The following is a 139,776-nucleotide window of genomic DNA, read 5'->3' as shown; positions in this document are numbered from 1 at the left end:
GACAGAGCAAGACTCTGTCTCAAAAAATAATAATAATTATAAATCAAATAAAATAAAATAAACCACAGGCACCTGCTAGGGCACCTGCTATTGCCAAACCCCACAGGAACCTTTACAACAACCTGCAGGAATGGGCATCATCTCTGTTCCTTAGCCTTGCCCAAGGACACAGTCAGTGAGGGACAGAGCCAGGATTTGAACCTCATACCCTCCTGTCTTCTAATTCTCCTTTAAACCTCGTTCCACCTGTGGCCACAGCTGCCTCGGGAGACAGGCATGGCAGACATTATCACACCCCACTTTATGGCCATGAAAATGAAGGCCCAGAGAAGACAGCACTTGCCCAAGATGACACAGTGATTGAGCTGAGACAGAAAGCTGCTCCATAAAATGAAGAGACCTGCCAGGCAGATGGTCCCAGGCCTCCCTCCGCTTACATGCCTCCAGCGACAAGGAACTCCCCACATGACAAATGGCATGATTGGTTCTGCTTATAAGCTATGCCATCTCAGTGCATTGAGATCCTTTGCAGGAGGGGACAAGGGAGTGAGTCCTTCCTTGTTCCTACGCCAGCCCCACTTCTTGGAATCTCCGTTGTATAAGAACTCATTGGATTTGGCCAAAGTCTCTGATTCCCAAACACCTAGCAAGCTTCAGTACCCAGTGCAGACAGCAGAGTAGGGGAGGCAATGGCAGGAAACAGAGGCTGCCAGCTGGGATGAGAAGCCAAGGTGGAAGGTCCACAGGAAGGATGCTCCAGCCGAAGAGATTTGCCAGACACAGCTGCTTCCATCACTGCTGAAGAGAAGGGCCAGGCGGGTCCCTGGGGGCCAGGGTCCCACTGTCTGTGGGCTGATCCAGCCTCGGGAGCCCAACCACACAGAAAGTATGCAGGCAGGAAGCCTTCCTTGACTCCTGGGCAGGGGCTGCAGATGCCTCCTCTGGGACCTCACCGTGCCCCCTTCCCCCAAGCAGCCACTGAACTGAGAGGGTGAGGGCTCGACCAGTGTGGATTACGTTCTTCTCCAGCCTCCCTGGGGACCTGTCCTCTGCCGCATGTCTCCCCTGCCTGCCCCTGAACACACATCCGTGTTCATGTGTGCATTCCCAAGGAGAGCTGCTGCCCCTCATGCACCTGCACCCCTTATACACGTGTGCACACAGATGCAGCAGGCATTCTCACTCGCATGTGCCAGCAGCACTGGGCATGACTGACTCCTCTTCCAGAACAGGGGATCTTAACCTTTTCTGTGCCACAAGCCCCTTTTCAGAATAAAGTTTTTATTTATTTATTTATTTATTTATTTATTTATTTATTTATTTTAGAGATGGAGTCTAATTCTGTCACCCAGGCTGGATTGCAGTAGCACTATCTTGGCTCACTGCAACCTCCACCTCCCAGGTTCAAGTGATTCTCCTGCCTCCGCTTCCCAAGTGTCTGGGACTACAGGCATGTGCCACCATGTCCAGCTAATTTTTGTATTTTTAGTAGAGACGGGGTTTCATTATATGTTGGCCAGGCTGGTCTGGAACTCCTGACCTCAAGTGATTCACCGACCTTGGCCTCCCCAAGTGCTGGAATTACAAGCGTAAGCCACAACACCCAGCCAGAATAAAATTTTTAAATGCTATTTTTTTTTTTTTTGAGATGGAGTCTTGCTCTGTCGCCAGACTAGAGTACAATGGCACAATCTCGGCTCACTGCAACTTCTGACTCCCTGGTTCAAGCAATTCTCCTGCCTCAGCCCCCCGAGTAGCTGGGATTACAGGCACATGCCACCATGCCTGGCTAATTTTTGTATTTTTAGTAGAGACGGGGTTTCACCATGTTGGCCAGGAGAGTCTCAATCTCCTGACCTCGTGATCCACCCACCTCAGCCTCCAAAGTGCTGGGATTACAGGCGTGAGCCACCACGCCAGGTCAAATGCATTTTTTTAAATATTGAAGTGTAGGATTAGTAAACCAGGTGCAGTGGTGCACTATAGCCCCAGCTACTGGGGAGGCTGAGGCTGGTGGATCACTTGAGCCCAGAAGTTCAAAGCCAGCCTGGGCAGCATAGTGAGACCCCATTGCAAAAAAAAAAAAAAACTTTAAAAGTTTTTTTTTTTTTTTTAAGTTTACAGCTGGGCATGGTAGCTCACGCCTAAAATCTCACCCAGCACTTTGGGAGGCCGAGGTGGGCAGATCACTTAAGGCTAGCAGTTCAAGACCAGCCTGGTCAACGTGGTGAAACTCCGTCTCTACTAAATACAAAACTTACCTGGCCGTGGTGGCTCAGACCTATAATCCCAGCTACTTGGAAGGCTGAGGCAGGAGATTCGCTTAAAATCGGGAGGAAGAGGCTGCAGTGAGCCAAGATCGCGCCACTGCACTCCAGCCTGGGTGACAGAGGGAGACTCAGTCTCAAAAAAAAGAAAGAAAGAAAAAAAGCCCGGGCCCAGTGGCTCACACTTGTAATCCCAGCACTTTGGGAGGCCGAGGCGGGTGGATCACCTGAGGTCAGGAGTTCAAGACCAGCCTGACCAACATGGTGAAACCCTGTCTCTACTAAAATGCAAAAAAAATTATCCGGGCACAGTGGCACATGCCTGTAATCCCAGCTACTTGTGAGGCTGAGGCAGGAGAATCGCTTGAACCCAGGAGGCAGAGGTTGCGGTGAGCCGAGATTGCACCACTGCGCTCCAGCCTGAGCAACAAAAGCGAAACTCTATCTCAAAAAAAAAAAAAAAAAAAAAAGCATAGAACTAGAAAGGAAGGCAGTTATGTTAAAGTAGTTATCAAAATATTTTTAAAACAAATTTTTGATAAAGAAACATATATTCTTTGTTATCAACACAGTAAGTAGCAAGCTCCAGTGCTGGGCTGGATGCTAAGTGACACTGCCTCAAAGTGATGGCTGTGATGATATTCTGAGAGCTCTACAAGGACCATGATGTGACATGGAAATATTGGTGATTGCTATGGGTGACAGCCACAGGAGTTGCTAATAATACCAGTGTGGTTTGTTTCCTCCATCCATAACAGAAAGAAATGCTAAATTTCAGTCAGGGGTCAGTGAAAACAAATATGCAACTTGTGCCCATGCAAGCTCATGAACCCCAGGTTCAGACCCCTGCTCTAGAAACTCTCTTCCCCTTGGGCTCCAGGAGATGCCACAAGCCCCTAGGCTGGTCTTCCTCCCACTTTGTGGTTCTGTCACTTAAATGCTGGGCTCCTCCAGCCCCCAGCCCTCTGGTCTCCCATCTCCTCTCCTTGACTCCATATCCACTTCCACAGCCTAAATGACTATGGCTGAGCAGGTCCCAAGTCTGTCCCAGCCCCAGGAACCCTGACTGCTGAGCACCAGGCCTCCCAGATATAGTGCTGGGAAGTCTCTGGGAACCTCAGATTCATCGCGTCCAGAAGAGATGCATCATATTCTTCCCAGACCACTAAATTCTCCCCCAGCATGTCCCACCTCCATGAAGGATGCACCCCCATCACCAGTCCTGCAAGTTTTCCAGACTAGAACTCTCTGGAACCTCCCTTCCCCTTGCCCCACATCTACCTTGGAGATCTGTCCATTTCACCACCTAAACCCTTCCTTTCTGTCCACTCCTCAATGCCCCATTGCCCCAGGCAGGCTGCATTCTCTCCTTCCTGAACAGCCTTCTCCTGTAGCCTCGTATCCTCTGATACATCCCCCACCTCCATGGCAGCCAGAGAGCGCTTTCAAAACCAAAAGCCTTCTGTGGCTTCCCACTGCCTTCTTTCCAAAGTCCTTGGCTTGGCATACAAGGCCCTCTGTGACAGCACTCTTGGTCTCCCTCCAGCCTCATCTCAGGCCATACAACCTCTACCTCCAACCTTGCCTGCCAGGATGCACCTCATCAAAAGCTGTGCTGCACACCTACTATGTACAGGGCCAGTGAACAAGGTCTGGGAAGAAACAGGCACTCTTGGAACATGGAACCCATCTTCAAGGAGCTCATAGTCCAGCAGAAGGTGAGGAGAATAAGCCAGATACAGAAGGCCTTGTGAATGGTTCAAAGGATGAGTGATCGTGCCCAATATGGGTTTTTTCTGGGCATTCAGCAGACAGTAGAATGGATGAGAAATGTGGAAGGATAATCAACAAGCATCTGCCAAACAAATGAATGGATAGATGAGTGGATGGATTGATGGTTGTGTAAATAGGTTTTTGGGTAGTGGGGTCAATGTTGATTAAATAAGTAATTGTTAGGAAGATGTGTGGATAAATGCATGAATGTAAAGGTTGAGTGGAGGGATGGGTGGATAAGCAGATGAATGCATGAAGAGATGGAAAGATAGGTAAATGGATGAATGGCTGGATGGATGGGTGGGCGGGTGGATGGATGGATAGATGGATGGATGGCTAAATGGGTGGATGAATGGATGGATGGATGGATGGATGGATAGATGGTTGGATGGTTGGATGGTTGGCTGGATGGATGGATGGTTGGATAGATGAATGTATGGTTGGTTGAATGGACAAGTGGTTGGAGGGTTGGATGGGTGAATGGATGGACAGTTGGATTGATGAATGAATGGATGGATGGATGGATGGATGGATTGTTGGATGGATGGATGGATGGATTGTTGGATAGATGGATGGATGGAGAGATGGATGCATGCATGGATGGATGGATGGATGGATGGATGGATGGATGGATGGATGGACAGTTGGATGGATGAATGGATGGATTGTTGGATGGATGGATGGATGGATAGTTGGGTGCTTGGATGGAAAGACGGATGGATGGGTGGGTGGATGGATGGATGGATGGATGGATTGTTGGATGGATGGATAGTTGGATGCTTGGGTGGATGGATGGTTAGATGGATGAATGGATGGTTAGATAGATTAATGGATGGATGGATGGATAGATGGATGGTTGAATGAATGGATGGAGTGATGAAGCAAAGAAGGGTGGGTGGGGAGTAAAGATGGGTGAGTGAGTGCATGGGGGAAAGATGGGTGGGTGGGTGTATGGGGGAAAGATGGGTGGGGGGATGTATGGGGGAAGGTGGGTGAGTGGGAGTATGGGAAGGTGGTTGGGAATGTGACATTTCAGTAAATGGTAGCTCCAGGGTTCTAATCCAAGTCTATGTGACTGTACCATCTCCTCCTCCTCCTTCAGGGATCCCCACTCTCAGTCTTGGTGCCCTCCCTCCAAGGCCCTCGACTCCATACTGTTCCACACTTTCAGAGCTTCAAGAGATCTCAGAGACTGCCTGGGCTGGGTTTTTCAGACTGAGTGCCGCTGAATAATTCTTTGTCACTGGGGCTGGATAATTCTTTGCTGTGGGACTCTCTCCTCTATCCTGTGCACTGTAGTGTACTTGGCCTTTACCCACTAGAAACCAGTAGCACATCCTCCCCATGTTGGAACAACCAAAACCATCTCCAGACATTATGAAGTGTCCCCTGGCAGGCAAAGTCACCCCGATTGAAAACCACTGATATAGCCCACCCCACCCCAATTTTATGGATAAGGAAACTGAGACCCAGAGAGGAGGGGTTACTTGCCTGAGGTCAAGCTTGCACTTGGTGAAGCCCAGACTGTACCTTGGGGAGAGTCAATCCATAATCACCCTTTCACTGTGACGTGTGTGGGGCTGGGAGCCTCCCCCACTGCTCCACTGGGAAAAGCCAGGTATAGTCCTCAGCACCCCCTGCCCTGTCCACCTCCACCTCGGCCCTCTTCCCATGGCTCTGCACCACAAGCCTTCACATTCGCACAGCACATCTCAGCCAAGCAAGCCTTCTCCTCCTGCTTGGAAGTGCACTCAGAGAGGCCGGATAGCTTGCTCAGCATCACACAGGATAAGCACCGGTGTCAGGATTTGAACTTGGGGAAGAAGAGGAAGACTAGAGAGCAAAGCATGGCTCCGCTCGGCAGATGAGGATGGAAATGTGAAAGGTGATCCTACAGGAGAGCTGGAGACAGATTAGCAGAAGACATCCTGGCTGATTAAAAAGACATACTGATTTCTCTCCAAGGAAAATAAATGAGGCTATTTGTCTCTCAATGGGATCATGAGGCAGTTTGAGGGAGGCAGCAGGGCAGAAGCCCAGGCAGGATGGACCAGTAAAAATCCAATCATGTCTTAAATTCTCTGGCAGGGGCTGGCCCTTCAACAGCCGGCCAGCTTGCTTTCTAGCTCTCCTTCAATTATGAGACTTCCCATCCCATCGGGTCTCCCATCCAAGCCCCCACCAGGCTGGGTGGCCCAGGACAGGCACTTCGCCTCTCTGTCAAACGGGTGACTCAGGGCCGGCTCAGCTGCTGGGAGCAGGAACGGCACCCAGCATACAAAAGGCCCCTCATCCACACCAGTGCCTCCCCTCGCAGTCTTCCCTTCTGCCCTCCAGAATCTGGACCCCAAATGTCCTTCCATCCTCATGCACATCCTCTCCCAGCCCACACACCAGGCTATTAGCAACCTGGTGACCCTAAACTCAGCTCTGAGCCCTTGATCAGGCTGCTTCCTCAGCCAGGAGGCCATGCCCCATCCCACTTCTCTGCCTCCCCACTTCTCCCCTCCCACTCTCTCCTGCCCTAGCTCCGAGGCTTCCTTCTTCATGGGAGGAGGCTCTTGTGGCATCCCCACTCAGAACAAGCTGGCTGCCCTGTTCTCCTGTCACTCATGCCCCCCAGAGGTTCCCTCTACCCAGCCTAGACTCCACTTTCCTTCACAAGAGTGTGATTCGGGTGTGGCTCTGCCTCCTCCATCAGGCTGGGGACTCCTTAGGGTCACCACCGGCTGCCCAGGCCTGGTGTACTGCGGTCCCACATGACATGGCTGAACAGGCCTGGGGGCGCCTCCACTCAAGCCCAGACCAGTGTCCAACACATAGCTGGGCTCCAACACTTGTCGAATGAATGGGTGATCAATCCATCCATCGGTATCCATTGTAGGGGCCTCTTACCTGGTTTCTATGCCTCAGTCTTTCCCTCAAGCATCCTCCAGTCTGCTTTGGGAGTCACCATTCTAATAAGTGAATTTGCCCAAGTCCTACCCCTGCTAGACACCCACCTGTGGCCCACAAAACCAAGTGTAAGCTCTAACCTGGCATTTGACACCCTGCCATCCAGCCCCTGCCCCACATGGTTCCAGCCTCACTAAACCCCTCCCTGTGCCCTACCGTGTTTCCTCCGCCTGGAAAACCCTCCCTGAACTGTTCTGGAAAATTCCTATTTATACAGCAAGACCCAGGCTGAATAGCCCCTCCCCTAGGCAGGCTTCACCAGTGCCCCCAGGTTGGATCAGGGACAGCCTTGCAGTTCTCTTTACACAAAAACCTCCATGCCAGGGTACCTGAGGTTGCCCTGGGGTTCAGGCTCCTCCAATGCCTGCTGGGCCCACCCTGCTGGTCAGTGAAAGCGCAGCCTCCCCTCTGGCCCGGCTGAGCATCCCTGGGAATGGTGCCTGATGCTGACTTTTATTTCTGAGAAAAACAACTTTCTCCACAGCAGATGGAGGGAAACGGACAATTTCCCAGACATGTGTTGCTGCTTCCAGTAATGCTGGCCTCCCGTCTGGACAGCCCATTAGGCCAGGACTGAAGGCGGAAGGGACACCTCCCCCTCTAAAGAGCCCCTTCCCCAGAGATATGGCTTTGATGTGTGTCTCCTCCAAATCTCCTGTGAAACATGATCCCCAATGCTGGAGGTGGAGCCTAGAGGGAGGTGTTTGGGTCATGGGGTGGATCCCTCCTGAGGGGCTCAGTGTCCTCCCCTGGGTAACAAGTGAGTTCTCTATTAGTTCACGTAAGAGCTGGTTGTTTAAAAGAGCTTAAAAGAGGCTGGGCATGGTGGCTCAGGCCTGTAATCCCAGCACTTTGGGAGGCCGAGGCTGGTGGATCGCTTGAGGTCAGAAGTTCCAGACCAGCTTGCCCAACATGGCAAAACCCAATCTCTACTAAAAATACAAAAAAATTAGCCAGGCATGGTGGTGGGCGCCTGTAATCCCAGCTACTCAAGAGGCTGAGGCAGGAGAATCGCTTGAATCTGGAAGGCAGAGGTTGCAGTGAGCAGAGATCGCGCCATGGCACTCCAGCCTGGGCGACAAGAGCGAAATTCTGTCTCAAAAAAAAAAAGAGCTTGAAAGAGCCTAGCACCACTCCCTCTCTCTCCATGCAACACACCTTCTCCCCTTTGCCCTTCCACCATGAGTAAAAGCTTCCTGAGGTCCTGACCAGAAACAGATGCTGGCATCAAGCTTCTTGTACAGCCTGCAGAACCATGAGCCAAATAAACCTCTCTTCTTTACAAACTACCCACCCTCGGGTATTCTTACACAGCAATGCAAACAGACAGATACACCCAGCCATAAGCGGGCTAGGGTAGGGATGGCTCTTGCCTGACAGTCTGGGTCCTGAGCTTGCCTTCTCTGGCTTTGCTGATGACTCAGTGTGTGGCCCTAGGCATGGCATGCTCCCTTCCTGGGCCTCAGTCTCCCCAGCTGTGGGTGGAGAGTTGGCACTCGCTGCCCTGTACCCTCTTAGGAGTGCTCAGAGAGTCTGATGGGTCATGGTAGGTGGGGAAGAGCTCTGTGAACTGGAGAGTTCCTGAAGCTTGGGAGCGCCAGGCCTGTGCTGGGCATTGGAGACATGGTAAAGTCAGAGGCGTAAGCCCTGTCTTCCAGGGTGTCATAGCCCAGTGCAGGGGACAAAGCTAGCAGCAAACAACTACTGGGAGGACAGAAGGGCAGGACCCACGTAGGGCTGAGGAGGCTAGTGAGGAAAAGGGAAGACTTCCTGCCGATGGTGCCTGGAAGTTGGGCTTGTGGGGCTGGTGGGGTTGAGAACCACCGTGATGGGGAAGGGCATCACAGGTGGTGCCCAGCAGGAGCAAAAGCAGAGGAGGGGAAAGGTTGGGAAGCCTCAGCAGCTGGCTGGGGCTTCAAAACAGAGCACTGGACCCCAAGGGAAAGAACGGGAAGAATAGGGCTGGAGGATAATAGGCAGATGGTGGAGACCTGAAGTCCAGGCTCAGTTAGCCGATTCCCGGGAGCTACGGGGAGTGAGGAAAGAATCAGCACACAAATGAAGGGAGGCAGGGAGCAGTGGAGCAGGGCCGGGACAGCAGCCCCTCTGGGTACACAGCACTTGACAGCAGACAAACCCCCAAGGAGGAAGGCGAACTGGGGAGGAGAGGGGGGGCCCAGGGGAGAGGTGACTGCCAAGGTCACACGGTTTTGGGCACCTGGCCCAGTGCTCTCTCTGCAGAGCAGGGGAGGAGGAGGGAGGGTGGTACCAGTCGTCACGTGGGGCAAGGTCCCAGGAGCTGCCTGTGTAGACAAGAGATGGAAGAACCCAACCCCAGACACTCCCAGTAGCCCCACCAGAAAGGACTGGGGGCAGGGAGGATGGAGATTAGATTAAGGGAGGACTTCCTAATAGTCCAGAGCTCCCAGAGAGTCCCAGAGGCCTTTATCCAGAGGCCTGAGGCCCTGTCTGGAGCAGAACTGAGAGGTGGCCTGCTCAGAGGCAGGGGCAGGGGCTAAGTGACCAGGGCAGGGACAGCAGGCGATGGGAGGAGTTCTTCTGCAGAGATGGCGCCATTCCTCTCCCAACACACTTACAGCTCTCCAGGCCCCACTCCCCACCTTCCCGCCCTCCCACCTCCAGGAGCCAACAACTTCCCACCCTGGCCAAGCCCTAGGCATCTCCGCCCAATTCAGGCTCAGGACCCTGTCAGCGCCTTCGTCAGCTCCAGTGTACACACAGCTGCCACTCAGCACTTAGTTTGTCCATGCTTGCCCCAGAATTCTCATTGGACCCCCCCTTAATATCCCCAACTGGGGGTCACTGTGGCCCCCATTTCACAGATGAGCAAACAGAGGCTCAGCAAGGGCAAGGGACTTGGCCAAGGCCACTGGTCTAAGAAGCCAGGAGCAGATCTTCCTTCACTTGGCAACCAAGCCACGGACCCTGGGGTCACCTCTGAGTCTCCATCTCCTAACACCAACCCTAAAGGAGCCAGGGCTGCACCAAGCCCCCTCTCCAGGCCCTCAGCCGGCACCCTGGTCCACCGTCGTTTCTCGCCATCGTCCCACAGGCTCCTCTCGACGGGTCTCCTGGCTGCACAGCCAGAGCAGTTTTCCTCCTGTACAAAAAGACCAGAGCTGTGCTCTGCACAGTCCAGGTTCACAGCTCACACTCAGGAAACGCTTGGTGGATGTACTAATGACTGGGAGAACAACGGATGAACACGAGCCATTCCCTCCTTTGACAGCCTCAACCCTCGTCACGCACAGCACAAGACTGGGCTTCGAGGGGCCATGAGGAGACCGGGCGCCCTGGCCTCCTCTTGCCCAGTGCCAGATGAAATCAGTGGATGCGAGAGGCAGGGGTCTCCACCAGGTGCATGGGCAGAACCAGATGGCCGCTTAGAAGCACAGACATTGGCTGGACGCAGTGGCTCCCGCCTGTAATCCCAGCACTTTGGGAGGCCGAGCTGCGCAGATTACCTGAAGTCAGGAGTTCAAGACCAGCCTGGCTAAAATGGTGAAACCCCGTCTCTTATTAAAAATTCAAAAATTAGCCCGGCATGGTGGTGCGCTTCTGTAATTCCAGCTACTCAGGAGGCTGGTGAAACCACGTCTCTACTAAAAACACAAAAATTAGCCAGGTGTGGTGGTGAGTGCCTGTAATCCCAGCTACTCAGGAGGCTGAGGCCGGAGAATAACTTGAAACTAGGAGGCGAAGGTTGCAGTGAGCCGAGATCGCACCATTGCACTCCAGCCTGGGCGACAGTGCGAGACTTGGTCTCAAAAAAAAAGAAGAAGAAGACGAAGAAGAAGAAGCACAGACATCCAGACCCCAGCACTGGCAGGCAGAGACCTGGAGCCAGACAGGGGAGCAGAAGCAGACAGAAGTCGGCAGAGGGGCAAGGCGGGGTCAGGAGAGAACCAGGAACACAAAGGCACAGAGGGGGGGGCCCACCCACGAGGAGGGCGGCCAGGAAATGGGTGCCCTGGACAGCCCCTTCCAGACCTGGTGCCCAACTTTCCCCATCCCACAGACAGGGAGACGAGGGCGCAAAGGGTTATTGGGCAGCTGGCCTCTCCTGCCTCCCCCCAGGCTGGCGCCCTCCCCTTTCCCGAGCAGAGAGGCGGCCTTCACAGCCGACTGGCTTCCGCACTATGCATCACTGCTTCCCACCACAGCAGAAGCGCTGGCTCAGCACTGGCTGGCATGCAGGAGGCCCAGCCCAGGAGCATGCCAGGAGGGCAGGGGGCTGCAGACTTCTCAAGGGGTTCGCTTCAGGCAGGCCACAGAGAGGCAGCGGGACCCTCGCCCCACTGCCTGGAAACGGGAAGCTCCTCTCTGCCCTGGTGGAGTGTGGAGAACCTGGTGTTTCTCCAGACTCTGCAGGTGGCAATGTTGTCCTGAATAAAAGCCAGGACTGGGGAGGCACAGAAATCGGGGTTTTGATGCCAGCTCCGCCACAGCCTGGCTGTGCAACCCTGGATAAAAGTGACTCAACCTCTTTGAGCTTCACTTTCCTCATCTGTAAAATGGGGCTATGAGAGCCCCCATCCCCACGGGTGGTTATGAGGGTTAAAGCTGACAAAATGCTTTCAGCAATCAGCATCAGCTCTCATCCTGCACATTTCTGTGCTGGACACACCGCTGGGTGCTTTACAGGAACCATCGCTAATCATCTTTAATCAACCCATTAAAGAGATAAGAAAACTGAGGCTCAGGGAGGGGGAAAAGGAAGTGAGTGCAACCCATTCTGGCCCTTCACTCATATGCAGCCAGCTATGCTCCTAAGAAAGGCTCTGAAGGCCGGGCACGTTGGCTCACGCCTGTAATCCCAGCACTTTGGGAGGCTGAGGCGGGCAGATCACTTGAGGTCAGGAGTTCAAGACCAGCCTGGTTGAAATGGTGAAACCCCATCTCTTATTAAAAATTCAAAATTAGCCCGGCATGGTGGTGCGCTTCTGTAATTCCAGCTACTCAGGAGGCTGAGGTGGGAGAATCACTTGAACCCAGGAGGCAGAGGTTGCAGTGAGCCAAGATCATGCCACTGCACTCCAGCCTGGGTGACAGAGAGAGACTCTGTCTCAAAAAAAAAAAAAAAAAAAAAGGAAAGAAAAGAAAGAAAGGCTCTGAAAGTCTAATCTAGGGTGGAAAATAATAATAGGTTTCACGCTGATGGCTCCCCATAGCTGCCAGAGGTGCCCTGCTGGAGAATGGCGGGAGGCTCGATTAGCAATGTCTGCACTGATGGGGGCATGGCCACTAGCAGCAGAACAAGCTCAAATCCACCTAAGTTAACAGAGATTGGATCTGATGTTCCTTGGAAACAATGTCCTCTGAAGGTGTTATGTTCTATCTAAAGACCTGTCCCCAATGTCTAATTGAATCTACAGCAAGCAGAGTGTTGACTCAGCAGTACGTGAGGGCCCTGTTCAGGGTTCAGGCACAGGTAATCAGAGTGATAACCACACATATGGCGGCTTTTCCAGTTCCCAAACTCCACTGTCACATTGTCCTGCTCTGTCCTCAGTGCAATCAACCCTGTGGAGTGGGTATTACCACCCATGTTTGACAGGTGGGGAAACTGGGGCTCGGAAATGTTAAGAAACTGACCCATGGTCACACAGCAAGAGACAGAACCAGCCTCTGGGTCTGTGCGATTCAGGTGCCCAGCGCTTTCCACGGTGCCACACGCCACCTCCCCGTGATTCAAGTAGCACAATCTATCCCCTGACATTTCGAACCCAGAGGCCTTGCAGCTGCATCTGTAGCTGACAGCCCATGCCCACGGCTCAGGCCAGGCAGGGAGTGGTGCTGACATATGGGCGAGTGGCCCTTTCCCACCCAACCTTGCGGGCTCCACAAGGGTCCCAGCAGCCTGCTGGCTCTCCAGTGAGTCAGGCGGTGACTCAGGGCCTAGCTCCGGGCTGGAAGAGGAGCTGAGTCAGGGAGCACCAGGCTTCAAAGAGCAGCTGGCTCTGGGCCAGGGCCCCTCAGCACCAGGACATGAGCTCAGGACAGGCTGTCTGGGGGACCCTCCCATGCTGCCCTCCCCTTCCCGGGCCTGGCCATCATGACAGCAGCTCCCACCAGCCTGACTCTGATGCTACGCACCCACCACCCCTTTGGGTTCTCAGTGGGGGAGTCGCCCTCTGCAGGGTCTAGACATGTGAAAGGTCATTTATGGTAGTCACAATGATTGAAGGACACTACTACTATTGAATATGCAAGACAGACAAGACTACAAAGCACCGTCAACCCCCAAATGCCAATGGTGTCCCATTGAGGAGTACAAGCTCAAGCACTGCCCCAGGCCCCCTCCCACAGAGCGCAGGAGGGAGTGAAGTTTCCAGCCAGGAAAGAATCCTAGAGGCTTCAGCCCCTGCCCCACCCACACACACAACCCATCCCAAGCCCCTAAAGCCCACCCTGAGCTCCCCACAACTGAGTCTCTGCTCCAGGGGCCCCCTATGGACAGCCAAGTCTCCTGGGTCTCTGTTTGTGGAACCCTCCTTGGCCCCTCTCCCACCTGACCCAATTCAGCTATGAACTCTCAGGCCAGCAGCAGCTGCAGCCACCGGGTCCAGAATCCTCCAACTCGTAGGCACACAGCATCACAGACACCAAGTCTTAGGCTCACACACTCTTTGAAACACAGAATTTTGCAGCCTTTGAATGACAGAAGCTTAGAACTTCAGTGTCGCTGAGCCTTAAATCTTAACTTTGAACCCTTAGACTGTCGCAGAAGTTTTGAGTCTGAGTGTCCCAGAGCTGACACCTTTGAAGTTGCTGTGCTTTTGAGTCGCCACATCTCTGGCCTGAATAGAGTCCGTATCCCACCAGTTAAGGCCGAGACCTGAATCACCTCTATCCCAGTCCAGCCTCAGCAGCCCTGGCCATGGGGATGCCGGGGGAACCCTCGCTCTGCGCAGCTCCCGGGACTGAAAAGTCCCTCCTGATGGAGGGGGGCTGCTTTCTGCCCCACCCCTTGGACCCAGGGCTCTCTCCAAGACAGACAAGAGGCAGGCCCAGCTCCTCCCGAAACCAGTACTCCTCTCCCTCCTGGGCCAGCCCCACTGTTGTCTCCAACCCCAGGCCACAACCCATATGACCTGAGGGTGGAGGTGAGAGGGGTGGTGAAAACCAAGGAGACAGTGGCCCCAAGGACTCTGTTTGCCCAACAGGCCAGAAATATGGAAAACTGGGTGGGTTCCCAGGGGCTGGCCTACTCAGTGGTCAGGCATCAGGGTGCCTGAGGTCAAGGCAGCCCCCATGGCGTGTGTGGCTAACACCCTGGGCTCCCAGGGCTGGAAGGGGTGATTCGTCTGCTGTCTCCTTTTTAGGTGGAGGTGCTGAGGCTCAGAGAGAGGAGACTGCCCAGGCTCACACATATGGCAGACAGGACTCGACCACCCCCATCTAGGGGCCTCTCCGTGACACCTGGGCAGCAGCCCAGCGAGCCCAGCCAGAGCCCATCAGAGATGCAGCTGGGTCAGACTCCCAGGCCAAGTCCTCTGAGCCATGCCCCTGCCTCCAGCCCAGAGCAGTATTGCCCATCCAGACCCCCTAAGGCTCCAAGAAGCAAAGTGACTTAATCATGGTCACACAGCACCCAAGTGACAGAGCCAGAATCAACTCTTGTCATCTCACCCAGGAAAGGCCCCTGAGACATTGTGAAATTGTCCCCCTGGTCCTCCTGCCAGCCTTTCTCTTCCTAAAGGCCCAAAACTCCTGCGGCCGCCCCCTTCTCAGGCCTGGCACTCCTCTGTTCATATGCCACGAGCCCCTGAGGTTTCCCCAGTGCTTTGTATTAAAACTAGCCATGTAGGCTGGGCACAGTGGCTCACACATGTAATCCCAGCACTTTGGGAGGCCAAGGCAGGCAGATCACGAGTCAGGAGTTCGAGACCAGCCTGACCAACATGGTGAAACCCCATCTCTACGAAAAATACAAAAATTAGTAGGGCATGGTGGTGGGTGCCTGTAGTCCCAGCTACTCGGGAGGCTGAGGCAGGAGAATTGCTTGAACCTGGGAGGCGAAGGTTGCAGTGAGCCGAGATCGCGCCACTGCACTCCAGCCTGGGTGACAGAGCGAGACTCCGTCTAAAAAAAAAAAACTAGCCACATGGGTGGTCCCTGCTTCCCTCTTCCCCGGGCACTCCCTGGGACAGACACCAGCTCTGCCTCTTTGTCCTCAGTGTCCCAGGGCAGATGTCAGTGAGTGCTGGGTGAACTAATTACCGAGCAGACCCTCTCACCAAGCCTGAGACCCTGTGAGCCGTCCCCCAGAAGGAGCAGGGAGGCTCTTAGCCCCTACCCAGCAAGGAACACCCAGTTCTGCATCCCACTGCAGCAGAGACCCGCTGGTTTCCAAAAGTTAGGGGGATCCAGGGCCCACAATCACCTCAGCCCCCTACAGAAGGGAAGCCTGGCAGTCCTGCAGCCAGTCTCAACATCCCAGCCTGCATCTGGCATCCCTGGATTCCAGGGCAGGACTCAGGCCTTCACCTGACCCACCAGCTCCCCGCACCCTGCCCTGTGTGGCCACAAGCACCAGAACCTCGAGCCACACATGGGCATTTTTTGGTGGGACCCTCAAACCACAAGGCCACCATGGCTTGGGTCCCCAAGCCTCCTCCTCAGTGGTTCCCAGCCCCCACTTAGCCCTGCAAGCCAGTGCCACACAGTCCTTCCAGAGCACAGATCTCTCCAGCCCCTGCTTCAAATCCTGCCCTTGGAGCACAGTCCCATCCCTCATGCAGCCTCCAAGGCCCTGCAGGGCTCCTGCCACAACTGCAGCCTCACCTCACTCCCCTCTGCCCCTCAGGGCTCCAACACTGCCTGCAACTCCTCCCTTCTCCCGGCTTCACTCCTGCCATGCCCTCTTCCTGCCTCCCACTGCCCTCTCTACCCAACCAACGCCCTTCCTTATTGAGGAGTCAGCTCTGGCATTGCCCATGTACACCCAGCAAACACTGCCAGAGCACCCACGATGTGCCAAGCACTGTGCCAGGTGCTAGGGTCCCCATCCCAGTCATCTGACAGTACCCCAGGGGAGGCAAATGTTAGATTCAGAATTCCACAGTTAGATGTGACAGTTAGATATGAAGCAGAGGAGGAATCCCAGAGGGCTTCCCTGAGGAGGTGATGCTTAACCTGGGATTTTAAGGATGTAGCAAAGGATTTGGCCAGGTCCAGGGGGAAGGGAAAAGCTTTTCAGACAGGGGGAAGAGCCAGTGAGAAGAACCTGAGGCTCAGAAGAGCACAGGGGGGAAGCCAAGTGGTGGGAAGTGAGGCTGGGTGGAACACACAGGCCCTGATGGGCTGGATTAGGACTTTGCTCTGCACCTCCAGGACCATAGCAAATCATGACAGTCTCAAGCAGTGGGGACATGAGCCCACTAGAGGCAGCAAGTGGAGGCAGGAGGCCTGGGAAGAGGCTGCTTGGAGGCATGGCAAGGAGAATGAGTCCTGCCCTGTGTGTTGGGATCAGCTGCCCCGCTGCCCACGCCCACAGTTCCTGATCACGGCTCCCATCTTCTGTATGGTCACGGCCCATCAGGTGACTCCAGAGTCTGACTGATCTGCATTCCCAGCCCAGCACAGGTCTGGGGCCCACACTCAAGGACTTTCTGAGCCAGCCAGTCATTGGACTGACCCCACAGCCACCAGCAACTTCCAGAACCTTCACATCAGCAGAACACCAGGTCCTCATCCATTTGAGGTCTCCCCAGACCCACCCTCTGAGCTCGCTCACCACCACCAAGGCCTAGTGGCCTCACTGCAGACCTCAGGTCTCCCAGCCGGAGCAAGGTGTGAGCAGCAGGACTCAATCCAGCCTCCCACCCTTCAGCCCCTGCAGGGCCCCGATCAGCCGAGGCTGCGGAGGATATGGGTTGCACACCATCTTGATGCACCAGTTCCGGGGGCTGGTGGTCTGTCGCAGGCAGAAGAAGGCAACGGGCGCCAGGTCTGGGTGTGGGACATGAGGATCAGCTCCATCCAGAGGCTCCTCCAGGCCTGCCGGGGAGGATGGGGGGCTCCGGGGTCCGGGCTGCTCCGTGGTGACTCCTGGCTCAGCGGCTGGGGCTGCTGCAGATGACGAGGGCGGGGAGGCGCTCTCAGCCATGTCCACGCTGAGCTGGGAGCCCTGGGGAAGACAGAGAGGGTGGCACGTGGTGGGGACAGGCCTGGTACATGCTCCCCAACCTGCCTCTCCACCAATAAGTGGACGGATGCAGCTCTGACAGCCCCACCTGAGCCCCACAGGCCCCTCACCCTCACTCTTGCATGAGGATTACCAAACAGCTGAGGGCCCAGCTGCACCCAACTTGGAATCCGCTTCCAAGCTGGGCGATCATGGGGCAAGTCTGCTCACCCTGGCTGAGCCTCAGTTTTGGCAAACGAAGATAGTGGGGAGAATAAAGCCTTCTTAGAATATAATTGTGATATTAACTCTTTTTTTTTTTGTCTATTGGCAATTTTCTGTATTTGAAATTTTTCATTATTTAAGAGAAAAAATGTTTAAGTAATTATAGACAAAAAAGAAAGAAGGAAGGGAGGGAGGGAGGGAGGGAAGGAAGGAAGGAAGGAAGGAAGGGATCTTAACTTTTTTACAAGACTAGAGCTATGTATTTATTGCACCATCAAAGGTAAAGAAAACTTGCAAGAAAAAAGAGGTGATTGTAAAGACAGACATTATTGCCAGGACAATGCAGGTTACAAAGACAATGTTGGGGTGCTGCAGAATCAGAGACTGGGGGAACCCTGGCAAGCCAGGAGGGAATCACAGTTGGCTTCCCTGAGGAAGTAACCCCTGAGCTGAGACCTGCAGCTGAGCCCTTGACCCAGGGACCTCCCAGCCACCGCCTTACAAGGCTGAGAACCCAGGAATCTTAGAGTCTAACCTCCTTGCCTTACAGATGAAGAAACCGAGGCCCAGAGAAGGGACAGGACAGACATGTAGCAGAGTAACAGCAGAAATAGAATTCCAGTCAAAGGCCAGGCACGTGACTCACACCTGTAATCCCAGCACTTTGGGAGGCCAAGGTGGGTGGATCACCTGAGGTCAGGAGTTTGAGACCAACCTGGCCAACATAGTGAGACCTCATCTGTACTAAAAATACAAAAATTAGCTGGGTGTGGTGGCACACGCTGTAATCCCAGCTACTCGGGAAGCTGAGGCATGAGAATCACTTGAACCCAGGAGGTGGAGGTTGCAGTGAGCCAAGATCACACCACTGCATTCCAGCCTGGGCAACAGAGCAAGACTCTGTCACCAAAAAAAAAAAAAAGAATTCCGGTCAGAGCCCGCTTCCTGGGTCTGTGGCTCAGGCAGCTGCACAGGGCCCCGTGCTCAGAAGGGCCCTGAACTTGCTTTAGAATTCTTCTGTCACCAACATGAAATTCTTAATTGCTTATCAAGAGGTCCCACATTTTCATTTTGTTCTAGGTGATGCAAATCATCTTGCTGGCTCCGACTCCAACTCAAGGCACTTCTACTCCCTGGCCTTGTCTGATGCTCACAACAACCTCAGGAGGACTATTATGCCCATTTGGCAGGTGAAGAAACTGAGGCTGAGAGAACGAAGCAGGTTGGCAAGGCTATGCACCCAGCCAAGTGAAGCACTAGGTGGTGTTGAGAGGCCAGAATCCCAGCACCAGACCCCCAGGCGGGCTTCATGACAACTGATGGTGCCCTCGCTGGCCGAGAGCCTCCGCAACCAGTCAATGGCAAGATGGGACGGACAGCCACTCCCAGGGCCTGCCCCTCACCACCTCACCCCAAAGGGTACTAGTCCCTAAAACTTTGTCCACTGGGGTCCCTGGGATCCTAGAACCCCTACAGGGCCAGTCTGAGCCGTGGGATTGAGAGATGGGGTCCACATCCCTGGTGCCCACCCAGCTGCTGCTGGGCTGTCAACCAAGCCACCCAGAGCTGATGCATTTGGACATTTCTCTGGCTCCCGGGGGCAACGGGCAGGAATTGGCACCTCCTGTCACTTCCCCTGGCTGGTCAGGGAGGCAGAGTTTTCTCCTGAGCTCAGGGCTTTGCTCTTGATTCCAGAAAAACAGCCACGGGCCTTACATAAGCTCCCAGGCACCTTGGCCTGCCACGTGTCAACCTCCTGGGCTGAAACGCACCCTCCCTAGGGTGGTTCCAGCTCTGCCCACCACCGTGCCAGCCTCGGAGCCCACCACTCCCTCCCCTGGCCATTTGCTCTGGCCTGATTGGGCCTCCTCAGGTCCTAGGACCTGCTCCTGCTCTTCCCTCTCACTGGGGCACCGTCTCCTTCCGCCCAGGCCCTGTTCTCCCAGGCCCTACTGATTCATTCATTTGCCCAATGAGCACCTACTATGTGTGGGCACTGTGTGGGCTTCGGGCTATGCTGGGGCACGAGCCAGACTCAGCACCAGCCCCCATTCAGCCCACACTTCCGCGGAGGAGAGAGACACACCGATCAATTAATTTCTCTCTTTCTGCTTTTCCACAACTCTTATCACCATCAAACACGGTGCATAATTTATGTCTTTATATCTCCATGATTTGGTGTCTGTCTCCCCAACCTAAGAGAAGCCTGTAAGGGAGGTGTATCCCCTCACTGCTGTATCCCCAGCGCCTGGAATGGTGCCTGGAGCATACTAGGTGCTCAATCGATATTTGTTGACTAAGTGAATAAAAAGTGCTGGGAAGTAAATAAACAAGGGGGAAGGTGGGAGTGGAGACAATCATCTTGCCCTCTCTAAAGGAAGAGATGTTTAAGTGAAAACCAAGACGCGGGAGGCCGCAGCCCTGACTGATCTGCTGGAAGAGCACAGCAGGAACAGCACGTGCGAAGGCCAGGAGAATGGGGCCACTCGGTGCATTTAAGGAACACAAGCGAGGCCGAGCCTCGGGCAGGGAGGCAGATGAAACCAAAGAGTTCAGCAGGGCCCTGGGGGAGAACACAGAGGAGCGTGGGTTTTGTCCCAAGTTCAGTAGAAGCCACAGGTGGGTTTTAGGCAGGGGAATGGTGTGCTCTGGTCTGTTTCTAAGCCATCTTTCTAGGGGCTGAAGGGAGAGTGGATGAAGGGGCAGGCGTGGAGCAGGAAGGGCTGGAAGGAGCTGGGCTGGCCTGCCCTTGGCTGCTGGTGAAGACAGGGAGAAGGCAGTGGATTGAGATTTATTCTCAAGGTAAAGCACCTGGTCTTGCAGCAACTGCAGTGGCACACCTGCAACCCTCGCCCCAGCATTACCGAAGTCCTTCCTGAAACCACACAGGTGGAAAGAGCTCCCCCGGCCTCCGGGACTGCACAAAACTACCCCCTTTCTGCCTCTGGGCTACGTTGCTTGCACTGACTTGCTTGTTGCCTCTCTTGGCTTGTTTAATGCCGCCACACTGCGCTGCCCTCTGTGCTAACACCTCTCCCCTCACTGTGGGGCTCCCAGAAACCACACCCCTAAGGCCACCACCCTCAACTCTCTCCCCAGTGTCCACCAAGCCTCCACCCTCTGACCTGCTCCCAGCGGCCACCCAGCCTCCACCCTCTGACCTGTTCCAGTGACCACCCAGCCTCCACCCTTGGACATGCTTCCAGTGACCACCCAGCCTCCACCCTCTGACCTGTCCCCAGTGACCACCCGACCATCTCCCTCTGACCTGTTCCTTAGCAGCTTCCCAGGCCACTACTCTCTGACCCACTCCCCACTCCCAAAGCCCCCAAGTCCAGTCCAGATATCTCTCTTTCCTGTGTCTGTGGCCTGGCTCCTATCCCAGGTGCCTGTGTGCCCATGGCTGGAAGCCCTGAGGGGACTGGCAGCTGGGCCTCCCTGGGCTCCAATCTGTCCGCAGTCACAGAGACTAAAGGATTTGCTTTAGGTGACAGCATTGGTGGATTCAAACTCAGGTCCATCAGGTGCCAGAGTCTGAGCTGCCTCCACATCCCTGAGTCCCCTTCTTCTAGGTGCTCCCAAGACCTAACCCTGATGCTCCTTCCCCTGAGTGGCCCACCAAGCAGCAGTGTGGCAATTGGGCTGGCCTCCAAGAGCAGGGATAGGAGCAGAAGCCTGCTGTGTCTGGAACACAGACCCCCATTCCTGACTCCGTCAGCTTCTTAGAGCCTCAGTCTTTCTCTGTAAAGCTCAGCCCTCCTCCAGCCTGCTTCAGCAGGCTCTTGTTAAGAAGCAACATGATGGGCTGCCAGGTATGGTATCTCACGCCTGTAATCCCAGCATTTTGGGAGGCCGAGGCGAGTAGATCATCTGAGGTCAGGAGTTGGAGACCAGCCTGGCCAACATGGTGAAACCCCATCTCTACTAAAAACACAAAAATAAGCCAGGCATGATGGCGCACACCTGTAGTCACAGCTACTCAGGAGGCTGAGACAGAAGAATCCCTTGAACCCAGGAGGCAGAGGTTGCCGTGAGCCACGATTGCACCACTGCACTCCAGCCTGGATGACAGAGCAAGACTCCATCTCAAAAAAAAATAGAAGCAAAATAGTGTAAATGGGGAGGCACTCTGGTGGATGGCTGAGCATGCACTGGTCCAGCTGTGTCATCCCCAGGGGCTGCTACCCCAGCCCATTCTCTGCCATCACCATCACTACCATCACCAACACTAGCATCATCATCACCACCACCATAATCACCATCACCATCATCAATATCACCATCATTGTCCTCACCACCACCATGATCATCATCACCACCATCACCATCATCACCACCACCACCATCACCACCACCATCACCATCACCAACACCAGCACCATCATCATCACCACCATCACCCTCACCATCATTATCATTATCACCACCCCCACCATCACCACCACCATCACCAACACCAACACCATCATCACCACCACCATCACCAACACCACCACCATCATCACCACCACCACCAACACCACCACCATCACCATCATCACCACCACCACCATCACCAACACCAACACCATCATCACCATCACCACCATCACCACCACCATCACCATCATCACCACCACCACCATCACCACCATCACCACCACCATCACCATCATCACCACCACCACCATCACCACCACCATCACCACCACCATCACCACCACCATCACCATCACCACCACCACCATCACCACCACCATCACCATCATCACCACCACCACCATCACCACCAACACCAACACCATCATCACCATCACCACCACCATCACCATCGCCATCACCATCATCACCACCGCCACCATCACCACCACCATCACCAACACCAACACCATCATCACCATCACCACCACCATCACCATCACCAACACCATCACAACACCAACACCATCATCACCACCACCACCATCACCACCACCATCACCAACACCATCATCACCACCATTATCATTATCACCACCTCCACCATCACCACCAGCATCATCATCACTACCACCATCACCATCACCACCTCCACCATCACTACCACCATCACCAACACCAACACTAGCATCATCATCACCACCACCATCATCACCATCACCATCATCAATATCACCATCATTGTCCTCACCACCACGATCATCATCACCACCACCACCATCACCATCACCATCTCCACCATTACCACCACCGCCACCATCACCATAACCAAAACCATCATCACCATCATCACCATCACCACCATCATCACCATCACCACCATTACCCTCACCACCACAATGACCATCAACACCATCACCACTACCATCACTAACACCAACATCATCACCACCACCACCAACAACAGCATCATCATCACCATCACCATCACCAACACCAACATCACCACCACCACCAACACCATCATCATCACCACCATCGCCATCACTAACACCATCACTTCCATCATCACCACCACCATCACCATCATCACCACTATCGCCGCCATGACCCCATCAAGCAATGGCCAACGGGTTCTCTATGCATCATCTGTGTCAATTTTTACCACAACTCCATGGCATACAGACCATTCTCATTCTTACTTCATGGAGAGGGAGACAGGGGAACAGCCATGACCATAGTCAGCCAGCTGGTACCGGGCAGTTAGTGTCCCAGTTCTGGTCTGCTTACTCCCGAGCCCAAGCATTGAACCATTCCAGGCACCAACCTGGGATGGGAATGGTGCCCCGGAACCAGGCCTCCCCAAGCTGAGTCATCAGACAGTGGCAATACAGCTGCTGGTCCAGCCAAGATGCCCAAGCAAGTTGCCCAAGTCTTCCCAAGGCAGTGGGGAAACCTGCCTCCCAGAATCTTCCAGCCAGCACTCTAGAGCCCTGGGAGTGCAGTGTCAGGATGTCCTGTATCTTCAGAGCTCAGAGCCCTGGTGGAGGAAGACCTGAGGCCTGCCCTGGTCGCCTCATGTGTGTGTGTGCATGTGTATGTGTGTGTGTGCACATGTGTGTTTTCATACAGGGAGGCAACTTTGTTTATCCTTTTGTTTGTTTATACCACACATTGCTAGAAGAACAAGCAACAAATTCGTTCAGGAAATACTAGAATCCAGGAATTTCAGACTATCTTAGAATCACCCAGAACTTCAGAGGCCCAAAATATTAACTACAGTCACCCTGAATCCATAGTGTGGGTTTCAAATCATGGGCAGTGGAAGCTGAGACCTGTATTCAGGTCCCGACACCAATCCACCTTGGCACACAACTCAGCCTGGCAGGTGCCCACAGCTACCCTGTCTATAAAATGAGGAGACGACCGCACCATGGCAGGGCTGCTGTGCCGACAAGCTAGGGTAGCACCACTGAGCACTAGGCAGGTGCACAGTGAGACCCTCGACAGTTTCCCATCCTTGTTAGTATGCTCAGCCATGGAGTTCCAGACTCCTGAACCCCAGGGGTCCCAGAAACAGTGTCTGGTTTTAAACTCTCATTGTTTCCGGGTCTTCAAACAGGGAATCTCTGAAAAGAATGAGACCCGGAAGGTGACCTAATCCATCACCATACACACTCACAAGCACAAAAATCACACAGTCACACTCACACACCCACACTCACATGCTCCATACCACACTCACACACAATCACACACAGACATACACAGATAACACACACTTGCAGACACAACCTCACACACACACAGACATATGCACACACACATAACACACACATAGACACACACTCACAGACACACAATCACACACATGGCACACGGGTACACCAGCATGCACTCATACAGACACACAGACACATAATCACATACACAGACACATGATTACACACATACATAACATACACAGAAACACAATCACACACATGCAGACATATGCACATAACACAAACTCACACAGACACACACAATCACACACGTGGCACACGGGTACGCCAGCATGCACTCACACAGACACACACACTCACAGACACACAATTACACACACAGACATACACAGAAACACAATTACACAGTTACACACATAACATACATCAACACACACACACACACACAATCACACATGGCACATGGGTACACCAGCGTGCACTCACACAGACACACAGACACACAATCACACACAGGCATACACAGACACACAATTACACACACAGACATACACACATAACACACAGACACACACACAATCACACACACATTCACACACAACACACATTCACACAGACACACAACCACACATGGCACATAGATACACCAGTACCCATTCACACAGAAACACACACAGACACACAATCACACACAGACATACACATATAACACACACTCACACAGACACACAACCACACATGGTACATAGATACACCAGCACCCACTCATGCAGATGCACACACACTCCCATACACACAATCACTCACACAGACATACACACATACACACACACTCACAGACACATACATACACAATCACAGACACATACATATGCACACAATCACACAAATACACTCACATAACATACACTCACACTGACACACACAGACATGCATGCACACAAAGAATACACAGACACACACAATCACACACACATAACATACAATCACAAAGACATACTCACAGGCACACATACATGCAATTACACACACTCACACATAAACACACAAAACACCCATTTACAGGCACGCACATAACTCACACAGACACACTCACATACACACAATCACACACTTACCCAGACACATAGATATGCACACAATCACACAGATCACATACACTCACACTGACACATATGCACACACAGAATACACAGACACATACACACAATCGCACACACATAGACACAACAGCCACTCACACATACAAACCAATGCAGAGCCTGCATCTGGTGATCTGCAGAAAAGCCTTTGTGAGACTGCAGGAAGCCTGCCTTCCAGAATCTTCCAGCCGGTGTCCCAGAGCCCCTGGAACCCTCTATCTGCTCCCTCTTCCGCATGACAGCCCTGCAGACGCATGACGACAGCCCGCCCACCCCTGAGCCTCATCTGCCCCAGGCCTCTTGTCACCAGCTCCCTCAACCATTCCTTGGGTGACAATTTCCACATCATATGCCTCCCTGGGACCCCCTCCGCAGTCACACTCAAGTCTGTGCCCTTTACTCTGCATGGGCAGGACTGGATTTGCACCAAGCCACCCAGAGCACAACAGACAGGTTACCTGCCTGATTCTGGCCTTTCTTGATGCGGACTGGGAGCATCAGGGCCCAGCTGGCAACCCAGTCCTACTGCAGCACCTGTGGGGCATGTGGTCCACTGATCCCCTCAGATCTTCTTCAGAGAAGCTGAGCCAAGCCAGAGCTCCTCAGCCTAAAGAGGAAAGGCTGAAGTGCGGCCCCCCCAATTGCATGACGCGTCACAAAACTTGCTCTGGTCTGGTCAGCTGGGCCTGCCCACATCTTGTAGTCATTCACCTCAGACCTGTCACAAAAATGAACAGCTAGCCCTCCCAGCTCTGCAGCCCATTGAGTGGGTTCTCGGTCAGCAACCCCTCCCGTGATGGCCAACAAGAATCAAAGCCAACATTATCTGTGAATACTTACTATATGCCAGGCACAGAGTAAGCTTTTGAGAAGTGCTTTTGCTCTGTCCACCTTATAGGTGAGGAAACTGAGGCACTGGAAGGTTAAAGGATCTTCCCAAGGTCAAAAGCTACTTAGTAAAAGAGCTGGGGTTTGGATCTCAGCAGTCCAGCTCCAGGTCACCAGTTAAAGGGTTGTCCAGGCCAGACTGTGGACAAGAGGTTGCAGCCTACCAGCCCCCCCCACCCCTGCACCTGCCCACGTGTCTGTCACCAGGCATTGCCATTTGTTTGTTTTCAGCCGGCTCTCGGCCTTATGACAAGTGCGGCAAGCGAGGCTGTGTCGGAACCACCATCAGTGTGTTTGAACATCTCCCAGCAGGTGCTTCTGCTGATCAGTTTTTACTCACTCTGCAGTAATTAGGGCCTTGGGTCTTACTTCAGCGAGCAAATCAGGGTGAACATGGCCCCTGATGGGAGGGAGGGGTGGCCAGCAGGAAGAGCACTGGATCAGGAGTCCCAGAACTCAAGGACCAGCTCTGCCCTCCCCACATCACATGGTCTCCCCAAGCTTCATTTCCTTTTGTATAAAATGCAGAAGACGATGCCTTTTCTGCCTTGAAAACCAGATAGAAAATGGGGAAGAACATTTGGAAAGCAACTTTATGAAAGAAAAGACAGCTTCATTGTACGAGGCCCCATGCTAGGTGCTGCAGAAACACGTCTGAGCCGCACAAAAATCCGTTCAGGTGGAAGGTATTATCCCAGTTTTATAAGAAGCGGATGCTCCTGTTGATGCTAGGTGACCTGATCCTCTTGCCATGGTTGTGGACTTGCTCGCCTCTACCCCAGCTGGGACAGAGCTTAGGCCCCTCCCAAAAGGGGCCTAAGACCCTAGAACAACAGAGGGCTGGATGCAGCCCCCGCTGCTCAACAGGGTAGGGCAGGCAGCAAGACCCTAATGCTCCTCTCTACATGCACCGTTAGCCAGACCTCTCTGGCCAGAGTCCAGGAGAAGGGGGCAGTGGGCAGAGGCAGACCTCAGAGATGAAGGGAAAAGTTCTGGGAGGCAGGGCCAGGTCTGCACTGAACCTGGCCCTGAAGAGCCCACAGCCTGCACAGAACCTCCACCCTCAAGATACCACGTCCTTCTCGTCCTCTCCTGCTCAAGGAGCCCCAAAAGCACCCGGCTGTTTTGCAAAGGTGTCCAAATATGCCATGCTAAATCCTCTGTGATCTGCACCCCTCATCTATCAATACGGTCTGGGTTCTCCAATCTGAGAGCACGAGTGGAAACCAGGACTCGTGGCCATGTCCCCATAAAGCACCTGGCAGGGGAGGCCAGATCCTCTCACAGGCACAGCAGCTCCAAAAGGGCAGGTTTTGTCTGTTCCCTTCCGTTCACTGCTGTGTCCCCCAGTGACCAGAACAGGCCTTAGAACACAGTACGTGAAGAATAAATATTAGAGAGAAAGAGAGAAAAGGAAATCGGAAAATCCAATTTGTTTTCTTCCCTCTGTAGACTGGCAGCCACGGTGGGGGACAGACTCAACCCACATCTTCCTGGATATCAGGATCCACAGATCCACGGACCCATGGATCCACCATCCACAGATTCACAGACACACCCACAGATCCACAGATCCCTGGACCCACAGACCCACAGACCTGCACACTCACACTCCCAGAGATCCACAGACCATACACCCACAGTGTGCAGGGCACACACAGCACCCTGGGCTCTTTGAGCCCCCAGGCCAGACCCGGGATGCCAGGAGCACAAGAGTAGACTGAGGGCATTAAGGCTGGGGCATGTCCTAGGAACATATGGGAAGAAAACATTCTGCGGCAAAGAACAGGAGGTAGGGAAGGGGTTGGAAAGGAGAAGTGGGGACAGGAGGACAGGCGAGGAAGAGGAGCAGCAGCAGGGGAAGAGCTGGCTGCAGAGGAGAAGGGATGGAGGGGAGAGCGCCCTGCTCTCCCTGCAGCCCAGAGGGGTCTCTCTAGACCCCCATGCCCAGCCCAGCATCCCCTCTTTCTGGACAGTTTTTGACACCAGGAGCTGGGGGGCTGAGGAATCAAGAGAAGAAGGCAGCTGCCAAAGTGGAGACAGCCACGGATCAAGAAGCCACATAGGAGCCTGTTTGGTTACCTTGGAAAGCGCTAGGAACTGCGGGGTGGCGGGAGCCCTGCCAGTGTGGGGGAGGGACAGAGTGGTGCCCAGAAACAGACTGGCCTGAGAGCCCCTTCCTTGGGGCTGAGGCCCAGGGCAGCCACACTTGGGGTGTGGGGTGAAGGTGGCAGAGAGGGCCACGGAGGGGGGCATGATGAAGGAGACTGGGGGAGGGGAGTTGGAGGTGGTGACCCCTGTGGGCTCAGGGCGGGGAACTGGGTCCAGAACCACAGAGAGGCTGCAGTCCCCAAAACTGCTCCCAGCTTGGCTATGGACTCAGGAAGATGTCTGGAGCAGAGAGAGGGTGAGAGAGGATGGGGTTCTCACGGCACCCTCCACCCCTACCTGACCACTCAAGGTCAAGGGGAGGCCGCAGGGACCCGAGGACAGCCTGGCGCCCCCTGGTGGGCCTGGAAGATGCCCTCTCAGCCCCAGCTTTCTCAGGAGGGCTTGGAATGGGGGCGAGGGGAGGGGAGGGGCATGCAGGGTGAGGAGGAAGGAATGCAGAAGAAGCGGGCAGAGAACTTTGGTCAAAGGAAGGGGAAGGGGCCTCCAGCCAGGCCAGCAGCCCCTTCCCCAAGCCTCCCATTGTGAGCCCTGGGGCAGGCACAGCAGCTCTGCACGGCTAGGAAGAGAGCGTGGAGGGCACGGTGTGGTGACCAGGCCCTCTGGGGTTGTGGGCAGATTCATGGGTTTGGTGCCAGGCCAGCTCAACAGCCTCCAGGCACATTCTTTCCTTTTCCTCTTCCTCCCCCTGCTGAGGCCCCAGACCTGGTCTCTGCTCAGTGTCACCCTGTCCTGTCCTGACCTATCACCCACTGGTGTCCCCTCCCTCTGTCTCTGCATTGACGGCGGAGGTGGGAAGGTAACAGGGAGGTCTCTAGACCCCAGCTCAGTCCCCAGCCCAGCCCTGGATCCTGAAGCCTGAACAGAAAGTTTGTCCTGAAGAGTGGACAAGAGTTCCAGAAGCGAGTCCTTAGGGCTAAGAGGAGCCACAGATTCCAGAGGTGACCAGGTGCCAGCAGGGTCTGAGGACGGGGTGCAGGGAGGTAGGCCCATACCATGGGCCAAACCCTTCCCCTGGGGCTGGGCCACAGATCCACACCCCTGTTCACACAGCGTCCTAGCCCTGAGGTGGTGCCAGCGTCTGCGGGGCGAATCCTCCAGGCAGTGAGAGACAGAGGACGAACTGGCCACTGCCTGGGCCAATGTGAGTGCTCCAGCGAGGACTCTCCTCGCATGGTGATCAGACCCCGGCACACCACACACGCCAGACACGCAGGCCCACTCCAGCGCTCGCTCATTCTCTCTCTCTGTCTCTCTCTCACACACACACACACACAAACACACACACACACACACACACACCTGGACCCAGAATACAGACCCTCAGGACAAGAATATAGCTCAGAGGTCTTCTCAGACCACAATCTCATCCTCAGGTCAGGAGCCCCCAGGGCCCTGACAAGGCAGAAAGACACTAGCAGAGGGGCTGACTGAGGCCTCAGCCTGGGCCCCACCACAGCCCCCTCCCCCAGGCACCATGACTTCCCCCAAAAGAGGCCTCCCCACCACTGCCAAGCCCCGTAGTCCCCCACACTCCCCCACAACACCACCCAGTAGGCAATTAGCACCCAATCATCATAAGCACTCATTACATAACACCTCCAGCCGGCCGAGGGTCCCTTTCACCCCTACAGCCCCGGCTCCGACCCTGGCCTGGCTTCATGCAGCGAGGCCTCCGCCCCGCTGGGGTGCCAGCCAAAGAGGGGGTCTCCGCCACCCTCGCCTCCAGGAAAGTTAAACCCTGCCCGGGATTCCCCCATCCAGTGCCCCCCGCTGCCGCGCTCCCAGGCCAGCGCTCCCAGCTCAGCCCGCCGGACACGGGCACCAGCTCTGGCCCAGCTGCCCGCAGAGCCGCAGCCGCGGAGGGGCGGCCGGACGCGCGGACAACCCGGGCCCCGGCCGGCAGCCTGACTTGTTGAATAAATTTCTGCAGCGCTGGCTCAGCTGGCTTCAGTATTGGCACCGAGAGAACTTTCGTGGCCTTGGAGAGAGGACCGGTCAAAGTTTCCTGTCCTTTCTCCCAAGGCATGGCCCCGAAGGCGCGGGATGGGGGGCTCACCTGACGGGTACGCGCGGGTGGGGAGGATCGATCCCCAGAAATAAATAAATAAATGCCCAGTGAAGAGAGAAGCCAACGCGCCAAGAAACTGGCATCGAAGCGAAGCCCTCCCTTCCTTCCCCCCACCCACCCAGCCCCCACCTACCTTGGCATGGACGTGGCCCGGCCGCGGGGGGTCGTCCAGGTTAGAGACGCGGGGACAACGCGTCCCCACCCGAAGCCGGCGATCGTGAGGGACCCCCAGCCCCGCCAGCCGACCCCCCGCCAATTCAGGATCAGCTGAGCCCCCGGGGCGCGGGGGGCGGCGGGCGGGGGGCGGCGGGCCCGGGGGCCCGGGCCATGGCGGGAGGAGGAGGAGGCGGCGGGCTGGAGGGACGGCGAGGCTCTGGGAGGGCGGCGGGCGGGAGCGCGGCGCTCCGGGCCGGGGCGGGGGCGCGGGTGCTGCGGGGACCGAGCAGCGGGGCAAGTGCCCGGGAGAGACCAGCGCGGCGGGGAGCGCGGGGCTGAGGCCGGTCTCTCGCCTGCCTCGGCTCTGCTCGCGCCTCCGGCTCAGGGCTCGAAGCGCGGGGTCTGCGCGCGGTGGGGGCTGCGGAGGAGCCCGAGCGCCTGGCGGTGCGGGGACGTGCGGCGGCGGCGAGACCGAGCCGCGCTGCGTGCGAGGAAAAGCCGTCCTTATACTGACACCAAATGTCTTCGGGGAAAGCTGCAGGCGCGGGACGCTGGAGGGGGGAGGCGTGGAGGCGACAGACAGACTGACGGCGGCGGCTGGTGAGCTCCCACCCCTTCCCAGAGGGTAGGAAGCCCCCAGCCCGCGGCCAGCTCCTTAAATTCCGGGTTCTTGCCTGGGGTAGGGTCCTGACCCCTCAGCATGGGGGCTGCGTCATGAGTAAAAAGAGGTGGGGGGAGGCATTACTGACCACCCCCGGGTTCCAGGTGCCTGCTCTGCCACGTCCACCCTGTCTCCTCTCTGAGATCCAGGTCGGGGGTGTTCACCCCACTGCCCCGATGAGGGGTCACCCACCTAAGACCCCAGCTCTTAAATGGTAGAGCTGAGCTAGAACCCAGCTCTAAAGGTCGCTCAACCGCCCAGGCTGCCTCCACACTTCTCATTCACACCCCTGCTTCTTCCCACCCTCTAGGCTTGGCTGAAAGGCCACCTCCTCCAGGAAGGCTTCTCAGAGGGCCCCCAGGTGAAACAGATGCCTCTATCCAGCTGCAAAGGCTTCATTCTCACCACTTTCCAGGACCCTGTCACACCAGTTCCCCCAATCCCACGCTCCTCAGGCCTGTCTCCCTTCCTCTCTCACCCAAGGGCTGTGGACTGGGGAGAGGGAGTGTTCAAGGTTATAACCCCCTTTTATTTGTTCATTTGCATCCAGCCAAACAAATTAAAAGCACCAAGACTCTCCCCAGTGCAGGCCAAATGGTCTACTCACTGCCTCACAACTCAGGAAGCATTTAGTGAACACCTGCTGTGTGCTAGGCACTTCTTTAAACTGCCTGGAGTTCCACCCTTTTGCCCCCATTTTACCGATGAAGAAACTGAGGCCAGAGATGAGCTGCCTGGTCAAGGTTACTCCGCTGGGAAGCAGCAGCCCCCAGTATGAGTCCAGTGCTCCCAACCCCTGCCCAGATGTTGTCACAATGGGCTGCCCAGCGCAACCCTCTCCACCTCTTTGGAGAATGTGTGGTGAGGGGCACCAGGGGGTTGCTGAGGGCTGCCCTGAGCCCCCCCACCCCTCCGATGCTGGCAGATAGTCACAGCTTTAGAGAAAGGTACACTCAGGTTTGATCCCAGCTCTGCTGCTTCCTGACTGAGGATGGGAAGCAAAGCCCCTTAACATCTCTGAGTCTCAGGTGCCTCATCTGTGAAATGGGGATAAGGCTTCACACTTTGCAGGATGCAAACCATCTTTAAAGGGCTTAGCACAGTGTCTGACACATAATAGGTGTCCAACAAATATTCATCCCTTTCTAGCTTTTAGTCTAAGGAGACAAAACAAGCCTTTGTCTCCAGACTCCAAGGCAAGGTCGTCTAAGCACACACGGGCTGAGAGGTGTCTTACAGGTGTGAATTCAGCAAGCCAGACAGCCCTGCAGGTGGGACGGATTTATATCAGATCAGAGTGGGCTTCAGATCAGGAGTCTTCAGGGAAGCCTCATCAAAGGCGAGAGACTTGAACTGAGCCTTGAAAGCTTGTACAGGATTGAGATAAGAAGAGAGAAGGTGGGTAGAGAAATGGCATCAAGGAGGGAGAAGGCATGGAGGCAGGAACAAGGTAGCATGGCAGGCACTCCATGCCCCGAGCAGCTGAATGCACAGCTAGAAAGCCGCAGGCCTGGAGGGTGAAAGAAATCAGGCGGCACGATGGGGAGAAGATACCAACCACCACCAACTTCTTCCCATTCTCCTCCAGGGACATTTTCATAAAGCAAAGTTCAGAAGACTGGACAGGACCTCGAGAAGCCACCAGAAGGTGAATTCTCAGGTATGGGTCCCTTCAGCTATAGTCTTCCGAAGTGGCCACCCTGTCCCTGCTTGGTCACCTGAGGTGACGTAGATCTCACCACCTCCTGGGGCAGCTCCTCTGCTCTCTGGGTATTTCTGATCATTCAAAGCTCTTTTACAGATTTGGGCAGAAATCTGCTACCCTTCGTGATCTGGGTGCCTTCCTTGTCTTGACAGGACTAACAGTCCCACCTCAGCCTCTTTCAAGCATCTATACTAGCAGAAAGTCCTGTTTTATATCTAACCTTATGTTTCTTTTTCTTTCTTTCTTTCTTTTTTTTTTTTGAGACAAGATCTCACTCTGTTGCCCAGGCTGGAGTGTAGTGGCTCAATATCGGCTCATTGCAGCCTCAACTTCCCAGGCTCCAGTGATCCTCCCACCTCAGCCTCTGAGTAGCTGGGAACACAGGCACACACCACCACACCTAGCTAATTTTTTGTACTTTTTGTAGAGACGGGGTTTCACCATGTTGCCCAGGCTGGTCTCGAACTCCTGGGCTCGAGCGATCTGCCCACCTCAGCCTCCCGAAATGTTGGGATTACAGGCGTGAGCCACCGTGCCTGGCCTATGCTTTATGTTTCAACTAAAACCCTAGGCCAGGCGTGGTGGCTCACACTTGTAATCCCAGCACTTTGGGAGGCTGAGGTGGGTGGATCATCTGAGGTCAGGAGTTCAAGACCAGCCTGGCCAACATGGTGAAGCCCTGTCTCTACTAAAAATACAAAAATTAGACGGGTGTGGTGGCAAACGCCTGTAGTGCCAGCTACTCGGGAGGCTGAGGCAGGAGAATCGCTTGAACCCAGGAGGCGGAGGTTGCAGTGAGCTGAGATCATGCCACTGCACTCCAGCCTGGGTGACAGAGCGAGACTCCATCTCAAAAACAAACAAACAAACAACAACAACAACAAAAAACGTAGTTGTCCACTCTATCTCTGTCACTATTCTGCCCACCCCACTATCCACCCAGGATAGGGAGTGAGTTATGTGGATATGAGGGATGACCCTGAAACCTACTGGGGCTGAAAGTACCACTCCATGTCTTAGCAAGAAGCAAGACTGGGGAGGTCCCTCCTGAGGGCCCTTGCTGACTGCAGGAGCTTCATCCGTTCATTACTGCTATTTATGTTGTGCCTGGTAATTGCAGAAGGCTGCATCAGCCACACATATTTGTTGGTCCTACCATGTCCTGGGAGTAGGGCTGCCAGGCCACTACCAGAGTGTGGACGAGGTAGACCCCAGCCTGGAGCCCTCTAATGCACCCACCTGACAAATGAACCAGGCTCCCTACCACCTCCCTAGACCCGGAATCCCCTGCCCTCCTCCAGGGACAAAGCCCAACCAGGCTCTTCCTTGCTGCTGCAGCGGCTGCTGGGCCCAGGCTCACCTCCGCCCCCCAGAACTTTCTTGCAATTGTAGTGGCTGGATAGAAAGGGATCATCTGTCCATGGGGACAAATAAACAAGCTGGGCTGAAGGAAACTGGGGCAGAATTCCTGCCCTATGACATGAAATGAGGTCCCTTCCAGGCCTAAAGATCTTAATAGCACAGGGACAAAGATTCCAGTATGCTCAGAATTCACACTGATTTATTTCTCAAATGCTCACAGATCCTTTATCTGTGCCAGGCCCTGGTCTAAGCACTTGACAAAAATTAACCCCCTTAATTCTTACCATAATCTTGTAAAATCGGGCCAGGCGCAGTGGCTCACGCCTGTAACCCCAGCACTTTGGGAGGCCTAGGTGGGTGGATCACTTGAGGTCAGGAGTTCAAAACCAGCCTGGCCAACATAGCAAAACCCCATCTCTACCAAAAAATACAAAAACTAGCCAGGCATTGTGGCATGCACCTGTAGTCCCAGCTACTCAGGAGGCTGAGGCAGGAGAATCACTTGAACCCAGGAGGCAGAGGTTGCAGTGAGCCGAGATCGTGACAGAGCGAGATTCTATCTCAAAAAAAAAAAAAAAAAAAAAAGAGAAAAGAAAAGAAAAAAATCTTGTAAAATCATTGCTACCATTTTACAGGTGAGAAAACATTGGCACAGAGAGGTTAGGGAACTTGCTCAAAGTCACACAGCTAATAAATGGCAGAGCTGGGATTCCAATTCAGGGGGTCTGTGCTCTTAACTAGCATCCTATGTTCTAAGACTCAAAAGCTCTAAGATTCCAGGTTTCCAGGATTCCAAACTGACAGAGTGGCTCCACCTACTAAAGGAGGAAGGGAACTGGCCTGAGTTACCCTCCCTCCATGGGCCACCCCCCGGTGGAGCACATTCCTCTGGGACATGGAGAGGGGCCTCTCTCATCAGCCCTGCTCAGGCCCCAGAATCCCAATCACGCTGCAAGCAGTGATGTGGCCTGAACACCTAAGAACCAGGCCGAAACAGGAGCACTGGGCCCCAAATGTCCCTGGCCTGGGAGCAGTCCACCATGATAGGAGAAAACCGATGGCAGAATGCAAGCTTCAACAGTCCAAAAGCATCTGTTAATCACCTCTGCGTACCAGGCCTGTGCCATGGCTGGAGGACATTACGAGATGGAAAATTCTGGAAGTGCTGACTGTGGGTAAAACAGGGAGGAGATTTGGAGTGAGACCCTAGGGAGGATGGGCCAGATGCTGGGCTTCCCATATGTGATGGGGCAGGCTGAACCCCAGCACCTGTGGGCACCTTGATGGGTTTGAAGAGGCCAAGATGGACCCAGAGCCCAGTCTGGAAGGTAGTGGCTGGATTGTTCTGCAACATAAAGAGAGAAGAATCAGAAGGTCCAGAGAGAAAAGAGTGGAGAGGGAAGGGAGAGGAGAGAAGAGATTGCAAGATGGAGGAGACCAGGGACACGCAGAGGGGGACGCACCTGGGGGGATCCCCCAGAAGCGGGGGGACTTCGATTTGAAGTGGTTTGCATGGCTGCAGTGTCAGTGTCCCTCCCCTGCCAAGTCCCCAGGAACATCTGCTGGACCCAGAGGGGTACCCAGTGTGTGGATATCAAGAAAGGAGCCGAGCTCCCCCTCAGTGCTGACATGAACAAGAACAGCCCTGGGCATGTCACCCAGTCCATCCCCAACTGCACTAAGCCAGCAGAAGCAAAAGGTCAAAGCCAGAGGGGTCCAGGAGAACACTGGCAGCCCCCCAAGATTGCTGCATCCCTAGGAATCCGGGCAGGAAGTGTGGGGGTGGAGCTGGCTTATCTAGCTGAGGAGCAGGGAGCCCCTGGGCCCGGCTGCAGGTGTCCACTTCTTCCATCAGCCCACTTAACCCCCAGCAGTCCTAGGTGACAGGGATCATGCAGCTCCACTTACACTCGGGAGAACCAGAATCCGGAGAAATTAAGTAAATTGCCCAGAGTCACACAGCCAATAAGCAGCATAAACAGGATTCTATGCCAGAGTGCATGTGTATGCGCATGTGTGTGTGTGTGTGAGAGAGAGAGAGAGAATCTATCTCTGCCCAGGACAAAAGCCTATCTATCTGCCCAGGACAAAAGCCTATCTATCTGCCCAGGACAAAAGCCTGGAGTGGGGGCAGAGCATAGCTGGGGACAGACCCCAGGAACCTCAAGTTCCTGCCAGGTCGGAGGTCCCTGACTCTCAACCAAAACAGGTAGCTGATGCCTGAGGAGCTTCCTGGACGGGGCTCAGAGAATCCAGTCTCTACTAACAATACAGAAATTAGCCGGGCGTGGCAGCATGCGCCTGTAATCCTAGCTACTCGGGAGGCTGAGGCAGGAGAATTGCTTGAGCCCAGGAGGCAGAGTTTGCAGTGAGCCAAGATCACGCCACTATACTCCAGCCTGCGCAATAGAGCGAGACTCCATGTCAAAAAAGGAAAAAAGAAAGAAATTGAGTTCAAGAGAGCTGGTGTGACAACAGTTACACACCAGGCCATCACTCAGTGATGTTTATTGACCACCTACTAAGTGCCACGTGTCAGGTATACAGAAACAGATGAACCCCAGCCCTGTGGGGAGAAGCCACATCTGGACAACCTGGATTTAAGCTCGGAAGGAAGGAGCTGGGAGCCCCCAGGAGGAAACGATATTTTCTGGGGTCAGACCAGGAGGGCCAAAGAAGGCCCCACAAAGGGAGAGACAGTGAAGGCCTAGAAGGGACAACAGGCAGTGAGCAGATCTGAGTTTTCCTAGCCGAGTATTGGAGGAAGGGCATCTCAAGCCAAGGGACAGCAGGAGCAAAGGCCCAGAGAGCATCAGGTTAAAAAAGACATGGGGGTCTGGGCGCAGTGGCTCACCCCTGTAATCCCAGCACTTTGGGAGGCTGAGGCAGGTGGATCACCTGAGGTCAGGAGTTAGAGACCAGCCTGGCCAGCTTGGTGAAACCCCGTCTCTACTAAAAATACAAAAATTAGTCAGGCAGGGTGGCAGGCGCCTGTAATCCCAGCTACTTGGGAGGCTGAGGCAGGAGAATCTCTTGAACCCGGGAGGCGGCAACCTAGGTTGCAGTAAGCTGAGATCATGCCATTGCACTCTAGCCTGGGCGACAGAGCAAGACTATCTCAAAAAAAAAAAAAAAAAAGAAAGAAAGAAAAAAGAAAGAAAGAAAAGAAAATGACACTGGGGAAGAGGTGGAGGAGGGACCGGAAAGCCCAGCTTAGGAGCGACGGAGCCAGAGAGAAGAGTGGACGACGAAAAGAGGAGAAATCACCTTGGGGTGCAGGGGGTGGGGACCCTCTGCCCCTGCTGGCTTCTGTCCACCTCTGTCTCTGTCTCTTTGGGCGTCTCTCTCCTGCTCCCTGTTTCCCTTGCCTGGCTCCCTTCCTCCTTGGCTGTTTCTCTGTCTTACCCTTCCTCTGGCTCTCTCCATGCCCCTCTGTCTCTCTGTCTCCCTAACTCTTCCTGTCTGTCTCTTGCTCTCCCGTCTCCCCGCTGTGCGTGTGTATGTACATCTCTCACGCACGTGTGCCCTCACACTCTTCCTTTCTGCCACTCCTGCTGCTTGGAGATAGAATAATAGAGCAGGCAACTATCCCTTTTATCCTCAGCTGGACAAAGTCCCAGCACCCGGGCAGTCAGGCTTCCAGGCAAACACCCTCAATGTCGCCATCAAGGAGAGACGATGAGGCCTGCGCGGTAGGAGTGGGTCTCAGGCTGGAGGCGCTGTAGTTGGCCAGGTCGTTACTGTAAGCCTGGGCCCTGCCCTGTGGTCTTTCAAGCCCTGATGGCTTAGGATGGGCATTTGAGGGAGCAGGCAAGCTTTGCCCAGAGGCAGAAGAGGCAGCCTCAGCCTCCCGTGACACTTGAATTCCACCGTCAGGGCTACAGTGCTTTCTTGCAAGGTTTTGATCATTGTTAAAACCAGAACCTCCTGGAAAGGATTATTCAGTCCAGTTCGCCAGCTGAGGCCAGTTCTGTGCCTTCGCCATATGTGGGTTTTGGAGAATATTCACCAGCCCTGCCCTCAGTTCGGCTGTGGTCTTATGGGGTTAGAAAAGGCTATCATCAGATGTTGCCACGTAGAGAGTGCCTTTGCCTCCCTCAGGCCTGACTCCTCCGGGGCAACCCCAGGCAGAATCAGTGGTCCTTCCCTCCAAACTCCTGCCCTGTCTCCATGGCCCCCTCTGTGCCACCCCAGCCAGACTGGGAGCCCTACAAAGCAGGACCCGTTTGTAGAGACCAGAGCTGGGCATAGAGGGAGTGCCAGCAGGTTTGCTGAAGGAATGAATGGGCAGTGATCCTCACACACAGGAGGCTGTGATGGGGCAGATTTGCCTCTTCAGCAGCTACCCCCAAGCTCCCACCATGTGCCAGGCAGAGTTTGGGCCCTGGAGGTACAGCAGTGAGCAAAACAAAGTCCTGGTCCTCTTGGATCTTATATTTTAGTGGGGAAGTCAGAAGATAAATAAGTAAACTATATAGTACATCAGATTCCGATCTGCCTGTAGAGCAAATTAAAGCAGATGTGGTGGGTGGGGAGTAAGGATGGGGTGGGGGGAGTCTTGTCATTTTAAATGAGGTGGTCAGGGACATGGTCTGACTCAAATCCTAAAAAGCAGCCAGGCACAGTGGCTCATGCCTGTAGTCCCAGAACTTTGGGGGGCCAAAACAGGAGCATCACTTGTGCCCAGGTGTTCAAGATCAGCCTGGGCAAGATGGTGAGACCCTATCTCTACAAAATCATTTTTAAAATTAGCCAGGCATGGCCGGGCAAGGTGGCTCACGCCTGTAATCCCAACACTTTGGGAGGCTGAGGCAGGCAGATCACAAGATCAGGAAATCGAGACCATCCTGGCCAACATGGTGAAACCCTGTTTCTACTAAAAATACAAAAATCAGCTGGGCATGGTGGTGTGTGCCTGTAATCCCAGCTACTCGGGAGGCTGAGACAGGAGAATCTCTTGAACCAGGGAGTCAGAGGTTGCAGTAAGCCAAGATTGCACCACTGCACTCCAGCCTGGCAACAGAGCGAGGTTCTGTCTTAAAAAAAAAAAAAAAAAAAATTAGCCAGGCGGTCGGAAGCGGTGGCTCACGCCTGTAATCCCAGCACTTTGGGAGGCTAACGCGGGTGGATAACCTGAGGTCAGGAGTTCAAGACCAGCCTGGCCAACATGGCAAAACCCCGTCTCACTAAAAAGTACAAAAATTAGCCAGGTATGGCGGCGGGCGCCTGTAATCCCAGCTACTCAGGAGGCTGAGGTAGGAGAATTGCTTGAACCCAGGAGGCAGAGGTTGCAGTGAGCCAAGATCATGCCACTGCACTCCAGCCTGGACAACAAGACCGAGACTCCATCTCAAAATTAGCTGGGCATGGTGGCATGTGCCTGTACGAAGTGCCATGTGTCAGATATATACTCAGGAGGCTGAAACAAGAGGATAGCTTGATCCCAGGAGTTCGAGGCTGCGGTGAGCTATGATCATGACACTGCACTCCATCCTGGCAACAAAGTGAGACCCCATCTCTAAAAAAAGAAAAAAAATCCTAAAAAGCTTGCCCTCATTGCTATATAGAATAGACTGGGAGAAAGGTGTCACTCTGGAGCAAAAAGGCTGTGCAGGTTCCTTGGTTCCTGAAACAAAGGGCCCTGACACCTGCACCCACCTACCCAGCTGAGGACCCAGATATTTCTCCAGGCTGGCTGAGCAGAGCCTGGGGTTCAAGCTGTCCTGCCAGCAACCAGGCGCCTCTCTCAGCTCCTCCCGTCCATCTCTCATCTCTCACACACTCTCACACACTCTCTCCCTTTCATAAAACCTTTCCAGGAATCCCTTCGTGGAGGGCAGACGCAGGCCATGGTGGGGGATGTCAGGGAGGGATGGAGGAGGCAGATGCACACTCTCCGAGGGGGAGCTCCCTGCAGGGAGTGTCTTTGAAGATGTACCCTGAATGTGGGCGTGGCCATCCACGGATTCAGATGGGGGGGCCCTTCCAGTGGGGGGCCCAGCCTCCAATTCCATTTGAAAGTTGGCATAAATTATAAATAGACATTTGGGAAGCAGATGAGCCAACCCCTATGAGGCGCAGATTTGAACAAGAGTCCTCAGGATATCCGGTGACTAGCGTGTCCTCACTACTCCCCCATGCCTGTGAATTCCCTGACTGCCCCCACCAGACCCCAGCCTGCAGAGGGGAGCAGGTTCATCACACACCTCAGGCACATGCAGAGCAGGAACCAGAGAAACCAAGAAACTGGACCAAGGTCACACAGCAGAAAGTTACAGGGCAGGGCCTGAAAGCCAAGCCCATGCCCACCCCACTCCCCTTGCCCAGCTAGGTCCAGATAAGCCCAGAGCCTGCAACCACCTCTATCTCAGCCTGCAGAGGTCTGGGGGTCCCCTTGCACCCTGACCCCCCAGAGCAAACTTGGGGGTGGTCTCTGATGTTTAACTCACAGTATTCACTTCCCAGGCATGCAGCTGCCCTCCCCCCAAGGGAGAATAAACACATGGAGACACTGACACACAATCTCACACTCCCACGTGTGCACACACAGATACACACACTGACACATTCACACAGACCCACAAACACCCTCACGTGTACACCCAAACAGATACCACTTTTGTTAAATACACTCTCACACCAAGATACAAAATCACACAAATACATTCACACTCCCTCTCAAGTACACACAGACACATCATGTTATTATTATTAAGTTCACCCTCACACAAACACAAGCACAAATAGATCCTTTCCCAAATGCACTCCAGAAGAGGGAAAGACATTGGTACTAGAGACAGAGGCAAAAGAGAGAGAGAGGAGGAAGACAGAAAAAAATCAAAGGAGAGGGAAGAGGAGGGAACTGACTGATGGGGAGGGGATGAGTTTAGAGCATCAAAGAGGTGAAAAATTGGAGGAGAAAGACGGGAGAGGAGAGGGGAGAGATGAGGAGAAAGAGATAAAGAGATAAGGAGGCAATAAGGGAACCAAGAAGGATGAAGAGGAGTGAGAGGAGAAGGGAGCCCGTGATTGGAGCCTAACTTTAGCTGCAGCAGCAGTGATGACTCACACTTCGGGGGGAGCATTGAGCCAGCTCCAGGTTTCTGTTTATATTCCTCGATGAGCTAAATATACAGGCAAGGGGTTCTTCTGTTCTGGTCCAGCAGCTCCTGTGTTCTTCCTCCCACCCTCGCCTCCCCTCCCCTCCACACACACTCAGAGCCCCTGCCTCCTCTCCCTCTCCATGCCCACAGGGTGCTGCCTGTGCTCTCCTGCAGCCATTGGCACACATCCTAACCTGGCCCATAGTTCTCCCCACCAGGGAGTCAGTGCTAGGAGCTGACCATGGGGTTGGGCTCTGAGCTTAGAAATAACATGGTCCAAAGAGCCCCTTTCTGAAGCCAGGAAATCAAGTGGAAGGGGGTGATGCTTGCCCAAGGTCACACAGCAGGCAAGTATAAGATGAACCACGCCAGTCTCCTGTGGCTGCCAGGCCAGACACTCCCCCAGAAGAAGGGAATGAAGGCCTGGGGTAGCGGGGCTGAGGACCCATGACAAGGGGCTGGAGAGGGGAGAGTGGGGTGTGAAGGGAGAAAAAACAAGAGCCAAGGCTTGCAGACCACAGAAAAAGTAGAAGTGTGTGTGTGTGTGTGTATGTGTGCACATGCATGCACTCGAACTTGTTGGGGTAGGTGGAGGGGTGGTCAAGGGTCTTGGAAACAAAGGAGGGAGTGAATACCATTGGCAAATAATCTCTTGATCCCTGAGTCTAGGGATCCCCCTGCATCCTGACCCTCCAGAGAAAACTGGTGGGGAGGGTGGTCTTCGATGCTTAACCCACAGCGTTCACTTCCCAGGCACAGAGCTGCCCTCCCCTAAAGGAGAAGAAATCCACGGAGACACTCGCAGCCCCACATGTGCACACACACACAGACACAGAGACTGACACGTTCACACAGACCCATAAATCCCACAAACATCCTCACACGTACACCCAGATACTACTTGTATTAAATACACTCTTACACCAAGGTACAGATTCACGCAAATACGTTCACATTCCCTGTCGAGTACACACAGACACATGTATGTTATTATTAACTGTGGAGGGGGAGGTGGTAGGGGAAGGTGCAAGTGTGGTCAAGGGTCTTGGAAACAAAGGAGAGAGGGAATTTTATAGGAAAATTATCTCCAGATCCACAAGGAGCTCCTCCGACATCATCAGCACCCCCGATCCAGCTCCCTACACCCCGACCTCCTGAGTCAGTGTTCAAGGCCTTTTGCTACCCAACAGCAACCTATAAAACCTACAGAATAACTTCCTGAGCCAACCGCACGCCAACTGCGCGCCGCGCTGCTGTCCGTGGTGCTGAATTCCGCTTCGCCTCTCCGTGCCCTGGAAGGTGGCGATTCCCGCCCTAACCTCTCCCAGGAAGGAGTTCAGTAGGATTGAGGGAAGAGGCTGCGGCAGGAAGGAAGGGACAGGAGGAGACGAAGGACAGGGACGGTGAGAAAGGCAGCTCCTGCCAGGGATTTTCAGGGAGAGAGAGCAGTGTTTGCTTTGACATCGCTTTCAAATAACCACAGTGACCAAGGAAAACACCCCCAGCGAAGATGGCCGACAAGTCGGGGAACCACTGCAGAGGGAGACGCCCGTGTGCCCGGCTGTGCAAGGCTGGGCGAGTGTTGACACAGAAACGAATCCAGGCCGGAGGGGAGAGCCTGGGCGGGCTTGGAGTAATGTCCTCAGCTGAGCCAAACCAAAGCACTTCCAGTTTTCTCATGTTTTTGTTACCCATCTCGATGAAAAGGTTGTGAGTTTTCACACTGTCACAGAACAAACAGAGCTGTGACTTCCGTTTCCCAGGGTACGTGGCTGTTTCATGTTCTCCTGACAGCTCCATCACATTTCTGACAGTCTCTAAAATTTTATTTTCTTCTGGGGAGGGAGAGGAGCACTAACCTTCCCTTCCCCTGGTCAGACAAAGGGGCCTCGTTGGCTGGCACACACCTGCTCCTCAGAGGTCAGTTACATTTTCCCTATCCCTCACTGACTCATGCCTCCAGGCCTCTGCACATGCTGCTCCCCCCAACCTGGAGTGCCCTCCTTTCTCCTTCGAGGCCCAGCTCCCCAGTCTCCCCCACTGGAGAGGGAGCTTCTGGAAGGCAGGAGATACCATAACTCATTGCAGCGCCCCCAGCAGCTAGCACAGAGCCTGCCATACCGATTCACTTAGTTATCTGTCCTTCTATACGAGAAAAATACTTGGCTGAATATCCTAGGGTTAGGGTGGGGGTATAAATTGGTTCCTCGAGCAAAAACAGTATCGCAGGTATTACAGAAGAAGAGATGTCCAAGTTTATAGATAGAAACATTGCCTATAGCTGAGCATAGTGGCACACGCCTGTGGTCCCAGCTACTCAGGAGGCTGAGGTGGGAAGATCACTTGAGCCTGGGAGGACGTGGGCACAATAGCTCACACCTGTAATCTCAACACTTTGAGAGGCTATGGCAGGGAGATCATCTGAGGTCAGGAGTTCAAGACCAGCCTGGCCAACATGGCAAAACCTTATCTGTACTAAAAATATAAAAATTAGCTGGGCAGGCCGGACGCGGTGGCTCACACCTGTAATCCCAAAACTTTGGGAGGCAGAGGCGGGTGGATCATGAGGTCAGGAGTTTGAGATCAGCCTGACCAACATGGTGAAACCCCATCTCTACTAACAATACAAAAATTAGCTGGGCGTGGTGGTGCGCACCTGTAATCCCAGCTACTCAGAAGGCTGAGGCAGGAGAATTGCTTGAACCTGGGAGGCGGAGGTTGCAGTGAGCTGAGATCGCACCACTGCACTCCAGCCTGGGCGAGTGAGACTCCATCTCAAAAAAAAAAAAAAAAAAAGCTGGGCATGGTGGTGTGCATCTGTAGTCCCAGCTACTTGGGTGGCTGAGGCTGGAGAATCGCTTGAACCCAGGAGGCAGAGGTTGCAGTGAGCCGAGATCACATAATTGCACTCCAGCCTGGACAACAGAGCGAGACTCTGTCTCAAGAAAAAAAGAAAAGAAAAGAAGGTGGCTCATGCCTATAATCCCAGCACTTTGGGAGGCCAAGGCGGGTGGATCACCGGAGGTCAGGAGTTCAAGACCAGTCTGACCAACCCCATCTCTACTAAACATACAAAATTAGCTGAGGTGGTGGCTCATTCCTGTAATCTCAGCTACTCAGGAGGCTGAGGCAGGAGAATCGCTTAAACCTGGGAGGTGGAGGTTGCAATGAGCCGAGATTGCGCCATTGCACTCTAGCCTGGGCAACAAGAGCGAAACTCCATCTCAAAAAAAAAAAAGGAAAGAAAAGAAAAAGAAACTTACTGCCTAAATCAACCTTAAAGACAATTGAATAGAATCTTCCCCCCCACCCTTGGTACCATTTTGCAGATGAGAAAACTAAGGCTGAGAGAGAAAAGGTCTCTTGCAAGATTGTCCAGGAAGACAGTGGTATCTGAGACTGTGGGAAGGATCTTTCTGAGCAGGAGGAGTGGGGGCCGGCTCTCCCTCTTAGGCCCCTGGGCTGGCCTGGGCCAAACACACCTCTCCGGAGAGAATCTTTGAGCCCAGCAGGAAGATGGCCCCACCTCCCCTCCTCCACCACTCCACCTGCCAAAGGATCCCAGCCATCAAATAATGAACAATTCCTAATTTACTTACAACTTTAATTCATCTGGGTCTCTGAGGAACTAGGGACTGGAGACTCGGCTGGAGTCTGAGAAACACTCAGTAGTTCCCAAGAGGGAAGGAGGATTTCCTCTCCTGTTTCACAGAATGGAGAAGGAGAGACTAGAAGCTCTCATTTTCCTGCAGAACTCTGTATACCACTGCTTCCCTGCAAGAAATCCCCCTTCAGACTTGAGCTTTGGGTCGGGGAGGCAGCGGGTAGAGAAAGTAAGGGACAGAGGAGAACGCCCCCACGTGGTACTGGAAAGCACACAGGGCTGGCGCATGCAGCCGGGGAATTGGTTGCAGATGGCCGTATGATCATAATCCTGGTGAGCGTTTCTTGAGGTCTTCTCTTGGCAGGCACTTTATCTGACTTAACTTTTGTTTTGGGGTTTTTTGTTTTTTTGTGTTTTTTGGTTTTTGTTTTTAGATGGAGTCTCGCCCTATCACCCAAGTTGGAGTTCAATGGCACGATCTCGGCTCACTGCAGCCTCTGCCTCCTGGGTTCAAGCGATTCTCGTGCCTCAGCCCCCTGAGTAGCTGGGATTACAGACGCATGCCACCATGCCTGGCTAATTTTTGTGTTTTTAATAGAGACGCATTTTCACCATGTTGGCCGGTTTGGTCTTGAACTCCTGACCTCGTGATCTGCCCACCTCAGCTTCCCAAAGTGCTGGGATTACAGGCGTGAGCCACTGCCTGTGTGAGCCTGGCGGGATTTTTTTTTTTTTTTAAGATAGAGTCTTGCTCTGTTGCCCAGGCTGGAGTGCAGTGGCGTGATCATGGCTCACTGCAACCTCGAACTCTCAAGTTCAAGCAACCCTCTCACCTCGGCCTCTCAAAGTGAGGTATTGGGTGGCTCACACCTGCAGTCTCAGCAGTTTAGGAGGCCAAGGTGGGAGGATTGCTTGAAGCCAGGAGTTTGAGAGCAGGCTAGAGAACATGATGAGACCCTGTTTCTACAAAAAAAAAAGTTTTAATTAGCCGGGCATGGTGGCGTGCACCTGTGGCCCCGGCTACTAGAGATGCTGAGGTGAGAGGATCATTTGAGCCCAGGAAATCAAGGCTGCAGTGAGTTGTGTTTGCACCACTGCACTCCAGTCTGGGCAACAGAATGACACCCCACCTCCTCCACATTCCAAACAGTCCCTGGCACATAGTAGCACTCAACAGATTTTTTTTAACCTAAACAAATGGTTTGACACTTATTCATTCATTCAACAATGGTGTCTGGTACATAGTAGGTGTCATGCATCTACCAGGCACCACTGGGGGCTCCGGCCACAGCAGAGGAACAAGACAGACCGAAGCCTCAGGTGCTTACGTTCTGTGGGGAAAGACAGACAAGAAGCAAGATGAAGAAGTAAGCTGTGAGTTTGGGTGGGGGCTGGGGGGAGTCAAGGGCTGTGTCAATGGCTGCCACCTGTGGAGTAATTACTGCCCCCGCCTGGCTGGAGGTTTCTCACCCCACCCTCCTGGCCACATTTTGAGGTGGGTGTGATTATTCTTTTCATTTCATAGATGAGGAAACTGAGGCAGAGGCAGGGTAAGTCTCTGGCCTCTGGTCACAGACAGAATCTGAACCAGGCCATCTGCCTCCAGAGTCCCTACTAGAAGCCACCATGCTAACTGGGGGCGGAGGGTGGGACGTCTTAGACAATGCCCAAGCTGCCAAGCGCAGTGGCTCACTTGAATAATCCCAACATTTTGGGAGGCCAAGGCAGGAGGATCACTTGAAGGCAGGAGTTCGAGACCAGCCTGAGCAACACAGTAAGATCTCATCTCTACAAAAAATCAAGGCCAGGCACAGTGTCTCACGCCTATAATCCCAGCACTTTGGGAATCCTAGGCGGGTGGACCACCCGAGGTGAGGAGTTGCAGACCAGCCTGGCCAACATGGCGAAACCCCGTCTCTACTAAAAAAAATACAAAAATTAGCCAGGCGTGGAGACAGGCGCCTGTAATTCCAGCTATTCGGAAGGCTGAGGAAGGAGAATCGCTTGAGCCCGGGGCATAGCGGTTGCAGTGAGCCGAGATCATGCCACTTCACTCCAGTCTGGGCGAAAGAGCAAGACTCCGTCTCAAAAAAAAAAAAAAAAAATCAAAAGATTAGCCAGGCGTGGTGGTGTGCACCTGTAGTCCCAGCTACTAGTGAGACTCTGTCTCAAAAAAAAAAAAAAAAAACCAAAACAGAAAGAAAAAGAAAATGCCGAAGCCAAAACTCTTCCAAAGCTCTGTGTGCCTGTGAACAGGGTTCCTTCACAGAGAGAGCCACACACAGTGTCACACAAGGCCCCACCCTCAGAAGGGCCTCATGCTTGGCTAATGCTCTGCTGTGGACACCCGAAATGTTTAACAATTTTCGAACAAGGGGCCCCGCCTTTCTTTTTTAGATGGAGTCTCACTCTGTCACCCAGGCTGGAGTGCAATGGCGTGATCTCAGTTCACTGCAAGGTCTGCCTCCCAGGTTCAAGCAATTCTCCTGCCTCAGCCTCCCGAGTAGCTGGAATCACAGGTGCCTGCCACCAAACCTGGCTAATTTTTGTATATTTTAGTAGAGACAGGGTTTCACCCTGTTGGCCAGGCTGGTCTCAAACTCCTGACCTCAAGTGATCTGCCTGCCTCGGCCTCCCAAAGGGCTGGGATTACAGGCATGAGCCACTCTCCCAGCCAAGCCCTGCCTTTTTATTTTGCTGTGGGCTCTACATATTACATAGCCAGTCCTGCCCTCAGGGTTACAATGCTTTGCCTGGTGTTCAGGCCCCCAGCTGGTTTCCTTCCCTGCCTCCCCTCCTTTCCAACTCTGGCACCACCAGCCCTTATCACACCAAGGCAGGGTCTCTCTGCAGGGACAGCACCACTCTTCTCTGTGTCTCCAAAGCCCAGCCCTGAGGGACAGAAAGTGGAGACTCAGGGGGCATCTCCTGGGTTGGATACCACGGGCTGGAATGGACTGAACTGGCCCCCTGTTGGGGGTCTTCGTGGAGTTTTTTGGTCCAGTGTTCAACTCTTTTCTCTTTTCTCCTCTGAGCTCCTACAGTTCCCTTCTGGCCACATCCTGCCTCCTGGTCCAGGGCACCTCACACAGATGCAGCCCTCCGAACACACCTACCCAAGAGCTCTGGGGTTCCGGGAAGTCCCCCTGACCTCCTCAGGCCCTGTTCCCTGCACGCTCAGCTCTACCATGCAGGGTGAACAGGAGCACACTTTTGCACCTTCTCTCTGCTGGCCAAGGGGGCCCAGAGGGGCGGACTGTCCTAGGCTGGCACCTAGTACATGGTAGGGAGCCCAAGCCCCAACACTCATTCTTCTCTAAGTCCACCTCCTAGCGACCTCATGATCCCCAGGGGTGGATTCCTCTGTGGCTGAGGAAACCCCAGGGCCTGGAAGAAGGCTCAGCTCCTGGCCAGGGAAGTGGAGGGGCTGAGGCGCAGGCTTCTTAGTCCTTTGTGTTCTCGAAGGCTGAGCCCACAGGGGAATGGTTTGGAAGACTGAGTGAGCATGTGGCTTTGAAACTGTGGCAAAGCCTGTTGTCCTCATTGTGCCTCTGTACCCCTCCTGTGATACAGACCATGCCAGAGCCCCAGCCTGGCTTCCCAGAGGGATCAAGGGGGACTGTCACGAGGGGAACTGGAAGATGTATTAGTCAGTACATGTTAGGCTATGCTATCAAAATTCTAAAATCTCAGAACTTTAATACAACAATAGTTGGGGTTTTTTAAATTTTTTTTAGAGGCAGGGGCTCACCTTTGTTCTTGATGGGATGCATTCTCACCAGCTCAGTGTTAAGAATGCAAAATTGGGCTGGGTGTGGTGGCTCACAGCTATAATCCCAGCACTTTGGGAGGCCAAGGCAGTGGATCACTTGAGGCCAAGAGTTCAAGACCAGCCTGGATGACACAGTGAAACCCCATCTCTACAAAAAATACAAAAATGAGCCGTGTGTGGGTCAGACATGGTGGCTCACATCTGTAATCCCAGCACTTTGGGAGGCCGAGGCAGGCAGATCACGAGGTCAGAAGTTCAAGACCAGCCTGGCCAATATGGTGAAACCCCATCTCTACTAAAAATACAAAAATTAGCCAGGCGTGGTGGCACGCACCTGTAGTCCCAGCTACTCTGGAGGCTGAGGCAGAAGAATCACTTGAACCCAGAAGGCAGAGGTTGCAGTGAGCCAAGATCACGCCACTGCACTCCAGCCTGGGCAACAGAGCAAGACTCCAACTAAAAAAAAAAAAAAATTATTCAGGTGTGGTGGTGCATACCTGTAGTCCCAGCTGCTCCAGAGGCTGAGGCAGGAGGATTTCTTGAGCCCAGGAGGCAGAAGGTGCAGTGAGCCTAGATCACGCCACTGTACTCCAGCCTGGGCAACAGAACAAGACCGCGTATATCCTTCCCCTCCTGGCACTTAGTATAAGGCCACAATCATGGAAGCCTAGGGGCTGAAAGGTCTGCACAGAACAGCTGTGCATGCTCTCTCTCTCTCTCTCTCTCTCTCTCCCTCTGTCATAATTGCTAATTTATAATTTACACTCTCAGCTATTTCTAAAGAGGATTTTTTAAGTGAAATAAAAGATCAGAAACCACTAGGGAATAGGCATGAGCTAGATGTACTAGAAAGTTGACATGAACGTTTATTAGAGCTGAATAATATAGGGATAAAATACAGTCATGTAATAAATTACACTTAGGACAATTGAATAATAATTTCCAACCTGAGCTTCCTACCAGGAGAGGCAAAAAGGCCCCACATATTCATCTCTTGCTGCTTCTTTTGCCAGCTGTCTTTTCCCTTCTTAAAGTTTCTTCTCATTATCCTCCCTTCTTTTCAGATCCGCTGGGAGAAGAAAGACCCCCTCCCCATTTTCTAGGTATCCATATCCAACTTGCAAGGAAAGAACAGCAAAAAGTTAAATGGTTACATGATTAGCAGGACGGAAGCTTCAGCCTGAAGAAATGAGTCTACATAGGCCTTAAAGGTACCTCCTACACCATCTTTTTGGTTCCTTGTCCACAGATGGAGCAGGGAGTAGGACTTGAAGGCAGGAGACAGCCTTGACCCCACACAGGGAGCGGTCCAGGCCTTGGCTTCAGGGAGTTCCCTGGAACCTCACTGGAAGGCAGACTCCCTTCCCTGATGGCTCATACATTAATTCACTGAATCCCCAGGACGGGCGTGCAAGAGAGGACTTGTTATCTCCAATTCACAGATAGGGATACTGAGGCCAAGAAGGAGAAATGATTTGTGCATGGTTACCCAGCTCCCTTTCCCTGAAGACATGGCCTCAGGGCAGGAGCCCCCCAAGCTGTGGATGAGATGCTCAGAGTTCTGAGCTGGGGAGGAAAGGGGCTTCTGGGCAGGCCCCAGCTTGGTCTGGAAGGATCAGAAGATGGAGACTTGCTCCTCTCCCCAACCACCCCACAGACGCCAGTTGCCATGACAACAGGGCCTCCGTTCCGAGGGTATTGGTTGGAAATTTGCATTTTAATGGAGACATAATTAGAATTAAAGGACGGAGATTAGAAGGGACAGAACTCTCCCCAACCCCATTCTAGCCCCTTGGGAGCCAGAACCCCCACCACGGAGATCTTGAGGCCCCAGAACCACCCACTCCCCACGCCCTCCCCTCCCAAAGCCCTATAGGGATATTTTCTCTGCCACAAAGTGCTATGTCTGTCCCTACTGCCCAGATGGGGATAGCAAAGCCCAGAATAGAGGAGGGACTTATTCTAGATCTTACAGCGAGGTCAAGTTCCCAGAGCCAGGTGCCATCCGCTCTGCCTAAGGACCTCCCATCTGACCCCAACCTACTGGTACGGTCTTCGGGTACAAGTTGGCTTGAGGAAGGGGTACTTGCTTGCTAAGGGGCCCCCAAGTTCTCCCCTGAGTCTTCCAAGCTCACCCTTTCCTCTCCCTGTAACCTCTTAACATCTCAGTGGCCCTGGGGACCTGGCAGGACTGGGGACTCCGCCCCATCTTTCTCCAGGGACTGGGAGGAATGTACCCAAGATCACACAGCAGGCCAGGCACGGTGGCTCACGCCTGCAATCCCAACATTTTGGGAGGCCAAGGCAGGCAGATCACCTGAGGTCAGGATTTCAAGACCAGCCTGGCCAACATGGTGAAACCCTGTCTCGACTGAAAATACAAAAATTAGCCAAGCACGCCGGCGGGCACCTGTAATCCTAGCTACTCGGGAGGCTGAGACAGAAGAATCGCTTGAACCCAGGAGATGGAGGTTGTAGTGAGCCAAGATCGCGCCACTGCCCTGCAGCCTGGGGGGCAGGCTCTCCAAAAAAAAAAAAAAAAAAAGAATCACACAGTAGCTTAATGGCAGAGCTGCATCTTTGTCTGGTCAGGGTGGAGACATTAAAAAGACCCCACCTTTGACCCCCACCCGGGGGTTACTGACTGACCCCATATCTCCATGGATAATTTCCAGTAGCTTCTTCTGTGTCTTCATTACACCCTTAAAATCAGGCATGCCACTATTTCACCATTCACATCATTGGAAAGAAGCCACTTGGCCTCTGCCTGGATGCCCTGAGGGGGCTGCTGTCCCTGGGACTGGTGGGTGCCACCCTGAACCCTGCAGACCCTGGACGACAGAGACTCACATTTGCTGAGAGTGTAACACGAGCATGTGGGCACCGCCAGGCCCAACGGAGCCCTTCATTCACCCCAATGCCCACCTCCTGCACGTGGAGCGGCTCCTGGTTCACGCTCAGCAAATGCTGGCTGGTTTTTCTCCTATTGGCTGCTCCGTCAGTGGTATCAGCTGGTATTTATTGACTGCACAGATGAATAAATGCCAGGCCTGGTGCTGAGCACATTTCATGCCACCTCACTGCACCTCCAACAGACCCCAAGTACCCCCTCGAAGCTCAGAAAGGTGAGGTAGGCGCCCAGGTCACACATCTGCTAAGCGGCAAAGGCGGCGTCTGAACAGGGATCAGCGACTCCAGGCTGTCAGGTGTTACTCCCTGTGGCCTCCAACCTAACCGTGTGTGAGCACAAGAGTGTGGAAATCCAGAGGCAACATACAAGTGCAGGTCACACCCATAGATGGGGGCCCAGGTCCCACCGGCACACTGCTGTCCACAGAGCAATCACTGATTTACAAACTAGAGTGCTTATTCTGCGTCCAACGGAATTCCAAATGCTCGACCCTCGATCCTCACAGCAGCCCTATGAGGTAGGGATTATTATCATAGTCAACTCATAAATGAAGAAACTGAGGCACAGAGAGGTTGTGGGACTTGCCCAAAGTCACACAGCTAGTGAGTGGAAAAGCCAGGATGTACAGCCTGGCTCTGCAGCAAGTGCTCCCTTCATACCGCAGGAGCCAGGAGCTCCGGGCGCCTCCCGCCTCGGCCCTGTATGGAGGACTGGACAGTACTCTCTAAAGCCCCCAAAACCTCAGAGGAGGAAATGGGCTAGGGGAGAGAGGGCAGCTTGCCTGTGGACACACAGCTGTGTGAGCCGAGGCCTTGTGGAAACTGGGGCATCTGTGCCAGCCCCAGACCACCAGGACACCCTCTCCAGAACCGCTCCCCTCCCAGAGACCCTACGGTCCCCTCTCCAGGGGGCCACTGGGCCCTGGGGGCCACACACATACTCTTGCTTAGGACCCGGAGACCTGGGCTTGAGTCCTGACTCTGATCTTGAAGGGCTGCACAGCCCTGCAGAAAGCCACCTTCCTCTCAGCCTCCCAGGCCCAGGGTAGTTAAGCTGTTTCACGGAGCCTGGGAGGAGACATAGGGCATGGGGGCCGAAGGGCCCTTTATGGTGATGGTTCCTCTGTGTGGCCAAAGGCCTCAGTTGGGGGATCAGGGGCAGGCTGAGCCAGTGTGGAAACAGGCTCACAGCAGTGAAGCCGCTCATCCAGGGTCATGCCAGGTGGGGAACTAGCCTGGGAAACCTCATGACCCGCCCTCCCACAGGGAGACAGGAAGCAGCTGCCCAACCCCCCTCCCCCTCCCCCAGCTTGACCCATCAGGGCCAACGTCAAGACTGGCAGGTCGCAGGTGCCCAAATGCGGGCTGTGGAGTGATCTGCTTGGGCCCAACAGTGGCCGTCCCTGCCCATCCCGTCTTGCCCAGAGGGAGCAGGTAGCATGGCAGCGCTGCAGCACCCTCTACACGCAGTCCCTGGGCGCAGACCCACCCAGGCCCGGCCCACACGGCACGGTATTGATCCACCGGTTCTCACACCTCTCCTAGAAGGGGGCTGCTGCCCTGCCAAGCCCCATCCAACCAATGAGGAAACTGAGGCACTGTTTGTTAAGGGATTGCTGGGGTCACACAGCTCCCAGCTGTCATTTGCACACTTTTCAGGAAGGGACCTCGCCCCCCGCCCTGGGCAGCCCAGCCTGGTGGCTCTGCCTCAGCTTCCCCAGCCACTCCTCCAGGCCAGGGTGCGAGTGGGAGGGGGTGCGGGACAGCAGGAAGCCGGGGCCACACGGTGCTGGCTGCAAGGAGCCAGCCGAGGCAGAAGGACGTCCGGACCCCCACCCCCACCCCCACCTAGCCTGGGTGGGCGCAGCTGAGGCCTTGGAGTCTCGCCGCGTGAGAAAGCTGTCCTGCGGCGCCACCTATTGGCAGAAATGCGCCCGGCCCCGCGGATGTGCTGATAACTCCGCGGGAGGCTGGGGCAGCGCCTGGCCTGCCGTCCCGCCCGTGCCCGGCTGGGCTGCGGACGCTGCAGGGGTCCACCTGGCACGTTGGCACACAGAAAACTCCTCCACCCGGGGGACCGTGGCCTGATTCAGCCTAGATCGGGTGGAGGACAGAGCTTGGTCCTTTGCCCTCCTGAGAGGCTGACTCGCTGCACATCCCACGACCTCCTGGGCCTCAACCCAGCGGCTCACTGGCGTCCCAAACTCAGCTCTCATCCACTCATTTCGTGCGTTTCTGGAACTCTTACCGTATGCCAAGCACTGTTCCAGGCGCTAGGGATATAACAATGAACAAAACAAAGATCCCTGCCTTGAGGAGCTTACAGTGGGGTATGGGCGGGGAAATAGACAATACGCAATACACATAATAAGTAAGACAACAATCCGGCTATGTTAGAAGCAGGAAGGAGGCATATGTCTGAACAGTCACTGGGTTCCAGGCCCCACACTCCCCTTGGGACAAAATCATGGAGTCTGAGGCCTTTGCGACCCTCCAGCCCAGCATGGCATCCTGAGGGGCCACTCGTGTGTCACAGGGGATAGGTCCTCGCTACAGCGGTCTCCGCCTAGAACAATCCCCGCTGCCCATACATGGTCAGCTCCTCCTCACCCTCCAGGGGCCTACCTGACCCCATGGCTTGACAGGCCCCACCCAGCACCACAGCACTGCTCTCCCTGGTGGCTGGGGCAGGAGCGCCCCCACAAATCCTGCGGCCAGGCTGCCAGTCTTAACTCCCACCCCTGACTCCACCCGTGTGACCTTCGCCTCTCTGTGTTTGTTTCCTCGTCTGTAAAATGCAAAAGACAATTCCTACCTGGAAGGGTAGGGGGGATAAACAAGTTAACAAATGTAAAGCACGTAGAGCAGCACAAATGCTTGAGTTTGTGTTGGTTGTTATTATTACTATCTAGCCGATGGAGCTTAAACGGTGTGGTCTATCCCGGAGGACGAACTCCAGGTCCCACACTCTGTGGTGTCAAGTACACAGAAGGCCCTCAGAACCCGGCTGAGTGAACCCAGCGGTCCCTTCTGATTCACCGTTCACTTATTGCGTGTCTTCTCCATGCCAGGTGCTGGGCTGCCAACTGCAGATGGAGCAGCGAACAAGCCCAGGGCTCCTCCCCCAGGTAAGCAGTGTCACTTCTAGGCCAGAGGGGCTCAAATGTTTTGGTCTAAGAAGCTTCTTACATTTAAAACTTCAGAATCCCCTAACTCCTGTAATCCCAGCACTTTGGGAGGCTGAGGTGGGCGGATCACTTGAGGTCCGGAGTTCAAGACCAGCCTGGCCAACATGGCAAAACCCCGTCTCTACTAAAAATTTTTTAAAAAGAAAATTAGCCGGCCGTGGTGGCGGGCGTCTGTAATCTCAGTTACTCGGGAGGCTAAGGCAAAAGAATCGCTTGAACCCGGGAGGCGGAAGTTGCAGTGAGCCGAGATCGCTGCACTCCAGCCTGGGCGACAGAGCGAGATTCCGTCTCAAAAAAAAATTAATTAAATAAAATAAATTTTAAAAAATTCAGGATCCCAAAGAACTTTTGTATGTAGGCAACTGATATTTGCCATACTAGAAACTAAAACAAAACTTTTACATATTCATTAATTCACTTAAAATGACAATAAACCCATTGCTTGGTAACATAAACATTTTATGAGAAATAATTGTAGTTTTCAAAACAAAGATATGTCTTTAATGTCTGGCTTAAGGGAAGACAACTGGATTCTCATGCCGCACTCAACCTGTGCGATACCTAGTGCTGGTCGAAGTATATGAAAAACACTCCGCCCTGTCCCCATCCTAGCCCGCCACGGAGCCACGAGACCCGAGAGAATTGGCCAACCCGGCGGAGCAGGTTGCGGACGGCTTCCGGGGAAGGAGGGGACTGAGCGCCAGGAGCCAGGTAGATTGGGATTGAATAACAAATGTGTCTTTCTGCGCCTTGGACCCGCCTCCAGTTTCCGCCCCTTCTTCCGTTCAAGTGTAAACCCCTAACGCATGCGTCCTAAGAAAGATGGGCACTTCCGCCCATCCCCCTCCGGAACCGTCTGTTCGGGCTCGGGTTTCCGCCGAGACGACAAGGACTGCCAGGTCGGAAGTAGTGTGAGGCTCGTGGGCGGAGCCAAGCGCAGCCATGTCCGCCGCCCTGCTGCGGCGGGGCCTGGAGCTGCTGGCGGCGTCCGAGGGTGAGGAGGGCTGGCCAGGGGACGTCCGGCGCGGGCAGGAGGATGGCAGTGGCTGCGGGCGGGAGCCCTGGATGGAAAACAATCCAGGCCGGGCTTAGCCCCAGTGGCATGGGAACGCTGCGCGCCCTCTGACCTGGGTCTCTTCCTCTCTCTTCTCCTACAGCCCCTCGGGACCCTCCAGGTCAGGCCAAGCCGAGAGGGGCTCCGGTGAAACGGCCCCGGAAGACGAAGGCAATTCAGGTCCAGAAACTGCGGAACTCGGCCAAGGGAAAGGTGCCCAAGTCGGCACTGGGTAAGTTCGGGAAGGGGCTGAAAGTGCTGCCTCCGGTGCTGGGACCTGCACCCCAGAGGAGGTGGCGCTTGAGGCAGGGCTTGAAGCGTTCGCCCGGTATTGCTAGACCTACTGTGTGCCAGGCGCGGAGCGGGGCCCTGGACGTACGAAGGTGACAGAACACGCCACCGTCCTGGTCCTCGTGGACTACGGCCCTAGTGGGGAGAGAAGCATCAAAGAATATCAAACCCAGTGTATCATTGCTAAGTGCATTGAAGCCTATGAATTAAAAGACTACGGTACTCTGATGGGGACTTAGGCCAAGTCAGCCTTCTCTGAGGAAGCGACATTTCAGCCGAGAGCTGAAGGAGGTATAAGAGTGAGCTAGGTGAAAAGTAGGAGAATATTCTAGGAAGAATAGTATGTGCAAAGGTCCTGAGTCAGAAAGGAGGTTGTTGCCTTTGAGAATTTGAAAAAATAAAGGCTGGTAAAGGTGACCTAGTGAATGAGGATCAAAGATGGAGCATTTAAACACATTCACTAACACTTTGTACCAGGTGCTGATTCTAAGTGCTGTACAAATGTAAGCTCGTTTGATCCTTACAGCAGCCCTTTGAGGTCGATACTACTATCACCCCCGTTTTACAAATTCAGAAAAAGGCACCTGCCCAGGTGGTACAGGCATTGTGGCTGCCCAGGCATTGTGTCTCCAGAGTGCTGCTATTACCTACTCCATTGAAATAGGACATGCTGTGGCCTGGGCAGTGGCTATAGCAGCAGAGATAACAAGAGAATTGTGCAGGTGGAAAATACGTTAAAGAGGGGGCAGCAGAGAATTTCAGCCTTTAGAGGGGTTTTAGTGGTGAATTGGCTGTGAAGGTGGAGCCTAGTTTCTTGGGGGACGTAGTGTCACTTAATAGTCATAAATACTTTCGGAGGGGCTGGTGTAGGCAAGATGGTGATATTTTGACATGTGTCAGGACGTGGCAAGCTCTTACTGTGTCTGAATCCCTAGAGTCTAATGCATAAAAGATGTTAAAGTATTTGTTAAAAGAATTATGAATTCCAAGGAGGAAATACAACTTAAGCCAAAGTCTGGAGGCAGGAAAGTGAGACAGGTTTGAGCCCCAGCGATACTTGCCATGAAGCAGGAGTGTGGAGTGCCAGAGGTCATTCCCATCGGTCCCAGCCCTTGTCTCACTGTCGTGTCCTGGGTGCTCACCCACCTCCCCTGTTGGATGGAAGCTCCTAAAGGCACACACCTCCTTGGGCTTGTCCGCAGCCTTGGTGCCCACCACAGGTTTTGGCACATAGATGCTGAGTGAGAGGAATGGCAAGCCTCGCAGCCAATGGAAAGAACACCTCTGCGGCTGCCACCTTGCTCCAAGCTGCATTGTCTCTTGCCTGAATTATTGCAGAAGCCTAGCCGGTCTCCTGCCTTCCACATGCCCCCTCCCCCAGTAATCTTGTTCTCAACAGCAACCAAAGTGATCGTGTAAAATCAGAAGTCATTCCTTGTTTTTCCTCTGGGTGGCTCCCATTGTAGTCAGTAAAAGGTGGTGGTCTTAGGGTGCCTGACGAGGGCTATATGACCTACCCCCACCCCCAGCCAAACTTGGTCTCTTCCTGCTACCCACTCCAGCTGTTTTTGTTGTTGTTTTTGGTTTGTTGTTTTTTTTTTTTTTTGAGATGGAGTCTTGCTTTGTCACCCAGGCTGGAGTACAGTGGTGCAGTCTCATCTCACTCCAACCTCTAGCCTCCCGAGTTCAAACGATGCTCCTGCCTCAGCCTCCCGAGTAGCTGGGATTACAGGTGCCCACCACCACACCCAGCTAATTTTCGTTATTTTTAATACAGACGGGGTTTCACCATGTTGGCCACGCTGATCTCGAACTCCTGACCTCAGGTGACCTGCCTGCCTCGGCCTCCCAAAGTGCTGAGATTACAGGTGTGAGCCACCGCACCCAGCCATTCCAGCTGTTTTGTGTTTTTCAAACATTTGACACATTTCTGCTTCAGGGCCTTTGCACTGGGTGTTCCCTCTACCTAGACAAATGCTCTTTCCCCGGATATCCACAGCTCTCTTCGAGTCATTTCAGTGAGACCTTCTCATTCCCTCCTATTTGAAATTGCACCCTCCACCCCTGGAATTCCCCTTTTCTGTTTCCTCTTTTGTTTTTCTCCATGAAATGTTTGCGCTTCTAAAATACTGGGTCCTTTGTCCTTCATCTCTCACTGAAGCGAAAGCTCCAGAGTAGCTCCCTTGGTGAGTAGTATTCAGGACATAATTGTTGGAAAATGAGGGGGGGGGGGGGAGTGCCGAGAGCCTGGGGCTTTCAGCAGGACCTGTGTGGAGAATGCATTTGATGGAGAAGAGCCCAGCCGCTGTAATAACCTGGGAAGGGAACGATGAGGTCTTTGGCAGGTCCATGGGCCAGGGACTGAGAATGCTTCCAGGGGGAGTGAATCTGAAATGGTGCTCCCTGCCTGCTACCCACAGACGAGTACCGGAAGCGAGAGTGTCGAGACCACCTCAAAGTAAACCTGAAGTTTCTGACCAGGACGAGAAGCACCGTGGCTGAGTCTGTGAGCCAGCAGGTTGGTCTAGGGGACTATGGGAAGGGACCTGGGAGGTGAGAGCCGAGGCTGTTCCCCTAGGACCCATGGCGGTCTCAGCCCTGAGCACAGGGTGGGAGGCTGGGCCAGCCCTGCCCTGCGCCGAACTCCCCTGTGACCTTTGCGGGCCTCCTCTGCTCTTGAAATGATGGGCCCTCGGTCCCGCACCCTCGCCAGATTTTGCGCCAGAACAGGGGCCGCAAGGCCTGTGACCGGCCTGTGGCCAAGACCAAGAAGAAGAAGGCTGAGGGCACCGTGTTCACCGAGGAAGACTTCCAGAAGTTCCAGCAGGAATACTTCGGCAGCTAGGCTCCCTGGAGGGCACGGTGAAGAGGCCTTCAAGCCCTGCAGCCTCCGACTCCTGCTGACTCCAGGAACCGGCCGTGCCGCGCGGCCAGCAGATGGCGATGCAGGACCAGCCTGGCTCGAGGAAGCCGCGGAGCTGGAGCCGAGTGGAGGCTGGAATGGAGCTGGTGGGCCGGAAGTCCTGGGGAGGATTTACACACAGACCGGAGCTGGCTTCCGCAGGCCTGGGCAGAGCATCTGCACCTGCCGGAAAGGAACGTATCTGTTTTGTTTGCTTTTGCCCAGGTGGGGCCTCTGGGCTGTTTGATGTGGAGCAAGGCTAATTCCTGAGCCCTTGGGGACGACAGCTCCAGGAGTAGGAAGAAGGGTGGGCTTCCAAGTTATAATAAATGTGAACCCAAGAGCTGTGTGTGCTGCTGGTCTGCCCCACAGGGTGTCTCCCATCTCCTGTGGCACCAAAGCGCCACGCTGCCTTCCCCATCTCCCAGCGTGCTTCTGAGCTCCGGGTCACAAGTCCTCCAGTCCAGCCCCGGCAGGCAGCCATCAGAACACCCACCTCTGCTGCCAGGGGCGCCTCCCTCCTCTGGGGATGGCCACCACAGCTGAAAAGGTGACTCTTGAGGCAAAAATAGCTGCTGGGAGCAGTTCCAGTGCAGGTGGCTGGGTCCGGCAGTGGGAATGGTGCTGCTTCAGCCCGCGCCCGGGGAGCGTGGAGTCCGCCATGAGCGGAGCATTTCACCCGGTGTGTTCCCTTTCCCGCTCATGCTCTGGTGAGCAGCCAGGTGGGGTCAAATGCCTGTCATAGTGGGGAGGGGACAGTAGAGAGGACTCAGGAGGTAACCTGAAGAAACGGTTTCACACTCAGGTGTGCCTGAGCTGAAGGATGGAGGCGAGGGGAGGCAGGCGGGACCCTTCCAGCAGGCATGGGGTGGGATCAGGAGGTGAAGGACAGGCAGGCACTGAATGACTGTGTGAGTGAAGACAGGAGGCGGAAGCGGAGGCAGAGGGGAGAAGTGAGAGCCCAGGAGTCTTTCATCAGGGGGCCTGAGGGGAAGGGACCTGGGAAGTCTTCAGGCAGCTGCTTTTGTCTCCTAAACTGTCTCCTCCCCACCATAGCCTAAGGGCTCCTTTGCTGTGGTGACTCCCATTGCTGCTGGTGGAGAGCCTGGCAGTCCCCTGAGGCTGGGTCTGATGGGAGTGACATCTGGCTCCCTGGGTTCCCTGATGACATTGCCTTCCGGCCTGTTATTTGTAACAGCTTTGCTCCCCCACTGTCCTGGGTGGTCTGTTCCTGGTCTTTAACCGTGTTCCATCCTAAATGAGGACATGAGGGGGCCACACATCTTCCAGGGGCAGAGCTGGAGTCAGGTCCTGTCTCCAGGCGACCTCCATCAGCAGGGGGAGGGGGAGGGAGTGTGCTGTGACCCCAAACCTTAGAGACCAGGGCCTCTTCCTGCCTGCTGGGCTGTAATGACCCCACTGGGCAGAGAAACTTGGATATCCGTGGAGACTAGTGGCCTTAATCTTTTAAGCGGCTTAACAAAAAGCCAACTCAGCCTCTAGCGCCTGGAAGACCAGGCTGACCATAGGCCCGGGGCCACTAACAAGGACACGCCCACTGTTACATAATCGCTCAGGTGTTCTTCCTGCTCCCTCCCTGTGTAGAGTGCAGAGTGACAGGCACTGTCCCACGAGGAGGATGGCAGCCAGGGTCCTGCTGCTTCCCCACTTGTGAGCTTCCCAATAAATCTTACACTTAACGCCAAATAACACTATTGGGTGCCTGTCCATGCCCCCTCTGGGTGACAGTCATTTGTGTTTACTGCTGGCACTCTGGTCCAGTGGGTGAAGGACAGGACTGAGGAGTCTGCCTTTTAACTGTCACCCTGAGCAGTTCTGGTGCAGCTGTCTGGAAGGCAGCAGAGAGCTGGGGCAACTGGGGTAGCACTGGAGGAGAGAGGGTTTGTCCCCATGGGGGGCCGAGGAGGTGCTGTGATGGCCAGGACCTGGTGACCAACAGGGCCCAAATAAGAGGACACTGAGGCCAGACATAGTGGTTCACACATGTAATCCCAGCACTGTGGGAGGCTGAGGCAGGTGGATCACCTGAGGTCAGGAATTCAAGACCAGCCTGGCCAACATGGCAAAATTCCATCTCTACAAAAAAAATACAATAATTAGCCGGGCATGGTGGTGTGCACTCATGGTCCCAGCTGCTTGCAGGGAAAAGGGCTGGGGTGGGAAGATCACTGGGACCCGAGAGGCAGAGGCTGCAGTGAGCCAAGATGGCGTTACTGCACCTCAGCCTGGGTGACAGCAAGACCCTGTCTCAAAAAAAGAGGACACTGAGTTGTCACTTCAACCCAGGGCCGACAGGACAAAGCAGGAGGCCTCCCTCAGTCTAGACATCATGGATGGGTGTGAAAGCACCGGAAGCATTTGCATCACAGGTGGTTTGGGGAAGCAGGGTTTGAGGAAGCCACCCCATGACCCAGAGGAGGGCCCCAGCCATGGCTTCCTGTGTCTTCCACAGTGGGATGGGCTGCTTAAGCCCCCACACTCTCTGGCCCTCTTTGCTACTAGAGGAGTTGGCCAAGGGGGCCAGGCAGGAGTGAGCCAGGACTGCAACATGGGACTTAGCCTGGGCAAAGGCCTCTGCCACAGGCAGTGGGACTGTGGCACTTGGGTGTGTGCCCCATTCTTTCCTGCCAGGCTGACTTTTTTTTTTTTTTTTTTTTTTTTTTGAGACAGAGTTTTGCTCTGTCCCCCAGGCTGGAGTGCAGTGGCGCCATCTCAGCTCACTGCAAGCTCTGCCTCCTGGGTTCAAGCCATTCTCCTGCCTCAGCCTCCTGAGTAGCTGGGACCACAGGCGCCCGCCACCACGCCTAATTTTTTTTGTATTTTTAGTAGAGATGGGGTTTCACCATGTTAGCCAGGATGGTCTCGATCTCCTGACCTCGTGATCCGCCCACCTCGGCCTCCCAAAGTGCTGGGATTACAGGCGTGAGCCACCGCGCCCGGCCTGCCCGGCTGACTTTTATGGGGTGTTCTCATTCTCTGTCCACAACTCTCCCCACCCTTCAAAGCCCAGCTGGGGCCCTGCTCTGTCTTCTGAAGCTGCCACTTTCTACTTGGTCTAAGCATCCACCTTCTGTTTCCCAACTAGGCTGAGAGCCCCCACCCCACCTCATGGGGCACCTGGACAAGGGTGGTTGGCACTTGAGTGTCACTGCAGGGGCTTTTTCTTTTTTTTTTTTTTTTTGAGATGGGAGTCTTACTCTGTCACTCAGGTTGGAGTGCAGTGGCGTGATCTTGGCTCACTGCAACCTCTGCCTCCCGGGTTCAAACGATTCTCCTGCCTCAGCCTCCCGAGTAGCTGGGATTACAGGCACGTGCTGCCATGCCCAGCTAATTTTTTAGTAGAGATGGGGGTTTCACCATATTGGCCAGGCTGTTCTTGAACTCCTGACCTTGTGATCCACCTGCCTTGGCCTCCCAAAGCCAGGGACTTTTTATTTCTCCCTGGCCTCTTTGAAATAAAATCATGCTCTTCCCCTGGTTTTCCCCATCTCAGGAAATGGGCCCTCCATCCTTTCTCTTGTTTGGCAGCGGGGGGGTTCCCTCTCTTCACACCCACATCCTGGCCGCCTCTCCTTGCCAATCCCAGCCCAGTCCCCTGCCGGGCTGACCCCTGCAACTCCCTAAGCACCCGTCTTAAGGAGCATGCCCAGCATGTCCAAGCCCTACCCAGCTGCTGTGTCACATCTGAATGTGACACGTCACCTCTTTCTTCTTTTTAGGGTCCACCTGTCTCCTTTACCAGAAGCAACGCTCCATGAGGGCAGGGATGTTTATCTATTTGGCTCACTGCTGTAGCCAGCACCCAGACAGTGTAGTGCAGAGCAGGCACCCACTCAGGACTAGTTGTAGAAAAGATGAAGGTCGTTCTCTGCTCTCCACAACCTACAGCCTTGTCCCAGACACAAAGCAGGAGAAAATGCTGAGTGCTGTCTGCTCCCACCTGTGAGGTCCCTTCCTGTCCCCCAGCCCCGGGCCCCTGGTCACTGGGTAAAGCCCAGCTCCACCTCTGACCTGGTCAGCCTAGGCTGGGCTGGCCAAGGCCTGGCAGGGGCCACAAGTTGCCACATGCAGGGTGGTGGCCAGACATCAACTTCATCTCTGCCCCCTCTTCCCGTACCCCTTATTGTGCTGGGCTCTCCGGAACAGATATCTGCCTAGCCGAATCCAGCCGGTCTGTCCAGGCCACTATCACTGCCTATACCACCTGCCCATGGGCCAGTGTCCACCCACAGGCCAGACTTCCTAAGGGGGTGCCTAAGTCTGGGTCTCAGCTGCATCAGTAAGAGGGTTACAGTCATAAGACCCTCCTCACAGCCTCTCAGGAGGACTCCGAGCTCATCACTGGAAGGCGCCTAGAACCTCAGAGCTCTTTGAACATTTTCGCTGCAGTCATTTTTGCTATTTCCCAGGCACTGCTGTAGTCCTGGAAATACGGGAATGAACAAGACAGCAAAATACCTGCTGCCATAGAGTGAGCTTATATTGTAGTTAGGGAATGGAGAACAGAAAGTTCATCTGTATACAGATAAACTCAATGGAGAAAAAAGTTACAAAAAAACAGCAAGTGCAAGGCTCTGAGGCAGGACCAAACTTGGCAGACAGATGGAGAGAGGCCGGGAGCACAGTGAGGGGAGGAGGTGAGGTCAGGGAGAAGGGCAAATCCACTGTGACCTGAGCTGGTGCCTTCTGGGTGTGGGAGGCCTTAGCTGCAGGGGCCTGGGAAGGGCACAGCCCCAGCATCCTGGCTCCACACCACTGGCCTGCACTGCCCTTCTTGGTGCCTCAGTTTCTCGTCTGCCAAATGAGGGCCGACCCCCACTGGCACTGGATGACTCTGATGCTCCTGGCCACACCCTAACACCTATTTAGTATCTGGATGTGGATGGAGGCCCATGGCCTTTGGAGAATTCTAGAATCTCAACAGGAAAGACCTCAAAGAGCACCAGGTCCAAGACCCATGTGTGATGCCCACTCCCAGTGGTGCCTCGGGCCACTTCTCCACAACCAGCTGCATGCATTCCATCAACAGTTGCATGCATTCCATCAACAGCTGGCTCTCAGGTGACAGTCTATGCTGGGCACCAGAAAGGTCACGTGGGCCCCACCATGCAGGTCGTTACAGGCCATTTGTTTCCAGCTCAAGAGGCAAAATGAAGAGCCCAGACTGGAGCCCGAGTCCTGGGTTCAAATCCCAGCTCTACCTCTTTGCTCAAAATCCTCCTAGGTGAGCTGGGCGTGGTGGCGGGCGTCTGTAATCCCAGCTACTCAGGAGGCGGAGGCAGGAGAATCGTTTGAATCCGGGAGGTGGAGGTTGTGGTGAGCCGAGAATGCACCATTGCACTCTATCCTGGGCAACGGAGAGACCCTGTCTCAAAAAAAAAAAAAAAAGGCCGGGCGCGGTGGCGGTGGCTCACGCCTGTAATCCCAGCACTTTGGGAGGCCGAGGCGGGTGGATCACGAAGTCAGGAGATCAAGACCATCCTGGCTAACACGGTGAAACCCCCTCTCTACTAAACATACAAAAATAATTAGCTGGGCGTGGTGGCAGGCGCCTGTAGTCCCAGCTACCCGGGAGGCTGAGGCAGGAGAATGGCGTGAACCCGGGAAGCGGAGCTTGCAGTGAGCCGCGATCGCGCCACTGCACTCCAGCCTGGGCGACAGAGCCAGACTCCATCTCAAAAAAAAAAAAAAAAATCCTCCTGGGTGTGGCGTCTGCCTCACGGGTGTGCTGTCTGCCTCACGGGTGTGCTGCGGGGACTGGGTGAAAGAACACATGTACTGTGCTCAGTTACAGCAGTGCCTGGGCTGCACTCACCCTCACTCTCCTCCCAGCCATTCCCCGGGCACACCCGGTCTACACCACCTTCCACAGACGGAAAACGCGGCTAATCCCGAAGGACACAAGAGGAAGGGCAGACCTACCTGGGCTGCGCTGATCTTTGCATTCAAGCATTCATCTGCAACACAGGACAAGAGACATCGCCTGCCTGGAAAGGCGAAGTCGCCCCGCCAGAAGTCCAAAGCTGCAGTGAGGAGGTGTGGCTTCTAAGCACTGATCCATCCTAACATGTCCCGAGGCCGTCAGGCCTCCTAAGTTTAGATAGCAGCAGGCGTAACAGCCTTCACAGGAACTGTCGCCTGCCTTTGTGCCCAGCTCTAGCCAGAACCTGCGCAGGCTGTCATCCTTCCACCCCGTAAGGAGAAACGGAGGCCAACCCTCAGCTTCTGTCCTGTTTCAGCATCAATTCCCAAAAGGAGCCATTTCTTTCTTCAGGATGAGGCTTCTACAGAACTGTTCAGGTAACAAGTGAAACCTAATCTTGTGTGCTATCTCAAAGACTGTGCAACCTTATCCAGTGTTTTATGCGACAGCTGTTGGCATGAAGCCCTCTTGAATAAACAGGTGGAGGCCCGGGCTGTCCCTCCCTCTGAACCTCCCAGAGATCTCCAGCCTCCTACCTACACAACCAGCACTCAGCTCTGTGCAAAGGATCAGCTTGCTATAAATAGCCAACTATACGGCTCCAGGGCCCCATGAATCAGTCATCGTGGCCTACACCGAGCAGGGCTGAGCAAATCCCACTCGGAACCAATCTTCAGCCTTGGACTGCCCTCCTCCCCCAGATCTCACAGGAAATATTAAGACCAGCTTGGGGTGGGTGGGTGGCGCTTCACTCGGCTACTTTGCCAGGAAAGAAATTCACACGCACAAGTACTTTCCCTACAAAATAATTTATTGGAACACACAGCTACAGCACTCTATGTACAAGCACATTGACGCTCCTGACTATCCTCAACTAGGGGACCCTTTTCTTCCCCCTTGCCTTGCGGACCTCTTCTATCAAATCTTTCAGGTACTGGATCTCCTTGGCCAGGGAATCCGCCCTCTCTTTTAGAGCCTCGTTCTTCTTTTCCAGCTCTTTGCACTCGCCAGTAAGAGCCTCCTGCTCCGCCCTCTTCTTCTGGCGGTACCTAGTGGCTGCTGTCTTGTTTTGCTCCATTTTTTTCAGCTTCTTATCCAGTTTCTCACCCTTTACTTTTGCTGCTACCATCTTCTCTCCAGGAGGATCGTAAGGTTTGGGGCGGGCAGACCCACAGAGAACACCTGGAGATGGGAGGCTCCTATTTGGAGAGCCCCTGGTAGAGGGGCTGTGCTGAGGAGACCCCAGATAGGACTCTGGGCTCATACAGATGCCACTATCATTATCTGAAGGGGTGTCTTCCTCCTTTATGCACTGAGGGATCATGGCAACGTAAGCAGTGTAGTCTGGCTTCCTATCTCCTTCAGTGATATCCACCTCACTGCCCAGCTCTAAACTAAAGGAATGATCTGGAGTGGAGGACAGGACCCCTGGGGAAAGGGGAAGAGGTTGCAAGAAGGTGAAGGGGGCAACCTGGTCGGGTTTTGTTAAACTTTCTGGGAGATGGCCAATTGGGTTCACCGTCTGGGGGGGCTCCTTATTAGTCTCCTGGACTAAGGGGGCAAAGAGATCACAAGTGTCATCCAACGTGGTCAGAAGGTCATCTGACATGGTTTCCAGGTCATCTATACCCAACAGGGCATCCAAGTCGAACTCCTTCAAATCCATTTTCTCCAACATCCAATCTGTCCCGGAGAAGGCATCCTCTGCAAAACATTTGAGTGATGGGGCCAAGTGAGTCAGATACAAAGGTAGGAGGCCCCTAACCCTAGATCCCACCCGGACGATGTGCTGGTGGCCCACTCACCCTTGCTGTTGTTGGAGGGACTGACCAACCCATCCACAGCCAGCCATTCGGAGGAGCCCGCCTTAGCCTTGTCGCTGGAGAACCCATGAGGTTTGAAGTGCTTGGCCACCTCCAGGTAATCATCTAAGAGACCTAGGCTTTCTTCAGCCCCCAAACCCGACTGGTCGAAGGGGGACATCAAGTCCCCCACCAACACCTCGCTGCTCAGGAAGCTCATTTCGGTCATGTTGCGGTGCTTTGCTGGAATCGAGGAATGTGCTTAATTCGAAGGTGTCTTTGTCGGTTACAGCAACGCTGCTGCTGAATGCCGTGAGAAGCCTGAATGAGAATCAGAAGCCAACTCCCATTAGATATTAGCTGTTCTGAGAATTTCATCCTTCCACTTATGAGGCGGGACTTCTCTAGATCGGCCATCTAGAGAATCGGCAACAGGGCAGTTCTATCTGCCCCTCCCTGCTTGCAACTCAGGTTCCACAAAATGGACGCTCACGGAGACCAGGCGATTCTTCCACCGGCCAAAAGGAAGGCGCTCCGTCCCCACGTCCAAATACCGCCAGGGCGGCCGCGCCCCGCCCACCGCCCGCCCTTGACTCACGCCCGCGCCGCCGCCCTGCCGCCGCCATCTTGGTTCCTGCCACGTTTCGCGGGGCAACAGCCAAGACCCCTGGGACCCTTGCGGGGCTCGGGGTCCGAAGGCTGTAGGGCCCCTGGGGAAGCAGTCCTGGCACCCGACTGCGCTTTCCCGATCCCAGGCACGCGAGCGTCTCGGTGACACCCAAGCAAAGACCACGCGTCCCGGGCGCTCGTTAAATCGCTTCCCCCTTGGCGGCACCGCCCTGGCCCCAGGCCGCACCCCACCAATCCAAAACCCGCGCCGGCCCCAAGAGCACAGCTGGACGACCCGCCCCGGTACTCACGCCATGGCTTAAGCCGCTGGGGGTTGCCGCTGCAGAGCCTGGTGCTGCTGCCGCCGCTGCAAAGGCCAATGCTGCCGCAGGCACTGCTGCCCCTAATACGCCATGGTGGCCGTGGACCCTGAGGGCGGGGAGGAGGGAAAACGCACACTTGCAGAGAAAACTACATCTGTGGGCGGGCAAAGTAGAAATGGCTGCAGTGGCCGCCCGCCGGCCCTTTATAGACTTCGCCTCTATGGGGACGCAGCACAGACGCATCCTTCCGCCGCGACCACGTGACCGTCTCCTCCCGCCCGCTCCCTTCCCTCCCTCCCTTTGACGCCCCAACCGTTTATGCCCAGGGCGTAGCTGTGACGAGAAAAGGAGTTTGTTCTTATGGCCTCACGAAAGGAGAGAGGTGTACTACTTTACTAGGCTTCTATGATCAGAGTCCGTTCTTTCCTTCGCCGCCGGAGCGCGGAGTGATCTTCCAGACACGCCTCGCTTCCGGTGTCAGCGCAGTGGGCGGGGAAAGGTCGTTTTCCGGCGAAGAGCTTTTATTGTGAAGGCCGAGGACGCTAGGTTATCGCGCGAGGTGCTGGCGAAGAGCGCGCGTCAAGCTGATTGGCCCAGGCCCGGTGAATCATACATACCTCGAGCTCTTATTGGCTCAGGGCCCTAGATGGGCGGCTGCTGGGAGAGGGATCCTGGGGTCCGCGTGGGAAGGGTTGGGGTCTCTGGTCTCTCCTGGGTCTCTGCTAGGTCTCTGCTAGGCCTCAGCCAGCCCCGCCTGCTGGCCCGCCACGATCGCGCTGGCTCCTGCCCCCAGGCGGCCTTAGCCCAGCGCACCCCTTAGTGGCCTCAGGGACCAGCCCCTGCGGTCGGATCCCGCCGCCCTCAGTGGAGGTCCGCACTGGTGGCCCCGCCGCCGCTCCCAGCCTGCGCGTCCTTCGGTTGCGGGTGGTGATTTGTGGCCTGCGGAAACCGGGGGGTTACCTGTTCCAAGCCTGAGTTTTCCAGAGGCCACATTCATAGCCGACACGGCGCTGCTGCCCTCGGGAGGTTTAAGGGGCCTCGAGAGGGCGCGCCAGGCCTGTCCACCTACCCTCAAAGGCCGGCTGAGTCTGCATGGCTCCTCCTAAACTCTGGAAAGGAGCCGGGAAGACGCGCCGTCCTGTCGCCCAACCTGGGTTTTTACAATTTTCATCCGGCTCAAGTGCAAGGCTGCCACAGAATAGCATCATAGAGGAACTTCTGGTGTCCGAAGATTGCGTTCTCCTAAGAACAAGATTTTCTTCGCTGCCGTCTCCCTGGGGTAGTTCGGATTCACTCCGGATTCTGAACTCCCCGGCCTAACCCGCTTTTCAGCAGTCACGCCCATGGCCCTGGGAGGAGAGGCGCTTGGGAACCCACAGCCACTTACTGGGGGTTGTGCGTTGGGAAGGGGTAGTCTGTTTTAAGAATACAAGAAACCTCCCCATCATCCTTCAGCCCCCTCCAGTCAGGCCCTGTGAAGGTGGAAACTTTGAGTTTCCGCCTCCATTTCACTGGGCCACACAAGTATGAGCGCTGTGATACCAAACAACCAGGGAAGCACTGCTCTAAATAACCACAGGCCATCTGCTGCGCTCATTCAACCTCGCCCACAAATCCTTTCCAATGGTAAACCGAGGCCCAATGGGATGAAGCTTCTTGCTCAAAGTCACAAGGCTCCCAGTGGAGGGAGTATGGGGTAGGAGTTAGAAGACAGATTTTGGGGAGTGCATCCAAAAGAATCCTGGCTGGGACATTTTGGCTAAATGACTTATCCTCTCTGAGCCTCAGTTTCCTCATTTGTAAAATGAGACTACTGATGAGTATCCTTGCCTCATGAAGTGAGATCATACATGTAAAGCACTTAGCACAGTGCCTGCCTGGTACATGTAAGTGCTCAATAATGGTTGCTGTTGCTGCCACTGTTCATAGAACTCAGGTCTCCTGACCCTGACTTCTGCCACTCTCCATCACATCCTCCTGCCGCCTCAGAGGACTCTTCATTATTATTTAATGAGATGAAACCAACAACTTTAAAACTGGTATACACAAGGCATACTGGATGCTGGAATAAAAGTATGTTTTTTCTTTCTCCTTGGGGAATCGTGAGTGTTGAGATATACAGAAGTTGGCGCCAGGAGCAGTGGCTCCAGCCTGTAGCCCCACCTACTCAAGCCGAGGTGGGAGAATTGCTTGAGCCCAGGAATTCCAAGCTGCAGTGAGCTGTGATCACAACACTGCAACTCAGCCTGGGCAACAGAGCAAGACCCTGTCTTTAAAAAAAAAAAAAATACAGGAGTTTTCTAGCCTTTCCATGCAAAGGCAGTAAGAATACCTGAGCCATTAGCCATGTCTTCCAAAGGCAGAACTAGGGACCCACAGGACATGTTCTCCTTTTGCTATAGACAGTACCTCCTGACAGATGACTGTGCAAATGGTTGAGTATTAAAGTAACACTGCCCCAATTTTGACGCTGAAAAGGTCATAAAAGAATGACTCCCATGGCAGCCTGTCCCATCCATTCTTTTATAGAGACCTAGCTCAAACACTTCAAAGGTTCCCCTAGCTGAAAATGGAGACCCAGTACCACTCCCACAGGAAAATGTTCCATACGACACACACAAGTCACAGCTGTTGGAAAGGAGATGTTTATTTTCTTCTTCCCACGCTATGGAAGGACATTGTGTTCCGCAGTTTTATTTCCTCCCTCAAGGAGAAAAAGGACAGCAGGTCTCTGGGCCTCAGGGCTAAGCTGCCCTTACTTATATAGACCTAGCCAAGACAGTACAGAAAGACTGGTGACTGATTCCAAATCTACCAGCTAACACATCCACCACCACTGCGGGCAGGCAAGTGACTAGAAGGCAAGTTGTGGACTTGGCCTCAGGGACCAAGAATTTAAAGACTACAAGGTGATCCAAATGTAAAGGTAAACACCTAGTGTGCATTTGACCATGGAACCCACCTCTCTGGTATTCTGGCCACTTACAGTAAAGTGGCATCTAAAAGGGCTGCAGCCTCCCAGCCTGGTGCAAGGGTCAGCTCTGTCCTAAGTCTCCTATCATTCTCCTTGGCCTTGAGTTTCAGACAAAAGGGCAGAGTTCTAACAAATTCTCTGACAGAATACGTTCTCAGCCAAGTCAGTCCCAAGGAAGTATCATGGCAGAGAGCTCTGGACACTCGCAGTAGTCTGTATTTACAGAACCCCCCCACCTCGGGGCCTCTCCTGGGTCCTTCCATCCTGAAGCTGATTCCCCTTCAAGACTATTTGAACTCTCAACTTGAGTGGAGTGCAGGGAGCACAGTCAGCAAATGTGGAATATGGACAGGTGGCCGGGACCCAGGAGACCGTGGGCCTCTGCAACGCTTCTTTAAACTTGAGCTTCAACATTTCTTTATTTAAATAAAACTTTAAAAGTCATAACCAAGCATGTAAAGAAAAATCCTGTCATCTTGAGCTCATTTTTTAGGAAGGGCAACAGAGGAGAACCAAAATAAACTCTGGAATTTATTAGGTTTAAGATAATGAGTGCATTTTTTAAGTGTTAGGCTAAGTATAAAGTTTGCTAACCTTGATGGCACACACACAAAAATCTCTAGATGGAGAAGTAGAAGATGCTGTTACTTCAGGCAAAAGTAAGAGTTACTGAACAGGAAGGCAGAGTAGCGGGGAAAGTTACTCATCTTTCCCCAAAGATTTAAAAAGGGGCAGGTGCAGAATGTTGTCCTCTTCTATCCAAGAATCTCAAAGCAATTGCCTATGTTCCACACTTTATGATGAGGAAGATGGCAGCAAAAAGAACGGCTTGCCCAGTCATGGTCAGCAAACCCACCAGGACCAGGGCTGAGAGTTCACACTGCTTCTGGTTCTGAGGACTTCTTAAGAGGTTCTTCCTTGTAAAATGACAAAGTTATGGTTTTGTCCAACAGTTAAAAGAGATGCTCTTTAAGAAGGATGATAAACTCATTTGCCTTCCTTAAATGACAATTACACTCAACTTAAATAACTTGGGACTCTTTAAAATCTTATCTTTTTTAAGCTCTCCTTCCAATTTTTATTTTTTTGAAATAGGGTCTCACTCTGTCACCCAGGCTGGAGTGCAGTGGCACGATCTCAGCTCACTGTAACCTCCGCCTCCCGGGTTTAAGTTATTCTCCTCCCTCAGCCTCCCCAGTAGCTGGGATTATAGGCGCCTGCCACCATGCCCAGCTTATTTTTATCTTTTTCGTGGAGACGGGGTTTCACCATGTTGGCCAGGCTGGTCTCGAACTCCTGACCTCAAGTGATCCACCCGCCTTAGCTTCCCAGTGCTGGGATTACAAGCATGAGCCACCGCAACCCAGCCTCCTTCCAATGTTTTATGTGAAATTTGGTCAGAGATGCAAGCTTGGGAAAACTTAAATTTTTTTAATACTCACGGCAGGGAAACCAAATCCTTTATCTCAATGAATAATCTATAGTTTTGCAACACTCTATCAATCCTCTCCTCTCCCTTCCCTCTAACGGATAGCCAGTGGGTACACAGGAACCCTGTCAAGCTCTACCCCATACCTTCTAGATTCATCCAGGATGGTACTCAGGCATACAGTTTTGTTTTTTTTTTTTTTTAACTCTCATTTGAGTCTGACCAACAGACAGGGTAGATGAGCTCTCTCAAGATTCTCAGCTTTATGTTTTTTGTTCCCTCTCAATACCTTTATGCAAATGAAACTGAAACCACCATAAATCCTTGTTAAGGGGAAAAGAGGCAAAAAGACCTCTAAATATAGTCAAGGTTAACCCTAGTTCTCAATTTCCTAATCTGTGACAAAAGAGGGGCAGGAATCTCTACCCTAAATTGATGCTGAGGTATCGATGCTAAAGAGTCATTTCCTGTTACTATTGTTGGGAAGGAATGAGACAGCTGCAGAGAGCTTCCCCAGAACCTCAATGATGGAGAGGTAGTCATTGAAAAAATAAGACAACTTGATGGAAGGAAAACAAAATACTGAATGGGCAGATGAGAAACAGAATTATCATCAGAGTCTTGCTACAAACAGGGAAAAACACAAACCAAGATGACACACGGACATGGTAGATTAAAACATTCCTCCCCACCTTCAGGATACGTTTACATTGCAATAAATACTGCAATCTCAGCAGCGGGAAACAAGGAGGAATGTAGGAAATGCCCACCTCCTCCCCTCTGTCTTATCTGTGTGCTCTCTTCCTTGGTAGCACCGATCTCCCCAGGTGCTGGGTGAGAAACAGGACAGGGGGAAGAGGTCCGTGCATGCTCACTTGCCCTCTGGCCGTGCCCGGAGCGCTCAGCAAACACCCCTCTCACATTCCTATGGCAGACACTGGAGGATGAAGGGCTGGCTGTTGGGTCTGTTCTTGCTCTAAGGCCACATCCTAGAAAAGCAGGGCCTGTCTGGGGAGAAAACATGGCCACCAAACCCCAACTGGATTTTCCAGCTGACATTCAGTCGACTGTCTACCTCCATCATCCTCACCTGATGGCTAAGGCTGCGTTCCTTCAAGGCCTTGTCCTGATTGGCAATAAAATAAGGAAAAGGTGTGAAAACCAGCACTCATGATGAAGTGGTGCCCTGGCAGCCCCCATCCTTGTCTGTCTGACCCCTGCAGCCACAGATGACGAGCAGACACTGGGCACACAAACCCTTCACTAGGCCCTTAACCAGCTCTGGTTCCCTACTCTGCACTTCTGCTAATAGCCACCAAGAAATTCGATCTGCAAATAACTTTGCATTCAGCTTATCCTGTGTGGGTCATTAACAGTGTTCCCATGAGAGACATTCTCAGCATTTATGAATGGGTCAGGAGGTTGGGGGGAGGATGGACTTCTACTCCAGGAACCATGGTCAAAGGCCAACTCTTCTACCAGCCTCACTCCCAGAAACCCTAAATACTGTCTCAGCACTCGCTCTGTAGAGTTCAGCTTTGAAACATGCTATCACAGCTCTTCAGTGGCATTCAACTAAAAGGCAACATCTTAATTAGGCAGATATGCTCCAGGGACAAGAGCAAAACAGAAGGCATGAACGAGAGAGGAAAAGACAGAAAAGACACTGAATAAGAACAGGCAAACGGGCAAGGCAGACCAGATACAGGCAGCAAACACGGGCCGAAACGCAAAACACCAAGTGGTCCATCAGCTCAGGCCAGCACGCCACCTTCTCAATTCATTCCAGAAAAATTAGCCTGGAGCCAGGGGGCGGCAGAGAGCACAGTGATTGGTAACAAGAATAGCAAGAGTTGGGTAACAAAATAGGAGACGGAAGAGATGTCATTCTAATCAGCATGAAGTGACCAAGGTGATGATCAGCAAGACAGGAGGCACCAGGAACCCTGTGAGGCACCAACTAGGTAGCCAAGTGTATCTAACGGAGAATCCAGGGCCTGACCACCAACACCCGCTTTGGCCTTCACCTGCCCTACGTCTGCAGCAGCACCTCTGGCTCAGACAATGAGCAATACAGAGTGTATCCTAATTCGTCTATTTCTTCAGGGGTGAGCTCTGCAAATAAGTTCACCTTGGGGTTTAGGGCACTGGGCAGGACTCCAGCCTCTAAGTAGCTGATAAGTCCCCTCAAGGCCTGCAGGAAACGGTCGGCCAGCATATCCGGAGACCAGTCAGCCTCCTCCTGGGCCAAGTGGAGGATGACATTGGTTAGCTGGCTGGCAGTGAGGTGGCCCAGAGCCGGGGTGGACTTGCATATGGCCTTGAGGATCTTGAGGCACAGAGATCGGCAGCCCGAGTCAGCCTGGTCCAGAGCCCGCAGGCGTGCCGTCTCCGCGGGACGCAGGCTCAGCCGCCACAGGTTGTCATACTGGGCTAGCCGGTGTGGTTTGGCCACCAAGACTGTGTCACCGAGGGTCACTGATGGCAGGAAGTCAATGAAGAGATGTTTGTCACGCTCATACTGCACCTCCAGTGTGAGGGCTTCTGGGGGTGGGGCTGGGCGGATCACATAGTCCAAGAGGGACCCTATGGCTGGCCAATTGATGGAGCCAGCCACTACCTTCTCAAATGTATCTGCGACTGTCTTTGGAGAGAGGTAGCCCCCTACTACACAGCGGTCCCAGTAACTGCTCCCACGAGGAAAGTACTCTGGATTCTCACGACGCACCAGGAAGAAGCCAGGGACATTCATGATGGTGTCTTCACCAGGAATACATGACCACAGGTTCTGCTCCAGCACAAGGGGCACAATGAGTTGGATGTGGTCAGCTGTCACCACCTGTCAGGGCAGAATTTAAAGGGTTTTGAGGGTTTACTCTGTTCAAAAGACATGCTTCCTCTAAGACGGTTCCCACCATCTTACATTCCCCCCCAGCAAGAATGGGAACTCTAGGCCGGGCGCAGTGGCCCATGCCCGTAATCCCAGCACTGTGGGAAGCTGAGGCGGCTGGCTCACTTGAGGTCAGGAGTTCAAGACCAGCCTGGCCAACACGGTGAAACCCCATCCCCTACTAAAAATACAAAAAAATTAGCCAGGCATTGTGGCGTGTGCCTGTAATCCCAGCTACTCAGGAGGCTGAGACAGGAGAATTGCTTGAACCCAGGAGGCGGAGGTTGCAGTGAGCCAAGATCGCGCCACTGCACTCCAGCCTGGGCAACAGAACAAGACTCCATCTCAAAAAAAAAAAAAAAAAAAAAATTCTTTCATGTCACCATGTCAATCTACACAGAGTGAGAAAACTAGAAAGGAGAGATAGGCACAAGAATATAGGAAGGAGGAGGCCTCTTATAGCTTCCTAAAAGTTGTAAGTAGGACTAAAACATGAGAAATGATTAAAGACACAAGAATAAAGAATAACAGGCCAGGCTCACGCCTGTAATCCCAGCATTTTGGGAGGCCGAGGTGGGTGGATCACCTGAGGTCAGGAATTTGAGACCAGCCTGACCAGCATGGCAAAACCCCGTCTCTACTAAAAATACAAAAAAATTAGCCAGGAGTGGTGGCACACACCTGTAATCCCAGCTACTCGGAAGGCTGAGGCAGGAGAATCGCTTGAACCCGGGAGGCAGAGCTTGCAGTGAGTCGAGATCGCACCACTGCACTCCAGCCTGGGCGACAGAGTGAGACTCCGTCTCAAAAAAAAAAAGCATAACAAGCATGGATCTCCAAATGCTGCTGAGGTACACAGGATTCAGAAGCTGTAAGACCTCAGTCTTTCTGGCAAGCCTGGGACACTGATCCATGCCAACAACACTACGGTGCTCAGCACCCAAACCCCACCCACCATGAGAACCACCTTGTTACCTGCAGGTCATCATAGAGGCTGCCACTCAAGTACATGTCCCGAAGCGGCATGTCAGGCAACTTGGCCCGCAGGAAGCTCCGGAGCTCGGCACATATGTCCACAGCAGCTTGCTTGGCCCGAGCCTGCTCTCCAGCAGGGATGGCTGCCCGGTTCCGGTAGTAAGTAAGAAGTTTCTCCTGCAGGGACATGCGGAGTCGTGACTTCTTCAAGTCTACCTGGCCCTTCCTGGCCACTGGCTTGGGCCGGGGCGGGCAGAATGTATCTGCCAAGGCAAGAGAGAGAGGCACGTGAGCTCTGCCCATGCCTGCTCAGTCCACGGCTGCCTCAGCCCCAGAAAGAAGGGCCTGGCATGGAGGGCAAGTGCTGGCACAGTGCCTGGCACAGATGTGCTCAGGAAACATCTGCTGAGTGCAGGAGTGGTACTGAAAGTCCAGAGAGGTCCCAGGAGGGGCAGCAGCCCTTCTCACCTGTGTCGAAGGCGGAGGAGTCTGTGGGAAGGGTCTGCAAGGACCGGCTCAGGCCCGTCTTCATGTCCCTGTTCAGCAGTCGGGGGGAGCCCATCCAGTTTGGTTCTTCCCAGCTCCTTTTCCCCGAATGGCTCAGGCGGGTGGGGCTGGTAGGGGCACTGATCGCCCGATCGTACATCTGAAATAGCAGAGAGGACACAGGACATAAACCTGCCCTCTTTCCCTATTTCCTTCCAATTTACTTCCTCCCCAGAAGCTCTGTCCTAGTAAGTTCTTTTTTTTTTTTTTACTTTCCTTTTTTTTTTAAATTTTTTTAATTTAAACATTGTCCTAGTAAGTTCTTTTAGTAATTTTGTTTTTATTTTAGATTATAGAATACTTTGCTCCATGCGGAAAATCTCAGGGAAGACTAAATGATATAAGACATAGATAATCCATGTCATGACCCAGAGAAAACTGTTTGTAATATCTGGTATGTTTCTTTCTAGATGCATGTAATGACGATCACTCTATACATACTTTTGAAACCTGTTTTTTTCACTTATCATTGCGATCATTTCCTCCTATTACTAGAACGCTTCGACATTTTCTTTCTATAAAACATTACATCTTATGACCATACCACTACATTCCACCCCCAGCCCTGGCTGCATGCACTTACCCGCTTAACTGCCAGCGTGGCGATGCCCAGCATGGCCGCTCCACCCACCCCCAGCACCAGCCGGGCATTGGAGAGCACAAAGTCAATGGCCGTGCCAATGCCATTGTCATCCTTCTTGCCTTTGCGCTCACCAGCGCCTGCCATTGCTCATCTGAGAATGAAGATAGAACACGGCCATAAGTACTGGGACCCCAAGAACCTCCCTCCCCTAACAAGCCAAACCTCAACAAGTACAGGGTACTCTGTGAGTTCCAGCAACCCAAATCTTCTTGCCTCCAGCACTGCATGCTTTAGGGTCTGGAGGGAGCTACAATGTCCCATGATAGATCAGGATGCAAGGAGGAGGGGCTGATCTTGGGTATTGTAGGAAAACTTTCCCCAAGCTAGTGAGATTAAGAAAGCATTAAGCTCAGTGTCAGTCCTTTTTTGTATTACAATGAAGTACCCCACCATGCAAAACAGCCCTCTCTCTGCCCCTTTACAATGTTAAAATGCAGGTCTCTACCCCTTCACAATGTTATAATGCAGGTCTCTACCCCTTCACAGGGGTTATAATGCAGGTCTCTACCCCTTCACAGGGGTTATAATGCAGGTCTCTACCCCTTCACAGGGGTTATAATGCAGGTCTCTACCCCTTCACAGGGGTTATAATGCAGGTCTCTACCCCTTCACAGGGGTTATAATGCAGGTCTCTCTACCCCTCCACAGAGGTTATAAAGCAGATCTCTCTACCCCATCACAGGGGTTATAATGCAGGTCATTTCTTCGTCCTTTGGCCACTACTTTGTGGAAGGTTAGATCTGAGCGGGACCCTGGAGCTCATCTAATGCCATCACATCACCTCACACAGAGGTCCTCAACATAGGGAGGTGATGTGTCAGGTCTCAGAGAAAAGAAATGGTACAGGCGCAGTGGCTCATGCCTATAATCCTAGCTACCCGGGAGGCTGAGGTGGGAAGATCGCTTGCGGCCGGAAGTTCAAGACCAACCTGAGCAACATGGCAAGACCCCCATCTCCAAAAGTAAAAGATAAAAATAAATTGAGCGTGGTGGCACATGCCTGTAGTCCTATCTACTTAGGAGGCTGAGGCAGGAGGATTGCTTGAGCCCAGGAGTTTGAGGCTACAGTGAGCTATGATCGCACCACTGCACTCTAGCCTCAGTGACAGAGTGAGACCCCATCTCTTAAAAATAAAAATAAAAAAACAAAATGGGCCGGGCACGGTGGCTCACGCCTGTAATCCCAGCACTTTGGGAGGCTGAGGCAGGCGGATCACCTGAGATTAGGAGTTCAAGACAAGCCTGGCCAACATGGAGAAACCCCGTCACTACTAAAAATACAAAATTAGCCAGATGTGACGGCGCATGCCTGTAATCCCAGCTTCTCAGGAGGCTGAGGCAGGAGAATCCCTTGAACCCGGAAGGCGGAGGTTGCAGTGAGCCGAGATCACACGATTGCACTCTAGCCTGGGTAACAAGAGCTAAACTCCGTCTCAAAAACGAAAACAAAATGACACAGTCATCTCCAGAACTCAGGACTCCCCACTCCTTGTATGATGCTTTTTCTACTGTACCATGCTCACCCTTACCCAAATCAAATCGGCCCTTATTCTATCTACTTTCTGCAAACAAAACACAAAACAACATGTACCAAACATCCTGCACACGGAACTGAAACCACACGTCCATATGTGAGAAAGGTCCCTCCATGGACCCTCCTACTTGACAAATGCTTTGTTTCTTGAGAGAAGTGCGCAGCGGGGACTATAAAAGCTTAGGTGAGACTGGTATACCGGGAGATAAAAAACACAAAGGACACAGCAGACTCGACTGCTAACTGGAAAACAAAACACCCATCTGCTCGATTACACCTGGAAGAGGAACTAAAAATGTGTTCACCTGAAAGAAGTTACTTGGGCACCACAGTGAAGAGGCTGGCCTCCAGTGCAGTGCTCAGGCCAGTGCTGCTCCCGGCTACAGTGGAGTCTTCCTGACTGCAGCAGCAGCAGTCCCCAGATAAGCCCATTCCTGTGGAGTTAGAACCCTGGGCCTGAGCCGGGTAAAGGATGACAGTGTGACTCAGATCGGAATACCACTCAGCATGCTGCCACTCTCCTCTATAATATCCCATGTCCTTCACACCAGGAATGACATAAGGGAAAACAAAGTCGAATACCATTTAGTGTCCCAGAATGGGAGGACATCAAGAGACAGGATCGGCCGGGCGCGGTGGCTCACACCTGTAATCCCAGCACTTTGGGAGGCCAAGGTGGGTGGATCACGAGGTCAGAAGTTCAAGACCAGCCTGGCCAACATAGTGAAACCCCATCTCTACTAAAAATACAAAAAATTAGCCAGGCATGGTGGTGCGTGCCTGTAATCCCAGCTACTCGGGAGGCCAAGGCAGGAGAATCACCATTGCACTCCAGCCTGGGCGACAGAGCAAGACTCCGTCTTGAAGAAAAAAAAAAAAGGATCACTGAGAGTTATCTTCCATGTAAAATAACATTCCTTCTAATACCGTGTTACAAGTGGGTATTTCTAGCTTCCACATCTTACGCTCCTGCCTCTACCTCCCTGAAAAACAAAGAAGTATTTCTGACTCTATTATTCCAGTAATTGAGTTAACTAAGAGTCACTGTCAAGCCCAGAAATATTTTTTTCCCTAACTAGAGTTCACACCTTGGGGGTACTTTCCTTTTCTCTACCATTTACAGTCAATAGAGGCTTCAGGTTTAGGGACATGAAAGACTATTTGGCCAAACCGAGTACATTCCCACCTCAAATGCACAGAGCAAAGCCAGGGAGAAGAGTTAACGTTTGTATTTACAGGTGGAGTCAGGGAAGAACACCAGACACCCTCCCTCCAGTGGCCACTGAGATAGAGACGGGACAAACCAAACTTAGCAGAGGCAGGATAACCCAATCAGGAGAAAAGCAGAACATTATACATTTCCCCACACATAACAATGTCTCTTGTTTTAACTCTTTACGGAAATATTTATAATAGGGAGAGCCACTGGACACATGTGCCCTCTAAATGATCCTTGAGTGTGATGCAGCAGGGCCAGAAGGCCACCTCCTCACTCCGGGCAGAAGCAGCCTCCCTGGACCATTTTAGTCCTTGGTGCCCTTCTGATGACTGGTGAGAGCAAGGTGGTGCTACAGATGACAGAACAGAGTGTGGGTTTTAGAGTCAGAAATCCTGAGATACAGAACTTGCCTTGAGCCCTGACTTATTAGCTGGGTGACCTCAAATGAGTTACTTAACACCTCAGCTACGAAAAGGGGATAATGGTCCCCGCATGGGACCAAATCACAGGGTTGTAGTGAGGAAAAACCATTCACTGCAATCCTGTATGTGAACGGTATAAACTGTATTGCAGTGGATGGTCTATAAACTGTAAAAGTGCTCCACAAATGAGTTACCATCCAGTCTTTTAAGATTTCCATCCACAGGACAAAGGTCAGCTTCCAGAAGTCAATCAGCAACGCACACTGTCCTCTGAGTGACAATGCACCTTTTGAGACTGCTCTAAAACGGCCTTGAAAATTCGCAGTGATGCCATCTTGGACTTGAGATCAAAACTATTTTTTCTTTTTTTTTTGAGACTGAGTATCACTCTGTCACCCAGGCTGGAGTATAGTGGGGCAATCCCGGCTCACTGCAACCTCCACCTCCCGGGTTCAAGTGATTCTCCTGCTTCAGCCTCCCTAGTAGCTGGGATTACAGGCATGAGCCACCACACCCTGCTAATTTTTTGTATTTTTAGTAGAGACAGGGTTTCACCATGTTGGCCAGGCTGGTCTCAAACTCCTGAGTTCAGGTGATCTGCCCACCCTGGCCTCTCAAAGTACTGGGATTACAGGCGTGAGCGAACAGCTGAGATCAAAACTATTAAGTTGGGCCAGCTTGTTAAAGCCTTTTCGGCCGGGCACGGTGGCTCACGCCTGTAATCCCAACACTTTGGGAGGCCAAGGTGGGCAGATCACGAGGTCAGGAGATCGAGACCATCCTGGCTAACACGGTGAAACTCTGTCTCTACTAAAAACACAAAAAATTAGCCAGGTGTGGTGGCAGGCGCCTGTAGTCCCAGCTACTCGGGAGGCTGAGGCAGGAGAATCGCTTGAACCCGGGAGGCGGAGGTTGCAGTGAGCCAAGATTGCACCCACTGCACTCCTGCCTGGGTGACAGAGCAAGACTCCATCTCAAAAAAAAAAAAAAAGGCTTTTCCTACTGTAGTGCAATAGGCACCCCCCGCCCACCATCCAAGGACCGACTGACATCACAGACCTGGTGACCTGGAACAGAAGACGGCATCCACAAGCTCAACAGACAGACACGGACCTTACTTGAAAAGTTAATTCAACTTGTTCCAGTTTAAACTGCTTCTCCATGACACGCTCTCCACTCAGGTTCTGCTGCATAAGCTTACAGCCTACTAGCAGGTAAGAACTCTACCTCCAATCGGGACTGTCATGAAGGAACCCCATTGCTTAATGGGTACAGAGTTTCAGATGTGCCAGATGAAAAAGGTTCTGGGGCTCTGTTACCCAACAATGTGAATATACTTACTACTACTGAACTGTACACTTTAAAATGGTTAAGATGGTTAAAATAAAAAACAAAGAATGAACAAAGACCTGGTGGGCAGAACTAGGGATGGAGAATTTCAGCTCTGCCAATATTTCAGGCAAGTTATTTAACCTGTCTCCCTAGACACAAAAATGGGAACAGAAATGCTCATCACCCTAATATAGTAAGGATGATGAATAATGGAGGCCTTGCGGCTTCCTAGGATGACAGCACAGAAGTGTGAAAGTTCCAACTTATTTTAATTGAAAAAGCCATAGGCCTTTGTATAAACCTATCTTGCTTGAGTACATACGAGACTAGGTAGCAGATATTGAGTGTGTATTATGTGCTGGGAATTTTACACTTATTATTAATTCCCTCAGTCCTCACAACAACAATCCCATGAGATAAGTAATATTATCCCAAATTTACAGGATGAAGAAACTGAGTAGTTTCTGTAACTGACCCAAGGTCACTGTGTCAGTAAATTATGTGACCAAGATTTGAACCCCGAGTTCACGCTGGTGGGGAGAACTGATCTACAGGGGTCCTAGGTACTTGCTCCACACCTTGTTCCCATCTCCACTCCATTAACCCCCAGACCATATGCTTCTGGGGGACATTTGGGCTCATTCACTGCTGCATCCCCAGGGTGTGCAGTGTTTGATGCATAGCGAGTATCTGTTGTGGGAATGAAGCATTAACTCTACGGCGTTTTGTTTCTTGGTTTTTTTGAGGGGGTAGTGATAGCAGCGTGTAGCCCATCTCACAGCCAAAATATATCAGGAACACAAAGATTTCAAGGAACCCCCTAATTCCCTCCTAGATCCGCTAGCCAACCCTCCCTGTGCAGACAGGCTCCCATGGGCATCACCCCACCCCTGGCCCTGTACTGCCAAAGGCAGATGTGCCAATCCTAAGTAGCTGAGAAGAACCAAAAGTCATTACATAAGGCTCTCTTCCTACTTTCCCTCCCCCAGTTAAAAGCAGCATCCTCCACCCAGCTGGCAGGCCTTACACCCAGTTACTCTTCATCTTTCTCTCTCCTCCTCCTGCCTCAGCCAACTGATCACCAAGTCCCACTGCTGCACACACTGTGTTTATATGTGGCCACCCCCACCCCTCGGTCCCTCAATCTGATCTGGCTACATCCACTGCCTCTAGTATCTCTCATCAATTTATTCTTCACACTGCCACTGGTATGCTCTCTTATGATACAAATGTGGCTATGTCATTCCTCTGTTTACAGAGCTGTGATGGTCCCCACATAAGAAGATATACATTACAATCTCAACTTGGAGTCAACGTCCTTCCAGACCTGGCCCAGCCTCAACTCTGGCTATTTGCCTTACAGGGGTACCATGCTGGCCACATCAGACTTAAGTTTCCAGACTACAAAGTGCAGTTTCTGGACAGGCAGAGCTGTTTGCATCTATAATCCCAAAGCTTTGGGAGGCAAGGGTGGGAGGATCGCTTGAGGCTAAGAGTTTGAGAGCAGCCTGGGCAACATAGCAAGACCGTCTCTACAAAAAAAATAAATAAATAAAAAATTAGCTGAGCACATTGGTATATGCCTGGCGTCCCAGCTACTCAGGAGGCTGAGAAGGGAGGACTGCTTGAGGCCAGGCATTCAAGGTTCCAGAGAGCTATGATCATGCCACTGTACTCCAGCTTGGGCGAGAGCGAGACCCCGTCTCTTTTTTTTTTGGAGACGGAGTGTCACTCTGTCACCCAGGCTGGAGTGCAGTGGCGCGATCTTGGTTCACTGCAACCTCCACCTGCCGGGTTCAAGCAATTCTCCTGCCTCAGCCTCCTGAGTAGCTGGGACTTCAGGCATGCGCCACCGTGCCCAGCTAATTTTTTGTATTTTTGGTAGAGACAGGGTTTCACCATGCTGACCAGGCTGGTCTCGAACTCCTGACCTTGTGATCCTCCTGCCTTGGCCTCCTAAAGTGCTGGGATTACAGGCGTGAGCCACCGCACCGGGCCAACCCTGTCTCTTAAAAAAAAAAATTGCAGTTCCCACTCCAGGCATTTGCTTATTCCTGCCCCGCTGCTGGTAAGACTCTATTTCTCATTTGAGGCAGACCTCAAATGTCCTCTTTTTTCCCCCCCACCCCAGAGACAGGGTCTCATTCTGTCACCCAGCCTGGAGTGCAGTGGTGCAATCATACCTCACTGCAGCCTCAACCTCCTGGGCTGAAGCCATCCTCCTGCCTCAGCCTCCTGTAGAGTTGGGACTATAGGTGCACACCAGTGCACCTGGCTCTCCACTGATTTCTAATGACTAAAAGGATGACTTTGATCCTTTTCTCGGTCCCTTGCAACAAAAAGTAAGGAAACCTATAGGAACGAGGGCCTACGTACCTGAGGCTTCTTAATACATCTGTAAGACGGGGATGGAAGAGAGCAGGAGTGTCTACAGAAGGCACCTTTGTCCTCTTTCCCTTGGAGGATCCTAAATGATCCTCCCCAATTTGCCGTTGAGAAAGACCAGGCCCTTCTCCAGCTGCCTCTCCCGGGCCTCAGGGTCCTCTAGCTTCTGATTTTTTCGGAATTCACGGCGGATGGAGGCAAAGTAGAAGTCTCGATCAGTGTAGCGAAGCTGTCGGCCCTGGCGCAACAGAGCCCGATAGAGACTCAGCACCGCCTCTCGGCTCCACGGGGCCATGGGGGACTGGCAGGGGCTGGGTGTCACACTATAAACAGAAGGAAAGACATACAAGCCTAGTATCAGAATTAATAACAAAAGGACCTGTAGAGACTACGTGAGGGCTTTTTAATCCAAGTTCCAGAGACCCCCACCTCCAGGTCACCGTATGACTTAATGGCAAGACTAGGACTAGAGACCCCAGCCTCTGGATGCCCATTCTGGAAACATACAGGTTGTGGTTCACCAGGGCTCAAATCCTGGCCCTGCCACTTACTTGCCATATGACTTTGGGCAAAGGACTGAACCCCCGCTGAGCACCAGCTTCCTCACTTATAAAATGGAGATTAGGATATTATGGCAATAGTACCTACCACTTAGGATTATTTTGAGAACTGTGCATGTAATGAACGGTAATAGAACTTCACCACAGGGGGTGATCTAGGAGGGTTGAAGACAAGCACTCAGCCATACTTGAATCCCGGCACCAGCACTTACGAGCTGCATGACCGTGGGCAAGTCTCCTAACCTCTCTGTGCCTGTCTCAGTTCCTCATGTGTGAAGTGAGGATAAAATCATATTTTGCCCATATGGTTGGCATAAGCACTAAATGAGTTTAATGTATGTGAATATGTGTAGAACAGCACTTGGCACACACTAAGCACTCGATCAACAGCAGCTATTATGAGTACCACCTAGCCAGGTTTGTAAATGCTCAATAAATAACTACATTTAAGTATAAACTGCCACTGCCTTCCTTCAGTAACAATAAACCCTTACACAAGCATATCTGTAAAGTGCTTTGTTGCCCATTACCACATTTAAATTAAGAATCTAGAAGGTGGTCAGGGTTCTTAGTAACAGTAAATGCTTATTGCATTATATTGCACTATATACAACGTGCAATGTTCGAAGCATGTCTCACATAACAACTCATTCTGTCAGCTACCCTAGGGGTCAACATTACCCCATTTTAAGTGGAGGAAACAGTCTCCCAGAGGGAAGTAACTTGCCCGCGGGCCCACAACTGTCAAGGGGAGGGCTGCACTCCTGACCCCAACTCTGCCTGCCTCTGGAATGAGTTACCCTTTGCTGGAGGCGGACCGTGTGTACAGCACTTCTGGGTGCTCCACGAACTTTCCCAGCACAGCGCTTGGCACATACAAGGGGCTCAAAATTATGCGTAACGGAGAGAATTTCACAACGTCCCTATGTGGAAGAAATGATCACCTCCGTTTCAGAAATAAAGAAATGTCACCAAGTGGAGGAAGTATTTGGCTGGAAAAAAAGATTGGACTTTGGGCCCAAAGTCCGCTAGCCCTTAGCCTCCGGCCTTGCTAACTTCCTGCGCAAGCTTGAGCAAGCCACCATCCCTGCCCATTTTTCCTCAACTGTTTAAGAGATCCCTCGGCCCTAAGGACTTCCCGATGCAGAAAATCAACAGAAGTGTTTGATGCTGTAAAAGGCGACTGTCACGGCGAGGGCTGTAACTACAAGGTCGCTGGGCGACTGGGCGGCTGAGCCCCAGCCAGTCTGCACTTCACCAACCGTGGGGGCCGGGCCGGGCCGGGGTGCGGAGGCCCAGAGGCCAGGGCAGGCCTGCTTCGGGGCACTGGAGGTCTCCGAGGTTGGGGCGGGGCGGGGCAGCCGAGGGGTCTCCCAGGGGAAAGTCCAGGGCGGGATGGGGCGCGACCCCCGGCTGCATGCTGGTATCCTGACTCCGGGCCGCATGCGAGGCGCCGGCAGCAGCCTGAGAGGAGGCGCTGCAACCTCCCGGCCGCCCAGCCGCCGGCGGCCCTCATTCCTTCTCTCACTCACCCGCAGGCCGCGCGCGCTACCACTCCGCAGGACTCGCCTCTGGCCGGGTACCTCTCCCCGGGTCACCCATCAACATGGCCCCTTCACTTCCGGGACACGACCTTGCGCACGGAGCTGCGGAGGGGCTGAAGGGAGCACGAGGGCGAGCGGAGGCGGAGGGACTTCCGGTCTTCTCCAAGCTCTCTCTCGGGCCCCGCCCCCTGCGCATGATTCCGCCCCCCCAATCCTGAGCCCCGCCTCCGTGTGTGACCTCACCAAGGGACGGGCCTGCAGAGGCCACTCGCGCCCCGCCCCCAGAGGACTCCGGTGTCCGGGTCCGGCTGTGGGTACCGGGGTGGTCCCGATGCTGGCAGAAGTTCAGAGGGCAGGAGGTAGCCTCGCTGTCCAACAAGGCTGCCGCACCGGGTAGGCCCCTCACCTGCTGGCAACCCCTTAGCCTGTCGGGGTACCTGGCCAGCGTCCTGTACTGTAAGCTGATCTCTGGCTGGGGCCCTGGGGTACCTGAGGGAATTCTAACACTAATATTCAGAGCTCCTCCAAACCCATTTTCTCAGATCGACTTCTTTTCATCCCTCCATGCTGTTCCTACTCCCCAGGCCCCATGGCTTCTGGCAAACTCCTACCCTTCCTTCAAAGTCTACCTCAAATGTCCCCCTTCAGTGGGAAATCTCTCCCAGCCCCTTCCTCGCCTCCCTCTAACACACTCACGTGCCTTCTTTGGGCCCCACGGAAATGTCTGCACATCTTAAGGCTCATAATCTGTTCAACAACAAAACGTATTTCTTGGCGCCTACCGTTTGCCAGGCACTGTAATTTATCCATTTGCTTCTCTGTCTCTCACTAGATTTGAGGACGGAGGCCGTGTCTCTATGGAAGCTCCCTCCCCCAACTGCCTCCCTCCATGCCTGGCTCTGCCAAGCCCAGGGCCTGGGGCTTTGGAGTCCGGGGCCACCGCTGGCTCCTAGTTCCAGTTCCACCACTTAGGGACAGCTGCCCTCTGCCAAGTTTCCTAACCTCACCCAGCCTTGGGGCTGTGGTGAGGATTAAAAGGTAATATCTACCAGTAGAGGTGTGGGCAATTGCAGAATAGTCAGGCTATCTGATAAAAGGACGAGAACCAGGAGAAGAACATTGCAGGCAAGAGCATTTTGGGCCTCCCCCCAGGTAAGCCTTTAAGCTCAGCGTGGTCTAGGAGCCACAGGGAGAAAGCCAGTGCTTTCGCAGCTGGGTGAGCAGGAGCTGGGAAAGAGGCCAGAGGGGAGGCCCTTATCAGAACTGGGAGGGAGATGGCGGGTGCAAAGGAACCACAGCAGGGTTCAGAGCCAAGAAGTGCTGGGATCTGACTTCCCTTTCAACGGGATCTGTCTGGCTTGAGAATAACGGAATGTAACCAGGGCTGAGGCAGGGAGACCAATCAAGAGTCTGTTGCAGGGCTGGGCACGGTGGCTCACGTCTGTAATCCCAGCACTTTGGGAGGCTGAGGTGGGCGGATCTACTTGAGGTCAGGAGTTCGAGACCAGCCTGACCAACATGGTGAAACCTCATCTCTACTAAAAATACAAAAATTAGCCGGGAGTGGTGGCGTTGTACCTGTAATCCCAGTTACTTGGGAAGCTGAGGCAGGAGAATTGCTTGAGCCTGGGAGGCAGAGGTTGCAGTGAGCCAAGATCGCGCTACTGTACTCCAGCCTGGGCGACAGAACAAGACTCAGTCTCAAAAAAAAGAAAAAGAAAAGAAAAGAAAACCAAGATGGAGAGAGGCATAGTAGTTTCTAAGACACTGAGCTAAGAAGGAAAGAAGCTTTCAGTGGAAGCCAAGTCTGTCTTACTCTGAAATGTGTGTTCTTTCCACTCTTTCAGGCTGCCCTAATTTGCTTTTTAAAGAATTTTGTGACCCAAATAAATATAATTGGTGACATTTCCATTGGCATACCAGATGACCTCTTCATATCTCTCCTGACTTTCTTGTTCTATGGAATGTTATTTTTCGGAGGGAGGGACAGAGGGAGGTCATTTGGAGGGGTCTCCCCTTCGGATCAGCCCCTCTAGATCCACTTGCTTTTCAGGGTCTTATCTTTACTTAGACTGACAAGGCCTCTCCCTGCCCCCGATGCTTCCGTGGCAATGGAGTGTGGGCAGTGAGGTGGTATCTAGCACTTACATGTACGTACCCATGGTGCCTTTGTAGGCCAGAGACCCACGACAGGGGGCACTGACCCAAACTTCAGGGCTCTGCCAGGTTTCACAGGGCAAGAGGCATTCCAGGATCTCTTGGATTGATATTGCAGGGTGTTTGTTTGTTTGTTTTGAGATGGAGTCTCGCTCTGTCTTCAGGCTGGAGTGCAGTGGCGCGATCTTGGCTCACTGCAGCCTCTGCCTCCCGGGTTCAAGTGATTCTCCTGCCTCAGCCTCCCGAGTAGCTGGGACTACAGGCGCACACCACCATGCCCGGCTAATTTTTGTATTTTTAGTAGAGATGGGGTTTCACCATATTGATCAGGGTGGTCTCGGTCTCTTGACCTTGTGATCCACCCGCCTTGGCCTCCCAAAGTGCTGGGATTACAGGTGTGAGCCACCACGCCCGGCCAGATATTGCAGGTTTAACAGTAACCCCCCTGATTTCACATCCAGATGATGGCATCGGCCTCTTAATGGTGATCATGGCTGGAGGGAGAGAGGGGAGCACTCGCTTACCCAGAACAGTGACTCACATATAGTAGTGAATGGGTTTAATTGTTGAATGAATGAACGTTTTGTGGAAAGACAGGAGAGATGGACCATTTCACCTGGGTCAGGGTGATCAAGCCTGTCTCATTTGAAAGGGGCCTGTGGGTTGGTGGTGAGTGCAGGGCAAGTGCGTTGGGCTTCGTGAGCCTTAGTCCCTCCACCTGTGTATTGGAGATGGTGAGAAAGGACTAGCTTATCAGGCTGTTGAAGATTAATCAGAGAGGGCATGTGAGGCCTGATGCATGAGGTGAGGGGTGGCTAATTATAAAATGTCATTGGAGGCTGGGTGTGGTGGCTCACACCTGTAATCCCAGCACTTCGGGAGGCTGAGGTGGGCGGATCACCTGGGGTCAGGAGTTTGAGACCAGCCTGGCCAACATGATGAAACCCCATCTCTACTAAAAATAGAAAAATTAGCCAGGCATGATGGCAGGCGCCTGTAGTCCCAGCTACTTGGGAGGCTGAGGCAGGAGAATCACTTGAACTCAGGAGGCGGAGGTTGCAGTGAGCCGAGATCATGCCACTGCACTCCAGCCTGGGCAACAGAGTGAGACTCTGTCTCCAAAAAAAAAAAGAAAGAAAGAAAAGAAAAGAAAAAATGGAGACAGTGATTTTGCTGGAAAGGGAAAGAGAAGATGAAAGGACAGCTACAGGGGACAAAAGCCAATTGTATGTGTTGCATCTGGGTTTGTTTAGGGGTTGGCTGGTATTTATTCTAGCCTTGATGCAGGGAGGGGGCAGCCAGAAGAGGGGAGAAGTTGAAAAAGGCAGAGAGAGGGAGCCCTCAATGGCGTGATGTCACAGAGGAGACAGGGGACAGTGAGAGAGGCCAGGTGCCCCTTAGCTGCAGGGGGAGCAGGGAGGGACAGCCCAGGCTTCCCAGCAAAAGGGCAGAGGAGCCTGTGTCTTACCAGTCTCGTTCCCTTTACTTTGCCCAGTAGGATGCCTTATAAAATTGGACCGTGTGTAAATGCTTAGAGGGAATTAGAGGGAAATTGCTACTGGGTGATAAGGCAGAAAGCTCAGTCCGGCCCACCCCCTCCTCCCCACCCCCTCCCAGGGGTTACTCTAGGCTGATGGAGGAACAGAGGAATCAGGAGTTCCTGGTTCCTGTAACCAGATCAGGAAAGCTCTGGGAAGTCAGCCAGCCAGCGACCTGGAAATTACTGTCAAAGAGAGAGCCTCCTCCCTCTTAATGGGGTTTGCTGTCATCAGATGTCATTATTCCTGTATTCACCAGACAAGAACCTGATATCCCCAGGCAGAAGGGCCGGTCCCCCATTCACCTGTAAAGTCTCCACTGCCCACATTGTGCCAGGTGGTGTTGAAAGGGACAAAGGGAATGTAAGCTTGCTCACCGAACGCCCTCCCTTTGCAGGTGGATTGGCTGCCTTTGAATTAGATGTCTACTGCAGTCCAAGGGGATGGGACAAAGTAGTAGGATAGGATAACAGGGGCTCCCTGAAACTATAGCAGAATGTTGACTTGGCACTGCTGTGATGGGGAGCCATAGACTATTTTAAAGTTGGGGTGCAGTGGCTGGGCGCAGTGGCTCATGCCTGTAATCCCAGCACTTTGGGAGGCTGAGGCAGGCGGATCACTTGAGGACAGGAGTTCGAGACCAGCGTGGCCAACATGGTGAAACCCCGTCTCTACTAAAAATACAAAAATTAGCTGGGCATGGGGGTGCATGCCTGTAATCCCAGCTACTCAGGAGGCTGAGGCATGAGAACTGCTTGAACCCAGGAGGCAGAGGTTACAGTGAGCCGAGATCACGCCACTGCACTCCAGCCTGGGCAGCAGAGCAAGACTCTGACTCAAAAAAAAAAAAAAAAGTTGGGGGTAGTGATAGAATCAGAGCTAGGATGTGAGGCAAGGCAGGGCTGCTGGGTGTAGTTGTTCATGTCACACACTGTGCAAAGGTACCACATCTAAGGGGCACCTTTCACATCAAGACCTTGTAGAACTATATGTTTCTTACGACATTTCTTTGGCAGAAGGCAGTTTATCATTCTAACGAAATCAGTGCACGATGGCAGTTTTCCAGTAAATGGAAGTAAAATGTCTGGAGGAAGGGATGCCCTTGCCAATGAGTACAAAGGCCCATATGGGCTGGTGTCAGCCCTCATGGAGAATTCACTGGTCAAGACTGGAAGAGTCTCTCGGTCTTGGCACCATCTTCTTGGAAACCTCTGTGCCACAAGAGCTAAGTGGAGGAAGAAGCAAATATACAAGCTGAAGCGCAAAAGAAGAAAGATGAAGCTGGGCAAGGTGCCTCACGCCTGTAATCCCAGCACTTTGGGAGGCTGAGGCGGGCAGATCCACTTGAGGTCATGAGTTAGAGACCAGCCTGGCCAACATGGCGAAACCCCATCTCTACTAAAAATACAAAATTAGCCAGGCGTGGTGGCACATGCCTGTAATCCCAGCTACTTGGAAGACTGAGGCAAGAGTATCATTTGAACCCAGGAGGTGAGGTTGCGGTGAGCCGAGATCATGCCATTGCACTCCAGTCTTGGCAACAAGAGCAAAACTCTGTCTCAAAAAAAAAAAAGAAAGAAAGAAAGAAAAGGAAAAAAGAGGCCGGGCACGGTGGCTCACACCTGTAATCCCAGCACTTTGGGAGGCCGAGGTGGGTGGATCACGAGGTCAGGAGTTCAAGACCAGCATGACCAACATGAAGAAACCCCATCTTTACTAAAAAATACAAAAATTAGCCGGGCGTGGTGGGGCGCACCTGTAATCCCAGCTACTCAGGAGGCTGAGACAGGAGAATCGCTTGAACCGAGGAGGCAGAGGTTGCAGTGAGCCGAGATCATGCCACTGCACTCCAGCCTGGGCAACAGAGCGAGACTCTGTCTCAAAAAAAAAAAAAAAAAGAAAAGAAGAAAGATGTGGCAGAGGTCCAAGTAAACCACCAGCTTGTGCACCTCTGGCGGCCACAGGAGCAGAAACGTGGGATGCCAGAGTCTGGAGATGCTGGCACAAGTTGTTGGACTGCATGCTGCTATCTAGAACTTGTCTCTCGTGAATCTAGAACTTCCATCACCATCTCATCGCAAAGAGCACCTTTGAGGAACCCACCTTGCTCACAGCAGAGCAGTTCCTGTAACAGGTGGGATTACAGGTGTGAGCCACCGAGCCCAGCCTGAGGCTTCTTATCAGATCAGTGAGGTGAAACCCAGAACCACGCCTAGGACCCTGGACCGTGTGCACTTATTTCTACGGGTGTTGACAACACCACTGGCAAAGCCTCCATTGACACACAAGCGTGAAGCCCTCTCTTCTCCTCAGTGAGGCAGATGGGGACAAGTGAACCCTAATGAGAGTGGCTGCCCTGGGTCTGCCAGAGTGCAGGGGTTCTTGCAGATGACTGTTTGGGGACAAGTCAGTGGGGCAGCATGTACTACTATTACTGATAGTGCAAGTTAGGGGCCTGGGGGACAGGTCACCCAAAGAAAGGTGGCTTATGACGTGCACATCACCTCAGCACAATGCAGCCAGAATTTAGTGCGTACCACTGGGCCCCAGGCAGTGTGGTAGGGACACAGAGGTAAGGAAGGCACCCCCACCCCTGCCGAGAAGGGAAGACAGATGTTCCAGAGGCACCCTCCATTAGTGACCATCCTCAAAGTTCGGCTGCCTCCTGTGCTGTTTTGGAACTCCATTTCTGGATCTGCAAAGGGAGAGAAGAGGACACACCCCTTTCCTCCGAGTGCCTTGAATACTTGCTAAAGTGTTCCCCTAGCACTGCCCACTTCATTTTATTTCCTAGGCTTAGTTTTCTTTCATCTTTATAATGTTCCATGATTCTAATTTTTTTTTTTTTTTTTGAGATAGAGTATCGCTCTGTCACTCGGGCTGGAGTACAGCGGCGCGATCTCAGCTCACTGCAACCTCCGCCTCCCGGGTTCAAGTGATTCTCCTGCGTCAGCCTCCTGAGTAGCTGGGACTACAGGTGCGCGCCACCACACTTGGCTAATTTTTGTATTTTTAGGAGAGACAGGGTTTCGCCGTGTTGGCCAGGATAATCTTGATCTCTTGACCTCATGATCCGCCCGCCTGGGCCTCCCAAAGTGTTGGGATTACAGGCGTGAGCTACCGCGCCCGGCCGATTCTAATTTTTATATATTTGCTTTTCCATTTTGTGCTATGTATTTGTATAAAATGCCTCAAATCCTGTGTGGTGTGGAGTGAGAAGAAAGAAAGAGGAAAGACAGGAAAGAAAGCAAGCCATCCAACCCCACTGGAAACAAGAAGACCAAAATATTAAGAAGAAAGAAAAAGACAGAAAACAACAGAGAGAAAGGAAGGGAGAAAGAAAGGAAGGGAAGAAGGGAGGAAGGAAGGGAGGGAGGGCGGGGCATGGTGGCTCACGCCTGTAATCCCAGCACTTTGGGAGGCCAAGGCGGGCGGATCACTTGAGGTCAGGAGTGCGAGACCAGCCTGGCCATCACGGTGAAACCCGGTCTCTATTAAAAATACAAAAATAGCTAGGCATAGTGGTGGGTTACTGTAATTCCAGCTACTCAGGAGGCTGAGGCAAGAGAATCGCTTGAATCCGGGAGGCAGAGGTTGCAGTGTGCCGAGATTGTGCCACTGCAGTCCAGCCTGGGTGATAGCGTGAGATTCAAAAAAAAAAAAGGAAAGAAAAGCAAGTGAGATGCCAGTCACAGCTGCGCCTGGCCCTCCCACTAGGAGACAATGCAGCACAATGAGAAGGGTAATGGAGCCCCTCGTCCTAAATCCTGGTTAGGAGCTGCATGCCTTAGAGCAATTCATGTCCTTAATCTCCCTAAATCCTGGGATCCCCCCTTTAATCTTAGCAGGCTGGAAAATGGAAGGGCCCAGCTCTGAATATCACTCAGTTCCGTGGGAGAAAAGCTGACACTCCAGTGAGTGCCGGCAGCGCCCCCACAGGATTCCATGAGGCAATGTATGCAAAGTGCTGGCCTTGTACACACTCGGGGCTGAACAACCGTCCGCTTCTTCCTCCAGTGAGTTTGCACTCCAGGCAATATTTAGTAACGTCTGGAAACATTTTTTGGTTGTCACATTTGCGGAGGTGGGTTCCACTGGTATCGAGTGGCTGGAGGCCAGGGACGCTGCTTCAGCGCCCTGCGTTGTACAGGACAGCCTCATAGCAAGGAATGAACTGGCCTGCGGTGCCCAGCCTGGGAAACACCGCCTACTCTCAAACACTTTTGAGCTCCTAGAAAGCAGAAAAATGTGTCTCGTCTTGCTGTTGTTGTTGTTGTTCTTGTTTTTTGAGACAGGATCTCAGTCTGTTGCCCAGGCTGGACTACAATGGCATGATCTCAGCTCACTACAACCTCCGCCTCCCGGGTTCAAGCAATTCTCCTACCTCAGCCTCCTGACTAGCTGGGATTACAGGCGCCCACCACCACGCCCAGCTAATTTTTGTATTTTTAGTAGAGACAGGGTTTCACCATGTTGTAGGCTGGTCTCCAACTCCTGGCCTCAGGTGATCTGCCCACCTCGACCTCCCAAAGTTCTGGGATTACAGGCGTGAGCCACCGAGCCCGGTTTAGGTTGTCACCTTTGAATACTTTGTGGACACTCATGTGGATGAGGGCCTGGCCTTGTCCCGTGTGGCCTTCTAGAAGGCCCAGTGCTCTAACCAGGGCCTGCTGTGAGGCATGCTGGGTCTTCAGAAGGCAGCCTGGCAGGACAGGTGGCAGGTTCTAATTACACCATAGGGGGTCCTGTGTGACAGTTAATAGCAGTGCCAAGTCTGGGCCAGGTTGGGCCAATAACTGGGGGGCCACCTACCCTGTAGGCAAGGCCTTGCAGAGGAGGAAGTTTGGGCCAGAGAATACCTGCTGCCCTCTGGTGGTGTCTTTTTTAAAAAGGAATTCGGCCGGGCAGGGTGGCTCACAACTGTAATCCCAGCACTTTGGGAGGCCATGGTGGGTGCATCACCTGAGGTCAGGAGTTCAAGACCAGCCTGGCCAACATGGTAAAACCCCGTCTCTACTAAAAATACAAAAATTAGCCGGGCTTGGTAGCGGGCACCTGTAATCCCAACTACTTAGGAGGCTGAGGCAGGAGAATCACTTGAACCCGGGAGGCAGAGGTTGCAGTGAGCCAAGATCATGCCACTGCACTCCAGCCTGGGTGACAGAGTGAGACTCCGTCTCAAACAAACAAACAAACAAACAAACAAAGGAATTTATGGGCTCAGATTTTTATAGGAAGCCGAGTTCCATTTAGGCCACATGGTATTTGAGGTGACATTGACACCTGGGGGCTTCGTCTAGCAGGCAGTGGCCTTCATGGGCTGGGTCCTTAGGAAAGAGGACTCCCTGGAGAGATGGATCCAGCTCCACCTTGGTAAGCACTGAGAACTGCAGGTAGAGAGTGGATCCAGGGCCAAGCCCTGGGGAGCCCCCTTATTGAAGGGGTGCATGGGGAAAAAGGAACCAGGAAGACAACCAGGAAGAAATGTCATAGAGGGAGGAGGAAGAGGAGAGCCACGAGACAGATGAGTCACAGAGGCTAAGGGAAGCAGACCCAGGAAAGGAGGCATGACCCACGCATCACATGCAAGGAGATGGAAGGTGCAAATGGGGCCACGATGCTGAGTGCTCACGCTCATGGAGCTCTCACCATGCTCCAGGCTCTGCTCCAAGCTCTGAGCATCCTCACAATCACCCCTGGAGGTCTGTCCTATGACGGTCCCGTGTTACAGATGAGGACCCAGGAGAGGGAGGTGACCAAGGGCTGGTGGCTGGTGAAAGGCCTGTTGGAGGCAGCTGAGGCTGTGCCAAAGGTACCATCTGGGCCCCAGATTTCTTTTGGAGAACCACCTTCTCTTTTCCTCAGCCAGTAGACACAGGGCTCTGATTGATCTATGTGAATTGGCAGATTCCATCCCAAGCCCCTCCAGTCTCACTGATGCATTCAGGGATATTCACATGACCCAAATCAAGTCAGTGAGATCCACACCCAGGACTCTGAGAGAGAGGAGCTCTATTTCTGTTGTGCTGAGCGTAAAAGCTGAGATGGTGAAGCCTGGAGCTGCTGCAGCCGTCTTGCAGGCATGAGGGGTAAACCTGTCTGAGACTTGGGACAATGCAAGTTAGGAAGTGGAGCTGTGCTCAGCCACAAGAGAGCTGGATGACAATGTGACTGTACCTGAAGCCGACATTACCCCTGAACTTTACCATTAGTAAAACAGTAAATTCCTTGCCTGCCTCACTGGTTTGGGTTGGTTTTTCTAGTTTGCCTAACTAGTTTAGGTTGTCATTAAATGAAAGCAAACTGTACCAGTTATCTATGGCCACAATTAAGCTGTGTAAGAAACCAAGAAACTTAGCAGCAATTGGGCTCATGAGACTGGATCAGTGTTTAGGCTGGACTTGACTAGGCAGTTTTTCTGGTCTCAGCTGGGCTCACACACACGTTGGTCAGCTGGGATGAGTGGGAAAACCAGGCTACATGTGGAGGCCACCATGACAAACATTTGAGTCACTGTTGATGTTTTGCCTCTAGAAGCTCTCGGCCATCCAAATTCCAGGATAGGAATTTGGAAAGTGGTTGGTGAAACTGATGCAGGGTTGGGCTTTTCTGCAAACACTTCAGATAAACAGAATTGCAAGAAATGCATTCATATGAGAGAAGCTAGTTTGTTGCAGATTGTCTCTCAGTTCCAGTTTGTGTACTGTTTCCTTGGGATTCGATCCAGGTGGTTCATTTTTAGCAGCAGACTTCACAGGTGCTGTGGGGTCCTTTTACAGACGTGGAAAATGGGTATAATGGGGAGGGACGTCTTTTAGCTCAGAGTTTGGCACAAAATAGGCACTTATCAATAATGTCTGTAAATACTGATGATGATGATGATGACGATGATGATGATGACGACGATTCACCATAGGACATGATTTGAGGGTTGTTAACTTGATCTTAAACGGCATGTGGGTCAATATTGCCCTCTTCTGGCTAGGTAGGGTGTCTACATCTTCTCCACTTCCTCAACCCTGTGGAATTCAACCCTCACCCCATCCCCACTCCAAGTACCTGCAGCAGGTACCTTTCTGGGCTTTGTGAGTGTGGCCAGAAGTCCAAGCAGTCCCAGCCCGCAGGTGTCAGACTGATGCATGCGTGACACTTTGCCAGTGGTCAGAAAACATGAGCCCTTGCTTTGGCCACCAGGACTGCTGGTCACACCTCCTTCCATCTCTGGGCCTCCGTCTCTCCATCTAACATGGAGGTTGCACAACCACCCAACAGGGGACCATGGCAGAGCTCAAAAAGTGTCTGTTCAGCTGGGCGCGGTGGCTCACGCCTGTAATCCCAGCACTCTGGGAGGCTGAGGTGGGCAGATCACGAGGTCAGGAGTTCGAGACCAGCCTGACCAACATGGTGAAACCCCGTCTCTACTAAACATACAGAAATTAGCTGGGCCTGGTGGCACATGCCTGTAATCCCAGCTACTCAGGAGGCTGAGACAGGAGAATCGCTTGGAGACAGGGGAGAATCGCTTGAACCCAGGAGGTGGAGATTGCAGGAGCCGAGATCGTGCCACTGCGCTCCAGCCTGGGCAACAGAGTGAGACTCTGTCTCAAAAAAAAAAAAAAAGTGTCTGTTCCCACCGCCTGAGACTGTCTTTAGGACACACACAGGGGACCCCCAGGACAACTCCAGTGCCCACCTGGCCCAGAGGAAGCTCCTTGGAAGCCCCGACATCCCAAGGCTCCAGGTGCTGTCCAAACACAAGTTCAAGGTTGGCTACATGGGAGGGAGATACCTGCTCCTGGGAGTCCAGAGAGTCCGGTGCTGAGAGTCCAGGTCCAGAATCTACATGGCTGTGACCTTGGATGAGGCATTTAGAACCTGACAGGAAAAACTACTGAGGCAGGAGCACTTATTTTGATGCCCCAGAGCAGAATTGTAGGAGAACCACCCCCTCTCTGCAGAGGCACCAAAGCCTTCATCCAGATCCCCAAAAGAGTCCCTGCCCACCTGCAGGAGGGTGGGTGCCCCTGGTCCTAGGAGCCTGGTTCACTTCTGCTTCCTTCCACCAGACCTCAGCCCAGCATCTTCCACTTCCCAGCTGCTTCCACCTGCGGCTGGGGGACACGTCATCCCTAAGTGAAGGTGCTCCCTGCAGCCCCCTCTCCCCACTGGCCATCCAGTCCTTGGGAAGGTCTTGCACCCCATGGCTCCAGAAGCAAGGGTGTCTTTAGCAAGACAAGAGCCACCTGTTCCCACCCCTCCCTGCCCCAGAGCACCCACAAACCGGCCACACATGCACACAATTCAGACTTTGTAGCTGTTTTTATTATTAATATTATCTTCTCCTTTAAGCATCCCTTTAAGGGTGAAATGAAATCCAACCATTTACAGAGAAAATGATTTCAGAATGTACATATTGATTTTCCCTTACAAAAAAAATAATACTATTATTGATGTCCTTACATTATGCATTTCCCAGGGTCCTGCCTTCTGCCTGGACAAGTCCTGTCTCCCCACCCAGACGCTCCCTGTTGCCCCCAAAGCTCTCCCATGCTGCCCCTGGGAACCGACGTGACCCATGGGTGGACAAGGCCAGCCATGCTTCTTGGATGCTTGGCATGGACAGGCCTCCTTGGGTCTAGGGGTCTCAGGGCCAGTTATTCCCGGGGAGAAACGTGGACATGGGACATGGCAGCAGTGTGCCGGTGGTCACATTCAGCTTGGTTTCCCTTCATATTGAGGGAGTGGCCCTGGGTTCTTCTGCCCCCACCAAATTCCCAGTGTATGCTGTGATGATATGTGAAACTCTTCAATCCCGCGCCCTGGCCCCCACCCCTCTGACAGCTGTTCTCTCCACCGATGGCCAGGCCTTCACTCCTGCTGCTGTGAACAGGCCCTGCCCCACCAGGTCTGTGAGGAAGGCAGAGCCTGGCAGCTCTGAGCTGCTCCTATCTTCCTTCCCTTAGCCCTGAGCCGGTGCCCTGGAGGGGCATCCCATAGCAACTGAGGATGCCAGGGGCGTGGGGGTGAGAAAGCTGCCAAGGAGGGAGGCCCCAGGCCAGGGCCTGGGCATCATCAGGAGCCCTGAGGCTCCCTGTCCATGGGGTGCAGCCTGGCCTAGATTGACCCAGAGCCATAGGGACCCCGAGTATTTGAGCCACCTCTCAGCCCCAAGAGCAAACAGAAAGGAAGGCTGCTGTGACTTCAAAGGAGTTCCATGGGGGGCAGTCCCCTAGATGGGAGCAAAGTGGCTCAGAGCCCCTCAGCCCACTTCACGCTTGCCCACCAGTGGCTCCTCTGAGGCCAGCTCCCCACACCATGCCCTCACTGGGCACTTAACCCAGACAGAGCTGTCACAAGAAGATGCCCTCCTCTCCTGGCCCATCAGGAAACCCCCAACCATAAGACATCTGGAGAAAGCCCCACTGGAGGTGGGGGGAGGGGACGGGTGGGATGATGCGGCTGGGGCCGAGAGGGGCTGGGGAGGTAGTGGGCTGTCAGCTGCACAGCCCTCAGGTCAGGATTCTCATTCCTCAGACTGAAAGACAGACAGACAGACAGACCCTGCATCCCCTTTAGCTTTGCTTTCTAGGCTCCCCAAGGGCTTTCTGCCTCAGTCATTTTGGGGAGCTGCAGGAGGTGTGGCCACAGGCCCAAGGAAGAGGCCAGGCCTGGGCCTGGCCTCTTCCATCCATACACAAGCATGTATTTACAGGGACACAGCAATACAGACATGTACAAATACACACCAAGCATGCACCCATGCCCATAAATATACACACACACACACGCACAAACATGAGCCATTCCACAGGCCAACTCTGCAAACCGGCATCATTGGGTAGCGTCTGAGGGGCTGAGGGGAGGGGGTGTTTCCCCTTCCCACAGAGCTGCAAGCTCCTCACTGCCCCCAGCCCTGGGCTGCACAGTGAGGGAAACAGGAGCAAGCTGTTCCGGAAACTCTGACAATGAGAGCTGGATCCGACGACTGAGTTATTGCTGCTCCCTCCCCCTCTCCCAGAGATGCTACTGGTCCCCCATATCCATTCTCTTCTCCTCCATCAATAAGATAACTCCCAAGGTTAGGCCAGGCACATGGCGGCCCCGCTGAAGACTACACTTCCCAGGTTCCCTAGCAGCAGCTTGTGGCCATGTGACTGAGTCCCAGCCAATGAGAGGCCAGCAGAGGTGAGCCTGCCAATTCTGGCTCATGCCTTTAGCAAAAAGTGGGTGTGCCCTCTTGTCTATTTCTGCTTCCCCCAGGCTTGGATGCACACAGGAGGGTGGGCGCTGGAGCAGCCGTTGTGTACCCAGAATTGGAAGGTGCGTATGAAGAAACGCAGAGCTGCCCTGCCAGCTCTGGGCCATCTCAATCTAGACTAATTAGAAACAAGCTTCCGTCTTGCTTAAACCACTGTATTTCAGGGTCTCCTAATCACAGCAGCTCAGAATCACCTCCAACAAGGACATCCCCACCAAGGCAAGCTATGAGGAACAGGAAGCATACAACTGGCCTTATTGTCCCTTTTTGGGCCCAAGACAGCCTCATGGCCCCTTTCTGGCCCCCAGCCAGCCTGCCCCAAGGAGGGGCACAACAGTGACTGCACCTGGGACAGTGGACAGCTGGGACTGGATGTCAGAAGTAAGGGATGATGGGGAGGGAGAGACGGATCCGTGCAGAGGACTCATGTCAGTCTTCTCCCCACTTCCCCCTCAAGGCCACACCTACAACTGGACTCTTGGCCTTGCAAGGACTGAGTGCACAGTCCACAAGACAGCAATGTGAAAGGGAGAAGGAACGTCAACGCCGGGTTTAGAACCAAAAGGAAAGCTCCTCAGGGTTCTCCAGGCCCCTGTGTTGGCTCACGACAGCCTGAGGGGTGCACAGAGACAGACTCAGGCACCAGCATCCCAGGGCAGCCAGGTCCTGTCCTTTGCGGCAGGGGGTGGAGTTCTGTCTCCATCTGGCCCAGCACTTCTGACTACACTGCAAAGCATCCCTCAGCACCTCCTCTTGGTAGGATGTGGCTTTTTCATCTCTTCCCTGCCAGGTGTCCACGCTTCCTCCTGGACCCAAATGCATCTACTTACAGAGCCCTGGGTCCTCCTGGCAGGCCGGTCTCCCACACCGAGCCCAAGGCCCAGGGATGCCAAATGGTGGGCTTTTTCCCGGCCTGGCCACCCCCCCAGAGGCTGCCTGGTGAGATTCTGCAGGCTCTCTTCCCCAATCCTGCCTACCCTCCCCCGCTACCCAGGGACCACCACGCACACTCCAGTGGCACCTCCTGGCCACAGCAGTCTTGGCAGTCATAAGGGCCACCCAGACGTCATGGCCTGCGCCCTCTCCCAACAGGAGGGATATTTTCTGAGCTCAAAGGCCTGACCCTTGATTCACAAGGGCTTCAGTAGGGAAACCCTACCCCCACCCCCACTCCCCACCCACTCCTGGTCCCCTCAAGAACCACGGAGCCGGCAGGAGGCAGGGAGATAGCGCTAGGGGCCGCCGCCACCCCGGCCCTGCCACAAACCCTATCAGATCATGCAGCTCTAGACTTCCGTCTCGTCCAGTTTGCCCCGGGCGGGCAGCCTTCCCTCGGGACCCCTGTGGCGCCGCCCGCCCGCCGCCGTGCTCCTGGGCTCCTGGTAGGGGTTGTCCAGCAGGTAGTGGAACCGGTCGTAGTTCTTCAGCAGGTACTTGGGCGCATACATGTGCTCGCTGGGGTCTGCAGGCGGGTACTCCTGCTGCGTGCCGTCGAACCAGCCCCCGGTGCGGATCAGGCCGCGGATGTAGTTCAGGTCCCGCTTGTCCTCGTAGTCACCCCAGCGTGGGAAGTCGCCATTCTGGGCAGACACGAGCTTGAAGTAGATGCCCTCGGGCGTGAAGCACCAGGAGCAGTGCCAGCCGGCGAAGTGCAGGGGGCTGCCCAGCGACCACTGCACCAGGATGTGGCCGGTGCGGTTCTCATACTGTCTGAAGTTGGGCATGGTGTAGTACTGGCGGCGGCGCAGGCGGATGCCGTCCAGCCCATACACTGCCTGCAGCATGTCCACCGTGCAGCCCGACACCACTTCCAGGGTGCCCGGCTGCTTCCAGAAGAAGCCGTAGAGCGACTTGCGCATGTGGAAGGCGAAGGGCTCGGTCCAGCCATCGTAGAGCTTGAGGAAAAGGACGCCGTCACGAGCCGGGATCTCGTCCGCATCGTCAATGATGAAGACGTCGTCGGGCCGCAGGTTGCGCAGCCGCGAGACGCCGTCCTGGGTGAGGAAGGTGCGCAGGTAGTCGTCGGCGATCCAGCCGTCCTGCCGGCCGCCGGGCGGGAAGTGGTCCAGGAAGACATAGAGCACCTTGTGGCGGATGTACTCGAAGGTGCCATTGGTCAGCATCTCCCGGAACTTGAGCGGCCGCGGCTCCCCGTAAGCCGTGAAGTTGGACTCGCACACCACAAAGGCGTCCACCACGTCGCCCAGCTCGTGGAAGCGCACGTCCAGCAGGTCGAACTCGTGGTTGACGTTGATGGCGTTGATGACGCGGCGCGGCACCTCCCTGGGCACCAGCCGCTCCTTGGTGGGCAGGTTGGAGTACTGCACCACGGTGGGCACGCCGCAGCTGGGTCCGTGCCAGCCGGGCAGGCACACGCACTCCACCCACTTGCGCCGCGCGCCCCGGCCCCCCGTGCGCTCCCGGGCGCTCAGCAGGTACCGGGGTGGCCGCCGGGCCGAGGAGCCGTTGGCCCCCTCGGGCTTCTCCTCCGGCCGTCCTGGGGGCGGCCTCTCCAGCATCTTGGTGCCGGGTTTGAAGCAGACGCCGCCGGCCTTGGTGCGCACGAAATACTCGGTGGTGTCCTCGGGCAGCACCAAGTCCACCCGGTGGAGCTCCTCGGCCGCCTTGCTGGGCGGCAGCGGCTGCAGCAGGGGCGAGTGGGAGTAGAGTGGGGTACGCAGCAGGTCAGGGCCTCCTGGCTCGGGGCTGGCCTGGGGCGTGACCGGGGCATTGTTCCAGAAGAAGCTGGACACCAGGTTAGGGCTGAGGGAGGCCAGTTCTCGGGGGAAGGTGACATAGGACAGGGTCTTGAAGAAGTGCAGGAAGGAGATGAGGCACAGGCCGGCCATACAGAACATGAGAAAGAGCTTGTAGCGTCTCATCTTCATCCTGCGGGAGAGAGAGAGACAGGAGACTCATCAGGGCAGCCCAAGCTCCTTTCCTAGGAAGGGGACCTAGGAGGCCTCTGCTGCCACCTTGCTGGACAATGTGGTGGCCAGCACCTGCTGCCCCTGCATGGAGTGACCTCCTGCCCCCAAGAGTCAACTCGTGGTACCAAGGCCCCTGAAAGCCCCAGCACTGAGGACACCGCCGTGCTCCCATAGCCCTTCCCTGAGATCCCCAGGCCACCACCCTGCCCCCTCTGCAGCCTGCTTCTCCGCCTGGCCCACCCCACCCTGACTGTGCGGCTGCACTGCTAGGCTTGGCTCCAGGAGCAACATGCGCCTTGGGAAAAGCTCAACTCGCAGTACAGACTCCGCCCCAGGACAGAACGGGGAGAGCAGGCTGTAGGCTGCCCTCGTGGGTCCTGTCCCTCCCCTCCTATCTTCTTTTTTATGGACATACTGACAAACCTTTTGAATATTTTTTCACTGAAAAAACTCACAGGTCTCAAGGGAAAACACTTATTTCTAACATATTTAATGAATAAAATTAGGCCAGGCGTGGTGGCTCACGCCTGTAATCCCAACACCTTCAGAGGCTGAGGCAGGAGGATCGCTTGAGCCCTGGAGTTTGAGACCAGCTTGGACAACATAGTGAGACCCCATCTCTACAGAAAATTTAAAAATTAGCCAGGTGTGGTGCCATGTGCCTATGGTCCCAGCTACTTAGGAGGCTGAGGTGGGAGGATCACTTGAGACCTCAAGGTTGAGGCTGCAGTGAGCCATGATTGCACCACTGCACCCCAGCCTGGACAACAGACTGAGACCCTATCTCAAAAACAAAATAAAATAAAAGTTCCCCCTTCATTATCCCATGCCCTTTACTAATCTCCAGGCATAAAAATTTGAGGTCGGCCAGTGCAGTGGCTCACGCCTATAATCCCAGCACTTTGGGAGGCCAAGGTGGGCAGATCACAAGGTCAGGAGTTCGAGACCAGCCTGGCCAACATGGTGAAACCCCGTCTCTACTAAAAATACAAAAGTTAGCTGAGTGTAGTGGCACATGCCTGTAATCCCAGCTATACCGGCTGAGGCAGGAGAATTACTTGAACCCAGGAGGCGGAAGTTGCAGTGAGCCACGATCACGCCATTGCACTCCAGAACCTGGGCGACAAGAGCAAGACTCCATCTTAAAAAAAAAAAAATTGAGGTCTATCTCTGGCTTTATATGCAATTTTTCTATTCTTGATTTAATATTTTTCATAAATACTACCATATTGGACACTAAGTCTAACCAAGTTGTTTTCCTCAATCAATGATAGATTTAAAAGATTTTGGTATCAGTAGAAATAAATGTACCAGTTCCTTTTAAATCCCACATATTACATGGCTATTGTGAATAAATCACTCTGTATTCATGACTCATGATGTAACCATTTGCTATTCATTTATACAGTTTATCAATTAGTTTATGGCTGTGGAATGGAGATGCTTGTATATTCTCATTCTCCAATTTAAATAAGTGTTTTTTTTGTCTTTTTGTTTGTTTGTTTGTTTTTAAGACAGAGTCTTGCTCTGTCGCCCAGGCTGAAGTGCAGTGGTGCAATCTCTGCTCACTGCAGCCTCTGCCTCCCAGGTTCAAGGAATTCTCACCTCAGCCTCCCAAGTAGCCAGGATTACAGGCACACACCACCACACCCAGCTAATTTTTGTATTTGTAGTAGAGATGGGGTTTCGCCATGTTGGCTAGGCAGGTCTCGAACTCCTGACCTCAGGTGATCCGCCCACCTCGACCTCCCAAAGTGCTGAGATTACAGGCATGAGCCACCATGCCTGGCCTAAATAAACTTTTAATTTTAGAATATTTGTAGATTATCAGAAAAGGTGCAAAGACAGCACAGAGGCTTCCTCACACACTTCACCCTGTTGCTCCCAGTTTATACCACTATGGTACATTTGTCACAACTAGGAAATGGACATCGGAATGTCACCATCAGCCAAACCCCACGCTGGATTTGGATCCCTTGTTTTATGAATGAGCCGTGCAGCCACAGAGCACCTCCGACCGTAGCCATCCAGCTCATTTCACCCTTGAGTCTAGGCAGGTGGGCAGGCGGGCCAGGAGTTTACATCCATTTGACCAGTGAAGATGCTGGGTGGGGCCAAGTGAGACCAGTGACCTGTCCGGGGGGGAACCCACTGAGTCACAGAAAAGGCTGAGACAGAAACCTTGCCTTTGGCATCTGGCACTGTCCCTACCTAGATATTCTTAAAATGTTCCCATCTGTGGCTTCTCTTTATTTTTTATTCTTTCTCTGGGTCATGCTCTCCCCTCTTTTTTTTTGAGACAGAGTCTCACTCCGTCACCCAGGCTGAAGTGCAGTGGCTAGATCCTGGCTCACTGCAACTTCCATCTACCAGGTTCAAGCAATTCTCTTGCCTCAGCCTCCCAAGTAGCTGGAATTACAGGCGTGTGCCACCATGCCCTGATAATTTTTGTATTTTTAGTGCAGATGTGGTTTTACTACGTTGGCCAGGCTGGCCTTGAACTCCTGACCTCAAGTGATCTACCCGCCTCAGCTTCTGAAAGTGCTGAGATTACAGGCATGAACCACCATGGCCAGCCTCCCTACTTTTTAACTCTAAGGACAGCAAGGTAGGGTGGAAAGATAGGAACTTGGGTTAGGCGCGGTGGCTCACGCCTGTAATCCCAGCACTTTGGGAAGCTGAGGCAGGTGGATCACCAGAGGTCAGGAGTTTGAGACCAGCCTGGCCAACATGGTGAAACCCTGTCACTACTAAAAATACAAAAATTAGCTAGTCATGGTGGTGGGCACCTGTAATCCCAGCTACTAGGGAGGCTGAGGCAGGAGAATCGCTTGAACCAGGGACATGGAGGTTGCAGTGAGCCGAGATCGCACCACTGTACTCCAACCCAGGCAACAGAGTGAGACTCCGTCTCAAAAAACAACAAACAAACAAACAAACAAAACAAGGCTCCTAATCATTCTGAACCTTAGTTTCTTTCTCCATCTGTGAAATGGGCACAGAGTTCCTGGATGCAGCATGTGCTCAATAAGCTCTTGTTCCCTTCAATGCTCAAGGCTGGATGCCCCCGATTTCATTTTCTACAAGCCACATGGTCATAAGGCACAGAATCACAACACGATTGATCTAGAAATTTTAAGGACCATCTCCTCCAACTCTTTCATTTTATAGAGGAGGAAACCAGGACCTAGGGGCCTTCAGGGACCTGCCCAAAGTCACAACAGAGCTGGAGTGTGAACTGGGCAGCTGGGCTCCTGCACCAGGTGCCCCTCATGACCTCAGCTTGCGAGGAGTCCTGAGCAGGCTGGTAAGAAGCAGTCGAGCTGCTGATCCCGACAATCAGGGCAGCGTTTGCCCCATTCGAGCTCAGATATCCCTCCTCCAGTAAACGCCTGCCCCCCTGGATCTGTCCACACGGAGTGGGCACAGCTGACTGCAGGCAGGTAGAACAATCTGGGGTAGGGGCCTGACCTCTGCTAAATGTCCCAGGGCAGAGCTGGGGCTGTTCGCCACTGGCGTTTGGAAGGAGGGGCTGCTCCTTGACAACATTTTGAAGTGGGTCTTCTGCACTTCATTCTCCATTTTGGATTCCAGCCCTTGTCTGGCAAAGTGAGACCAGCTGGGCTGGACCAGCAGGGTGAGCAAAAGGGGCTAGGAGTTCCTGCTGTGGCCAGGACCAGACACAAGGCAATATTGCAGCCGGGGTTAGCATGGCGGAAGCTTCCAGAGCAACCTACTCTTGGGGTTTCAGGACTTGGAAAGGCAGCCTGGATCCTTCTGGTGGGCTATTTTTCTTTTTTTTTTTTTAATTTTTTAATTTTTTTGAGACGGAGTTTTGCTCTTGTTGCCCAGGCTGGAGCAAAATAGTGCGATCTCAGCTCACCGCAACCTCTGCCTCAAGCAATTCTCCCGCCTTAGCCTCCTGAGTAGCTGGGATTACAGACATGCACCACTACACCGGCTAATTTTGTATCTTTAGTAGAGGTGGGATTTCACCATGTTGGTCAGGCTTGTCTCGAACTCCTGACCTCAGGTGATCTGCCCGCCTTGGCCTCCCAGAGTGCTGGGATTACAGGTGTGGGTCACTGTGCCTGGCCTTAGTGGGCTATTTTTCTGTACTTGGGACCTGCCTCTGTGGGGGACACTCTAAGTTACACAACTGGTGTAAGCTATGTGGCAGGCATGGCCTGGGGCTGCCATTCAGACTCTAAATCCCCTGGCAGCATGAACAAAGGCTTTAGCAAAGCAAGGTAAGAGGAACTCAGAGAGGCAAGGAAACAGCCTGCTTGGCATAAAGGGCCTCCGTGGACCTGCTGAAGTCAGATTGACCCAGCTGCCCCTTGGCTGGCTTTCAGGATCTAGTTACTCACAGCCAGCTGTGCCCTTCTGAGCACGGACTCACCAGTGCTTGGGAGCTCCCCTCTCAGTCACTGGAGCCTTCAGGGCAGGGCCCCTTAATAAGGCCTCAGTCTGGGTTGCTGCTGAGAATCAAGGATCTGAGCATGTTTCCCTCATCACTCAGGCTACTAGGAGGCTCAGAAGCACACAGTGATCAGCCCAGAGAATGTCAACAGCACCTCACAGACAGCATTTTCTTGGACTCCTTCACTTGCAGTTGCCTGCATAGTTTCAATCCTTTTCAGCTCAATTCCTTTTTGTCTTTTCATTTTTTTTATTGAGACAGCATATAAATAAAATGGAATAAATAAGCACTGGCACTCAGGGTCTCATTTAAATCTCTCAGGCACTCTGGTAGGTTATTTAAACTGCCCTGTTTTAACAGATGGAGAAAATGAGACTCAGAAAGATGGCAAGACTTTCCCCAAAGTACATCATTAAGGAGGTGGCTGAGTCAGGACTTGAACGTAAGTTCTGGTTCTCAAGCCAGTGCCTCTCTCCCTCATGACAGTTGAGACCACCAGATCCCTCTGTAGTGCAGGTGGCCCAGCTGTGGGCTAAAGCCATGGAACCAAACTGGGCCCCAGTTGGTGGCATTTCAGCTTCCATTACAAAGCTTCATCAAAGCTGGGCACAGTGGCTCATGCCTCTGGAATCTCTGCACTTTGGGAGGCCAAGGTGGGCAGATTGCTTGAGTCCGGGAGTTCAAGACCAGCTTGGGCAACATGGCTAAACCCCATCTCTACAAAAAAAAAAAAAAAAAAAAAAAAAAAAAATTAGCAGTGCCTACTTTCTAGCAGTGCCAGGCATGTAGAACTACTATGTGCCTGTAGTTCTAGCTACTTGGGAAGCTGAGGTGGGAAGACTACTTGAGCCCTGCAGGTCAAGGCTGCAGTGAGCTGAGAGATCGCAATTCTGCACTCCAGCCTGGGCAGGGGAGTGAGACTCTTATCTCAAAAGCAAAAATAACAAAGCACTGACAAACCATCCCGTGTAACAGTGAAACTATCACTGAGGCTGACATGCCAGACACTGTCCTAAGCTTGTTACACACGTGACTGTACTGAATCCTCCCAACACAAAGCAGGTACCCTTGTATAAGGAAACCGAGGCCAGGGAGATGATGTCGCTTGCACAGCATTGCACAATAGAAGGATCATACTGGATCCTATAGGGTCAATCACGGGGTTGTATCCAGTGGTAAAGCTGTCCTGAGCCCCTTCCAGCTGCCAAGTTCAACCCAAGTAGAGTGACAGAGCCCCTGAGGAGTCCACCTGTGACCAGTGAAGACAACTCACTGGATGGTGCAGCCCTGGGGCATTTGATCCATACAACATGCCACAGGGTGCTCACCCAACCCACGTCACTCATTCACTCAGCAACGATTTTGCCAGAGCCCCGTGTGCCAGGCACCTCGGTGGGTACTGGGAACATGGGGAGACAGGACGGACCAAAATCCCTGCCCTCAGGGAGCCTGCTCAGCACCCAACAGGGTAGGGAGCCTGCATAAACTACAAACACACGAGTCAGCTCAGAAAACTGTGCGCCCAAAGAGGCTGTGCTCTGGAGAAAGACAAAGCGGGTAACAGGCAGGAGCGAGTGCGTCATTATGTCCAGTGATGAATGAAGTGGGCAGGGCAGGCTCACCGAGGAGGCGACGTGAGCAGAGACTCCACGCAGGAGAGGGCGCCAGGGAACAATGTTCCAGGCAGAAGTCACAACCAGTGCCCTGGCAGGAGTGTATGTGCGCCAGTGAAGAACAGCAAGGCGGGTGGGACGGAGCAAGTGAGGGGACATGGGGGGCAGGGAACAAACCCAGATCACAAGGCCTGGAGCCATGGTTAGAAGTGTGGCTTTCACTGGAGGATTCAGAGAAGGGAGGCCATAGCCTGACCTTGGTGTGAATGGCTCACTTTGGCTGCTCTGCTGAGAATGAATGGGCGCTTCAAGGACAGGGCAGGGGAAGCCAGGAGGCCACACTGAACTGCCCAGGTGAGTCAGGGTGGCTTCCACCAGGGTATAGGGTGTAGAGTGTGCTCAGATTCTGCTGGATTTGCTGAAGAGCTGGATGTGAGCAAGGCAGCACACTGGGTGGCCCCAGGCACTGGAAGAATGGACCAGCCCTTGACTGGGGTGGAGGAGGCTGGCCCTATCTGGCAGACCTGGGGCTTGCAGCCAGCATCTGTCTCTGCAGGGCCTAGCCCTAACCACTACTTCTCCTCCTGCAGACACCAACAGTGAGGCTGGGCGTGAAGGACATGGCCAAGGTCAAATACTGGCTAGCAGCAGGTCCTGGGCTAACCTTTGTCTCTAGATCCAAACCTCAGGTCCTTTCTGCAGCATGCTATCTAGAAGCTTCACCTGACGGATGGGCGGGGTGGGATATGCTTTGTCTGCGGTCCCTCTGTGGCCTCAAAGCACTGTGGGGGACATTGTCCAGCCCACTGTCCCACTCCCACCTACTTCCCTGGATGTACGTGGCTTGAGGTCCTCCAGCAGCTCAGGAAACCAGGAGGGTCACTGTGGTTAGGACCTACCTGGAGAATAAGGTTAACTGAGCGAGGGCTTAGGGCCTTCCCTGGGCTGGGCGCCCTCTGTGACCCAGGCAGGCAGCTCTCTGAGGACAAAGCCCCTCTCCAGCTCCTTCCCACCACCAAGGCTAAGCTCTGTTAGCACAGATGCCATACTCTGGCCCTTACTCAGTTTGTTAAAATTCACCTAGTATTTCTCAGATGCCTGCTCTGTGCCAAGATAGCCTCCCTGGAGCCAAAGCACCTGCCTCTGCCCCAAGCCAGAGCCCATCCCGAACTCTCCCAACCTCCCCCAGCTCCTCCTCATCATCAATATTCCTATAGTCACTATGAACAGAGCAGGTCACCTGACCTCTCTCAGCCTCAACTCCTCCATGTATAAAATGGGTATCATATCTCTGCCCTGCTTATTTCAAGTGAGAATCAGAGAGACCTATGCACGGCCCCAGCCCCAGTCAACACTAGGCTCATTTTCCCCTAGATGTCTGTCTTCCCAGCTGGCATATAAGCTCCCTAGAGCAGGGAATGTACATAGCAGGTGCTCAATGAGATCACCCCGCACTGCCCTTGGCCTCCACAATGCCCTCACCATCACTTCCATGTGCTCGGACTCCCCAGTTCAAATCCCAGCTCGCCACTCCTATCTGTGTGGCCTTGTGCAGGTTAACCACTTTTCTGTACCTCTGTTTTCCCATCGATGAGATGCCTAGCACACAGTAAGCACTCAGTGATAAGTGATAGCTCTTCTATTATTATTCCCCAGTCTGGCAGAGAAGAGAAAGAGTGAGCCTTTGGGTGGGGACACAATAGAAGCAGAGGCTTGGAGGTGAGTCCCTGGCAGGGCCTCAGCCTAGGTGGGTGCTGTCCTATCTCAGGGCAACAGGGAGCAAAACCTAAACCTGCTGTGGGGAGGGGCCACGGGCTGGGAAGCCATGCCTCCTGAGACTCCAAGAAAAGGGGGGCTGAGGCTCCACCCCCACCCCGCTGCCAGACACCCTGTAAGTTGCGCCCAGCCCCAGGGGCCTGTGCCTTTTTAAATTTTTTTAGACAGGGTTTTGTCTTTCTTTGTTACCCAGGCAGGCTGGAGTACAGTGGGGTGGTCAAGGTTCACTGCAGCCACAAACTCCTGGGTTCAAGTGATCCTCCCACCTCAGCCTCCTAAGTAGCTGGGACTACAGGTGTGTGCCACCACTCGGCTGATTTTTTAAACATTTTTTTGTAGAGAGGAGGTCTCCCTACATTGCCAAGCTGGTCTCGACCTCCTGGGCTCAAGTGATACCTCGGCCCCCCAGTGTTGGGATTGCAAGCGTGGGCCACCGCCTCTGGCCGGGCCTGGGTCTGTTGGGATAGGTGGTAGAGCATGGGCCAGGTGATCCTGGAAGAGGGAGGCTGAGGCTGACCCAGGATGGCAGCAGGCAGGCCTCAGGCAGTGGCCATGGCCCGGAGGGTCTGAGCTGGACAGATTTCCTTCTTTCCCTCCCTCTTCCCACTTCTTGTGCCATTTTTCTCTAGCTCTGCTTGGAAGCCTGAGGGGCTGTGAGGGAGGGAAGCTGATGAGCCCAAACTCCATGACCCAGCCATGACCTCATAGTCAGGACTCAGGTGGAGCCCAGCCAGGGGCTTCTGGCCAGGGAGAAGGAAGGTGCTCTCTGGAGGCCACTGGCTGTGATGGTGGGAGCTGGCCAGGCAGGTAGCAGCCTCCCAGGCGCAGACTCACACTGACAGCTGTCACTTGGTGAAGGGCGGCTCCTGTGGAGCTCTCCGTGGTCCTGAGCTTGCCTGTGCTGGCCAGAGTCCTAGCTCAGTCCCCAGGGTGCCCTTAGCTGGCCTCACCCTGGCCCCTGCCACCCTCCTCCGTGGTTCAGACAGCTCATGTCTTAACAGCCAGTTCCCCTGTCCACCACCCTCTGGCCCCTTCTCCGCCTGCCCCTCAACACCTGATGTCTGGCGTCTTCAGCTGGGGGACAGCCACTGGGCACTCCTCCAACTGGGAGAAGGGGCCAGCTGTCACATGTCCAGCAGTAAAGCAGGCCCAACACCCAGTGGGCACTCAGGGCATCCCTGGAATGTCCATGAGGGGCATTTTGGAGGATGCCAGAAACAACCTCAGTCTCCACTTCTGGGCAGGAAGTAGCCCATCCACTGCCCCCAGCCCTGGTACACCTCGGGGTGGACCCGCACTACCTCTCCAGGAGTTAGTTCAACTGCACGAAAGGGCTTCGCGCTGAAGCCCATCTCCCTGTGCTCACCTTCCACCCGGCCTGGTCCTGCCCCATGTGACCTAAGGGCTCTGCCACCTCCAAAAGGAAGGCAGGAGGCACGTCTTTGCAGCAATCCCTGCCACGTACAGCAGCTCCTGGGGCACAAGGCAGGCCAGTGGCCGCAATGGCCAGATCCGAACACTGCTTGTGGCCTTGGCAAGTCACTCTGCCTCCCCGTGCCTCAGTTTCCCCCTCCACGATACGGAGGTATAACCGTTTCTATCTCACAGGGTTGTTGTGAGAGTTGAGTGAGTTAATCCCTGCAAAAAGCTAGGGACCATGCCTAAGCACACAACAGATGCTCAGGACACGCCGGCTCCACTGTTACTGGAAGTCTGGAGGATTTGGTTTGAATCCCAGTGCCATGACTTACTTGCTGTGTGCCCTTTGGCAGGTTACTTAGGTTCTCTGGTCCTCAGTCTTCTCCGATCTAAAAGAAAGATGTCACCCTCTGTTTTGCAGTCCTGTGGGAGACCTGGCTGAGCCATGGTGTCAAAGCATTCTGCATGGAGCCTGGCCATTGGCAGAGGTTCTATAAATGCATGGTTTTTTTTTTCTTTCCTTCCATTTGGGTTTCCGCTGGACGACCAAATACAGATGACCACCTGAATATGCCAGGCCTTGGTCCTGACCGGCTTTATTACCTTTAAGAAAGGTAACAAAGACACCTTTGTTAAGGTACAAAAGGAGGTGGGCCAACTGGGGGGCTGCTTCACCCTCACTGGCACCCTCAGCCTGCAGGGCCTTTCTCAGTAACTCACCAGGCATTCAGGACCTAAGGCCAGAATCTGCGGAATCCGGCCCAGCCGAGGCCTGCAGACTCCTCTCCTGGGTCCAGAGGGCCTGCAAGTAAGAATTTGGTCCAAGGCTTCACCCCAGGCCAGTGCCTCTGCATGTCCATTCCCACAGGCTGCCCATTCCAATCCCTTTGGGCTGCTAGAAGTTCTTCCTTCTGTTGACCTTCATCAGTTTCCCTGGAGCTTCTGCTACTGGTTCCTTCCCTGGGGTATGGCAGAGGGAGTCGGCATCTCAGGAGTCAGAAGACAGTGAGCACCTCCCCGGACTCTGAGACTAAATGCAGCTTGAGGTTTCAGGATCCCACATGGGGAGACAGGTAGAGGCGGTGGCTGCAGAACATGGCCGATCCTGGAGTCCCGGCGAGACTGGAGAAACAACTGCTGCTCTGCTGTCCTCCCCTCTCATCATCTGACTCACTCCTTTGACTGACACCCATCCACAGGGACGCCTACACAAAGTGGTCACTCTGCAGTCGACGTATCATCCCAGCTACTGGTGGTCATCGGGGACGCAGCTATGTGTGTCTCCATTTTGCAGATGAGGACGTGGAGGCCTCAAGAGGTTAAGTGACTTGCTCAGCCACACACAGCTGATGGGAATGAAACAGATGGAAATGGAGACTCCCCAAGCTGACAGGCAGACTACAGATCTGGGGGTTCTGCTCCAGGCTCAACACAAGTGGCCTGGGCGAGGGAGGGCCTGGTAGACCATGACACCCAGCATTGAGGAATTCTGCTTCCCCAGCAGGCTCAGAAGGAAGAAGTCTGCTTCAGGGGCCAGGCCTGGTCAAAGACTCCATCTTCCCTGGATGGCCAGAGTCAAATCCTTGCAAATCCCATTCACCATGGAGCAGGTGAGACAGCTTCTGCTGTGCCCACCCATGGATGAAGAAACTAGGCCAACAGAGGAGAGACAGAGCTACAAAGGGAGCAGTTCTTAGATTAGGCAGGCAGGGTTCAGGAAAGACAGGGTGCCCAGGCCACCAGAATACCCACGAGAGTCTGGGCCTCATGGAGTCAGCCCCACTCTCTGCTGGCTCAGCTCCAGGGTGGAGGCCTTGCCAAAGGCTCAGCCCAAGACCCATCCCAGGAGCCCTTTCCATGGCAACCCCACCCCTCCCCCACCTCCAGTCCCTGTGCACCACTCTCTCCCCTCCAAACCCATCCCCGTCAGCTGATCCCAGCTCCCTGCAGGCTGCCTGAGGACTTTCCCACGGAGTGGCCGGCAAGTGCCTGGGAAAGTTGGTTCCCAAAGCTGGGATCTACCCCTGCTAGGACTCCACCCCTCCTGCACTGGTCACTGGTCCATTCAGGACATCAGCTCCTCATCCCCAGAGGCTCATTCCATAATGTTTTTGTTTTTGTTTTTTAGAGACGAGACCTATGTTACCCAGGCTGTATGTGAATTCCTGGACTCAAGCAATCCTCCCATCTCAGCCTCGTGAGTAGTTGGGACAAGTCTCACACCACCATACCCAGCTTAATTTAACTTGAATTTTAATAGCTGCATGCTCTAGTGGTTCCTACATTAGACTGTGCAGTTTAGACTGAACGGAGAGGGCAGGAGGCAGGGAGTCAACCGGGTCCACCGCGCCAGCACCGCTGGAGAGATGGGGCTGCACTGAGGGAGGAACCTCATGGGGACAGTCGCAGAGCTGGAGCAAGGGAGCATCCCAGGGCGCCAAGCCTGAGAGACGGCCCGTGATGAAGGGGAGGGCCAGGGGCGGGGCAGTGGTGAGCTGATGCCAAGGTCTTGGCTGAGAGGGGCTCATAGAGCATTGGTTAACTACAGGAGGGAGGGATGCAGCTCTGGGGGGCTGCCTGACACCAGGGTGCAGGGGCATTAGGCAGGTGATTGGCAGAAGGAGACCTCGGGAGGGAAGGTGGGCTAAAGGTGGGCCTCAGGGCCCGATACACAGATGTACAGACACATCCCATGGACTGGTCCCATGGGCACTGAGGACAGCTGTTTCCCAGCCAGGTCCCTGGAACTCCCCTCCAGGTGCCCCGGGACCTGAGAGAGAGGTGGAGTGAAGGGGGAGAGAAAACAAAGCCCAGGGACTCGCCCCCAAAAAACACAATCAAGAAGATGCTCCCAGCTTTTCAATTTCAGACACTGAGCGCCTCGCAAGATTTTGTTTGAAGGAAAGCTTCTACAGTTAAAAAAAAAAAAAGCCTGGCAAGCCCTGCTGTGAATTCATCCCTCACTCCACACCAGCAGGGAGATGGAGGCCCTGAGGAGGTGGTGATTGGTGGAGGCTGCACTACAAGCAGAACCCAGGCCTCTCTGACTCCAGGAAGGCAGGGGCGCTGGGCTGGGGCTTTTCCATCTTGGATCCTCAGTCCCCAGTCCAGGCAGAGAGGGACCTTATCAGGGAGCAGAGGGCGGATGTCCCACCCAGGGCTAGTGGTGCATATGCACATTTCAGGAGGGCCCGAGGGTTCTGACTGCCTCTTACACACAAAGCCTGGAATGGAGAGATGTAAACTTGGCCTGGGGGAACAGGCCAGGCCAGAAGTGAGCAGTGGCTCCTGCCCGAAGCACCCAGAGCAAATATTCAGTGAATGTTTGCGATTAGCCAGAGGAATGAGTACTGCTGGTGGCATTTCAGGCACAGGGCTCTTTATCTCTCAGGGAGAGGAAAAGGGTCCCCTCTGCAGGGCCACACATGACCACAGACCTGCTGTGTGCAGAGCCAGGAGGCAGTGGGAGCCTGTGAGGGCTGGGCCAGTGTGCAGGGAAGGTGCTCGGGGCTGTGAGAGGGTTGGGGGTGATGTGAAGACTGTAGCACCACTGGCCTCGCTTCATTCCACCCCCACAGGCACACAGGGCCTCAAACTCGCAGCTGGCAAGTGACAGCAGCAGAGTCCACACCCACCTGCGGCCTTGGGGCTTCTCAGAGTTTCAGGGGCAAAGTGCAGGCTGCTGCCTTCAGCCTTGCCCAAGGCAAGGGCCCCTCTCACCCCCACTGCCATCAGGACCCCATGGGCCTGCCACTTTCAGGTCACAGGGCTCTCCAGCTCTGGTAGATGATCGGATCCGCTGCCCAGGAAAGCTGCATCTGCCCATCCTGCCAACCTCCTAAGCCCCTCACCAGCCTGAAACCATGTGAGCACCCCGGTGGCACACTGCAAGGCCAGGCTGAAATTATGTTTCCCAGAGCCCAGAGTTCCCTGCAAGGCCAAGGGGACCCAGGGCAGCCCTTCCCACCACTACCCAACTCCAACAGGAACGGGTCACCCTGGACAGTGCGCCGTGTCTGGGTCTCCTGCAGCTTAAAGGAGGCTCAAGGTCCAAAAAGTCAGGAAACCTCCAAGGTGAGGCCCAGACTCCAGGAGGCTCCGGAGGCCCTGGATCCTGACCCACACTGCAGACCCTTGCCCTGATCTACCCTGGAGCTGGCACTCCACATCCATCTGCCCCCTGTCCTCACCGTGCCGGCCCACCTCCATCCAGGCTGCCCTCCTCATCCATCCACCCTCCTCCCCTTAACTTCCATCCCCCCACCCCCATTATTTTCCCCTAGCCCCGATCACCCGGAATTTGGAGACAAGCAAGCGAGGGGTCCCATGCCACCTGCACCACCTCCTTGGGGAGTTTGTTTGCTGCTGTCTGCCTGATCCTGGCCTCCAGCTAGCCTGGCCTGGCCACAGGCCCAGGGATCCCCAAGCCCCTGTGTCCACAGCTTCCCCTTGCCAGCCTGTAATCATGTAGGGGGTGCTATAGTCTGAAAAATGTGTCCCCCAACGTTCACATGTAGGAAATTTAATCCCCAGTGCAGTGGTGTTGAGGTGTGGACTTTAAGAGGTGATTAGGCCGTGAGGGCTCCACCCTCATGGAGGAATGTATGCTGTTATTGTAGGAGTGGGTTAGTTATTGTTCCTGATAACAGCATGGGCTCAAAGTGGGTTAGTTATCGTGTTCCTGATAACTGCATGCGGTCAGCCCTGCCCCTCTCCATGTGTGGATACTTCTGCCCTTCTGCCATGGGATGACGCAGCATGAGGGCCCTCGCCATATGCTAGCTCCTCGACCCTGGACTTCCCAGCCTCCAGATCCGTGAGAAAGTTCTGCTGTTTACAGACTACCCAGTCTCAGGTATTCTGTGATAGCAGCACACACAGGACTAAGGAGGGGAATGAGAAGACAGCACATCTGAGGCCTCCCCAAGAGCCGCCCTCTGAAGGGGCTGTGCTCAGTATCTTAGCTGTTCTCTAATCTCGTGTGGACATCCGCCTCCCACTGCTATTTCACAGAGGAGAAAACCGAAGTTCAGTGAGTCAAACTGACAAGCCCTGGCCCTCCCTGTGAGTGACATGCATCCAACCCTTCCCTGTGGCCCACACTCCCCAAGACTCCAGCCCGCATTGCAGCTGCCTGACCCCTGCCTGGGCCCCTCCCAGCCATTGCTGCCTCCTTCCCTCACCGGCCCATACCTGCCTTGAGGCACAGTGTCTAGTCCCCTCTGCCTGGCTTTCAAGGCTCTATGGCAGCAGTTTCCTCCCTAGAGGCTGAGCCCAGGTGTCAGTTAGATGACTGCAGGAGGAACTGACCTTGTCCCGCCAGATGCTGGCCCTGCCCTCCATCTGGGCTGGTTTCCTGGCTCCACCTCTTTCCAGCTAGGTCACCTCACCTCTCCAGCCTGAGTCTCCTCCTTTGTGAAACAGGTAACCAGGCAGCAGTGAGAGGCAGCCCCACCCTCCCAGAGCCACTCCTAGGTGCCAGGTGCTTGAGGAGGTAGGGACACTGTGGTTTTACAGGTGGAGAGCCTGTCAGGGCCAAGCGCTCAGTAAAAAGCAGGTCCATCTCTTGTGAGCCTCGCCTTGCTCCCTCTCTGTGTGGGAGGGTTCCCGAGAACTGCACCCCGACTCCCAGAGGGGCTACTGGACATTCTCAGTGGGACGAGGATAGGGAACCAAGGAACACTATATGCATGGAAGAGCTCAGAAATACACTCTCGGCACGGCGGGACCCCGAGTCTCTGACAAAGTACCGGGCAGGGACAGGGCGGGGTCAGGGAGCCTGAACCCACACTGCCTCTCCTGCAAGGGGGCCCAGGAGTCCATAGCCTTTTGGAGGGAGTTGGGTCTCTCTGGGAGTGGGGGCAGAGGCTGGATTCTGCCCAGAGGAGACGGCCAGACAGCTATTGTACTGCTGGCTCCAAGCCCAAGGGTCCACCCTTAGCAAGGCATTCATTCCCCAGTGTGGAGAACACTCCTCTTGAGGGTGAAGACAGAAATCACACCCTACCCTGGAAGGAGGCTGAGCCCAGAGCTTTGAGCATTCCTGCTGCCAGGGAGCTTTATACAAAAAGCCCCACCCTCCAATACCTCGCCCTCTAGGGACTCCTCCCTCTTCCTGGCCCTTGCCTTCCCTGGGGGGCTGCCCTCAGCCCAGCCTGCTCAGGAGTTCCCCCACGCTATCCCCTAAGCCTGGAGAGGAATTTCCTGTTTGCTTGTCTTGCTCAGGGTGGTGGCTGACCACAGAGAACAGCGCAATAGCATCCAGTGAAAGAATGAATGAGTACCGTGTCGCTCTGCCCCTCTGCCCCTCTGCCCCTGTGCCTCGTGTCTCTGTCTGTCAGATTGTGTCGCACCTGCCCTGGAGGGCTGCCGAAAAGGCCCTCATGGGAAGAATAGAACTGATGCCCTGTGTGGTGTCGGGGACAGGGGGACTCCCAAGGGCACAGGGCCTTGCCATCTCTGCAGAGGAAGGCCGGCAGGGACTGATGGCCGGAAGGGCGGGGGTAGGAGTGGGGGCTGGGAGGGCGAAGGAAGGAGGAACGGAGAGGAGGTTGGAGTGGGGTGAGGGCAGTGGGAAGGGGCTGCTCAAGCCTGTAATTATTAATTGGGCAGATAATTAATTATTAACAAAGCTTCAGGTTAGAGGAAGGAAGGAACACAGCTTCTTCTAATTCATCAATAGGCCCCTGTTGCCAGCCCCTCCGCAAAGGCTTAAGAGCTTCCGTGCCTACGGGACCCACTGAGGCCAATGGGATAAATCCTCGAGACCCCCATACTTCGGGCTTTCAGCTCCCTACCCACCTCCCAGCCCACTCAGCCTTACAGGCCCGAACAAACTGCCCCAGACCATCTGGACAAGAGAAGGGAAGGAGCCAGCTCTGCCCTGCCCTGGCTTCCAAGGTCAGAATGCCCCTGCCCCCACCCCTAGGGCTCCCAGAGATGTGGTGCCTCCCAGGCAGAGGAGCAGCCAGCGCCTTTGGTCTGAGTGGGGGTGGCCATCGTCAGATAACAAAGGAGGCCTAGGAAAAGCCAAGCAGGAGGGGCTGGGCTGAGTGCTTCTGCCTCTGTGAGAGGGCTCTCCTGGACCCTGGGCTGTCCTGGGTGCCCACCCCCAATCTCTCAGGAGTCAGCGTGGGGCGGGGGCTGCTTTGGGGCCATAGCTCTCTGGAGTCTAGACTCAAAAGGGGCTGGATTCAAATCCTGCCCCTTCCAAACCCTCCTCCGTGATCTTGGGCAGGTCACTGAATACCCTGGGCCTCGGTGCCTCTATCAGCAATGTGAGGCCATCCCAACCCCGAGGGGATTAAAACGTATAACATCCAGAGTCTTGACACAGGCCAGTCCTCTGAGATGGGTGCGGCCTCACCACATGCCCGGCAGAGGGGCAGCAAGGCCTGCAGGCCCCGTTCCCCCAAATGCTCCCAGGATGGACCTCTCTCTGCCTCCTCTGCCACCCCGAGGTCCTCACTAGCTTCCCTCCTGCCTCTGCAGCAGCCAGAGTCACCGCAAATTCCCCATCAGGCCACATCTCCCTGCTCAAGCCCTCCCATGGCCCTGTCACACTAAGAATTAAAACCCCAACTCCTCTGCGTGCCATGGACCCTGGCCATCTGATGCCTGCGTTTCTGCGGACCTTGCCTCCCTTGTCCCCCAGGCTCCAGCCACACTCCCCACCTTCCTGTCTCCTACACTCTTCAGGCATGGCCCCATTCCAGGGTCCTCGCACCGGCTGATCCCTCCGCCTGGAACGCCCTTCCTCAGGTCCCTGCATGCTCTGATGCCACTCGTCAGACAGGGGCCCCTGAGCAGCTGGCTGAAGTGCTGCCCCTGCCCGCAAGCCCTCTCTCCAGGCTGTCCCCCCCAGCGCTCATCCCTGCAGAGGCGATCCCGCTTTGTTGTTTACGTCTGCCCCGCCCTCACCCTGCTGGCGAGGCCACAGGAGAGCAGGGTCACCACAGGCCTCGGTCACCACTGTTCCCCACCCCCCAGGACGAAGTCTGCCCTGGAGCATGCACTGCAGGGACAGCTGCTGGATGACATGGAACAGTCCAAAGACGCAGGAGCCCAGATGAGAAGCAGCAACAGACTTGGAGGGACAAATATCCTCTGGTTTGGGGGTGCAGGCCCAGCCTGCGAGTTCCCACACCTGACAGGCGCTCCTCCCCTGCCCTGTGGCCCCAGAGAAAGCCCCTGCTCTGCTGAGTTCAGCGCCGCTCTGCCCTGCAGCCCCGGCAGTGCCAGCCCCTCCCGCCCAGGCTCGCCATCCTCTGGTGACAACGTACAAAGGGCCACTTCAGTACACAGCCTCAGCTCCATCTCCAGCCTGGCGGGCTGAGCGGAGCGGGGGTACGGGGAAATGGAAGGGAGGGTGCGCCCCGCCCTTCCCCGTCCTTTGGGGTCTTCTCTAGCATTGGGGACTTTGTCCCAGGCATTGTGCCCCGGGTGGCAGTGGAGGGGTTGTTGGCTGGCAGAGGCTCTCATGCACCAGGTGGCAGGTGGAGGTCTGGTCCAAGAGTCCTAGGCAGTGGGGAGTGGATGCTGTTCCCCCGGCACCTACCCATGTGTACAGGGAAGCAGGTGGTGGGCACACTTGCATGCTCAGGCGGCCCAGTGCCAGATGGAGTGAGGGACAGCGAGGTGCAGACCTGGCGGGAACGATCTGGGCTGGGCAGCAAGGAGGGCAGTGGGCATGGGCTTTGGGTCACACCAGGCCTGGCTTTCTGGCCTGAGACCCTCTGTGGCAAACGAGGTGAAACTCAAATCGCCGTCCCAACAACCTGAGCTAGTAACCTGTGACTCAAGCCTGGCACCAAGGGACTGACGCTCCGATGACGTTCCCAACACTCCCCCTTCTGGGCCCCTCCCCACCCATCACCAAGGCTTGTCCGTCCCACTGCCCGCACTTCCCAAATCTGGGCCCCTCCCCACACCACCAAGGCAGTCAGTCCCACTGCCCGCACTTCCCAAATCTCCCAACCCCGAGCCTACCGCTCACCGGAATGGCAGCAGCTTCCTCAATGGGCCCCCAACCCGGCCCCCATGAGCCAAGCGAAAGCCACATCTGATGCTGCCCCTCCCAGCTTGGAACCGCTGCCCTCAGGAGAAAGTCCAAGTCCCTCAAGGAGGCACAGAAGTTTCTGTGTAATCTCGCCCTTCAATCTCCGTGCCTGTTCCTAGAGGATTCGGCTGAGCTGCACTTCTCCAGGCCTCCCTGATCCCAGCCTACTCCCCAGAACCCCTTGTCCCACACAAGGGCTGTGCTGTCTGACGCCCCTGGGTCCCCAGCCTCAAGCACTGAGCCCCACACAAAAAAGGTGCTCACCCTGAGTTTGTTGAATGAATAAATGACCACGCCAAATCCACACACCCACACCTTCCAGTCAATGCTGCAGGGCTCTCAGGCCTGTCTGGGGCTCACACAAGTGGCCCATGGTCCTAGTCCTGCCTGCTTTGCCAACTTGGGCTTGTCACACCCCAATGAGGCAGCTTAGCTACGTGAATCCTAAGGGCCCCTTCCAATGGGATAGCGGTGGCAGAGGGGAGATACAGGAAATGACTGGAGCCTTCACAGCCAGGAGGAGCTATGGGAAGACGGTGGGAAAGGAAGAGCGGCTCAGTAGTTAGGATCCTCCCCGCCAGCGTCTGAACTGCAGCTCACGGCGGCTGTGTGTTCACTGCCTCATGCCCTGGTGCTGCAGGTGCGCTGCTGAGTGAGGGAATGGGCTTGAATGTGGCTCTGCCACCGTGGGGACCTGGGGAGGTGACAAGGCCGCACCTGCCTGCAGCCTGCAGCTCCTGGGCAGGAGGGTGGCAGCGTTGCCCCTGGGATCTGGGAACCTGAGCATCAGTTAGCTTCCTGCTGGGGGTGGTCCTGACAGAGCAAGCACACAGCTGGCTGGGGCTCTGGGCACCCAGGGAGCCTGCCCTCAGCTGGAACAAGGCACCCTGTCTCTTTTCCTCTCCCAATTACTCTCTGTCCACCTCTGCTTGGAGAGGGGATGTGCCCAGGGTCAGGAACCCAGGAGGCTATGAGGGGGTCCTCATCCCAGCCCAGCTCAGCAGAGCCGCCAATGTGCCCACTGCTGCTCATCAAGGTGAGGGTGGCGGCCTCCGAGCTCCATGTTCTGGAAGACCCACATTCTAGCTTTGCTCCTCCAGGTTTCCTCCTCTAAGTTTCAGATTCTAGGTTCTCTGTCTGCATCTGAAGGTTCTACCTCTTTTTTTTTTTTTTTTTTTTGAGACTGAGCCGAGATTGCCATTGCACTCAAGCCTGGGCGACAGATCCAGACTCCGTCTGAAAGAAAAGAAACGAAACGAAACAAAACGAAACAGATCCAGACTCTGTCTGAAAGAAAAGAAATGAAACGAAACGAAAAGAAAAGAAAAGAAAAAAGAAGGAAGCAAGCAAGCTAGCTCTCCATCACAGGTCCCGTGTCATGTCCATGTGTCTCCTCTTTGGGACACTGTACTTCGTATTCTCTTCGCGGTGCCCAGCAGCAGGGCTCCTGCCCACTCCTACCTTCTTAGCCTCATCACTCTTTGGGGCTCTTGAGAGCAGCGGAACCAAAGAGATGGGGCTGCCTGCACTCCCAAAGCGAGAAGGCCCAGTCCAGCTTTCCTAGGCCTGGGATGCCCCCAGGGCCGCAGAGGGGATCCCAAAGCACACCCCAGCCAGGCAGAAATTCCCTTCCCCACCCCTTTCCCATCTCTCCAGGATGCTGCCCCAACCCCCTGCCCTTCACCCTCTGCACCAGCTCTCACTGCAGTGGCTCCACAAGACAGGTGCTTCACAAGGGCAAAGACTTCATGTCAGGGCCTGGCACCTGCCTGGTGGGCACTCTGTCAACACTCGCTGAATTAACCAGGAATGCACAAGGTGCCTAGAGGACTGCGCAGCCTAAGAGACGCTAGTTTACATGTGATGGAGATGTTCATGCTGTGTGCATACACATGTAGCATGCACAAAACACATGCAAGCAAACTGCAAGCCGCCCACCCTGATGTCAGCAGAGCTGTGCCCCTGCCACCTAGCTCAGTCACCGGCGCACAGTAGGCACTTAGGGAGTAATTGCTGAAAGAACGGATGGACAGATGAGTGCTCTGTACCGGGCACAAAGTGTACTGGGTACAGAGTCAGAAGCTGGGAGAGAAACAGAAACTGACCCCACCCAGGATCAAGGCTCAGATGCAATGACAAATAACGCTACCACTAGGCAGAACTTGACCCGTGTGTAGGAGGATAGTGGGAAAAGCACTTAGAGGCCGGGGTCAGTAACAACATCAGCCAACAGGGATGACCACGCGCACTGGGCTTCAGCATGGAGGTGAAACAAGCAGCCCTGGCTCCTGCCCTGCGGGCACCTCTGTCTGGGAGGGGCAGGAGGGGCTTCCTAAGGAGAGGGGGCTCTGGCAGCAGCTGGGCTGGAAGGGGCAAGCTCTTCAGGAGGGCAGGGGACCAGTATCAGCAAAGGCCGGGAAGTAGGAAGGTGAGGCTCACATACGGAGTATGACAATTGCCCAAGAGGCTGGACCATGGGGGACGCGGGGGAAGAAAGAGGCTGGACCAGCCCCCGAGGAAGGAGGTCAGAGGTGTTTGGACAAAATTCTCAGAGCACTGCATTCCAGGAGCTCCAGGCCTGGGCTCCCATGACCCAATTTCCAGGAATTAGAGCAACACAGGCCTCCTGCCGCAGATTCACTTGCTCTGGTAGAAGTGCCTGGTGCTAGGCAAGCCCCACGGTGAGACCCCACAGCCGGTCACTGCCCGCAAGCGGTGGCCCCAGAATCAGACCAAGCAGGAGCCGGCTGTCTCCAGGGCTCCTTTTCTTCCCGCTGTTAGAATACAACTGCATTTTTCTGGTTTAAAGGTTTCTCATCCATTCTAGAACATCAGGAAAGCACAGAGAAAGAAGCAGGGCAGTGTCCCCACCATCCTGCCACCCCTGGGCCTGGCTGGCTTCTGACTGGGCCTTCCTCGCAGGCCTTTCTCTTCCCCATGCACCTTTTGCTGGAACCAACATCAACATGGGTTTCTGTCACCTTCGGACAGTGCGCATTTTGCTCTATCAGGCTTTTTTTTTTTTTCTTTTTTTTTAAAACGGAGTCTCACTCTGTCACCCAGGTTGGAGTGCAGTGGCACAATCTCAGCTCACTGCAACTTCTGCTGCCCAGGTTCAAGTGACTCTCCCGCCTCAGCCTCCCGAGTAGCTGAGATTACAGGCACCCGCCACCATGCCCCAGCTAATTTTTGTATTTTTAGTAGAGACGGGGCTTCACCATGTTAACCAGGCTGGTCTTGAACACCTGACCTCTGGTGATCCACCCCCCTCGGCCTCCCAAAGTGCTGGAGTTTTTTTTGCATAATTTCATTTTCATATCTCAGGAACCATGGGCCACGGTGCCAAAATAGACCTCATTTCACTATATGGAAATTGAGTGCTAAGCAGGGGAAGTGGTTCGATCGTGTCTAGTGTCTGCAGTAGAGCCTGCCTGACGGGTGAGGGACCTGATGAGTTTGTGCAGCGTTCTACAATTAACAAAGCGTCTTACACACATGGTTTCACTGAATGCCTACAGTGAGTTGGAGGGTATGGCTCTATTTTTCACTTGTGCCCATATCCCAAGGGAAAACCTTCCAAGGGGTGTAGCTGAGCCCAGGGTATCAGCCCAGAGAGGCCACGTGGCCAGCTGAACCCACCCATTTTTGCAGAGGGAACCTTAACGTCTGGGGCCCTGGGAAACTTGCCCAGAGTGCCTCAGAGAGCTGAGGATCCCCTGTGTGGTGTGAAGGAGGAGACACCAGGCCCGTGTGGGACTGCACCCCTCCCTCTTCCCCTGCCCCCAGTTCAGAGCATTTCTCAGCAGGAACCAGGTCAGATGCCGGCGTAGATGAGCAGGAGCTGGGGAGAGCAAAGTGCTCCGGGCTCAGGACTGAGCTCTGGTCCTGGAGTGGAGAAAGAAAGCCTGATAGAGGCCAGGCGTGGTGGCTCATGGCTGTAATCCCAGCACTTTGGGAGGCCGAGGCAGGCAGATCACGAGGTCAGGAGATCGAGACCATGCTGGCTAACATGGTGAAACCCCGTCTCTACTAAAAATACGGAAAAAAAAATTAGCCAGGTGTGGTGGCAGGCGCCTGTAGTCCCAGCTACTTGGGAGGCCGAGGCAGGAGAATGGCGTGAACCTGGGAGGCGGAGCTTACAGTGAGCCGAGATCATGCCACTGCACTCCAGCCTGGGCAACAGAGCAAGACTCTGTCTCAAAAAGAAAAAAAAAGAAATATGTATCAGGCTAGGCTCAGAGGCTCACACCTGTAATCTCAGCACTTTGGGAGGCGGAGGCAGGTGGATCACTTGAGGTCAGGAGTTCGAGACCAGCCTGGCCAACATGATGAAACCCCGTCTCTACTAAAAATACAAAAATTAGCTGGGTGTGGTGGTGGGCGCCTATAATCCCAGCTACTTGGGAAGGCTGAGGCAGGAGAATTGCTTGAACCCAGGAGGCAGAGGTTGCAGTGAGCTGAGATCGCGCCATTGCACTCCAGCCTGGGTGACACAGTGAGACTCTGTCTCAAAAAAAAAAAAAAGACAAGAAATATGCATCAAATGCCTTCTACGTGCCAGGCACAGAGCCAGGCCCTAGTGCATGCCCGGTGCCAGCCCGGGGGCCCAACCCATCCCCGGTCACCTGCAGCTCTCCCTGTGCCCCTCTCCTGCAGCAGCCACCATCACTCACCCACCACAATTTGCCACAACCATGTGCCAGGCCCCAGGTAGCAAGATGAGGACTCACCACGAGAGATTTGCCCAGTGCATTAGGCAAGCTCTGGGCATCATGCCCTGCCTGGGACTTGCTTCCAGGAAGAGGCAGAGGCAGCAAGTGCTAGGATGACAGCATGGCGGGGGCAGTGGGGCAGGGGTGAGCGTGGTGTATGAAGAGCTGGTGGGGCACAGGCTACGAACACAGGCGGGGGCTCGGTCACAGGATCTGGGTTACAAGGGTTGGGGATTGGGAAATCTAGTAGCCACTACAGATGCCAGGGAGCTGTGAACTGGCTCTTGGAAGGCACAGGCCTCTGTATCCTCAGGGCAGCATTTTTTATTTTTTTTAATTTTTGAGATACGGTCTTGCTCTGTCGCTCAGGCTGGAGAGTGGTGGTGCGATCTCAGCTCACTGCAGCCTTGACCTCCTGGGCTCAAGTGATCTTCCCCCTCAACCTTCCAAGTAGATGAGGATATAGGCGTTTGCCACCATACCTGCCTAATTTTTTTTTTAATTTTTTGTAGAGACAGGGTCCTACTATGTTGCCCAGGCTGGTCTCGGACTCCTGGACTCAATGAATCCTCCTGCCTCAGCCTCCCAAAGTACTAGGATTACTTTGGGAGTCCAAGTCAGTATTTTTTAAACTGTGGGCTTCCAGCCCTCCTGTTGTGAGATGCCCACTCAGCAGGGCTGGCTAGGGTCTGGCAAACAGGTACTTTACACAGGCCGCCCAGGTGACATTGAGCAGGCCTTCCAGAGACAGGGCCCAGGACAGTGGCAGAAGGAGGGCCTTGAAGGGGAAGCCTGGAGGCCAAGAGGCTAAGTGATGGCTGTCTCAGGGCTCCAAGCCTCAGGGAACAGGCCCTGCTGGGAGCCCACGGGAGAGAAGGAACAGGTCTGGGTGACCGAGGGAGGCTGCTCTCCGAGGGTCCTATAGGCTGGACACAATCCCAGCCCTGCCGCTTCCCAGCTGTGGGCCCCCAACTCTGGGTACCCTCAAGGTGCCAAACAGGGATGATAATAGTGCTTGCCTCTCAGCAAGTTAGAAACATCTCTGGGAGAATGCATAGAAAGTGGTTGGTTGGCCCTGGGCCAAGCACATAGTAAGTGCTTGATAAAGAGCAGCAAATTATGATGACCCGGAGGCCAAGGTGGGGAGGACAACCGTGGGAGCCATCCACCACCAGGCCTGCCAGCCAGAGTCCCAGAACCCACTCGGGCTGGCCTCCCTCACTTAGAACCCTGTCTCTGGGCTGTTCCTTCTGGGAAGTTCCTGGCCTGCCCAGAGAGGGCAGCCGGAGAGCAGGCTCTGAGGTCCTGGTACGTGCACAGGTCTGTCTCCCTGGCCTGGCCCTCACCCACCCCTCTCAAGGGATTCCCACTTCGGTAATGAAAGGAGCCGGGCACATTCCTCAGCCCCGGGCTCAAAACAAACAAGCCCAGTACAAACACATCCCATCTTCCCATCTCACCACATATCGCCATATATCTCTCAAACTTCCTGAGCCCAGTACCTTTGTTCCCCTGTAACTCTCAGGCTATAAAAAGCAAACACTCGCATTGTTCAGGGCCCTCTTATATGCTGTGGAATGGAGGGACCAGGTTCGAACTTGTAGTAAAGATCCTTGCCGCTTGGCTTTGACTCTGGACTCTGGTGGTCTTCTTTGGGGAACAAATGGTCTGGGCATAACAGTAAGAACCAAAGTTTCGAGCCAAATAAGTTCATAAACAATACGGTAATTAGGTGTGTGAATGATTTCCATTGTTTCAATTTTATTTTTATAGAAAAGATGAAAATAAGTGAGCCAAAAGGGGGAATTCCACTTCAGGCAGCCCAAGGAGAAGTACGTGACAAGTCGGTTAACTTCCTGACTTATGGGCAAGGCCGTGGGTCCCCTTGTCAGCTCCCTGCTGTGAGAGGGGGTTCCTGGCCTGCTTCCAGGCCATGGGCAGCTCCGCCCCTTCCCGAAGCCTCACTGTCCCCTTCCTGGCAGTGGGGACAATAGCCCCTCCCAAGCAGGTCCCTGTACCCTCCCTCTGTAGTGTGAGGCTGCCCTCTGGAGGGTCAGTCCCTTCCATCAGGGATGGAGAAGGAGTAATAAGCAGGACAGCAAGGCTGCTCACCTGGGCTGAGACTCATTCATTCATTCATTCATTCATTCATCCATCCATTCATCCATTCATCCATCCATTCATCCATCCATCTGCACATTTAACTGAGGGCCTCCTCAGTACCTGTGTCGCTGAAAGTCTATCAGGAACACGTAACAAACACGCCAAAGACACCGGCGTGATACTCTGGGAGCTGACAGCAAGAACACCAGGAAGCATGTGGGCTTCCCTGAGCCAGAGATGGTGCAGCTAAGATGTAAAGAGTGGGTCAGTGCAGGCTGGACGTGGTGGCTCAGGCCTGTAATCCCAGCACTTTGGGAGGCCGAGGCAGGCGGATCACAAGGTCAGGAGCTTGAGACCATCTGGCCCACATGGTGAAACCCCGTCTCTACTAAAAATACAAAAATTAGCTGGGCATGGTGGCACGTGCCTATACTCCCAGTTGCTCGGCAGGCTGAGGGAGGAGAATCACTTGAACCAGGGAGTCAGAGGTTGCAGTGAGCTGAGATCATGCCACTGCACTCCAGCCTGGTGACAGAGTGAGACTCTTCTCAAAAGAAAAAAAAAAAAAAAGAGTGGGTCAGTGTGAACAAGAGACTGCACCTCGATTTCCCCATCTGTAGAGGGGACTATCCCGGAACCTCTGTCACTGGCTGCCATAGGAACACAACACATGCTGGCTATTGATATTTTTATGGGCAGGAACGTGTACATGGGAGGGGCTGTAGCATCGGGGGAAGAGCAGAGGGGGAGAAGGGTCTATCTGACTTGGGTTGTGGGGCTGGTGTCACAGAGGAAGGGGGTCATGAGGAAGCTTTTGATGGACAACAGAGTTACAGGGGACAGTGAATGGAAGAGAAATTCAAGTCGAGGGAACAGCACAGCAAGGGAATGGAACATGAGGTTTGGGACCTGCTTGGGCCACATCTCCGAGCTCTCATTGGCTTAAGCTTGGGGCCCATTCTGTGCAGAACCCCAAGGCCAGGCCAAGGTGGAGAGGAGCCCCTGGAAGGAGGGGCTAGTGCAAGTGTGCGTCAGGGTCAGGGGTGCAAAGGGTCTCAGGACGGGGAGGACACCAGAAGCTCTCCGTTCCCTCAAGCCTCACCCCAGGGCTGGTGCAGGGTGGCCCCTCACCTCCAGCCCTCCCACGCCTCCCCCTGAAAGCCCTTCTCACCTACAGTATCGCCCGCAGCTCCCAAATCTAGCTGACCAACACTCTCTGCATCCTTTCCTCGTCATTCAACCATCATCTATTAAGCACCCACTGAATGCCTGGGGACTAAAGCTGGCACGAACCAGCTCCCATTATGACACTCTTGTTAGGCCACGGGTGGCTTAAAATCAGCCATATGGGGAGGATTTACACCACGGCGATCGGCCAACTCATCAGGGGTTTGTTTCCCAGAGAGCCAGTTGCCAGCCTACTATTGCCCCCGGTTGGAGCAATGGATCTGGAAAGGCAGGTCCCTGGGTAGGGGGACTCAGTCAGAAAAGGAAGACATCAGGGACACGTAAACAACACATCTCGGAGGGCAGGTGGTGTAGTCTCCAAGGAGGCAGGGGTGAATCGGGAGACTCATTCTGGAAGGGAGCAGTAAACGGCCACTGGAAACTATGCCAAGCTGTTCAAATAGTAACAGTGCACCCCACCCCCATTTTATTTATTTATCTATTTATTTTTGAGATGGAGTCTCACTCTGTTGCCCAGGCTGGAGTGCAATCTCAACTCACTGTAGCCTCTGCCTCCAGGTTCAAGCGATTCTCTCACCTCAGCCTCCCAAGTAGCTGGAATTATAGGTGCCTGCCACCATGCCCAGCTAATTTTTGTATTTTTAGTAGAGATGGGGTTTCACCATGTTGGCCAGGCTGGTCTTGAACTCCTGACCTCAGGTGATCCACCCACCTCGGCCTCCCAAACTGTTGGGATTACAGGCATGGGCCACCACGCCTCGCCTCAGCGCCATTTTAGACACAAGAAAACTGAGGCACAGAGATGCAGAGTCACCAGCCCACAGTCACACAGTGAGAGAGGCAGGGCCGGGATTTGAACCGGGCCACTAGATCCGGAACCCCTACTTTTAGTGACTCTTTCCTTGCCCCCAAGCAGCCAGCACAGGGCTAGGTGGAGCATCGGTGCCCAGGGGTATCTGGTCCCCAACGGATTCTAATGTCCTCAGGGCAAGGCCTATGTCCTCTCCGTCCAGCACAGTAAATTATTACCCCTACCTGAGGACACCGTGTTCCAAGACCTGGTCCCCACATGAAGGGCTTGGAGATGGCTAAGATGAGGGGCTGCGTCACTGCACTCTGGGGAGCAAAGAGGCTCTGGCTCTTGGGGAGCACAGCAGGATACCCTGAATGACTTGGCTGGGCAGGTGGGTGCCCATGAGGCCAAGAGGGGCTGTCTTTGCAGACCACCCTGCCTCTGGCCACTCCTCACTGCTTATGTAGAGTCTTCCCAGAATTGCATGAGGACCACGCAGTTCCCCCACCCTAAGCTCTCTGCCGTTCACGTCCAGCCCAGCCCTCTCGTGATTCTCATGGCCGCTGCCCAGTGAAGCTGGCCTGGCCCACCAGCTGGCATCGGCATCCTCGTTTTCCAGGTAATAATACCGCAGCCAGCGATCTCTTGAGTGCTGCTCAGGTGCCAGGCACCCTGTGTGCATCCTCTCATTCAATCCTCTCTGCAACTCATTCCATTCAAAATTCTCCCCCATTTGATCACACCTGGAATCCGAGCACTTTGGGAGATAGAGGCAGGAGGATCACTTGAGCCCAGGAGTTCAATACCAGCCTGGCCAACATAGCAAAACCTCATCTCTATTAAAAACTTTTTAAAAAATTAGCAGGGTGTGTTGGCTCACACCTGTAGTCCTAGCTACCCAGGAGGTTGAGAGAACTATCCCTTGAGCCCAGGAGGTTGAGGCTGCTGTGAGCTATGATCACACCACTGCACTCCAGCTTGGATCACAGAGTGAGACCCTGTCTCAAAACAAAAACAAAAACAAAACCTCCCCATTTCACAGATGTGGACACCGAGGCTCAGAAAGCTGACTCCCTGAGGTGGTCCAGTTACTACAGAAAAAGAAATCATCAGGGTTGGGCAAGGTGGCTCACGCCTGTAATCCCAGCACTTTAGGAGGCCGAGGTGGGTGGATCACTTGAGGTCAGGAGTTCGAGACCAGCCTGGCCAACCTGGTGAAACCCCATCTCTACTAAAAATACAAAAATTAGCCGGGTGTGGTGTCGGGCGCCTGTGGTCCCTGCTACTCGGGAGGCTGAGGTGGGACAATTGCTTGAACCCAGGAGGTGGAGGTTGCAGTGAGCCAAGATGGCACCACTGCACTCCAGCCTGGGCGACAGAGTGAGGCTCCATCTCAAAAAAAAAAAAAAAAAGAAAGAAAAGAAAAGCAAAAGGAATCCCCAGTGTGCCTCAAGTAGCCCTGACCACACCAAGGGCACCAGGCAGGCCCTTAGAATGGGTCTGAGCCAGCGGCATCCCCCCAGCCAGGTCTTGGCTCCCTGCCGTCCTCAGGACCAAGTGCCAGCTCCCTGCTGTGCCCTCCCACCTCACCTCCACCTGGCCTCCCTGCCCAGCCTCTCCCCCGTCTTCATCTCACTTCTTCCAGGGGGCACCCACAGTGCCTGACTGTTCCCACTGCCACCTCTCAACACACGCCAGACACTCACACCTCTGAGCCTTTGCTCATGCCATTCCCTTGGCCCACAACGCCCTTCCCACCTTTCTCTACCCAGAGATCTCTGGCAGCTTCCTGTCATCATCTCTTCCAGTAACCTCTCTCTTCCTTCTGGGCTGGGACCCCTCTTTCAAACTTTCCTAGGACCCAGAGCGGCTCCCCTTAGCACTCCTTAGACTGAAAACCCCCTCACAGCTGCAGCTCCTGGGGGTGGGGGCTCTCCCCTCCATCCTTCTGCTGGGCTCCATATCTGGATCTTTCATAACTGCTCCCCCTCCCCAAACGACACGCCAGTGCTCACAACTCTCCCATCAAGGCGAATCTGGACTGGTGTGTCCCAGGAATGAAGTGGGGGACCAGGGAGGAATCCCACTGGGGTAGTGTGTCTGCCCACACCCCATCAGGGGCCTTCAGGGGCATCTTCCGGGGCTGGGGGTCATCCGACCTCAGACCACTAGGTCTGGCCGCGCGGCATCCCTTCCTGCTGCACCCCAGCTCAGGAACCCCACCATACACACACCCAGGCGCACTCCCCTCCCCACTCCCGGTTCCAGAACTCACTATTTGCAGATATTTATAGCGCCCTCCCTCAGCCAGGTTCCCTCCCCCGCCCTGGGCAGAGCATTTGCAAGGAGCCGGGAGCCCCCACCCCGGTAAATGGCCGGGGGCCCTCTCCACATTTGCCTCTGCCTGGTCCCCAGGGGTAGCTACGGCCGCAGCCCCCGCACCCGCCCAGCCCCCGACTGCGCTTGGGCCTCGGCTGCCGCCGCCGCAGTCTGGGGTCGGGGGTGGGGAAGGCGGGCGCGGAGGCCTCCCACCCCAGCCCCGCGCCGCGCCGGAGGTTGTGGGGGCGCCGCGCCGGAGGCTGGGGGGTGCCGCGCACAAAGCACGGCTCGAGCCCCGCGCCTCGGGGACGTCCCCCGCCCGGCCGTGGGAGGGGGTCGGGCGCTGAGGCTCTGCCCTCCGGGGACCGGGGAGCTCGGAGGAGCGGCGGGTAGGGGGAGGGGGCCCGCGCCGAGCGGCTTCCCCGGCATCCCGCCCCCACCGCGGCCTCCGGGCCCCCAGCCCCAGTGCGCCCGCGCCCGCCCCCTAAGGTCACGCTCGGGGAGTGGGCCGCGGAGCCGGGCGGGGGGCGCCAAGCGCAGCGCGGGAGGGCGGGCAGCGAGGGGATAGAGGGGCCGCGGCGCCCCCCAGGACGCCGGGGTCAACTCACCCATCGCCCGCTGGGTCTCAGCAACGGCGGCAGCAGCGGCGGCGGCGGCTCCGCGGCCCCCGGGGTCCCCGGCGGGGAGATGCTGGCGTCCGCCGCAGCCTCTCGCCCCATCCCGGGCTCCGGCGGCAGCGGCTGCGGCTGCGGCTGCGGCGGGCGCCCGGCATCGCAGGCAGCGCGGCCCCGGCCCGGCCCCGATCCCCTCCCCCCACCCCCACTTCCACCCCGTCCCGGGGGCCCGGCGCGGCCGCTCGGCTGCACCCCGGGGCGGCGGCGGGGGCCCGGCGAGCGGACGGGCGCGGGGGCCCGGCGAGCGGACGGGCGCGGGGGAGGGACCGCGGCGGGCGCGCGGGGGGCGCGGAGGCGAGGCCGAGCGCGGCGCGCAGGGGTGCCCGCTCCCGCCGGCTCAAGCGGCTCCGGCCCCCACCCCGCCCCCACCGCAACCCCCTCCCCTCCCCCGCCAGCCGGGCTCCGCCGCCGCGCCGGGCCGGGGGCGCCTCGCACCGCAGACTCCGGCCGCCGCCGCCCCGCTCCGCCCGCGCGTGCTGGATCGAGTGTGTGCGTGTGCGAGCGAGTGTGTGTGAGTGCGAGTGTGCGCGCGCCCCTCCTGTGACCGTGCGTGCGCCGGCCCACGGCCCGGGGCGGCCTGCGCGGGGGCGTGTGCGGGGAACGCGGGTAGTTCGGAGTGCAGGCCTGGTGTGCGTGCGGGGCAGCAAGTCCCGTTCTGTGTATGCGTGGACGGGTGCGTTCCGCAGCGTGCCCGGGTCGGTGTGACTCCGCGTGCCTGAGTCTGTGTGTGTGCATGAACGTGCAGACCCGTGTTGCGGTGTGTGCGTGGATCCGCCTGTGCCCGCGTGAACCTGGGCCGGTATTTCGCGCAGGCATCTGTGACCATGTGCAGAGGCCTGGGCCTGTGATGTGTGCACGGTGCCGGGCCTGTTACGGTGTCTACAGAGTCTGTGTGTCTGCTTGGGGCGTGGGTGACCGCTGTACACCGGCCTGTGTCCTTCCGACCCCCTCCGTCCCTCACATGCCCGAAGCCACCTGCGCACTCCCAGGGTAACTGGGGGGGCCTCCCCTCCCCCGCCCCCCTCACCCGGCCACCCCAGGCCTGGTCGGCCCTGCCCACCCTCTTGAGCCTACTCTCCTGCCACTTGCCCACCAGCGGTTCTCCGAGGGCCCACCGTGTCGTGCCCTGGCTCCTCGTGGCCTTGCTCTGGGCCATTCCTCTCAGGGCTCAGAGGCGTCCCCCACGTGTTTCCCGCCTTTCAAGTGGTTCCGCTCTGGGGCCTACTGAACAGCCACTTCCTCCCGCGGTGCGAGGCACAAGGCATTGTGGGTACGCAGCAGACATCTCTGCGCCGCCATCGTCGAAGGTGCAGGGATGCACTACCTATGCTATATCCCAGCGAATGTGCTCCAGAGTAGTCCCAGAGGCCTTTGCTGAGCCATCCGGGCTGCCTAGGGCTGGTCTACCTGCTCCAGGTGCCTCCGTGCCCAGCTTCATCCATCCTTGCTGAGGAGGCAGAGTGATCCTACTCCAACATTCACCTGAGCAGGTCACTCTCCTGCCCGCACCTTCAATGGCTCCCACTTGCCCTCAGCTTAAGTTCAGTGCCTGGGCGGGGCACAGGGAGCCCCTGGTAACCTAGTCTTGCCCCCTTCTTCAACGTCACCCTCACTGCTCTCTTCTTCCTGGAGGCTCTCTCTAAGCAAGGGTGGGCAAACCATTTGCTTTAAGAGACTGATTGTAAATATTTTAGGCTTTGCCAGCCATATGGTCTCTGTCCCAACTACTCAATTCTGCCATCGTAGCATAAAATCAACCATAGACAATACGTAAAAGAACGAGCCTGGCAGTGTTCCAATAAAACTTTATGGACACAAAAATTTGAATTTCGTGTCATTTTCATGTGTCCAGAAACATTTTTTGATGTTTTCCCAACCATTTGAAAGTGTAAGATCCATTCCTAGTTCCTATCACTCTAAGCACATTCCATTAAAACATCTCCATGGGCCGGGCACGGTGGCTCATGCCTGTAATCCCAGCACTTTGGGAGGTTGAGGCAGGTGGATCACAAGGTCAGGAGTTCAAGACCAGCCTGACAACATGATGAAACCCCATCTCTACTAAAAATACAAAAATTAGCTGGGTGTGGTGGCACACGCCTGTAATCCCAGCTACTCGGGAGGCTGAGGCAGGAGAATTGCTTGAACCCAGGAGGCGGAGGTTGCAGTGAGCCGAGATCATGCCACTACACTCCAGCCTGGGCAACAGAGCAAGACTCCATCTCAAAAAAATAAATAAATCATCTCCATGACATGTGCTTAAGGTAATTGTCACTCCCCCAAAATCCAGTCTATTCTGCCCTGCAAAAATGTTGCCCTCCTCCTCTCCCCAGCCTGGCTGTTCAACCCTCTCTGCCCCTTCTTCTCCGGCCCCCAAAGAACCCTCAATTTCTGCTCAAATGTGTCCCCCTCCCCCAATTCCCCATGCCACAGCTCTCCCTGCCTGGGACTCATTCCCCTCTGGAAGGGACCGCCTCACAGACACTTTCCTTCCCCAGAACCTTCTCTCCCTCCCTGAGCCTTCAGCAGCAACTCTGGGCGTCCCTCAGCCCATGAAAGAAGTGCTGTTTCAAGTCTGGATTCTCCATTGAACTTGTTCTGAGCATCAAGAAAACCTTGACATTGGCCCCCAAGCACGAAGGCAGGCACAAAATAATCACATTCCTCCATTTCCATTGCTCCTGGCAAAGGGGAGGAGGACCTGCCCAAGCCCCAGCCCCTGCCCTTGAGGCCCAGTGAGAAGTAAAGATACGCCCCACTCCCCAGGGAAGGTGCCCTGCCCAGAGCTGGCCAGGGTCAGGGGACTTGCTTGCTCTCCATCTTCCCCCAACTTGGGTCTTTGTTCTCCTGACCTTTCCAGATTCCCAAGCTTCTTGGGAGGCCGAAGTGGAGTCAGCCTTGTTGGGTTCATACCAAAGTCCGCCTCCATGTCCTCAATGCGGCACTCAGTGTGTTGGGCGCTGTGTGGCAAGTACATCTTCCCCACGCCCAGCCTGTCAGAGATAAGTAACTTGCTCGGTCACACTCACAGCCACAGCTGGGCACACCAGGCCCCACCCTCCACCCTCCCAGCTCAGGCCCTGTGGTGCCAGAAGCCTCCCTCCCAGAGAGTTGGCCAGAAGGGGAAACATCCCCCAATTCCTTCCTCCCACGTGGCCCCTGTCACTCTTTTCCCCTCCCACATTCACAGAGGCCTGGCACACAGTAGGCACGGAGGTGCTCAGTAGGTGGAGAAGCTGAATCCCAGGGTGCTTAAGACCTGGGTTCTATGCCAGCTCGCCAAGTGTTCCAGTCATTTCAATCCCTAAGCCTCAGTATCTTCATCTGCAGAATGGGACGAATCACTGCCCTGACATCGCATTGACATCATTGGAATCTGGTTCTCTCCATCCTCTCCCAGCCATCCTCCAGGCCGCACAATGACGTGGGGGAGGCTGGGGCTCCAAGCTCCATGGTGATATGGAGGAGGGTGGTTGGTGGCCCTCTTGCCCCACTGCTCCTCTAGGGGCTGAGCTGCCTGACAAGGAGGCTGTGGGAGCTGGAGGTGGGAAAAGCCCAGATACAAGATTAGCCAATCTCAGGCGGTGTCTCCTTACAGCCCTACTGTCCCCTTTCACCCAGGCCTTTTTGGCTCTGGGAACAATTGCTAGGTCTGTTACCCTTTCAGCAGCTGCTGCCTGGCCTGTGGGAGCCGCATTCCACCTCCCTGGGGCATCTCACTCCTGGACCTGGGTCTCCAGGTGGGGAGGCTCCTCACCCATGCCATGAAAACCAAGCCATAGGCCAGGCGCAATGGCTCACGCCTGTAATCCCAGCACTTTGAGAGGCCAAGGTAGGCGGATTACTTGAGGCCAGGAGTTTGAGACCAGCCTGGGCAACATGGTGAAACCCCATCTCTACTAAAAATACAAAAATTAGCCGGGCATGGTGGCGCATGCCTGTAGCCCCAGCTACTGGGAAGGCTGAGGCACAAGAATCCCTTGAACTCGGGAGGTGGAGGTTGCAGCGAGCTAGGATCGCACCGCTACACTCCAGCCTGAGCAACAGAGTGAGACCCTATCAAAAAAGAAAAAGAAAAAGAAAAAAAAAAGAAAAGAAAGAAAGACAGAACCAAGCCATCAAGCCCCAGCCCTGCCAAGGCTCCAGGTGGTCAGGGAGCATGGCGGTGCAGTGGGCAGAGTGAGCTGGCTCCGGTCCGGTCCCTCCGAGCTGCGCCAGGGCTCCACACTCAAAGCCTAGGCCCATTGGTCTGCAGAGTGGGCATAAAGGTGGCCACCTGACAGCGTGTGGGGAGGGTGAAGGAGGTGGGATGTGTGACAAGGTGGTGCTGGGCAGCACCGAAGGTATTTGATAAAGGGTCCTTTGAGAAATTAAAATGAAATCCCAAGCCCCCCAACAGCCCCCCTCTTGGCCAAGGGAACCCCAGAGAAACCTCGAAAGCTGAGTGCTTGGCTACAACAGAATGGGAGGTCAGACACTCCTGGATACAGCCCCTCCTGAACCCCTTCCTTAGGGAAGAAAGCCTGCTGACGGTTAGGGCTAGCCAGAAACCAGCCCTTTTGAAAGACTTCACCACTGATACCAACCAGCTGTCCGATGCTATCCCTCTTTTGCAGTTTTGACACAATAACTGACCATCATCCCTTCCTGATAAGAAACCATTGTCCAGACAGTCTACAGTGGACGCCCAGTGAAGGTGTTTGTCAGAGATAAGTGACTTGCTCAGTCGCACACAGCCAGCCCTGGGCACAGCCAGGCACAGCCGGGCACACCAGGCCCCACCCTCCACCCTCTACCCTCCCAGCTCAGGCCCTGTGGCACCAGGAGCCTGCCTGAGAGCTGGCCAGAAGGGGACACAGCCCCCAATTCCTTCCTCCCACATAGCCCCTGTCACTCTTTTCCCCTCCCGCATTCACAGAGGCCTGGCACACAGTAGGGTCCTCTGCTTCACCTTTTGACATCAGAGGGCTGAAAAACACCCTGCGATCACACTAATGCCACCATTTTTTTGCATGTGTGACTCACGAAGGGGCATGAAGCTTAATTGCACAGGTCCCTGTTTCTCCTTACATCAATATTCATGACTCCCCCTATAGCTTATTAAATATGTATATTCAGCCACCCTGCTCTGTATAAATTCCTGTTCCCTTTGCCCCTCCCTTGAAGCATGTGTTCCTGGCTTCTGGCTGGAAGCTATGCTTCCCAGCCTGTCAGAATGGCTGCCCTGCAGGCTGCAACCCTTTATGAGAAATAAAGCTCTCCTTTCCAAATTTGTGAACCTCATTGTTCTTCTGTTAGCGACTTCCTTCCCCATCACTTGCCAGGTGAAGTCAGATCTGTCCCCTTTCTACCCTCCCCCACATACACTCCATTCAGCTGAGCTTGTCTCATCCACTGGCAGCCCTCTGAAATGCTTGCAATTTCTCTGCCCTTTTTTTTTTTTTTTTTTGAGACGGAGTCTCACTCTGTCACCAGGCTGGGGTGCAATGGTGCAATCTTGGCTCACTGCAACCTCCGCCTCCCGGGTTCAAGCGATTCTTCTGACTCAGCCTCCCGAGTAGGTGGGACGACACGTGTGCACCACAATGCCCAGCAAATTTTTTGTATTTTTAGTAGAGACAGGGTTTCACCAAGTTGGCCAGGATGGTCTTGATCTCTTTTTTTTTTTTTTTTTTTTTTTTCTTGAGACAGAGTCTCACTCTGTTGCCCAGGCTGGAGTGCAGTGGTGCAATCTCAGCTCACTGCAAGCTCCGCCTCCCGGGTTCACACCATTCTCCTGCCTCAGCCTCCCAAGTAGCTGGGACTACAGGCGCCCGCCACCACACCCGGCTAATTTTTTGTATTTTTAGTAGAGATGGGGTTTCAACGGGTTAGCCAGGATGGTCTCGATCTCCTGACCTCGTGATCTGCCCGCCTTGGCCTCCCAAAGTGTGGATTACAGGTGTGAGCCACCGTGCCTGGCCGGTCTTGATCTCTTGACCTTGTGATCCACCAGCCTCGGCCTCCCAAAGTGCTGGGATTACAGGTGTGAGCCACCGCACCTGGCCAGTTCTCTGGCTTTTTAAAATCTCTGTACCTGGCATATCTGTGTTCTGCCCAAAACGCCTTTTTGGAAAAACTCCTACTCATCCTTAAAGATCCAGCCCAGGTGTCTCCTCCCCTCGAAGGCCCCTGAAGGGCTTCTGGTTTCCAGGAGCCCTGCTTGCCTCCATTTGGAGAATTCTTACCTCAAGGCCTTTACTGCTACTGGGCTCTGCCTGGAGTGCCCTTCCCAGCCCAGCCCAAAGAGCTCAGCTCAAATGCCACCTCTCCAGAGTCTCCTCTCACTCCCTTTCTTGGGACCTGAGCACTTCCTGTCTGCTATCCTGGGCTCCTCACCTGGCCTTGCTGTGAGCTCTTGGGCAACTAGGATGAGAGAAGTTTCCCCTGGCCCCTAGCTGGTGCTGGGGACAGAGGGCCCTAAGGGAGGGGCCCCTGCTGGTCCAGATAGGGTGTCTGGGCCAAGTCTTGCTGGTCAAGCCCTCTAGGCTTGCGTGGCCTTGAACAAGTCCCTTCTTCTCTACCATCCTTACTTTCTACACTTGCCGAGTAGGGGTAATGGATTAGATAGGGATCCATTACTTGGCGGAGTCAAGGGATCCAGTAATCTCCTAAAATTCCCAGTAGCATGGCGTGTGTGACTGTGAGCATGTGTGAGTGTGTGCATGCATGTG

At 54.2% G+C, this 139,776-nt stretch overlaps 6 protein-coding genes and 2 long non-coding RNA genes across 12 annotated transcripts in view; 3 read left to right on the top strand and 5 right to left on the bottom strand.

Annotated features, from left to right (window-relative positions):
• CACNA1I (calcium voltage-gated channel subunit alpha1 I) overlaps window positions 1-30,894 on the bottom strand; it is a 133,564-nt gene extending 102,670 nt beyond the window's left edge. Inside the window, exons 1-2 of the mRNA XM_055374686.2 lie at window positions 30,397-30,894; window positions 16,892-17,148 (exon numbers count right to left, since the gene is read on the bottom strand). Coding sequence (XP_055230661.1) covers window positions 16,892-17,127 — 236 coding nt within the window. The 5' untranslated portion in view covers window positions 17,128-17,148; window positions 30,397-30,894. The remainder of the gene's footprint in view (window positions 1-16,891; window positions 17,149-30,396) is intronic.
• A 24,442-nt stretch (window positions 30,895-55,336) lies between these two features.
• RPS19BP1 (ribosomal protein S19 binding protein 1) lies at window positions 55,337-59,314 on the top strand. The gene is made up of 4 exons (XM_004063502.5): window positions 55,337-55,718; window positions 55,882-56,010; window positions 58,490-58,587; window positions 58,783-59,314. The coding sequence occupies exons 1-4, from the start codon at window positions 55,667-55,669 to the stop codon at window positions 58,912-58,914; spliced, it is 411 nt and encodes a 136-aa protein (XP_004063550.1). The 5' UTR covers window positions 55,337-55,666; the 3' UTR covers window positions 58,915-59,314.
• Window positions 59,315-65,708: 6,394 nt separating this feature from the next.
• On the bottom strand, window positions 65,709-68,318 carry ATF4 (activating transcription factor 4). The gene is made up of 3 exons (XM_019018301.4): window positions 67,638-68,318; window positions 66,721-67,038; window positions 65,709-66,619 (listed from the first exon to the last, which is right to left on the bottom strand). The coding sequence occupies exons 2-3, from the start codon at window positions 66,944-66,946 to the stop codon at window positions 65,790-65,792; spliced, it is 1,056 nt and encodes a 351-aa protein (XP_018873846.2). The 5' UTR covers window positions 66,947-67,038; window positions 67,638-68,318; the 3' UTR covers window positions 65,709-65,789.
• A 1,960-nt stretch (window positions 68,319-70,278) lies between these two features.
• MIEF1 (mitochondrial elongation factor 1) lies at window positions 70,279-86,294 on the bottom strand. The gene is made up of 6 exons (XM_004063499.5): window positions 86,091-86,294; window positions 83,990-84,321; window positions 77,047-77,197; window positions 76,386-76,563; window positions 75,918-76,180; window positions 70,279-74,891 (listed from the first exon to the last, which is right to left on the bottom strand). The coding sequence occupies exons 3-6, from the start codon at window positions 77,188-77,190 to the stop codon at window positions 74,085-74,087; spliced, it is 1,392 nt and encodes a 463-aa protein (XP_004063547.3). The 5' UTR covers window positions 77,191-77,197; window positions 83,990-84,321; window positions 86,091-86,294; the 3' UTR covers window positions 70,279-74,084.
• MIURF (mitochondrial elongation factor 1 upstream open reading frame) lies at window positions 84,081-84,293 on the bottom strand. Its single transcript, XM_055374682.1, has one exon. The coding sequence runs from the start codon at window positions 84,291-84,293 to the stop codon at window positions 84,081-84,083; it is 213 nt and encodes a 70-aa protein (XP_055230657.1).
• Window positions 86,295-86,377: 83 nt separating the features above from the next.
• Window positions 86,378-88,011, top strand: LOC129529511 (uncharacterized). Its single transcript, XR_008675055.2, has 2 exons — window positions 86,378-86,495; window positions 86,935-88,011. It is a non-coding gene; the product is annotated as an uncharacterized lncRNA (long non-coding RNA).
• A 10,086-nt stretch (window positions 88,012-98,097) lies between these two features.
• Window positions 98,098-135,997, bottom strand: MGAT3 (beta-1,4-mannosyl-glycoprotein 4-beta-N-acetylglucosaminyltransferase). 5 transcript variants are annotated; one of them, XM_004065455.4, is made up of 3 exons: window positions 132,998-133,292; window positions 112,549-113,562; window positions 98,098-102,944 (listed from the first exon to the last, which is right to left on the bottom strand). In XM_004065455.4, exon 3 carries the CDS (start codon window positions 102,941-102,943, stop codon window positions 101,342-101,344), a length of 1,602 nt encoding a protein of 533 aa, XP_004065503.2. In that variant the 5' UTR covers window position 102,944; window positions 112,549-113,562; window positions 132,998-133,292; the 3' UTR covers window positions 98,098-101,341. The 5 variants fall into 5 exon arrangements, with proteins under 5 accessions (XP_004065503.2, XP_018874022.1, XP_018874024.3 ...); XM_019018477.3 differs by lacking the exon at window positions 132,998-133,292 and having other exon boundaries at window positions 112,549-112,819; window positions 112,937-113,024; XM_019018479.4 differs by lacking the exons at window positions 112,549-113,562; window positions 132,998-133,292 and adding an exon at window positions 135,916-135,997.
• Window positions 113,701-114,473, top strand: LOC134758218 (uncharacterized). The gene is made up of 2 exons (XR_010133151.1): window positions 113,701-113,826; window positions 114,345-114,473. It is a non-coding gene; the product is annotated as an uncharacterized lncRNA (long non-coding RNA).
• Window positions 135,998-139,776: the final 3,779 nt, after the last annotated feature.

This window comes from Gorilla gorilla, chromosome 23 (assembly GCF_029281585.2).
Source record: "Gorilla gorilla gorilla isolate KB3781 chromosome 23, NHGRI_mGorGor1-v2.1_pri, whole genome shotgun sequence".
Lineage (NCBI taxonomy): Eukaryota > Metazoa > Chordata > Mammalia > Primates > Hominidae > Gorilla > Gorilla gorilla.
The sequence above is the reverse complement of the archived record's forward strand: the minus strand, read 5'-3'. Positions and strand labels throughout refer to the sequence as shown.

What these genes read in the sequence shown, in the direction of transcription:
- MIEF1 (XM_004063499.5), bottom strand. Translation starts at nt 77,190, where the DNA reads ATGGCAGGCGCTGGTGAGCGCAAAGGCAAGAAGGATGACAATGGCATT. An exon ending in CCACGCTGGCAGTTAAGCGG is followed by an intron (nt 76,564 to 77,046) that starts GTAAGTGCATGC and finishes CTGCTATTTCAG; the next exon opens with ATGTACGATCGGGCGATCAG. An exon ending in CTCCTCCGCCTTCGACACAG is followed by an intron (nt 76,181 to 76,385) that starts GTGAGAAGGGCT and finishes TTGCCTTGGCAG; the next exon opens with ATACATTCTGCCCGCCCCGG.
- RPS19BP1 (XM_004063502.5), top strand. Translation starts at nt 55,667, where the DNA reads ATGTCCGCCGCCCTGCTGCGGCGGGGCCTGGAGCTGCTGGCGGCGTCC. An exon ending in GCTGCTGGCGGCGTCCGAGG is followed by an intron (nt 55,719 to 55,881) that starts GTGAGGAGGGCT and finishes CTTCTCCTACAG; the next exon opens with CCCCTCGGGACCCTCCAGGT. An exon ending in GGTGCCCAAGTCGGCACTGG is followed by an intron (nt 56,011 to 58,489) that starts GTAAGTTCGGGA and finishes TGCTACCCACAG; the next exon opens with ACGAGTACCGGAAGCGAGAG.
- ATF4 (XM_019018301.4), bottom strand. Translation starts at nt 66,946, where the DNA reads ATGACCGAAATGAGCTTCCTGAGCAGCGAGGTGTTGGTGGGGGACTTG. An exon ending in TCCCTCCAACAACAGCAAGG is followed by an intron (nt 66,620 to 66,720) that starts GTGAGTGGGCCA and finishes AATGTTTTGCAG; the next exon opens with AGGATGCCTTCTCCGGGACA.
- MGAT3 (XM_019018479.4), bottom strand. Translation starts at nt 135,992, where the DNA reads ATGGAGGCGGACTTTGGTATGAACCCAACAAGGCTGACTCCACTTCGG. An exon ending in AAGCTTGGGAATCTGGAAAG is followed by an intron (nt 102,945 to 135,915) that starts GTCAGGAGAACA and finishes TCTCTCCCGCAG; the next exon opens with GATGAAGATGAGACGCTACA.
- MIURF (XM_055374682.1), bottom strand. Translation starts at nt 84,293, where the DNA reads ATGGCCCCGTGGAGCCGAGAGGCGGTGCTGAGTCTCTATCGGGCTCTG.